The sequence below is a fragment of the Nomascus leucogenys genome, chromosome 18 (assembly GCF_006542625.1).
Source record: "Nomascus leucogenys isolate Asia chromosome 18, Asia_NLE_v1, whole genome shotgun sequence".
NCBI lineage: Eukaryota > Metazoa > Chordata > Mammalia > Primates > Hylobatidae > Nomascus > Nomascus leucogenys.
This window is the reverse complement of record NC_044398.1, coordinates 4,121,487-4,265,665: the sequence shown is the minus strand read 5'-3', so window position 1 is coordinate 4,265,665 and position 144,179 is coordinate 4,121,487. Positions and strand designations below refer to the sequence as shown.

The following is a 144,179-nucleotide window of genomic DNA, read 5'->3' as shown; positions in this document are numbered from 1 at the left end:
AGCCTGGGTGACAGAGCGAGACTCCGTCTCAAAAAAAAAAAAAAAACCTAACAGAAAACATTCAAAACACTCACATACATACTTGTACGCAATTCAAGCTCCAATGGGAAAGTATAAATAGTCTGAGTCTACCCTCTTCTATGCTTGAATATTAAAGTAAGTTTTAAAGCATTCCAATAATACTTGATGCAATTTAAAAGCTAAATCTATACTGTGATATTACTATCTTTATCTCAACTATAATTGCAAAACCACTTCAAAAACTAAAAATCAAGTTTAAGCAGAACCCAGGAAGGGCTGCAGTTTGAAGTCTAAACACAAATGCTCTTTACTATTGGTAAATAAGGGCCTTACTTCCATTGATTATAAGCCACAGTTACAAGAACACCACATCTTTAACTTTTCCCATATGCCTTGGTTTTCCATGGTGATGATGCTACTGCTCACCATAGTTCTTCACCTCGCCTGGAATTGGCCAAAGAATTGAATACTATTTTCAAGGGTGCTAGGAAAGACACCTAGGGCTCGGCCCAATTTGTAACAGTGCAACAAATGGTTAGTGAGCCTTGTTTGTCTGAGTACCCTCCTTCCTCCGCACAATGTGGTTCAGAAACCGCAGTTAAGTGCAGGCTTCTGTGCCCCTCTCTTAAGGTGAACAGACAGGGAGGACACCAGGAGCCCTTATCAATGATGGTTCAGTGAGAAATGGGAAGAGTTTGGTTGTTTTTTGTTCAAAGAAGCAGACCCTCTGAATACTTTCTTAAAGAGCCCAAACCATTCAGATTACTTGATCTCTTGAGTTGCCAGGGTTTTCTATCCAGGCCTTTGGCCAAAACTGCTGTGGTCACCATGCATTGTGAGATTACAGTGCTCAAACAGTTAATGTGGCTGAAAGCTTCCACTTGATATTTTATAGGAGGTGACACAAAGCCACTGGGGAAGAAACTGGTTCTTCATTGGAAGTCCTAAAGCCCTACACCATAAATCACTTCAGGTGTCAAAACATCTTCTTAAGCCACATCATCAGTGTTTCTGGCTTTCATTAATACAAGTAAAACCACTTGCAGTCCTCACTACCAAAACTAAGAGCTTTAGTCTTCCTGAGGTTCTACCATGTTTCTTATCCATATTAATTATTGCAGAAACACCTAAACCCTTCACTTATTGCTTAGTGTCAGGCTTGCCATCTAAAGGATGTTTTCAGAAATGTCAAGCAGTTTTTGGCCACCGAGTGTATGTCAGTGTATTCTGGCGGATACAAATTACTGTTTTGCATTACTTACCACATTATCTTGCAATAAAAGACCTGCAAACTCATCACAAGATCAACTGCAAAGTCATCTACAGAATGTAACCATATCTATAATGACGAAGAAGACATTGTTATATTACCAAGTCAAAATATCCTACACTGGCACTATCCTACACATTGTACTGCCAATTATAAACATCTTTCTGGTGGTTTTAGCCCAAGTAAAAGTTACCCTAGTGAAGGTGCGTTAATGAAGTCCACTCCACTCCCTGCCTGGTTGCTAAAACCTTTACTCAATGCTCAGAACAAAGTCTGATTAATTCTTCATTGACTTTCAGAATACAAATGGTATCCATATTTTCTCTTCCATTAAAACAAGCAGTGATTAGCAGACCCTGGCAATATATACTCAGTCATTCAAATCTCTTTAGAAGGTACTGAAAGATACTTTGTAGGCAAGAGTCACGAAACCAAGATTTCAGGGTCAAATATAAAACAGGCACAACTCTTAAGTATATTCCTTTTCTAATAAAAAGTATTTTCAGATCTCTTCTATTAAAATAGAAAATAGTTTTGGTTGTTCTGACAGCAGTTTATCATACTGGCTCCCTCCTGAGGTTTCTAGTGCTAGGGTCTGGCCATGTCTGTGCTTTCCGCAAGGAGTCAGAGTAACCTAATATTCTTCTACAATGTTTGAAGGGGACTGTTAGCTAGTTATTCCCTATGGCCTGGGCCCAGATCTGTGTCTTCCTTTCCTAGGCTTATTTTCAAATAGAAAGTAAAAGTAAGTCCCACTTATGTCAAAGAGGTTCAAAGAGCTTTGTATTAAAAAAAAAAAAACAACACAACTAATTTTGATGGCAACTCACTGAAATAAGGAAAAGGTGTTAACAAGATTCTTATTGGAAGATTGCAATACTAGGCAGGGAAGGCCGTGGTATGCCGACAAGCATATTGCAGTACAGTTGAACAATAATTTGTCCTAATTTCCAGTCCATGTGCCAAAAGCCTCACTTCCTGCTGAAGCATCACTTCATGCTTTCATGCAACACACTTATTCAATATGGGAAACTACATTCAGAATCATCTTCCTGTTAAATTTGTGTATAAAACTTCTGCTAGTTGAATCCTGGCCTTTAGAGCATCTACCGTCATTGTTAAAATACAGCTATTGTGATAGTTGGCACCATAGAATCATGTTCCAATGGATATACTTGTATAAAATAAATGTCAAATTTAAAAGTCATATTATGTTCAGTTGAGCAAGTGCATTTCTCACTGAAAGTATTAGTCACATTTGCTTTGGGTTTTGTTATTCCAAGTGTTTAGTTTAAGAGCATACATTTAAATAGTGTTCTACACTAAATCACGATTTTGAAGCACTATGTACTCAGTAGCCAGTGAAAACAGGCCTGTGTGGAAAAATGGACAAATTGATTTTTATCTCTAGAAATGATCTGGCTGCTCTGCATATGTTTACAAGACATCCCGACAGATGTTTTGTGTGTGTGTGAGCAGAACTTTCCACTAACACAGGAATAACACAATTAACTTTTCTTAGGTGAGGTAGAGTTTACCTTATAGATTTATTTTCCAAGTAGGGATAAGAAACAGCCCGAGAATAACAGGATGGCATCAGGGCAATTGTGGGGAGCAGAATGAATTGTCTTAATCATTTGTCAGCTCTGGTAGCTATGACAGAACAACACTGCTTCCATTCTCCTCCTGGTCCTCCTTATGAAGTCTCTCCTTCCACTCCCTCCTCTCCAAAGAATAAAGTAAGGAGGATGTGCACGGTAAGTGTTTGGACACATTTCCTTCTGTGGACATGCTTCTTATTGACATTTTTCCAGTGCAGAGAGTATATGCCAAGTACCTGACATTTCTAACATTCACGAGGGAATAGGGGTTTGAGTGGCAGTTCTACGGGGGTATAAAGAGCATAGAGTTGGGCAACTGCAGGACTACAGAATTAGTTTTGTAGAAAACACTCTTCTCAAGGATGGGGTGGAAAGGAAGGGACTCAGAATAAGACAATCAGCATTTATTCACATGACCATTCACAATTACTGAAAACAGTAACTCAACCTACTGGTCTATAGTATCCTGAGGGGCAAGGAGGGACTGAAAATAAAAATTTAAACAATTCACCATTTTACTATCTTGGACAGTGAACAAGAGAGCTACTACTTAGGAAAAATTTAAAGCCCAAATTCTTAAATGTATTGGCATAGCTTTTGGGGGGATTACATTGCAATTATATTACATGCTGTTCTTTCTTCAAAGAAAAAGCAAAAACAATGTTTATAAAGCACATTGCCATTCAGTAAAGCTCCTTCCTCAAAGAAATTAAGTGATTTCAGTCACTATATGTGGTTTGAGTCCATCTAAGTATAAACTTAACATTTCTAGTAAATTAGTACCCTTGTTTTGTAAAAAGTATAGCTGCTCAACTTACAATGGGGTTATGTCTTGATAAATATCATAAGTCAAAAATGTATTTAATATGCCTAACCTACTGAACATCCTAGCTTAACATAGCATACCTTAAAGGTGTTCAGAACTTACATTAGCCTACAGTTGGACAAAATCATCTGGTACAGAGTGCACTGTACAGTACTGGTTATTTACCCTCGTGATATTATGGCTGCCTCGGAGCTGCAACTCACTGCTGCTGCCCAGCATCACAAGAAAGAAGATCATGAAGCATACTGCTAGCCCCAGAAAAGATCAAAATTCAAAATTTTGACTACAGTTTCGACTGAATGTGCTGAATGTGTATCACTTTTGTATCATCACAAAGCCAATAAATTGTAAGTCGATTGACATACAGTCATAAGTCTGGGACAATCTGTATAGTACTTTGTAGTTTTGTTTTTATTTTTTTGAGACAGGATCTCTGTCATCCAGGTTGGAGTCTGGTGACACAATCACGGCTCACTATAGCCTTGACCTCCCCAGGCTTAGGTGATCCTCCCGCCTCAGCCTCCCGAGCAGCTGGGACATAGTCATCTCTAAATTGAAAACATGTGCAAAAGATGCAATGGCAAAAAATAAAAATTAAAAAATTTTTTAAAAAAAGACGTAAAACCTAGGATTCCTTGGGGAAAGGGAAGTGCCTATTTTCTCATCGTGCTTTGACCCTTGCTTGATTTCCACTGTGGGCATTCGCCAGCCCTTTACCATGACATCTTCTGTGGGCTCAGGTCTGTCCCAATTTCAGAGATCTTCAAGAGTCTGTATATTTCATCTGCCTCTGAAGCCCACAACGTAGGATTTGGTAAGAAGTCCCACTGACCAACACAGGATCCACTAGTTCAGATTATCCCTGCTCAGGTTACTTGCTGCAAAAACTCCTTGGCTCTGCCTAATCCCCACGTTGCCTATTCCTTTCTGCAATTTGGTCTTGTTTACAGGATTGGGTCTCTGCCTAGGTTCCCCTTTAATTTTTGCCAGTTAGTTACCCTATTTAGTACACTCTTTACCCTCAAAGACAGGCGCTAAATCCTGAGCCTGAGTTAATGGAGAAAGAGCCCCTAATGGTTTTTGCCAACAAATATCTAGAGCTATCTAGGACTTCTGTCCCTGTACTTTTAACCAAATAAAGGTATATCATTTGGGATCATGATTTGAGTTTCCTGGCTCCAGAGGCCCAAGTTCTAAGTCTCCCTACTACTATTTATTCACTTAGCTGGAGGTGCATGCAACTTTTCTCTGAGGTGGTAGCAATAATCTCTCCCATCTCACATGCACATTTTTAAAAAACTTTTTATTTTGAAATAATTATAGTCTCACAGAAGGTTGTTAAGAGTCCCATGTAGTCTTCAATCAATTTCCCTAACTGTTAATATAAAAAATATAACCATAGGGCTGGGCGCAGTAGCTCATGCCTGTAATCCCAGCACTTTGGGAGGCCGAGGTGGGCGGGTCACGAGGTCAGGAGATCGAGATCATCCTGGCTAAGATGGTGAAACCCCGTCTCTACTAAAAATACAAAAAAAAAAAATTAGCCAGGCGTGCTGGTGGGCGCCTGTAGTCCCAGCCATTTGGGAGGCTGAGGCAGGAGAATGGCGTGAACCCCGGAGGCGGAGCTTGCAGTGAACCGAAATTGCACCACTGCACTCCAGCCTGGGCGACAAAGTGAGACTCCATCTCAAAAAAAAAAAAAAAAAAATTATAGCTTTAGTACAATATCACAATTACAGTACAATATATAGTGAGACTATTATGAACAATTAGATGCCAATAAACTGGAAAATCTAGGAGAAATGAATAACTTCCCAGACACATACAACTCACCAAGATTGAATCTAGAAGAAATAAAAATCCTGAATAAACCAATAAGTAATGAGAGTAAAGCAACAATAAAAAAAAAATCTTCCATCAAAGAAAAGCTCAGGAACTGATGACTTCACTGATGAATCCTTCCAAACATTTAAAGAACTAATATCAATTCTACTCAGACTCTTCAAACAAATTGAAGAGGAGGGAATACTTCCAAACCCATTATATTAGGCCAGCATTACCCTGATACCAAAATCAGGCAAGGACACAACAAAAAAAAACTACAGGCCAATATTCCTGATGAAGATAGTTGCAGAAGTCCTCAACAAAATATCAGCAAACCAAATTCACTAACATATTAAAAAGATCATTTATCATGACTAAGTGGGATTTATCCTAAGGATGCAAGGATGGCTCAACATATGCAAATAAATCAATGTGATACATTGGATTAATAGAACTAAGAACAAAAACCATATGACCATTTCAATAGATGCTGAAAAAACATTCCATAAAGTTCAATGTCCCTTTATGATAAACAATCTCCCACTCTCCCCACCAAAAAAACATGGATATAAAAGGTACACATGTCCAGAAAATAAAGACCTATTTGACAAGCTCACAGCTAACATCATACTTAACAGGAAAAATTCCGAATACTTTCCTCTAACATATGAAATAAGACAAGGATGCCCACTTTCACCAGTTTTATTCAATATAATACTGGAAGTTGTAGCCACATCAATCAGGCAAGAGAAAAAGGAAAAGGCATACAAATTGAAAACAAAGAAGTCAAATTATCTTTGTTCACAGAAGCCATAACCTTGTATCTAAAAAACCCTAAAGACTCCACCAAAAAAACTGTTAGAACTAAAAAACAAACTCAGTAAAGTTACAAGATTAAAAAAATGTACAAAAAATCAGTAGCATTTACATACAGTAGGAGTGAGCAATCTAAAAAAAAAAAAAAAATCAAGAAAGCAATGCCATTTAAAATCTCTAGAAAAAATATAAAATACCTAAAAATAAATGTAATCAAAAAATGGAAAGATCTCTACAAGGAAAAGTAAAACCTCTGGTAAAAGAAATTGAAGAGGACAGAAAAAAAAATAAAAAGATATTCCATGAACATGAATTGAAAGAATTAATATTATTAAAATGTCAGTACTACCCAAATCAATGTACAGATTCAATGCAATCCCTATCAAAATGGCAATGACATTTTTCACAGAAAAAAAAAAAATCTTAAAACAAGTACCAAGCAATAAAAGACCCTGAATAGCCAAAGCAATCCTGAGCAAAGAGAACAAAGCTGGAGGCATCACAACACCTGACTTCAAAATATACTATAAAGCTATAGTAACCACAATAGCATGGCAGCTATATAAAAACTGACACATAAACCAAAGGAACTGAATAGACAGCCTACAAATAAATCCCTCCATTTATAGCTGACTCATTTTTGACAAAGGTGCCAAGAATATACTGTAGGCAAAGTACAATCTCTCCAATACATGGTGTTGGGAAAATTGGATAACCATATGCAGAAGAATGATTGGATAACCATATGCAGAAGATAGATCCCTATCTCTCATAATATACAAAAGTCAAATTAAAATGGATTAAAATCTAAGACCTGAAGATAGCTGTTCCAAGATGGCTGAATAGGAACAGCTCCAGCATGCAGCTCCCAGTGTGATTGATGCAGAAGATGGGTGATTTCTGCATTTCCAACTGAGGTACCTGGTTCATCTCACTGGGACTTGTTGGATAGTGGGTGCAGCCCACAGAGGGTGAGCCGAAGCAGGGCAGGATGTTGCCTCACATGGGAAGCGCAAGGGGTCAGGGCATTTCCCTTTCCTAGCTAAGGTAAGTCATGACAGACTGTACCTGGCAAAACGGGACACTCCTGCTCAAATACTGTGCTTTTCCCAAGGTCTTAGCAACTGGCAGACAAGGAGATTCTCTCCCATGCCTGGCTTGATGGGTCCCATGCCCACGGAGCCTTGCTCACTGCTAGCGCAGCAGTCTGAGATTGAACTGCGAGGCAGCAGCCTGGCTGGGGGAGGGACGTCCGCCATTGCTGAGGCTTGAGTAGGTAAACAAAGCAGCCAGGAAGCTTGAACTGGGCGGAGCCCACCACAGCTCAACAAGGCCTACTGCCTCTATAGACTCCACCTCTGTGAGCAGAGCATAGCTGAACAAAAGGCAGCAGAAAACTTCTGCAGACTTAAACGTCCCAGTCTGACAGCTCTGAAGAGAGCAGTAGTCCTCCCAGCATGGTGTTTGAGCTCTGAGAATAGACAGACTGCCTCCTCAAGTGGGTCCCTGACCCCCCCCACAGCCTAACTGGGAGACACCTCCCAGTAGGGGCTGAAATACACCACATATAGGTGGGTGCCCCTCTGGGACGAAGCTTCCAGAGGAAGGATGAGGCAGCAATATTTGCTGTTCTACAATATTTGCTGTTCTGCAGCCTCTGCTGGTGATACCCAGGCAAACAGGGTCTGGAGTGGACCTCAAGCAAACTCCAACAGACCTGCAGCTGAGGGACCTGACTGTCAGAAGGAAAACTAACAAACAGAAAGGAATAGCATCAACATCAACAAAAACGTCATCTACACCAAAACCCCATGTGTAAGTCACCAACATCAAAGACCAAAGGTAGATAAAACCACAAAGATGGGGAGAAACCAGAGCAGAAAAGCTGAAATTCTAAAAACCAGAGTGCCTCTTCTCCTCCAAAAGATTGCAGCTCCTCGCCAGCAACAGAACAAAGCTGGACAGAGAATGACTTTGATGAGCTGACAGAAGTAGGCTTCAGAAGGTTGGTAATAACAAACTTTTCCAAGCTAAAGGAGGATGTTTGAACCCATCACAAAGAAGCTAAAAATCTTGAAAAACGGCTAGACGAATGGCTAACTAGAATAAACAGTGTAAAGAAGACCTTAAATGACCTGATGGAGCTGAAAACCATGGCACAAAAACTTCATGACACATGCACAAGCTTCAATAGCTGATTTGATCAAGTGGAAGAAAGGGTATCAGTGATTGAAGATCAAATGAATGAAATGAAGTGAGAAGGCAAGGTTAGAGAAAAAAAAGTAAAAAGAAACAAACAAAGCCTCCAAGAAATATGGGACTATGTGAAAAGACCAAATCTGCATTCAACTGATGTACCTGAAAGTGACGGGGAGAATGGAACCAAGCTGGAAAACACTCTTCAGGATATTACCCAGGAGAAAATCCCCAACATAGCAAGACAAGCCAACATTCAAATTCAGGAAATAAAGAGAACACCACAAAGATACTCCGTGAGAAGAGCAACCCCAAGACGTATAATTGTCAGATTCACCAAGGTTGGAATGAAGGAAAAAATGTTAAGGGCAGCCAGAGAGAAAGGTCAAATTACTCACGAACGGGAAGCCCATCAGACTAACAGCGGGTCTCTTGGCAGAAACCCTACATGCCAGAAGAGAGTGGGGGCTGATATTCAACATTCTTGAAGAAAAGAATTTTCAACCCAGAATTTCATATCCAGACAAACTAAGCTTCCTAAGTGAAGGAGAAATAAAATCCTTTACAGACAAGCAAATGCTGAGAGATTTTGTCACCACCAGGCCTGCCCTAAAAGAGCTCCTGAAGGAAGCACTAAACATGGAAAGGAACAACCAGTACCAGCCACTGCAAAAACATGCGAAATTGTAAAGATCATCCATGCTATGAAGGAACTGCATCAATTATGGGCAACATAACCAGCTAACATCATAATAACATGATGGAATTCACACATAACAATATTAACCTTAAATGTAAATGGGCTAAATGCTCCAATTAAAAGACACAGACTGGCAAATTGGATAAACAGTCAGGACCTATCAGTGTGCTGTACTCAGGAGACCCATCTCACATACAGAGACACATATAGGCTCAAAATAAGGGGATGCAGAAAGATCTACCAAGCAAATGAAATGCAGAAAAAGAGCCAGGGTTGCAATCCTGGTCTCTGATAAAACAGACTTTAAACCAACAAAGATCAAAAGAGACAAAGACGGCCATTACATAATGGTAAAGGGATCAATTCAACAAGAAGAGCTAACTATCCTAAATATATATGCACCCAATACAGGAGCACCCAGATTCATAAAGCAAGTCCTTAGAGACCTACAAAGAGACTTAGACTCCCACACAATAATAATGGGAGACTTTTACACCCCATTGTCAATATTAGATCAACAAGACAGAAGGTTAACAAGGATATCCAGGACTTGAACTCAGCTCTGCACCAAACGGACCTAATAGATATCTACAGAACTCTCCACCCCAAATCAACAGAATATACATTCTTCTCAGCAACACATGACACTTATTCTAAAATTGACCACATAATTGGAAGTAAAGCACTCCACAGCAAATGTAAAGGAACAGAAATCACAACAAACTGTCTCTCAGACCACAGTGCAGTCAAATTAGAACTCAGGATTAAGAAACACACTCAAAACCACACAACTACATGGAAACTGAACAACCTACTTCTGAATGACTTCTGGGTAAATAAGGAAATTGAGGCAGCAATAAAGATGTTCTTTGAAATCAATGAGAACAAAGACACAACATACCAGAATCTCTGGGACACATTTACAGTAGTATGTAGAGGATAATTTATATCACCAAATGCCCACAAGAGAAAGCAGGAAAGATCTAAAATCAACACCCTAATATCACAATTAAAAGAACTAGAGAAGCAAGAGCAAACACATTCAAAAGCTAGCAGAAGGCAAGAAATAACTAAGATCAGAGCAGAACTGAAGGAGATAGGGACACAAAACACCCTTCAAAAAATCAGTGAATCCAGGAGCTGGTTTTTTGAAAAGATCAACAAAATTGATAGGCCGCTAGCAAGACTAATTAAGAAAAAAAGAAGAATCAAATAAATGCAACAAAAAATGAAAAACGGGATATCACCACTGATCCCACAGAAATACAAACTAACATCAGAGAATACTATAAACACGTCTACACAAATAAACTAGAAAATCTAGAAGAAATGGATAAATTCCTCGACACATACACCCTCACAAGACTAAACCAGGAAGATGGTGAATCTCTGAATAGACCAAGAACAGGCTCTGAAATTGAGGCAATAATTAATAGCCTACCAACCAAAAAAAGTCCAGGTCCAGAGGGACTCACAGCCGAATTCTACCAGAGGTACAAAGAGGAGCTGGTACCATTCCTTCTGAAACTATTCCAATCAATAGAAAAAGGGAATCCTCCCTAACTCATTTTATGAGGCCAGCATCATCCAGATACCAAAGCCTGGCAGAGACACAACAAAAAAAGAGAATTTTAGACCAATATCCCTGCTGAACATCGAAAATCCTCAATAAAATACTGGCAAACTGAATCCAGCAGTACATCAAAAAGCTTATCCACCATGATCAAGTCAGCTTCATCCCTGGGATGCAAGGCAGGTTCAATATGCACAAATCAATAAATATAATCCATCACATAAACAGAACCAACGACAAAAACCACATGAGTATCTCTTGATGCAGAAAAGGCCTTTGACAAAATTTAACAGCCCTTCATCCTAAAAACTCTCAATAAACTAGGTATTGATGGAACGTATCTCAAAATAATAAGAGTTATTTATGACAAACCCACAGCCAATATCATACTGAATGGGCAAAAACTGGAAGCATTCCTTTTGAAAACCGGCACAAGATAAGGATGTCTTCTCTCACCACACCTATTCAACATAGTGTTGGAAATTCTGGCCAGGGCAATTAGGCAAGAGAAAGAAATAAATGTCATTCTATTAGGAAAAAAGGAAGTCGAATTGTCCCTGTTTGCAGATGACATGATTATATATTTAGAAAACCCCGTCATCTCGGCCCAAAATCTCCTTAAGCTGATAAGCAACTTCAGCAAAGTCTCAGGATACAAAATCAATGTGCAAAAATCACAAGCATTCCTAGACACCAATAACAGACAAGCAGAGAGCCAAATCATGAGTGAACTCCCATTCACAATTGCTACAAAGAGAATAAAATACCTAGTAATACAACTTACAAGGGATGTGAAGGACCTCTTCAAGGAGAACTGCAAACCATGCCCAACGAAATAAAAGAGGACACAAACAAATGGAAGAACATTCCATGCTCATGGATAGGAAGAATCAATATTGTGAAAATGGCCATACTGCCTAAGGTAATTTATAGGTTCAATGCCATCCCCATCAAGCTGCCATTGACTTTCTTCACAGAATTGAAAAAAACTACTTTAAAGTTCATATGAAACCAAAAAAGGGCCCGCATTGCCAAGACAATCCTAAGCAAAAAGAACAAAGCTGGAGGCATCATGCTACATGACTTCAAACTATACTACAATGCTACAGTAAACAAAACAGCATGGTTCTGGTACCAAAACAGAGAGACAGACCAGTGGAACAGAACAGAGGCCTCAGAAATAATACTACATATCAACAACCATCTGATCTTTGACAAACCTGACAAAAACAAGAAATGGGGAAAGGATTCCCTATTTAATAAGTGGTGCTGTGAAAACTGGCTAGCCATATGTAGAAAGCTAAAACTGGATCCCTTCCTTACACTTTATACAAAAGTTAATTCAAGATGGATTAAAGACTTAAATGTTAGACATAAACCATAAAATCCCTTGAAGAAAACCTAGGCAATACCATTCAGGACATAGGCATGGGCAAGGACTTCATGACTAAAACACCAAAAGCAAAACAAAAGCCAAAACAGACAAATGGGATCTAATTAAACTAAAGAGCTTCTGCATGGCAAAAGAAACTATCATCAAAGTGAACAGGCAACCTACAGAATGAGAGAAAATTTTAGCAATCTACCCACCTCACAAAGGGCTAATCCAGAATCTACAAGGAACTCAAACAAATTTACAAGAAAAAAAAACCAACCCCATCAAAAAGTGGGCAAAGGAAATGAACAGATACTTCTCAAAAGAAGGTATCTATGCATCCAATAGACACATGAAAAAATGCTCATCATCACTGGTCATCAGAGAAATGCAAATTAAAACCACAATGAGATGATACCATCTCATGCCAGTTAGAATGGTGATCATTAAAAAGTCAGGAAACAACAGATGCTGGAGAGGATGTGGAGAACTAGGAATGCTTTTACACTGTTGGTGGGAGTGTAAATTAGTTCATCCATTGTGGAAGACAGTGTGGCAATTCCTCAAGGATCTAGAACTAGAAATACCATTTGACCCAGCAATCCCATTACTGGGTATATACCCAAAGGATTATAAATCATGCTACTATAAAGACACATGCACACATATGTTTATTGCAGCACTATTCACAATAGCAAAAACTTGGAACCAACCCAAATGTCCATCAATGATAGACTGGATAAAGAAAATGTGGCACATATACACCATGGAATACTATGCAGCCATAAAAAAGGGTGAGTTCATGTCATTTGCAGGGACATGGATGAAGCTGGAAACCATAATTCTCAGGAAACTATCACAAGAAGAGAAAACCAAACACCACATGCTCTCACTCATAGTTGGGAATTGAACAATGAGAACACTTGGACACAGGGCAGGGAACATCACACACTGGGGCCTATCAGGAGGTGAGGGCCTGGGGGAGGGATAGCTTTAGGAGAAATACCTAATGTAAATGACGAGGTGATGGGTGCAGCAAACCAACATGACACATGTATACCTATATATCAAACATGCATGTTGTGCACATGTACCCTAGAACTTAAAGTATAATAATAATAAAAAAAAATCTAAGACCTGAAACCATAAAAATTCTAGAAGACAACCTCGGGAAAATTCTTCCAGACATTGGCTTAGGCAAAAAGTTTATGACCAAGAACCCATTCATACGTGGGAACTAAAAAAGTTAATATGGAGGTAGAGAGTAGAATAATTACTACCAGAGACTGGCCAGGGTGTATGTGTGGATGGGGAAAGATGAAGAGAGAGGTTGGTTAATGGTTACAAATGCAACAAAAACAAAAATAAATATATGGGATTTAATTAAACTAAAAAGCTTCTGCACAGCAAAAGAAATAATCAGCAAACAGACAATCCACAGAGTGGGAGAAAGTTTTCGCAACTATACATCCAACAAAGGACTAATATCCAGAATCTACAAGTAACTCAAACAAATCAGCAAGAAAAAAATAAATAATTCCACCAAAAAGTGGGCTAAGGACATGAATAGACAATTATCAAAAGAAGATATAAAAATGACCAACAAACATGAAAAAGTTCTCAACATCACTGATTATCAGGAAAATGCAAATCAAAACCACAATGTAATACAACTTTACTCCTGCAAGAATGGCCATAATTTTTTAAAAAAATACTAGATATTGGTGCGGATGTTGTGAAAAGGGAACACTTTTACCCTGCTGGTGGCAATGTAAACTAGTACAACCACTGTGGAAAACAATGTGGAGATTCCTTAAATAACTAAAAGTAGAACTGCCATTTGATTCAGCAGTCCCACTACTGGGTATCTACCCAGAGAAAAAGAAGTCATTATATGAAAAAGACACTTGCACACACATTTATAGCAACACAATTCACAACTGCAAAAATATGAAACCAGCCCAAATGCCCATCAATCAAGTGGTTTAAAAATGTGATATATATATCACATTTCATATATGATAAATATGTGATATATTTTATATATGATATATATGTGATTATATGTAGTTACATATATATATGTTATACACACACACACCATGGAATACTACTCAGCCGTATAAAAGAATGAAATAAGGGCATTCGCAGCAACCTGGATGGTGTTGGATACCATTATTCCAAGTGAAGTAACTCAGGAATGTAAAACCAAACATCATTCTTGTAAGTGCGAGCTCATCTATGAGGACACAAAGGTGTAAGAATGATACAATGGACTTTGGGGACTCAGGGAGAAGGGTGGGAGGGGGCTGAGGGATAAAAGGCTATACATTGGGTACAGTGTACACTGCTCCTGTTCCCCAAAAACTATTGAAAAAAAATCTGGAAATTAAAAAAAATTGAAATCCTATAATTTGCAGCAACATGGATGAAACTGGAGGTCATTATGATAAGTGATATAAGCTAAGCACAGAAAGACAAATATTGTACATTCTCATCCATAGGTGAGAACTAACAAAGTTAATATGGGTGTAGAGAGTAGAATAATAACTACCAGAGACTGGCCATGTGTGTGATGAAGAAAGAGGTCGGTTAATGGTTACAAATATACAGTTAAATAGATAAACTAAGACCTAGTGTTCAATAAATCAGTAGAGTGACTATTGTAAACAATAATCTATTGTATATTTCAAAACAGCTAGTAGAGAATAATGCAAATGTTCCCAGCATAAAGAAAAATTTTTAAGGTGATGAATATTCCAATTATCTTGGCTTGATTATAACACATTATATGAATACATCAAAACATCACATGTACCCTCAAAAAAGTACATCTATTATATATCACAAAAATATGGATCAGAAACCAAAGCAAAATTTATATTTTAATATAAAATGGATCAAGTTTTTCTATTACATGACAGTTTTCTTTGCTGACATACTGCTCAGCTTGTCTAGGCTTGTTACATTGTGTCAAGGAATTAATTATATTGGCTGCACTTGTGATCTCTGCTTCAGCAATTAATGCTGTTTTGATGCTTACTTAAGCATCTTTTAGTGTTTACTATAAGCTATGTTCTAGCAATCTGTAACGAATTAGCAATCTGTAATACTCTCATTAGGTAGAAATTATTATTTCTAATGTACAGATAAGAACCTGGGACTCGAAAATGTAAAATGACTTTCTAGTTTGTCTAATTCCAGAGTTTTTATAGCTAATGCTGTTGCCTCTATGATCCAGAATAATTGCCATAGAATTTCAGTCCCTAGATAAATTGCTTGACAAAGGCCTTCATTGGTTAAGTGAATTTAGTGTACATTTTAAAATAAAGTATGTTGTAGAAGTCCCTTCTTGACAGTTTTCAATGCATTTTAGCATACTAAAGCCTCCAAGAAGTCCTGCTAAAAGAAGTAATTGTTTAACCCAGCATTTCCCAAATTAATTTAGCCATAGGGCTTTTTAGAAAAACACAATCAGCACTCCTCATAGCCAGTATTCCATAATTCCATAGAATATGTTTCAGGGAACTCTGTTCTGAACGTACATTCTGCCCTGTTTTAAAATACCTGATATTTCTATAAACTATATAATCCTGTAAGAAAGGCACCAAAGTGCTACTATGTCACAAGAACTCAATGAACAGTTCATTTATATGGCATTATAGCGTCTTACCAATAGAGGTAATAATCCCTATGGCAAAAGTTGTAAAGTGTGTGCGTGTGTGTGTGTGTGTGTGTGTTCCTTTGGTTTCTGAAGATAACGCTAGAGAAGTAGAATAAGTTTACACCAAGTCTGAAGGCAAGCGCTGTTAAAAAAAACAAACATCTCCTTAATGAGCTGGATTTTCACCTTGAATAGTGTACTACTGTGAAAAGTTTAAGAAAACAAGGTCATTGGTTGGGGGTTGTCTATTTAACAAGCACAAAACAGGATTTAACATATACCAAAGAATTTACTTTCTTTAAATCTCAGTCGCTGGTTTTAATTTTAGTACCTATTGCCTGTGTCTGTACATGGCTCATGTAACATACTACACTATTTCCTACCGCTCTCAGCTCAAATGTCAGTTTCTAGACAGACCCTACACTTTCTATTCCGTCCCTGAACTCTACCCTCTGTCAACTAGATATTTAAACAAACGCTTGGAGGCCGGGCGCGGTGGCTCACACTTGTAATCCCAGGACTTTGGGAGGCCGAGGCGGGCGAATCACGAGGTCAGGAGATCGAGACCACGGTGAAACCCCGTCTCTACTAAAAATACAAAAAATTAGCCGGGCGTGGTGGCGGGCGCCTGTAGTCCCAGCTACTCGGAGAGGCTGAGGCAGGAGAATGGCGTGAACCCGGGCGGCGGAGCTTGCAGTGAGCTGAGATCGCACCACTGCACTCCAGTCTGGGGGACAGAGAGAGACTCCGTCTCAAAAAAAAAAAAAAAAAAAAAAAAAAAAAAAAAAAACCAAACGCTTGGTAATGAGTGTGATGATGACAATAATGGTTTTAGACGCAAAGTTATGGACATACAACTAATATAATATCATACTAAGTGCCTTTTTTTTCTAAATGTCTTTGTATTAGTCCCCTTTCATACTGCTATAAACAACTGCCCGAGACTGGGTAATTTATAAAGGAAGGAGGTTTCATTGACTCACAGTTCAGCATGGCTGGCGAGGCCTCAGGAGACTTACAATCATGGCGCAAGCCAAAGCGGAAACAAGGCACCTTCTTCACAAGGCGGCAAAAAGGAGAAGTGCCGAGCGAAGCGGGAAGAGCCCCCTGTAAAACCATCATATCTCGTGAGAACGAACTCACTATCACGAGAACAGCATGGGGGAAACCGCCTCCATGATCCAATTACCTCCACCTGGTCTTTCCCTTGACAAGTGGGGATTATGGGGTTTATAATTCAAGATGAGATCTGGGTGAAGACACAAAGCCTCATCATATCAGTTTTTCATTTTTAATGCAATTGCAAAATGAGTCAAATACGCTGTTCTATTTTATAGTCACAGCATAGAGTAACGAGCAAACCTAGGCTGGTCACTGCTATGTTATTCTTATAAGGAAAAGGAAAATTCAGCTTTCTATTCCAGCTTGCTGGTATTTCCATTTCACTAGGCTATAAATAAAACGAACACTAGAGTTAAAAAACTTGAATGTTTTTCTCTTTCTAGTGATAAGTGTAATTAGTAATTTGTTTTAAAGATATTTTTAAACCCTTTAAATGATTTAATTGAGGTCAGTAAACTATGTAACAAACAGCATGTTAGAGACACAACAATGGCTAAAACTCCTCATTTTCTCTAAAAATTAATTAAAATTATTTTCTCTAAATATAAGAAATGCCAAACTGAGCTACAATAACTAAGACAATACTTATTTTTAATAGAACCATCTATAATTTCTACCTATAGAATACTTTTAAATGTTCTAAACTAAGGCATTTAACAGTGTCAGGCAATACTTATTTTTAATAGAACCATCTATAATTTCTACCTATAGAATACTTTTAAAGGTTCTAAACTAAGGCATTTAACAGTGTCAGGCACAAATTGTTACCAATCGAATGAACTAAATTAAGATGCTTTTATTTGCTATTATTAATTTTTTTTCAGTGGGTGAATACTACTTTTTCTGTGTCCTAAACTACTTAAAGTACATAAAATAAACTTTTATAATATACTAGAACTTACTGTTTCCCAGACTTAAGACTGAGTCATTAGAGTAAGCTACACACTAGAGTGGAACAAAATTTAGCTTAATCTGAAGTTCATGATTTGGTTTAAAATAAACCAAATTTTACTTTGCCTTCTAACTTTGTAACATTTTAAAGCTTATTCAGGTCACGATGCAATGAAAATAAAAAACAATTGACAAATGTACTTTGTGTTAATTCTGTTTAAACACTTGTCCACCTAGAAACTTTAGAGGTTTTCATACAGAATACAAAAATGCTATTACCTTTCCAATCTTAAGCTAATAATTGTAATACAATTCACAACTTAAAATTCTAAACTAACATGCCATCTGTTGCTATGAATCTAAAAATGTTGCCATATTTGGAAACTTTTATTAAAGCATGAAAATTTGGATTTCTGAACAACCAGTAACTTGTAAAAAAGCTCTAATTTCTACTTTCAGAATACGTTTAGGATTCATATGTTCTTGTGATTCTATAGAATTTGAAGTCCAGTGGAGCACAAAATTAAAACCAATTTTAAAAGTATTTAACTTTAATAGAAATTGGCACATGCATTCATAAATCTTAACTAATTTTGTTATCCTCCTTTAAATCAATTTCTTTACATAGTAGTCCAGTTAGTAAGTTGCTAAGTTACTAGTTGCTAAGTTGCCAGTTAATAAGTCCAGCTGCTAAGACAACTCAGCAATTAATGTGTATTAGAATTGGATTTCTTCAAATGTGCTATAACTATATGGCCTACATTGGGCATTTATCAGAATATACAACTTACATGTCTCTTCGCATTAACACATCATAATGGATTCAAAGGTTTACCTTTAATAAGTTTAATTTAAAACTTAAATAAGTTTTAAATATGAAACAAGTTTAAATGCTATAAAACAAGAGTTAATATATGTAAATAACCTAAAGGCTTACTTTATATTCCACCACAGACTTTGTCTTAAAATATCTGGTAGTTATAAGACAGGGTGAAGATAGATGCATTTTCAAAAACTGTGGCTTATTTCATGAAGGAAATTTGGCTTAATAATTAGAGCTTTCAGCTGGGCGCGGTCGCTCACGCCCGTAATCCCAGCACTTTGGGAGGCCAAGGTGGGCGGATCACAAGGTCAGGAGATCGAGACCATCCTGGCTAACACGGTGAAACCCCGTCTCTACTAAAAATACGAAGAAAAATTAGCTGGGCGTGGTGGCGGGCGCCTGTAGTCCCAGCTACTCAGGCGGCTGAGGCAGGAAAATGGCGTGAACCCGGGAGGCGGAGCTTGCAGTGAGCCGAGATCACGCCACTGCACTCCAGCCTGGGCGGCGGGGCGAGACTTTGTCTAAAAAAAAAAAAGAAAATAATAATAATAATAATAATAATAATAATAATAATAGCTTTCATGTTAACTAAGTTCAAGGTAATTGCTTTATAGTCTCGAATTTTAAAATATTAAAAACATAAAGTTAACATTTATATGAGTAAGAATTATGTCTGGTTCTCTTTTCTATAAAGCCATCTATCTACTTACATTTTAGAGCTTATACTTTAAATTTTTTTAATTATAAAAGTGATATATATGCAGAGCTTGAAAAAGTCAAACCTTGTTTTAAAAGATTTAAACCAGCCGGGCGCGGTATTATTATAACTTCTGTGAAGAAAACAAAAGTTTTTCCAGCTACATGGTCTGTTAGAAAATAAAAATTAAATGGCTCAGACTAAGAAGATGTGGAAGAAATTATAGGACCAGACTCATTTTCAGATACTCAAAACAAACGATCAGTTGCCAAGTAATCAAGTACCTTTTTTACGTTCTCTTACCTCACCCATTCTTTATACATTTAATTATGTGTGTATGTGCTTTTTAGATCCCATACCTGTATAATTATCTTTAATTTTTAGTTTAATTTGCATAGGAAATGAAGAACTGGATACATTAAAATTTTTTTGTTTTGAATATGAATTTATACTGCTGTATTAACAAAGACTGCAGTCATGACTGGGTGTGGTGGCTCACGCCTGTAATCCCAGCACTTCGGGAGGCCAAGGCGGGCAGATCACGAGGTCAGAAGATTGAGACCATCCTGGCTAACACGGTGAAATCCTGTCTCTACTAAAAAATACAAAAAATTAGCCTGGCATGGTGGCGGGCTCCTGTAGTTCCAGCTACTTGGGAGGCTGAGGCAGGATAATGGCATGAACCCGGGAGGCAGAGCTTGCAGTGAGCCGATATAGCACCACTGCACTCCAGACTGGGCAACAGAACGAGACTCCCTCTCAAAAAAAAAAAAAAAAAAAAAGATTTAAACCAAAACAGTTGTCCCCTGATTTCAGCCCAGAGCCAATCAACTTCCAATCTTTTAAAGGTTTCTTCTTTCTGCTTTGTTTTCTGCTACCTCTAGATAATTTAATATGCTGCTTTTTGTTTTTAACTCTTTGGATAAAATATTTAGCCAGCCTTTGACAGCTCTGTAAAGCTTCTCTCAACATTTTTCCATCGTTAAACCTGTCAGATAACCCAATTGTCACTTTTCGAGTCACCTTCCTGGGGCCTGCCATTCTCCTCAGTTCACCAGAATGGTTTGCTCTCTGGGTCTGATAAACTTTCCCTTCACCATTAACCTGAGATTTCTACTTGTCTCTCCTCTTCATTGTTGATTACCCTATTTCCTGGATATCATGTCTTCCTCTCAATCTATTTCTTCGTTTAGTGGAGTACATTCTCCAGCAGCCTCTAAGAAAGGGTATATGGTAGGTTTATTAGAGACTTTGTTTATTTGAAAATACCTTTATTCTATCTTTATACTGAATAGAGAGCTCTGTGGCCGGGCGCAATGGCTCATGCCTGTAATCCTCAAACTTTGGAAGGCTGAGGTGGGTGGAGTTGGAGACCAGCCTGGCCAACATGGCGAAACCCTGTCTCTACTAAAAATATACAAAAAATTAGCCGGGTGTGGTGGTGGGCACCTGTAATCCCAGCTACTCGGGAGGCTGAGGCAGGAGAATTGCTTGAACCCAGGAGGTGGAGGTTGCAGTGAGCCAAGGTCGTGCCACTACACTCCATCCAGCCTGAAGACAGAGTGAGGCTCTGTCTCAAAAAAAAAAAAAAAAAAAGAAAGAAAAGAAAAGAAAAAAAGAAATCCTACTGCACATTAAATTGTGCCTTAAAGTCTCTACTAAAAAGGAAAAAGGTGTATTATCTCCAAATCTTTCTTTTACCTTTTTCACATGGAGGTGAAGGGATTGGAAATTCCCTTAATTTTTTCAGTCTTTTAAAAGGGTATTATGGATATGTGCTATTTCAAATGGCTTTTGTTTTAAAAGGAGTATATTTATCAGATTTTATCTTTTAGGGGCTCCAAATACATCCTAAATTGAGCACCACAGCTAAAGTACATTGTAAGTATTTTGAAAAATACTTGCAGTATAAATTCACAATCAAAACAAAAAATTTTTAATGTATCCAGTTATTCATTTCCTATGCAAATTAAACTAAAAATTAAAGATAATTATACAGGTATGGGACCTAAAAAGCACATACACACATAATTAAATGTATAAAGAATGGATGAGGTGAGAGAATGTAAAAAAGGTACTTGATTACTTGGCAACTGATCGTTTGTTTTGAGTATCTGAAAATGAGTCTGGCCCTATAATGTCTTCCACATCTTCTTAGTCTGAGCCATTTAATTTTTATTTTAACAGACCATGTAGCTGGAAAAACTTTTGTTTTCTTCACAAAAGTTATAAATAATTAAAATTAGTGAACTCTAGGGCACGCAAGGACATCTCAAAATCTTTTAAAGCTGTACTAAATATTTGAGATTTTAAAAGTAAGCAACTTACAAACATCTCCCTTTCACTATCAATTAATGAAAAGCCTCCCATTCCTAATAAACAAAATGTAAGGCTTTTAAATTTGTATAGCAAATGTTTTCCACTCTCTTCCAGTTACCAACCCTTGCTATGCAATAGAAAATATTTCTAGACTATCAAGCCTGTGCATATCTTCCCTTCTCTTTCGCCTCAAAATACCTACTTTAGCAAGCATCCAAATCACCTGGAGGGCTTGTTAAAACACATTGCCGGGCACCCCTTCCTGTTTCCAATTCAGTAGAGGCGAAGCCCATGAATTTGTATTATCACATGTTCCCAGTGATGTTGATGTTGCTACTCTAGGAATCAATAAAATTATCTTCAATTTCTTTCCCTCAGTTTAAGAAAATTAAGTAGCACTTCTTTCCTTTCCAACAAGTTTAACTTTGTACTCTTGGTTTTATCTTCATTCTCATTCTACCGTTATTTCTGTATTTCCAGCATCTCAGTCTCTTTCTATATGCATTGACTCCTCTTTCTGCCTTCTAGATGCACAGAGCTCCTTTTTAAAAAATATATATAAAACAAACACACCATCTATTTAAAAGCTACCATCTGTGTCTCTCATAAATCTGTTCACTGCCAAATTTCTAGGTAAAATATCCTTGAACCAAAACCTCTACATTCGGCCAGGCGCGGGGGCTCACCCTGTAATCCCAGCGCTTTGGGAGGCTGAGGCAGGCTGATCACTTGAGGCCAGGAGTTCAAGACCAGCCTGGTCAACATGGTGAAACCCCATCTCTACTTAAAAAAAAAGAAAAAAAAATACAAAAAATTAACCAGGCATGGTGGCACATGCTTGTAATCCCAGCTACTTGGGAGGCTGAGGCAGGAGAATCCTTGAACCCATGAGGCAAAGGTTGCAGTGAGCTGAGATCGCACCACTGCACTCCAGCCTGGGCAACAAGAGCGAAACTCCATCTCAAAAAAACAAACAAACAAAATCTCTACATTCTATTACTTCTCTCCATTACTTAGATCATCTTTCAATCAGAGTCCAAGCAGGAAACAGACAGCACTCTCAACTTGGGAGAATTATTATTAAATTACTTATAAAAGTATGGGCAGGATGTAGGAAAACCACAATGGATACTGCAGTTAGTTGGGCTAGATAACAACGCAAGATCTTTTGCCATTCCTAGGCCTGAGGGTGTGGGAAAGCAACATCCCCAGAAGCTGGAGAGATTGTCGTATGGAGAGAGCCGCCCGACAGGAGCTGTGACCTTCTCATGATTGTGGCTCATAACAACATCATGAGAGAGGGCAGAAAAAAAAGGCTTCATTCTCTTTCTCCTGCCAACACGCCAATATTTTCTGCTAGTGCTCCAAATGGTTATCAAGCCTGTGCATATCTTTCTTTCTCTTACGGCTCAAAATACCTACTTTAGTACACATCAGAATCACTTGGAGGGTGATAACTGGATGTCAGAGGGAAAATAAGCTGGTTGGTAAAGTCCTAGAGATTAATTTCACAAGATATAGTAGAGAACAAAGGATGGATCTGCAAATAAGCAATATCCCTTACCATATGGCCCATCTTTTTTGTTCCTCAGATTCTTATCCTTTGTTTAGGTAGACACATTTATGTCCTCAACACAGGAAACATACAAACATACAAAGTCCTACAAGCTACTATTTCATAAGATTGATGTCAATTTAGTAATATTCTTCTCCTGTACACATGGAACATTCTCCAAGACAGAACATATACTAGACTATAAAAGATATTTCAACAAACTTAAAAGGACTGAAACAATACAAAATATGTCCTCCAAATTTAACAAAAGTAAATTAGCAATCAATAACAAACAGATATTTGGTAAGAATTCCCAAATACTTGAAAATTAAACAATATACTTTTAAGTAATCCATAGTTCAAAGAAGAAATCAAGATGAAATTTAAAAATATTTTGAACTGAATGAAAATAAAAACATGACATAAACAAATTTATGAGATGCAGCTAAAGCAGTGCTTAGAGGGAAATCTACAGGTCTACATGCCTGTATTTGAGAAAAAGAGAACTCTCTAAGCCTAAATATATAGAAAAAGAACAGCAAATTAAAGCTAAAGGAAGCAGAAAATAATAATAAAGAGAACAGAACCAATGAAAAAGAGAATAATCAATGAACCCCAAGTTGGTTCTTTGACTTCAATAACTTCTTTGACAACTTCAATGTTGATTGATATGATTAAGGAAAAAAAAGAGAGAGAAAATAAAGATTACCAAAATTACAAAAGTGGGGAGGAACTTGACCAGCAAACCTTATGAAATTAAAAGGACTGTAAGGCACTACTATGAACAAACTAGACAACTGAAATGAACTGGATAAATTCCTAGAAAGACATAAATTATTGAAACGGAATAAAGAACATATAGAAAATCTCAACAGGCCTGTAATACGTAAAGAAATAGAAAAAATAATAATAATTTAAAATCTTCCCACAAAGAAAATCCCATACCTGGATGATTCCACTAGTCAATTCTATCAAATATTTAAATAAGAAATAACACCAATCATTTATGAACACTTCCATAAAAGTGAATCCTTCCCAATTCACTCTATAAGGCTACTATTACAGTGATACCAGAGTAAAAGACAGGAGAAAAAAAAGGAAAAGAAAAAGAAAACCACAGACTGATATCCCTCATGAATACAGATGCAAAAGTTTTCATTGAAATGTTAGCAAATCAAATCCAGGACCTCTTTCTGAAGTGCTGTCATGGTCCATTTCTTGACTTACTGGTAAATTACTTAGATAAATATTTTTGTCTTGTGCACTTACCTCTTTATGTTAAGGTTCAAGATTTTAAAAGATTTAAACATACACATATACAAGAAAGAAAAGAATGCCTAGTCTGTGCCCTCAAAGGACAAGTAATTTAGTAAAAGACTAGATTAATAGAAAAACAAAAGTAATGGCAGAATATGACAAGTACCCTAAAAGGTATAGGCTTACAAGGAAATGAGAACATAGCTGATCCATGTATGCTACTGTTTTTATTTTATGTTACTTTATGTTTGAGGGTGTATGGAGGGAAACCAGAAAAACTATAAAGGAAAGAGAATTTTGATTGCTTTAATTATGGATAGGTAGAATTTTATCTGAAGAAAAAGAAAAATTTAGGTAGAGATCAGCATGAGCAAAGCTTGAAGCACATTTGGGAGAAACATCAGGTCAAGTTTGGCTCCACCACTATACGTACAATTTTTTTTTTTTTTTTGAGATGGGGTCTCACTCTGTCACCCAGGCTGGAGCACAGTGGCATGATGTTGGTTCACTGCAACCTCTGCCTCCCTGACTCAGGTGATCCTCCCACCTCAGCCTCCCAAGTAGCCGGGATTACAGGTGCCCACTACCACATTCGGCTAATTTTTATATTTTTAGTAAAGATGGGTTTCACCATGTTGGTCAGCCTGGTCTTGAACTCCTGGCCTCAAGTGATCCACCAGCATCAGCCTCCCAGAGTACTGGAATTATAGGCATGAGCACCACGCCTGGCCAGCTTTCTTCAATTTATAAAATGAAGAGAATATACATAAAATTAATCAATAAGGCTTCAGATCTAAAATTTTATGAAAGAGCTATTTACACCTTATCATGAACAAATATATACACCCTGGCCTCCAAAACAGTTAAAGGGAATCAACCCAGACATAACTAGCAATACTTTTTCAAATGACTGGATATTGCTCCTATATAAAGCTGGGTTTTCTTAAATTTATTTTAAAAACCATCTCTTTAGGACTTGAAGAAAAGTCCTGAATCGCAATATTTTGTCAACAAATTTGACTTTACCTGATTAGCAGTCTTCTTGATTTTGCAAGTTTTAAGCATATTCTGCCTCTGACATACCCTTATCACAAAGTCCTACCCAACCATCACTTTTTCAGGCTGAAGAGTTCTGCCAGGAGGCAAAGGTTGCAGTCAGCCAAGATCCTGCCACTGCACTCCAGTCTGAGTGATGGAGTGAGATTGTGCCTCAAGAAAAAAAAAAAAAAAAGAGTTCTGTAATTGTTTTCATAAATCTTAAAGATCTCTCTATCCCACTGATCTTTTAAATTTGTCATTTCCAGTATTTCTTCAATTCTATCAGGTCTTTTTGAGGTTATGGAATTAGAGATGAATACTGTAGCAGAATAATGTTATTTTGTTAGGGGAGAAAGAAAACCCTTATCACTTTCCTGGGCTTTTTGACAGTAATTTGTCAGATAGTTATCTTCATGGAATTATTTATGAAGAAATACAGTTTATGACAGTGTTTCTCTTTAACTTTACTAGCAAAAGAACTCCTTTTTTCCCAATAAAATTATATATAATACCTCACTACATAAAACAGACCATAAAGTGCAACTGCTCTGGTTGTGGTTTGTAACTGCCTAAAGCCTCACAGATGTGGTTCAGCTCGTGCCCCTCTTTCACACCCCATCCAACAAAGACCCCCAAGAGTGCTTCCCAGGCAGCATGGAGGACAGCAAAAAAATCATCACTTTACAGCATCTGTAAATATTAAAGATGTCAATATATACAGAAGAATCAAAGCTTCAAATGAAATCGATTACTTCAAAAGGCTTCTTTACTGCAACATCAATAAAACATTTATAGAATTCATTTCTCAATTTACTCAAACACACATACAAAAATTTACAAGTTCATATTTAGAAAACTGCCTTTTTAAATCCGTCTTAGAATAAATACAGCATCAACTTAACCATATACTGGCTATTAGTGTAGCACATCAGAAAAAATAATTATTAACTCTTTCCATAATAAATGTCAATATAGTAAAAAATGTCAAGCACACATTAGTGAAATGGATCAAGATCATTTTTTATTGCACATCTGCTTACATGTCTGCTGCTTTTGGGTAGAGCTAAACCTGAAATATTGAGTCAGTTTCCGTCATTTTACATCAATGAAATTATAGCAGTGAATTGCTTATGTGTCTCCCAGGCTTATCTTCCAGAAACTAGAACATTAACCTTTCCAATTTATCTAGGTACTGAAGCACAAATTTAACATTTGTTTTTGAAAAATTTAAACACTCAGAAACAAACCAAACAACATCCTATAAAGAAAACAATTTTTATGTCTAGATGTACAACTGAGGTTCAGAGAACTTCTGATTACACAGTATTGTAAAGGTAATGATAATCCAACCCTCTTCCAAACTATTTAATTCCTGTATATGTAATTAAGCATTTATTTTCAGAAATTTTAACACTTTCAGAAATTGATTCTCTTACAATTAGGCATTTTTAAGATCCTGCATCCCACCAAAAATAACCCATAATGACTCCAAATCTTTTTAAAAAAAAAAAAAAAAAAAAGCTATTCTCTTGGGACTAAACTGTTCAGAATAATCAGTATACTTATTCGCTTTCCACTGTACTCTACTGCTTAATGCAAAATGGAGAATATGTGGTCCAAACAGAAATATGGCATTTGTGCAGGTCAAGCTTTGAATAGACACGGACCACATGCCTAGCCTGATTTTTAAAAAGCAACAAGAATGGTGACACAACTATTAGACACAAAATTCTGGCCATTAATGAATCAGAAGTAATAACTGATGCTTCTACTTTAAATTCATCAATGCCATATTTAAGAAGTCAAGCAACAACACATACTTGGCAAAATCTTCTGAATTCTCAAGTTATCAAACAAAAAAGTTATTTTTAATACTTCACCCCCCTTATATCTTATGATTCAATCACTTATATTTTCCTTTGTTAGATTATTCAGAAGAAACAATTCTATTTAACTTTAATAAGTTTTTGTCTCACACATTTTATATAAAGTTACTAAAATCACGATTCTGAGAAATTTATTTTCAATCATACAAACATTATATGATTTAACTGCAGTAAAGAAATTATCTTTTCTTATTTAGAATGATATTACAAAATCTCTAAGACTCTTTTCCACAGCTTTTCTTTATATGAACAAACTTATAATTATGAAAAATGCATCTCCACTCCACAGTGAACTAGCATCCATGCTTATTCCACATAGGTACTGCCAGTGGTCCCTGTGGTGTCCTTTCAACAATGACAAACTCTTCAGGGTTGCCAAATGCCTCATAGAAAACCAATAAATCTTGTATGGCATGCTCCTCAATCTGAAAGGAGGAAGGGAAAGAAGACTCTTTACTCTTTTAATTATAAACTAAGCAGGATGTATTTGCCTTCCAATTTCCTTTTGAGGAACTATCACTTTCCATGGATACAATACAGTGAAATTAAATCAGGTATCCTCCATTTTAAATCGGGTATCCTGCTATCTCTGTGGCAAAGGGAAAGCTTGAGGCCTGAGGTAGAATCATGAGATACCCATGTGCTCTTGAATTTGAATCTTGAGCAGAAGGAAAAAGAAACTGAAAATGATTGCTAAAATTCATTCATTCCAATCGCTCTATTCTGTGAGATACTTTGCGTGGTTGTACAAGTCTTCTAAATCTTGCTTCTGAGTTTCCACTGCTCCTATGGGTCTTTTCTGTTTCCGAGCCTGGCTGTCTGGCCTTTCAGCTAAGTCTATGGAATCTTAATATCCCTCAAATAAATTATCTTTTCCTTAAGTTAGCCAGAGTGGGCTTCTGTCGCTTACAATCTTAGAATTCTTACTGATACAGAAGCCAAGGGTAGCACTAGAGAATACTGCCAAATTCTCTACTGGTCATTTTAAAAAACTAAAATAATCCAAAGTATCACCAAAGCAAAAATATAAGCTTTATCATAATTTATTAGTCATAAATTAATTGCTCTGAATATCTACAACTAATACATACACTGCTAGATGCCTCAGTTTAATTTTACCTGGCATTTACATTTTAATTTCATAGATACAAGCACCTGTCCAAAACAAACAAACATGATTTTCTTAAAACCTAAGTAGGAAATATAGTTCTTCTCTAAATTAAACCCTACTAAGTATGTTATTTACCTGAATCAGAGCCAACGGTTTTTCTCGACTTCTAATAAGAGCTGCTTCTTGTTGTAGTTCTTCTTCTACAATAGATGCAAAAGTGACTGGGGCTACCATGGATGGAGCAGTCACTGAAGAAGATAGCCAGGGACTGAAAGAATAATAATAATGAGTTTCATTCATCTTCCTAAATTTTTGCATGCAAAATTTTCTCTGAAATACTTTTTAGCAATGCTACAATTCTTTCCAGTGACCTACAATGAACGAACCTGGAAGCTTTCACAGAGATTACAGAATGATGAGTTTCACTCATCTTCCTAAATTTTTGCATGCAAAATTTTCTCTGAAATACTCTTTAGCAATGCTACAATTTTTTCCAGTGACCTACAATGAGCGAACCTGGAAGCTTTCACATAGATTACAGAATGATGAGGTGAGAAACTGAAAAACAGAAGAACTAATGTTTTATTTGGACCAGTATTAGAAAGAAAATTTTGGAAAGTACCAGGAAATGGGGAGGGAGCAGAAACAACATAACTGAACAGAAAGGTAACTCAAACTACAGTACAGAGAGGATTCAAGTAATACAATTCTACTCAACACCATACTATTCCCAATTTCTTAACATTCTCTTATTCTCTTTTTTTTTTTTGAGACAGAGTCTCACTGTGTCGCCCAGGCTGGAGTACAGTGGCATGATCGCGGCTCACTGCAATCTCTGCCTCCTAGGTTTAAGCGATTCTCCTGCCCTAGCCTCATAGGTAGCTGGGATCACAGGCGTGCACCACCATGCCCAGCTAAGTTTTGTATTTTTAGTAAAGACAGGGTTTCGCCATGCTGACCAGGCTGGTCTTGAACTCCCGCCTCAGCCTCCCAAAGTGCTGGGATTATAGTCATGAGCCACTGCACTCAGCCTTAAGGTTTTCAATGCTAAGCAGCAACTTAGCTTTGGAGGCCCATAACTTATCAATCAACCTTACTTGGGACTGTCTAGAAGTGGTAAATCTGAAATATGGTTGCCTTCTGGTCCTGGGGTACCATGGGTACAGCATCTGCAAAACAAATGCCAAAATTAAAGATTAAAGCTTCTAGTAATATTAGTCAAACTGCTTATTAATAGATACAGAGGAAGAATTGTAAACTCCTGACTCCAGAGGCAAATTAAATCAGTGCAGTCAAGCTTACCTTTAAAATTATAAGTAAACAAAATAATCTATATTTATAAAACCTTCTGTATAAAATATCATAGAGAAAGATATTGCAAGAAATAGCCTATTTCTAATAATATTATATATGTACCAGATAAACCAATAATCTCTAAATCAGATAATTAACAGCCAAATTTTGTGAGGAACTAATATACTTTATGAGCAAAGGATTATAGATAGGACAGAAATATAAAATATGATCTTTACCTTCTAAGAATTCACAAGCTAGTTGAGGAAACAATATACAAAATGACATATAAAATAACAGAACAGAATTTAAGACAGTATAACAAATTGAGTTACACTGCCTATAACAACTATAAAAATCACAATATTTAATCATTTGAGAGGGCCTCATGGAGAAGAATGAACTTGAGAAGATAATTAAAAAGAGGTATATGATGAAAGCAGTAAGAAGCATTCCAGTAAGGAGAAAAACTTAAAAAGGTACAATACAGATGGACCTAATTATGGAATTTTACAGCTAGAAAGGTCCCTAGAGATTATCTAGATTGCTCCAATGCCCTCTTTCTGCAATGAGCAAACTGAGGACTAACTAGACAGGTTTAACAACAGAGTCAAACAGTAAATTAACAGGACCTAAAATGTTGACTTCGTGATTCATTTACACACATTTATTGAGCATGTCAGGATTATTGTAGGTGCTGAAAATCAGGCTGATTAAAACCCAATCTTCTTCCCTCAAAAAATTCTGATGGGGAAGATTTAAAAATATACTTAAGCAATGATAAAACAATGTATAAAGTACTATGGATGCACAGAAGAAAAAATACAATATGGAAGATGGTATATACTGATGGCTTCACTGAGGAAATGACATTAAAGCTGAGGAGACGTACAATTAGAAAGAATTTTGGTTGTACAAATACATGGACCTAAAAAAGATTTCAGTTATTTAAGTAAAGGCAGGCTGTTCTCTTCAATAAGCAAAGAATGCCTGAATTCAGGGTAAGGAAGAAACTTAAAGAGAAATAAAGTTTAAAAGAAACAATAGGGCCAGAGTACAAAATGCACTGAAAGGTAAAATGTTTAGCCCTAATGTGTGGGCAAACAAATTTACTAGAAGCCTAACTACTTCATGTGTATTATCCCATTTAATCTTTGCAATACCCTGTGAAGAAAGCATATATTAATAGAGATTAAAAATCAAACTCAAAGAATATTATATAATTTGTCTGATTCACAAATTAGATAAGTAGAAGAGAGATAACAAAAATCTGGTCTTTTTGATGTAGAGTACAGTGTTTTTTCCATGATCACACAGCTACCTTTATTTTTACTATTCCCCTTATTCTACAATATATTCAACTTCAAATGTCTTCTCATTCTTTTACAGTTGGCTCAAATGTCACCTTCTCTCTCCTCCTACAAAACTTCAATCATTATGATAAAGCATCACACACTGTTATTGTTTACATGTCAATCTTAACTGCTAGACTAGTCTCTTGGGGAACAGGACTGTGTTTCATTCATCTTTGTATCTCAGTGTCCAGCAGAATACTTGGAAATAGTTGTTTATGAAAAATTAATTAGAAAATTAATGACTGAAACAGAAACTCAAAGGGTATTTTTTTTAGTATATGATAATGAAAAGCAGAGGTTTTTAGGTTCTTTATTGCTTTAAATTATTGATAACTTTTCTTAGAGATATAGGTACTGAATTACAAACTGATATAAGCCTTGTAGTAAACCTGCATGATAGGTATTACTACTCTCATTTCCATATGATGAAACTGAGGTACAGAAAGACTCAGAAAGAGCTGTATAATGTTATACTGAATCTCAAATATGTTTCCTAAGACTACAATTCCATAACTTTTTCCACTCATGATTTTTCAATGGATAATTTCATTAATTACAAATTTATCCAAACAATGTGGAGTTTGTCAAAATTTCATCTTAAAATGAACCAAATTTGTCAAATAGAGCTATGATTAAACAAATATCAAAAACATTCTAAACTTTCAAATAATAAATACAGCATTATTGAGTTTTCAACATTAGCAACATAGAAGTAGATATCGCAAGAGACAATCTGTATAAAATTTAGCCTTCTGAAAATAAACAGCAACATAAAAAGGTTAACTGAAATTTTCCTTAAAAGATTTTTGTTCTGGCCAGGCGTCGTGGCTCATGCCTGTAATCCCAGCACTTTGGGAGGCCGAGGCAAGCGGATCACCTGAGGTCAGGAGTTCGAGACCAGCCTGACCAACGTGGAGAAATCCCATCTCTACTAAAAATACAAAATTAGCCAGGCTTGGTGGCGCATACCTGTAATCCCAGCTACTCAGGAGGTGGAGGCAGGAGAATCGCTTGAACCCAGGAGGCAGAGGTTGCAGTGAGCTGAGATCAAGCCACTGCACTCCAGCCTGGGCAACAAGAACGAAACTCCATCTCAAAAGAAAAAAAAAGATTTTTGTTCAAACCAAAAAACATTAATAGTCACATTTACACTTTAAAGGAACTAAATTATTCTTTGCTCAGTTGGCCTTAAAAAAATTGTACTAGCTTAATTAGAAAGATTTTTATATCAGATTGGAGCTGATATAATCACAGAATAATTTTCTCACAAGTAGTTTTTTTCACTAATTAGAAACACAAGCTCAGCTGGGCGCAGTGGCTCACACCTGGAATCCCAGCACTTTGGGAGGCTGAGGTAGGCAGATCACCTGAGGTCAGGAGTTCGAGACTAGCCTGGCCAACATGGCAAAACACTGTCTGTATTAAAAATATAAAAATCAGCCAGGCATGGTGGCAGGCGCCTGTAGTCCCAGCTACTGGGGAGGCTGGGGCTAGAGAATCACTTGTACCTGGGAGGCAGAGTTGCAGTGAGCAGAGATCATGCCATTGCACTCCATCCTGGGTGACAAGAGTGAGACTCTGTCTCAAAAAAAAAAGAAACACAAGCTTACATTTTCTTTCCAGAATTACATAAGGGGACATTTCAGTGAAAGGAAAATGGGAAATAAAAGCACATGAAATAAAAAAGAATACCTAAGTAACAATAAACAAATAAAAATTGTACAAATTGCTCACTTTTAGATGTTAACACCCTCAAACAACATTGTCATTCTTGCCCTAACCTTGGAAAAAACTCACATTTTCTACAACTAAAACAAGAATGTATAATTTGTGGAATTTCCTGAGATGAGCCCCCACCCCTGGCACCCTAACTCCCCAAAGGACCGTAAGCATTCCTATCTTCTTAACTCCCACGATTTCCTCTGTTTATACTGCCCCATCTTCTCTTATTTCTTCTTTTAAAAATCCCATCCTGTATTCAAAAGCTTATGACAATGAAAGGAATCAAGAATTAAGTGATCTCTCTTTTTCTAATGTTTTTCACATGCTTATAAATACAATAATAAAATATTTGGAAATGAATATAAAAAGTGCTTATGAACTAACACAGCTCAAGCCCTTCTGCAATGAAGTCTTCCTGACAACACCAGCCCATGCTCAGTTTTCCTTCTCAGAACCACTCATTTGGTACTTCACCATATTGTAATCTCTTTAATACTTCCATATTGTATCGTAATTTCTTTTTGTTTTGTTGTTGTTGTTGTTGTTTTTGGAAACAGAGTCTCACTCTGTCGCTCAGGCTGGAATGCGGTGGCGTGATCCTGGCTCACTGCAACTTCCACCTCCTGGGTTCAAGCAATTCTCCTGCCTCAGCCTCCCTAGTAGCTAAATTACAGACATGCACCACTATGCCTGGCTAGCTTATTTATTTACTTACTTATTTATTTATTTATTTATTTATTTATTTATTTATTTATTTATTTATTTTGAGACGGAGTTTCGCTCTTGTTGCCCAGGCTGGAGTGCAATGGCGCAATCTCGGCTCACCGCAACCTCTGCCTCCTGGGTTCAAGCAATTTTCCTTCCTTAGCCTCCCAAGTAGCTGGGATTACAGGCATGTGCCACCCCAGGCCCAGCTAATTTTATATTTTTAGTAGAGATAGGGTTTCTCTATGTTGGTCAGGCTGGTCTTGAACTCCCGAACTCAGGTGATCTGCCTGCCTCGGCCTCCCAAAGTGCTGAGATTACAGGCATGAGCCACCACGCCTGGCCTAATTTTTGTATTTTTAGTAGAGACAAGGTTTCCCCATGTTGGCCAGGCTTGTCTCAAACTCCTGGCCTCATGTGATCTGCCCACCTCAGCCCCGCGAAGTGCTGGGATTATAGGCATGAGCCACAGCGCCTGGCCCTTGTATCGTAATTTCATTCTTATTCTGTCATTTAACTTCCATGTATGTATATTAATATTTATCAACAAGATTTCAGACACATTAAAGGCTGCACCTATACATTCTACTTTTATATATACCCAACAGAGGCCCGTACCAGGTAGCCCATAATTTGCAAATTAATGAATATTTTAGTTTGTCTGTAATGTTTTATATTTCCTTTTTAAAAAAGCATACTTATTATGTTTTCTATGATGGAAAAAAAACCCTGAAACTCAAAGCTATAGGTTTTCTTTCTCAGAATCACTAGCAGTGATAGCCACAGCTATTTAAAACATTAACTCCCATACCAAAAATACTGAAGCTATGGATATGTCATACTGTCATAAACTCCATTGAGTCAAACTTCCAAAGCAGTATAACAGGGCACACTTATAATTAAGAGCCCTGATGTTATAGCACACTCTAGTGATCAACTATGAAACCGCAGATCCATATTTTAAGTTCCATGACAAATCGTTATATATCTAAAGACTTTTTTTTTAAGTTTCAATGAATATTAATATTTAAAATATAAAAATACAAAAATTATCTTAATTTTCATACCTTTAAATTGATATATCTAAGACATGCAATATAACTCACTACATTAGAAACAAATGTTACTTGAAACAGGGTTACAATTTTAATTAATTTACTCACTCATTCACCAGACTCACTGAGCACCTAATACATGCCAGAAGCCATTCTGAACACTGGTAGTAAAATGATGAGCAAAGACAAACATCCTCCTTGCTCTCATTGAACATATAATTAAACATACAAACATGAAAATACTTAGAGTAGACAAATATTAAAGAATCACACTAATAAATGTGGAACGTACAATAAAAAAGAAGTACTATGAGAACATACAACAGCAAACTGCCTCAGTAAGTCAGACTTCTCCAAAGAATTAACTGAACAGATATTGAAAGAAGAGTCAGAGTTAGTCTGTCAAAGAGTAAGGAGGTGGAAAGACGGAAAGTGCATTTGAGAACTAAGAGAAGGCCAAGATGACTAGAATACAGAGGTCAGGTTACAAAATCAAGTTAAAGACAGCTGGCAGGAGCCAGACTATGTAGGCCTTGAAGGCCATATTAAGAAAGCTATAGCTTTTCTCTTAAAAGCGGTAAACTCCGAATTTTAAAAAAGAACACACTGGCTTAATATATTTGGAGGAAAGAAAGGCAAGACCAGTCAGGAGGGTAACTCTGGTGGCCCGGGTGAAGTATCACAGTAGACTGAATCAGAGGTGATAGCACTGGAGATAAAATTTAGTATATGGATTTGAGAAATATTTAAGAGATAAAATTGGAATGCTCTAACAGTAGACTGAGTATTTGTGAAGAAAATGGAAGTGCCAAAGACACAAATTCTTCCTATTTACTGAGGAAGAAAATTTCGAAAAAACAGGCTGTTCTATGTTTTGTCTATATTTTTGTTTGATTTTGGTTTTATGAGATGGGTATGAGGAAAACATTAAGTTTAGTTTTGGACACGAAGTTTGCGGTCTTTCTGAACATCCAGATAGAATGGTAGGGTCAATAAGAGATTAATTAAGTCTAAAGCTCAGATGATAGATATGGGCAAGAGATACAAATTTTGAGTCTTTAGTACATGTCTGATGACTGAACATATGCTCATTAAATGGATAGTGTAGAAAGAATATAAAGTGAAATAAGAAGATGACCAGTAATTGAACTTCAAGTATGATGACTCAAATAAAAAGTGGATGGTGTTGGCAATATAAAGGTCACTGCTGAACTTAGCCTGTACTGTTTCAGTTTAGTAATGGGGCTGGAGATAGAATGAATTATGGACTGAGTGGGAGGTGACACTCTTTTGAGAAATCTGGCTGTGAAGGGGATGGAGAATTGGTAATGATAGGACAACGGATAGAAGCAAGTGTGCCCAGACCACATGAGAGACCTGAGCACATTCAAAACCAGAGGGGAAGAATCTAATTAAAAGGAAAAGGTTGAATCTTACACAAGAAAGAAAAGGGATAATTAATAGTTTTCAGGCTTCTGAAGTGGGAAGCATTAAGATAAAAGCACAGGTATTGGCCTAAGATAGGAGAGATTACTTTTCTATGGCAAAACAAGAAAGGAGGATAGTTCTATATAGGCGGGGACTAATTTGTTCAGCACTGCAACTCTAGTACTTAGCATAATGACAAAGCTCATAATCAATAAATGTTTGATAGACAATTTTAAGACATGTACCTAGTTTTATATTTATAAGCCTATCATAATTATAATTGTAATTTATCAATTAATATGCAAAAAGGCTTAATCTGTTTCATATGTTAGTATTCCATTTAAGGTTTTTTTGTTTTGTTTTGTTTTTTGAGACGGGGTCTCCCTCTGTCACTTAGGCTGGAGTGCAGTGGCACAATCATGGTTAACTGCAGCCTTTAACTCCAGGCTCAAGCAATCCTCCCACCCAGCCTCCTGAATAGCTGGGACTACATGCACATGCCACCAAGCCAAGCTAATTTATTTTTCTTGCTATTTTTTGTAGAGACAGGGTTTCATCATGTTGCCAGGCTGGTCTTGAACCCCTGGACTCAAGTGATCTGCCCACCTCGGCCTCCCAAAGTGCTAGGATTACAGGCTTTAAGCCACCGAACTCAGCCTAAGATTTTTATTTTAAAATAGTATTTTAATGCTAGAAGTATCAGACAAGTTAGGGAGATGACTTCAGATATTTTTTGTTCTTTGATTTTCTGTATTGCAAGAAAACGGCTCAAGAACTTTCCTCCTAAATGTAAGTATCTGTAAAAAAGAAGACAGTCACAATACTAACAATAAAAATATGCCTAAACATTTAATCTAAATCAGGAGTTTCCAAACATTGTTGTCAGAAGACTTTGATAGTTCCTCAGGGCAGGTAAAGTGACATTAAACTAGTATAGCTCCCAGTCTCCGTTCCTTGCTTCAGTCAGAAAAGTTTATATTATCTGTTTGATGCACTTGAATTGGACATAACATATCTTACTTATTTTGTTTTGTTTTGTCTGAGACCAGGTCTCACTCTGTCACCCATGCTGCAGTGCAATGGTTTGATGACAGCTCACTGAAAATACTGCTTTTAAATTATAGATAGATTTTGATGTTTCATGTAGGCATTTAAAATATGAAACTTTTTTTAAAAATACATTGGACTTTCTAAAGCAGTATCAAAAATAGCTAGGCCACATGTGGTGGCTCATGCCTTTAAATCCTAGCACTTTGGGAGGCTGAGGTAGAAGAACTGCTTGAGGCCAGGAGTTTGAGACCAGCTTGGGCAACATAATGAGACCCCCATCTCTACTTTCATGAAAATTAAAATTAAAAAATAGCTAGAGAAAAAATTGCAAATACCTAAAGGTCCATCAACAGATGCATAGATAAACACATTGTATGTGGTATACCCATACAATGAAATACTATTCAGTAATGAAGCAGAATCAATGGATACCCGTAACAGCATGAATAAATCTCAAAATAATTATGCTGAATAAAAGAACACAGATTTCACAATGGGTACATACTGCATGACCCTGCTGATATAAAACTCTAAAATGTACAAGCTAGTCTTTATTGGAGATTAGTAGCTGCTTGGGAGGGGGGAACAGAAGGAAGAGAGGAAGGGATTACAAAGGGACATGACAAAACACCTGAAAATGATGCTTATGTTCACCATTTTGAATGCTGTGTTCATGTCATAAGTGTATATATATGCTGAAACTACAGAATGTATACTTTAAATAGATGCAATTGATTTTAAGTCAATTATATCTCAGTAACTGTTTCAATTTTTTTTAAGTGGGGAAGGAATTTAAACATGCTAATTTTAAATCTGAATGTAAAAGACTGTACAAAAATCTGCCTCATAAAGTTTTAAAGATTATTTCAGAACATAAAACCACCACAGAATATTTTAAGGTAGAAAATGTATTAGTTTTAAGTTTGTTTTATTACCTGACAATTTTTGGTGCCTGAGAATTTTCAATTCCTTTAAAAGAAACTTTTTTGACATGATCGCCTGAACTATGGCTAGCAACAGACTTTTTTTCTTCTAGTAAGAAATCCCGGAATGACTTGGATGAAACTGAATGCAGAGAAGATGCCCTGCAAAAGAAAGCAAAGATCATGTTAAAACATCCATTTTGTAGAAGGGCATTGCTGGAAGTTATAAAAGAGAACGTATACCAAAAATTTTACAATATACAATTGCAGTTTTCAATGTGATGTTGGATTCTTGCTGCCAATTGTGAAATATCCGAAACTATTCCATAAGAAAAAGCAATCAATGAAGACCAAATCTAGAGATAACTCAGACGTTAAAATTAGCAATAATATTAAAATAGCTATTACAATTATGCATCAGATAACAACAACAACAAAAGCTCATTAAAAATAGGTAAGCTCGGCAAAAGAAAAGAAACTATTAAAAAAAGAGCAAAATGAAAATTCAAGAATTTTTAATATATTTTTAAAAATTCACTGTATAGATTGAAGAGTTGGTAAACTTGAAGATAAACCAAAAGAAATTTTTGGATCTGAAAAACAAAAAAGAGAAGTTGAAGAAAATTATCCCATAGTGAGTTATAAGATAAAATCAAAAGGTCTGCCATATGTGTTAACTGAAGTTCCAGAAATAAAGAAGAGAGATATGGCAGAGAAAAAGAAACAATGGCCAAAATTTTCCCAAATTTGGTGGAAGATACAAATTTAAAGACTGCAGAATTTTGGCAACCCCCAAAAAAGATAAAACAAAGAAAACCACACTTAGGCACGTAATAAACAGCTGAAAACCAAAGCTAAACAGAAAATCTTGAAAGCAGCCATGGAAACACAACACAGAATGAAAATGAGTAGCTTGTTATTTGAAACAACGAAGCCCAAAAGACGATGGAAAGGAATCTTTAATATGATGAAAGAGGTAGAGAATGTCAATCCAGAATTCTACATCTGAGTAATCTTGAAAGTAGGTCCTCTTCAAGTCATGCCTTGAAATGACTATAGCCCTGGCCAAACCTTGACTGCAGCACTGTGGAAGATCCTGAGTCAGAGGCATTTAGCTGAGATTCCTGACCCAAAGGAATAATGATAATAAATGTTGGTTGTTTTAAGCTGTTGTTCAAGTATAATCTGTTATGAAGCAATAAATAACTAATACAAGATATTACAGAAATTAAAGGGGTAATAAATAAATCTTATAGAGCCAGGTACAGTGGCTCACGCCTGTAATCCCAGCACTTTGGGAGGCCAAGGCAGGTGGATCGCTCGAGCCCAGGAGTTTGAGACCAGCCTGGCCAACATGATGAAACTCTGTCTCTACTAAAAATACAAAAATTAGCTGGGCATGGTGGCGCACACCTGTAATCCCAGCTACTCAGGAGGCTGAGGCATGAGAATTGCTTGAACCTGAGAGTCAGAGGTTGCAGTAAGCCGAGACTGGGCCACTGCAGTCCAGGCTGGGTGACAGAGCAAGACTCTGTCTCAAAAAATGAAAAACAAAACAGAGAAAAAAAAAAGATAGAAATGTTATAAACAACTTAACACAAATAAATTTGACAATTTACATGGAATAGACAAATATCTCTTTTAAAAAACTATATTACTGAAAATAACAGAAAATCTATATAGACTATATCTATTTTAAAAATTGAATTAATCTCACCAGGTTTTTTAACTACAAAGATTGACAAACTGATTCTAAAATTTACATGAGAATAAAAAATCCCAGATTAGCCAAAGCATTCTTTTTAAAAAAAATAGAAAGTTAGAAGAAGACAAAACCAATTAATCAGGATAGTATATGCTAGGTCTGAATGTATTTCCTCCAAAACTCATGTTGAAATGTAAATGTCACTGTGATTGTATTGTGAGATGAGACCTTTAAGAGGTGTTTCAGTAATGAGGGTGCCTCACAAACTGACTAGTGCCATTATCACTGAGAATGGTTGACCCTTTTGCTCTCTCTCACCCTGCTGGCATATGCCTTCCACTATGCTATGAAGCAGGAACAAGGCTCCTGCCAGATGCATCTGGATACCGGACATCCCAGCCTCTAGAACTGTGAGCCAATAAATATCTGTTCATTATAAATTACCCAGTCTGTGGTACTCTGTTACAGCAGCACAAAATGAACTAAGACCGTGTGATACCGGCATAAGGATTGACAAAAAGATTTCTTCAAATATGTTTTATTGTTCTTTCCACTGACTATGCCATAATTGGAAACAGTGCCTGATTTCCCACAATTTTATTTTCCTAACTCACAAGCTCCAGCTATTTTCTACCTCAACAACCACAGAAAATTTATGGAGAAGTATTTTAGACATTTGTACCTGCATAAAAATTAACCAGAATTTTGCTCCTCAGCAAAAGAAGCCCTGTAATTTTACTCTAAATAATATTTTAGCTTTAAAATGTTAAATAATTGAAATTGTTTTATATTGTATGGGTTAGCTGTAAATGGAATTTGAAAGAATTTACATTCAAACATCAAGCCAGGCCACAAAGACCATGTATTCTTCCACTGAAGATGACTGATGAGAAATGTTCTATTATTTCTCCAAGTAAAACATTTAATTTTGAGAAGTAGCCAAATCCCATACATACTTAGTGTTTTCACATTAAATTTAAAATTTGCCTGGTTGGAACTTCAATCTCATGCAAAAACCCAGTTATCTCTAATACTTTCCATTGCCACACCTAACTGCCAGCAGCAGGAGTACAACTATAAACACTGGGAATTGTACAGACTAGGCGAATGAATGTGTGAACAAACGAGTGAAAATCCTACCACAACCTCAAGTATATTTAGAATGCTAATTTGTGTTTTGCTAATGAATTACACATTAACCTTATTAATGTATACATATTTTTAAAAATCTTTTGAAGAAGTAAAATCTCATTAGATGATACTTCAGGTAACAATGTACCTTTAAGAAGGATCTTAAAAAACCGTTACATCGGCTGGGCACGATGGCTCACACCTGTAAACCCAACATTTTGGGAGGCCAAGGTGGATGGATCACGAGGTCAGGAGTTTGAGACCAGCCTGGCCAACATGGTGAAACCCCATCTCTACTAAAAATACAAAAATCAGCCGGGCATGGTGGTGTGCACCTGTAATCCCAGATACTCGGGAGGCTGAGGCAGGAGAAGTGCTTGAACCCAGGAGGCAGAGGCTGCAGTGAGCCAAGATTGTGCCACGGCACTGCAGCCTGGGTGACAGAGCAAAACTCCGTCTCAGGAAAAAAAAAAAAAACAGATAAATCACCACAGTCATGAATACATTCTGTAAATAACAATCTGTAAATCTGATTAAAATGTTAACTTCAGCCAGAAACAGTGGCTCATGCCTGTAATCCCAACACTTTGGGAGGTGGGGACAAGAGGACTGCTGAGCCTCGGAGTTCAAGACCAGCTGGGAATATACAGGAAGACCCATCTCTACAACAAATAAAAAATTAGCTGAGCATGGTGATGCACACCTGTGATCCCAGCTACTCGGGAGGCTGAGGTGGAAGGATTGCTTCAGCCCAGGAGGTCAAGGATGCAGTGAGCCAAGATTGCACCACTGCACTCCAGCTTGGGCAACAGAGTGAGACTCTGTCTCAAAAACAAAAAAAAGTTCCAATTTTTTTTTTTAAACCAATGCATACGAGATATGTTCTCAGGAAAACAATCTATTCCATTTTTACTTCAAGCATATATTACAAGTATTTACATTCTATGTTTATCTGATTAAAAATCAAGTGATATACTGAATTATGTGGCCATCTCATAATTTTATAATCACATGAAAAATTATATCACATTATATTCACTCAATAATTAATGTTTTATCCAGAATTCAGGTTAAAATACTTTGTAGCCTTGTAAGAATTCAAGAAAGAAAATTATTCAGCAATTTAATAACAGTAATTTCAATTTATACTGAAGTGCTTTGCTTTGCTGTGCTTCACAGTTACTGTGTTTTTAAACAGGTTGAAGGTTTGTGGCAACCTTGCATGGAGCAAGTATTTCGTGCCATTTTTCTAACAATACATGCTCACTTTGTGTCTCTGTGTCATATTTTGGTAATTCTCCTGGTATTTCAAACTTTTTCATTATTATCGTATCTGTTATGGTGATCTTTGATGTTACTATTATAATTGTTTTGGAGCACCATGAACCACATCCATACAAGTTTGCAAGCTTAATTGATAAATGTTTGTTTTCTGACTGTTACACCAATTGGCAGTTCTCCCATCTCTCTCCCTCTCCTCCTCAGGCCTCCCTATTTCCTAAGAAACAACAATATTGAAATTAGACCAACTAATAACCCTACAGTGGCCTCTAAGTGTTCAAGTGAAAGAAAAAGTCACGTCTGTCACTTTAAATCAAAAGCTAGAAATAATTAAGCTTAGTGATGAAAGCACCACCCTGCTCAGTCAGCAGTCACCAACACGAAGCCAAGATCCTCCACCATAAGAAGATGATTCACTGAAGGCTCAGATGACCATTCGCATTTTTAGCAATAAAATCGTTTTACATTAAGTTTTTTTTGTAGATATTATGCTATTGCACACTTAGCAAACTACAGTAGAGTATAAACATTACTTTTATAGGCACCAGGAAACCAAAAATTTCTTGTGACTTGCTTTATGTTTGCTTTATTGAGGTAGTTTGGAACCGAACCTGCAGTATCTCCAAAGTATGTCTGTATAGTCTTAAAAAGAGCATAAATTACTAATTGTAGACAATTCAGATACCTCTCACCTTGATGATAATTCAGAATATCTATAATTCTCAAAAATTCAGAATACCCATAACATCTATAATTATCTAAATTATCTATAATTGGTCAGTTAGATAAACTTTCTTAGTGTACTAAGATACATAAAACTCAGTACTCATGTTTGTACTTAAGTTTTCCAATCACGTTTTCATAAAATACATGTATAACAAATATCACTTGTATTTGATAATTATCAAATTCTTTTTTTTTGTTTGTTTTTTTGTTAAGAAGGAGTTTTGCTCTGTTGCCCAGGCTGGAGTGTGGTGGCATGATCTCAACTCACTGCAACCTCTACCTCCCGGGTTCAAGTGATTCTCCTGCCTCAGCCTCCCAAGTAGCTGAGATTACAGGCATGCACCACCATGCCCAGCTACTTTTTGTATTTTTAGTAGAGACGGGGTTTTTCCATGCTGGCCAGGCTGGTCTCAAACTCCTGACCTCAGGTGATCTGCCTGCCTTGGCCTCCCAAAGTGCTTGAATTACAGGTGTGAGCCATCATGCCCAGCCAGATAATTATCAAATTCTTTTCAAAGAGAAATACCCTATGTTTTTGGTCAAAATTTATGGCATCTTTCTTCCCATCTTTCTAGAATTCTCCTTAATATGCCATAATAGACTCCTTTTAAAATTTGGATAGATAGTCTCTTCAATGTGGCACTCTAAGCTCATATTGCTAATAATTACCAAGGAAAAATTTTTCCTATGTTTGAAAATTAGTCAGAAGTTTCAGATAAATGACCACTTGAATACCTTCCTCTGAAATCCTAAGTGTACAGGAAAGTAATCAGAAAGGTATAAACCCACAAGGGCAAAAAGAATAAGCTATTAAGACAATGGCAGTCTAAAAACAGCAACACATTTTTGAAGGATAGGAAAAGAGATGGAATGATAAAACTGATGTCACAGAGTGGACAAAAAGAAAAACTAGCAGTCATCAGGTGGGTGATGAGGGAAGCTGAGAATTCTGGAAAGGGGCATATACTGGAGACAGAGTATGTATCAAATCCTGAAGTCGACATGAGCATGAAAATTGTTTCAGTTTATTTAAGGAGGGGTTGAGAGTGCCAGATGTACTCCCTATCTCCATATGGTCATATGACTACATCTCCTTTACTCTGGCAGAAGCAAAATTTGATTCAAAGTCACTAGTAATAGAGGATGGCGGGAGTGAACTGTTGTGTACAAAGTCTATACACTAAATGTGTAAACCTATTACAAATGGTGACAAGCTCAGTCCCAGCTCTAACCTCCCTACACTGAGATACGCTTCCAGAATGCTAGCAACCAAATGTACACCTTACCAGCAAAAAAAAAAAATTAAAAGGCTGCTCTTTAGAAAAACTGACAGACTAAAGAGACCAAGGAGAAAAGATATGGAGATAACCAACATATGGGGAGATTCAGGGGTCCCTAAGGAAACTGATACGTTACCCTATAGTCACACCTATCAGTCTACTTGTACCACATAGGCACACAGAGCTTCCAATCAGAACTTCAGAGAAAACATCAATCAATAAATTGACAAAATGAAATAAAATAAAACACATACAGAGTAGAATGAATAAAACATGGATGTAAGTCAATGGCTATTTTTAGCTTTCTTTTTCTTTGGTTGATTGGTTTATTTTGTTCAATATGTTGTATTTAGTCATGATTTATTCTTTTTCATTACTCTATAGTATTCTACTATAAAAATAAACTAATTTATCCATTGACTGCTGATAGACATCTAGGTTGTTTTCAGTTTGGGCTAATACAAATAATAAATTATGAATATTCTTATACTTGTTGCATGGTACATACGTGTGTATGTTTCTGTTGGGTATATACTAAAGAGTGAAAATGCCTACAGAGTACAGAGATCTTCAACATTAGAATATTAAAACAGAATACTATAGAAAAAGGTATCATCAACAAACAAACCAAAAAAAGCTCTTGATAAAGATTTTAATGGTTGAAAAAAGTCAGGCAAATGTTCCAGAAAGTAGAATTAGAAGGCATATACGTGGACAATAGAAAAAAAAAGGTGTGGTGGCTCACACCTGTAATTCCAGCACTTTGGGAGGCTGAGGCAGGCAGATCACTTGAGGTCAGGAGTTTGAGACCAGCCTCGCCAACATAGTGAAACCATGTTTCTACTAAAAATACAAAAATTAGCCAGCTGTGGTGGTAGGCACCTGTAATCCCAGCTCTTCAGGAGGCTGAGGCAGAAGAATCGCTTGAACCTGGGAGGCGGAGGTTGCAGTGAACCGAGATCGCACCACTGCACTCAAACCTGAACAACAGAGTGAGACTCCATCGCAAAAAAAAAAAAAACAAAGAAAAAGTAAGAAATTTAGAGAAGCCTAGGAGGACCAATATCTGACTAACGTGATTTGTAGAGAAAACAGTGAGGAGGAAAAGTATCAAAGTAATATTAATATTACATAAGATTTCCCTAGAACTTGCTGTTGCCAATTAAAAGAGCCCAAGTATCCAGGATGTATCAAAAAAGACCTACATTATGATACATTACTGTAAAATTTCACAACATTAGAGATAAAGAAAAGATCCTGTACACTTTCAGGGAAAAAAAAAGTGGAGAAGAAAACAGGAGGTAACATAAGAAGATTTAGGAATTAAATGGCATTGAATAAATTCTCCAAATGATTTCCAGTTTAGAATCCCGTTCCCATCTATCAGTCAAGAAGAATGAAGGCTAGAATAAAAACATTTTCATGAACATATGAGATCCAGAAATATACGTCCTATACATCCTTCATCAGAAACCTACTGGAGTTGTGCTACATCAAAACAAGGAGTGTATCAAGAAATAGCCACAGGATCAAGAAAACTGGGGATCAAACACTGGAGAGAAGGGAAGATCTGCAAGACAACAGTTAAAGAAAATCTCAAGATGACAGATATTCAGCATGCCTGGAAAAGACCCAGTTCAGATCACAGAAGAACACAGGACTCCAAGGAATATGCCTCCAAAAAAATAAGTGAAACAACTTTCACTCATTCATTTTTTGCTTAAGGAAAATGATTGATGGCATGCTTACAGCTATATTACCAAGTCCAAAGCTTCATCATGAGCTTAGTTAATTCTCTCAAACTGCAATTTAGTACTTGACAGTGGTTCCAATAACTTTTCCCCTTTTTTGGATTTTCCATACTTTTGTTTAAAGAAAGCACAACTCAGTGTTGCAGTAGTCATATCATAAACCCTACAAGGGTAACGGTCAAATCTGTCTTGTTCATTGCCTTATCATCAGAAACTAGCAGAGTCCCTTACATATAGAAGGTGCTTAACAAATACTGATAAATTTTAAAATTCTGCTAAGCTCGTCCTCTCCAGTTTTACCCTCTTTTCTCTTTTCCTTGGGTGTTCTTACCTCTTATTTTACTTTCTTTTTCAGTAACCATGCTTTGGACCTACTAATAGTCCTAACAGGCACTGATTTAATTCCATTGGTAACACTTAGAATAAAATTATTTGCTACTTTCTTCAAAATAATTAACATTTTAATTGAGAAAAATATTCCTTCTTACAAACAGAATAATGTGGCCTTAGAAACATTGAAGGGATTCCCCTAAACCATGGGTAGCTGTCAAGATCCTCCCCAATCCTTGTAAGAGAAAGAGAGTTCTACTGATTTCTTCATAAGGCTTCACATTCTCCATGTACTTCTCCAGTATTGGTTTCCAGATATTTTAAGTTACAAAGAAAAGGAAGGATGGAACGGAAGCTGGAGTACAACCTATTTTACATATCTCAAAATCATATCTGACCTCTTTGGAGATTATGCCAATGCTGCCACTATGTGTAACTTCCAATGGAGAAAATGTAAACACAACATTAAGTAAGGAGCAGTGTTTTAAAAAGTGAAAAATAACAAGCTATGATTATAACCATGTAAAGATATTTATGGAGCACGCAGAAGGGCAAAGAAATTAGCGTAGTATAAATAAAGTTTTCTTTTTATGTGTCTGATATATTTAATTTCTTATAAAAACTAAAATAAATTTTAGATCACTTTAGCAAGAAAATCTAATTAGAATATCAAGAAGAAATTATATCTACATATGAAAAATATATCCACATTTTGATGTGTATGATGATGTGTGTCATCATGACGTGTATGTCAAAATACCCCAAATTAAAAGAAAATAAACAACAAAAAAAAGTGTTTGTTTCCCAGGTTCCAATCTTTAACTTGAAAACAGAAGGGGAGATGAAATACTTGAAAAGACTTTAGAAACACTGGAAGTGGGAAGGAACTCAAAAGTCAAGTACTACCTTAAAAGCAAATGCACAGATCTATATTAATTTTAATAAAAATAAGAGCATACCATGCATTCACTGGTTTGGGGGCTTTTGAAGGAGTGGATAAAACTGTTTCCATGCTATTCATTCCTGAATTGTTTTCCTTGGTAGTCAATGCAATCATTTTTCGTTGCTTCTGAGAAAGTTTAACTCCATGAGAAACTGTTTTGCTAGAAATTAAACCAATTAGTTTCAGTGGTTTCTTCTGACAAAGTTTAATTCCATGAGAAATCATTTTGCTAGAAATTATATCAATTAACATTAATTTCTGCTTAATAAAGGTTACTGATAATAATAATGTTTTCTATTTATTTGATGTTAGTTTACCATTATTGGATCAAAATGCTCACAAGTTTCAACAATGAAAATATCAGTTTATACTAACAATGATCAAGTGATAGCTACATATGAGCCCTCCAACATATCACAAATTTCAAGAAGAACTTGCATCACAAGCCTTAACTCTTTGGCTTTTGTAGCCAGTAGTCCACGATGATCATTTTAGAGTCAAGTTTCTGGGATGTAATACTGTATTCTACAAGAGCTGGATTAACAACTCAAGTCTATCTTTAGCACATTTTTAAGAAATAATATTATGGAGGCTAAATTGCCCAGAAAAGGATGTATAATTAACTATAACATCAAATGCAGAAAAATAATAGGTAAGATGCAATAAGTCTGTCCAATTCTTAGGGCAGAAATACAACATGAAATGGTCTTTTATGTTTTCAACCAACCCTAAATGTGACTTTGGTGTAGCTCCACATTTTTGTCTACTTTCTTCTATTTCCATGATGGTTCTGAGATCCACAACAGGAGGGCTGACAGGACTAAAAGACACAAAAGGTTACTTTGCGAAGCATTCATTTACCTAAAGCCCAGCCCTCAACTTCACTGAAATCATAAGTGATATGTGAGATTAATAATCAAAGTATAATTTAGATTTATCAGCTGTGAGCCAGCTTCATAAAGGATATTTTGAATAAAAGCTACTTTTATATACACATATATAAATATTAACTAATATATATCCAAAATGTTAAGTGATATAGCACATATACAAATAACAACTAATATGTATCCAAAGTCATAATGTTGTGATATAACTGAAATTCCTATATTTAAAAAAACATTTTTGTAAAAAAGCGAAGCAATAGAAAGATTCTTAACTAAATTAGGCAGAAAAACTCACCAAAGTTCTAATTAAATTCTTACCTTTAGGTTGAATGAAGCTTGAAAATTACATTCTTTCCTTTCTATTTTTAACAAACAAAACTCATTCTACTGTTTAATATTAACAAAAACAAACATTTAATAGAAAAACTTGGGGATACTAAACAATATTGGAGACCCACCAGAGGAAGTTACACCATAGTAAGGACAAAATTCTACGATCTTTAGAAATAGATGATTTCTGGCCAGGTGTGGTGGCTCATGCCTGTAATCCCAGTACTTTAGGAGGCCGAGGCGGGTGGATCACCTGAGGTCAGGAGTTCGAGACCAGCCTGGCCTACATGGTGGAACCCCGTCACTACTAAAAATATAAACATTAGTCAGGGGTGGTGGCAGGCGCCTGTAATCCCAGCTACTCGGGAGGCTGAGGCAGGAGAACCGCTTGAACCTGGGAGGCAGAGGTTGCAGTGAGCTGAGATCATACCACTGCATTACAGCCTGGGCAATGAGGGTGAAACTCCGTCTCAAAAAGAAAAAAAAAAAAGAAATAGATGATTTTTGACCTAAATGAAATCTACATTACAGATAAAAATAAGTCAGCCAGGCACGGTGGCTCACGCCTGAAATCCCAGCACTTTGGGAGGCCGAGGTGGGCGGATCACGAGATCAGGAATTCAAGACCAGTCTGGCCAACATGGTGAACCCTCATCTCTACTAAAAATACAAAAATTGGCTGAGCGTGGCAGCAAGCGCCTGTAGTCCCAGCTACTCGGGAGGTTGAGGCAGGAGAATCGTTTGAACCCAGGAGGCGGAGGTTGCAGTGAGCCGAGATCATGCCACCACACTCCAGCCTGGGCAACAGAGCAAGACTGTCTCAAAAAAAAAAAAAAAAAGTCATATTATTTCATATTAAAGGGAACCTGTTTCCTGTACTTTTTTTCTTTCATCAAAAACAAATTCTACTTATTATTTACACTAAGCAATACTACAAAATGAATGTAGAAATGTTTGTGTATATGTCAATATTGAGAATGTTTATTGCCTATTGCTAAGCATTTTGTCAATGAGCATAGTACTGAAATAGCCTAATCTATCTTGTGGACCAGGCTATTTTTAAAACATGTTTAACAAAATATCCTGGCATTAGCAATCAGAAGATGTTTCCAGATGTTCCCACATATTAAATATGCACCCATTTGTGTACTTAGGCAAAAAAAAAAAAAATTGAAACTAATTTCTGAACTAAAGTTTAAACCATGAAGCACATAAAATGGAACATCATAATCTTTGTTCCAACTCTGCAAAATATAGCCTATTTCAAAATAATTAAATAGTCCAGATGATAATATAATCCATAAGTCAATTAACAGTTTTAGACTTTATCAACCATTGTAGGCATATAAACATGAAGCACAAACTCAATTAACATTTTGAAAGAATACTACATTCTAATTACACCTGCTCCTTCATTTGACTTTTCTTTTCTTTTTTTTGAGATGGAGTCTTGCTCTGTTGCCCAGGTTGAAGTGCAGTGGCGCAATCTGGGCTCACTGTAACCTCTGCCTCCCGGGTTCAAACGATTCTCCCACCTCAGCCTCCCAAGTAGCTCGGATTACAAGTGCGTACCACCACGCCTGGCTAATTTTTTGTATTTTAGTAGAGATGGGGTTTCACCATGTTGCCCAGGCTGATGTTGAACTCCTGAGCTCAGGTAATCCACCCACCTCGGCCTCCCAAAGTGCTAGGATTACAGGCATGAGCCACCATGCCCAGCTTTCATTTGACTTTTCTAAATAAACGAAAAAAATATATATATAATATAGGCAAGTTAAAAGGATAGTATAACATTAAATTAATATCCTCTGAAAATTAACTGAATAGTTACACGTTTTGTGAAATTTTAAATACCCCTTCACATGCTCTAAGAGATAAAGTCTATGATTGACAAAATGGTCTTCCTGTGTAGCATTTTTAACCAATACATATTATCTAAGAAATAATTGCTGATACTAAGTTTCTCTATATATATGTAAAACATAGTATTTGCTACTATTCACTGATGATAATACAAAGGCAACTAAATTTTGCCTGGGGTTGGTTGGGGGCGGGGGAAGCCTATTATAGCTGGTTAGCAATTTGTAGGCATTTAGGCAATTTTCTGTGCATTAGAAATTTATATTAATATTTCTTAAATGTTCATCATTAAAAAATTAAATTGCATTAAAAATAAATGACATTTCTCAAACTAACAGTTACAGAATAAAATAAAAATCCTACCTGAAAGAACCAGCAACCCAACTGGCAGAGCTGGTAGTATCAATTCTGTTACCGGGAATGGGCTGTGGAGCAGATATTTTAAGTATTGGTGAGTTTTCCCATGGTTTTAAATCTTCCCTAGAATACACAGGAGATGTACCATTAACATACGGTTTGACTTTCGCCTGGGGAGAGGAAAAAAAAATAAAAAAAGTTAACAGGCACCTAGAACAGTAACTAACACATAGCTGGTACTTAATAAATATTAGTTACATTATAATGAAGAATAAAATCTTATGACAATAAGCCATCTAGTATTTTCAAATCATGTTCTTCTACAGTTTTGTGCCTTAGCCAACTCTCAAATCACATTATTGACTATAACTGAATTATTATGAGCTTTGAGAATAATTTTTAGGGAAACTAGTTTGCATATTAAATCTCTACACAAATAGTTAACATGTAATATATAAAAGTTGTACAAATAAGACATGAAGCAGTAATTTTAAAATTAATATCCATGGCTTGAGTATGAAACAAAATGAAAGTTTTGTATAAATGTCATATAATTCACTGTGATGTAAAGTACTGTGAATAAAATTAAAGTCAAATAATACTGACACCTTGAAAGGAACCCTAAAACTATTGCTATTGTAATACGTCAAGGAAGTTATTAAAATGGTAGGTCTACTTCCAGGATAGATTCTTCTGTTATTGTAAATCACTCACAATATACCCTGAGCCTTCCTTTAAACCTCAACTGCCTTACAGACCAACCTTAGTGTGAATATAAATTGCCCCCAAACTTCTATCCTATATTTAAAAAAAAAATCAATCCTGGCAGGGTGCGGTTGCTCACATCTGTAATGCCAGGACTCTAGGAGGCTGAAGTGGGTGGATGGCTTGAGTCCAGGAGTTCGAAACCAGCCTGAGCAACATGGCAAAACCCCATCTCTACTAAAAATACAAAAAAATTAGCTGGATGTGATGGTGCATGCCTATAATCCCAGCTACTCTGGTGGCTCAGGTGGGAGAATCACGTAAGCCCGGGAAATCAAAGCTGCAGTGAGCTGATACTATACCACTGCACTCCAGCCTGGGCAACCAGAGTGAGGGACCCTGTCTCAAAAAAAAAAAAAAAAATCAAATCAATCCTTGAGGCCTAAAAGACTCTAAGAAGAAAGGGTAAATTTCTGTTGTCTCATAAATTCCTAGAAGTTCCGATACGTTTTGTGGATGTGTAGGGGTTACAGAAAAGTGACTCTATCTCTATTTGGTTACACATTTTTCTCTAATAGGTTAACAACTATGGAATCAAATGTTAAGGAGTGTCTAAGAAATGCCCTCCCCAGAGTTGATCAGGCTAGGAATCCTGCAGTTTAATGTGCTAGATTAGGAGAAGAACTCAATCATTTCCAAATTGTTTTGCTCCAGTTAATACCCTGGAGGAAAGAGACTGTAAACTTTGAAAGTAGGCTTATTTTCGAAATCATTTGCCTTGACAATTTTTAACTGATGTTAACTGACATTTCACAAGATAAATTTCAATAATTTAGCTATAAATATATTTTTTCAATATGTGTATAGTGTTATAATATTTTACATCAACATTATATTTTAGTTGCACAAAGATTAGAAGTAACACCATAAAGGGCTCAAAACTGCCATTAAAATCTCTAAAACTAGAAATGTTGTACAAATTTAAGAAAACTAACACTATATTTGTGATTCTTATATACCAACCTGGAAACTGTTTTAAAATTAGGGCAAAAATAAGGAAATATTAAAGATAAACTATCTATAAATCTAAAATCTGAAGGTAAGGAGGTAGTACTTCAAAAAACAAACCTCAATCTTATCTGAATGAAATCCTGTTGTGAAATCAGGGGACTGTAAATCTCTAGGGCTACCCACTCCAGCATAGCTTCCTTCAGAGTCTGATGTCAATAGCTCTGGAAGAGATTCCACAGAATTGGTCTTACCAGACTTTAATAATCCTAAAACATGAAATTAAAAAAAGTTAAACACATATGCATTAAACATATATGCATTACATTCCATGAACCAGAGAGCTAAAAGCTTTCATTTATCCAGATTTAACATTCAAATTGTATTTATGGTATAAAAATCTTAATAATTCAAGTTAACTGGAGAAAGAAATCAGTTTAAGTGAAAAACTGAAATGGAAGAGATTCTAAAACAATAATTTTATTCATTACAATCACACACCAATTGTGTAATGAACCTGAGGAAGATAGTTCTTTGGGATCTGCTCTAAAAAGTAATTGAACATATTTTTGTCCACATAAGAGACAAAGGAGAAAGGGAAAATAATTAAAATCCAGACCTCTTTTCCCTTTCTCATCTGTCTCTTGGTACAGTGGTCTCTGCACCCAAGCAAGGGGGTAGCTTCATTCTATGTGGGAGGAAACCTGTGGCCTTTTTGCCTCTCACTTAGCCAGCTGACCGACCCCATAGCAGAGGCTCCCGCAGAAGACGACTGTGGCCTGTCTGAAGTGTGTTTTTCCCTGAAATCTCTGGCTATTGAGAGCTTGCTTGAAGCAAGAGGGTTGTTGTGAAATGTATATATCATTTCTTCTCTTAGGCAAGCTAAATGCCTGGCCTCATGCTACACCTGGTATCCAGGTTCAAACTTTTGCTTAGATTCACATGTTCATTTCCACACATTTCAAATTTATTAGAATCTAAATGAAGTACCAAAATAAGCTATAAAATAAAGATGTTATCTAACTTGTAACTAAAAGCTGCATAATTGATTTAAAAATAAAACCTACCATCTCTTATACATTGTTCTCTTTAAAGTAAATCACCTTAACGAGCTAAATGTTTCTTTTATTGTTATCACTACAATTTGGAAAGAACATTTAAACATTTTTTTTGCCACACAATCTTTTTGAATTTTTTTTTTTTTGAGACAGAGTCTCACTCTATTGCCCAGGCTGGAGTGCGGTGGCGTGATCTCAGCTCACTGCAACCTCCGCCTCCAGGTTCAAGTGATTCTCCTGCCTCAGCCTCCCAAGTAGCTAGGATTACAGGCATGCACCACCACGCCCAGCTAATTTTTTTTTGTATTTTTACTAGAGACGGGGTTTCACCATATTGGCCAGGCTGGTCTGGAACTCTTGACTTTGTGGTCCGCCCGCCTTGGCGTCCCAAAGTGCTGGGATTACAGGCGGGAGCCACCACATCTTGCCTCTTTTTGAATATTTTTAAGGCTGGCAAGTTTTCATTGAAGAGAATACATCTAATATTAGAACACTCTCAAAAGTCAGTTAGAAATAAATCCAGAAAAAAAGAAGGCAATTAATGTGGCCAACAATTACTTCTGGTCAAAAACAGTTTTGCCAAATGTCGTTTGTCTAACTTTAAGATTGACACAGATGTTAAGCTTTTTCGCAACTGTCTTTGATGAAATTGGCCTCATACTCAAATTTTCTTCCTTAACAGGTCTTTTTGGCCTCCAATTAAATCTGAGCTTTTAGTTATCTTTTACTACAGATATCTTGGCCACAGAAAGAACAGTACACCAGGAAAATATGGACCTGGAATCAAGAGAACAAATTTTATATCTTTTGGTCACTACTTCAAATCACTTATGTTTTTTGAGCTTGTTTCCTTAGGTTTAAAGTAAGGGACATAAATTATTTCATTACTAATGTCTCTTCTAGCTCTGAAATTCTAAGATTCTAACACATATGGTAACAATAACATTATTTAAAACAAATCAAATATCTGCTTTTCCATAAGTCATTCAGGTGACTGGAAAGTCATTACTTTCAAGACTGTCTATCCATTATTCATCCTTCCATCAATCTACCCCTGCCTCCTTCTAAACACTAACGGTAATTCATACAACACAGAGAACACAAAATCACAGAACTTTACATTTAGAAAAGTCCTAAGATAATAGCTTTCCCATTTACTAGGTCTCCTGATTCCTATTTTCATTGCTTCATAAATAAATTTTAAGCATATTATCTATCCTTTTTTTTATCTTTATGTTATCTAAAACTATTCTTAATATTATTCCTTTGAGCTTTAGTGAACATATCAAGCACCTAATTTGAAGCATCTCAGTAAACATAAAAAAAAAATCCTTCTTATTTGCCCTGCCTAACAAGCTTTTTTTTCGAAAGGGACACAAAACAATGTACTCTTCTATTTTTCAAAGTTGTTTGTATACAGCTGATTGACTCTGAAGTACTGTTAGTAGAAACTGTACTAGGTTATGTCTTAGTGCTATAGACAAGAGTAACCTACCATTTCTGAAAGCCATACTGTAGTCTCATTATTTTATAGTCACACTTCATGCTTTATCTAAAGAAACTACTAAAACGTATATAGTTTAATCCAGATCAGATGAATCTAGAATGTGAGACAGTCTATAACACAATTGGACTGACGTTTTGGAAAACAGAAAACAAAAACAAAAAAGTACAGCAGTACTATACTAGTTAGAAGAGACTAAAGAGAACTAATAAGCAAAGATAATATGAACTTTGATAGAATACTAGTTTTTTTGTTAATGTTAAAGAAAAAAGACTATAAAAACATTTGTCAACTATTAGGAAAATGTGGATATGAAGTATAATACTAGTTAACACTAATTAATGTCAATTATCTCAGGTATGATAATGGCATTGTGGTTGTGTAGAAAAGTATTCCCATCTTAAAAGATTCATATTCAAGTATTTAGGGGAAAAGTATCATGTCTACAACTTATTCAAAGTGGAACAATTTTTTTAAGTCTCTGTATTGTGTGTGTGTGTGTTTGTGTGTGTAACACATGGAGGAAAGAGGAGACAGTAAGCAACAGAGTCTGCAAGAAAATGCAAATGTGATGAGAAGTTAACAATAAATCTGAATAAAATGTACATAGGTGTTCATGGTATTTTTCTTTCATCTTTTCAGGAAGTTAAATATTCTCAAAATAAAAAACTGGGGAAAAACATTTTAGAAAAACTACATAACCTGACCTTTACTTTCAAACAGGCTCACATAATGCCTAAATACATTTTATATTCTACTACCAGATTACAACCCCCTCATGCATATGAATGGCATCTTACTTGGAGTACTGACATATTTAAATTGAATCAACATGATAATAGTTACCTCTGTCATGTTTTGCCAACCTCTAAACCCCTATGCCACTGGAAAGAGTGGTCTTTCTAAAAACAAGTCTCATCCAGTCACATCCTGTTTTAAATCATCAACAGCCACCCATAGCCTTTAGAATAAAACACGAATTCCTTAGTTTGGCATATAAGAGCCTCCAAAATCTGACCCTATCCAACCTATCTCCTATACTGAACTATATGCACAAGAAATGTGCAACTCTTTCTCTTGCTACTAAGCTTGGGAACACATTGCCCCCTTTGCTTAATATATCTATCTGCCTCCTTTTCTTAGATAACTTCATTCGTCAAGACTTAGCTCAGCATTGCTTTCCTCTAAGAGGACTTCCCTGATCTCAGATTAGTTTGAGTACCTCTTTTGTGCTCCCAGAGCAAACTTCAATTGGAGTATTTATAAAACTATCACTTTTGGTACCTCCATAAGGACTGTTTATTTCAGTAGCCCCAGCAGATGACGTATGTGAATAGAGACATAGAAGATTAGAACTGGAAATACATGCTCACTTTCCACGAACCTGTAGATGATGGACTCTGAATAATATCTGAAAGGTTATAACCTCCAGAACTATCTGAACGTTTACGTGGCTTCTTTCTAGCTTTTGTTTTTGCCTTCTTGAACATAGTTTCCCTAGGAAAAAGCAAACATAATTTCAGCAGAGTTTAGGGAGGTAACTAAGATACATGCACTTATTTAACCCAACATGTTTAACCTGAAGGCTACTTTTTTAAATATTTATACTTTCAATTTGTTAGACCTACAGATATTAATTATGTATTTACTTTATATTATACCAAGGTTAAGAATGAACATAAATACCTATTTCTTATGTCAGAATTTCTCAATTTCATCTTCCAATACCAATACAAAAGTGTCATATGTCCAAGATGAGAGTGAAGGGACACAGTGGAAAAAAGAAGGAAGAAAAGGAGGAAAAAAAACAGAGCTTACGAATGATTTTGTTCCATATTTATTTCTTCTTTCAAGAAGATATCTCCATCTTCTACTTCCAAATAGCTAATATCTGGTCCATCCTGATATGGTGTAATGACTCTTCTATCCATTGCTGGAATCTGCAGAATTGAAGATTCCACTTTTCAAATACAAAATCTGTGAAATTTTTTTTCTTTCTTTTTTTTTTTTTTTCTTTTTTTTTTTGTGCACACGGGGCTTTTGCCATGTTGGCCAGGTTAGTTTGGAACACCTGGCCCCAAGCAAACTTCCCATCTTGGCCTCCCAAAATGCTGGGATTACAGGCATAAGCCACCACACCCAGCCTAAAGATGTTTTTTAAATTATGTAAGATATTCCATTTTTAATATGTGGTGACATTAACTAGAACAGCCTTGAATGCTCAATAACTTCCTAAATTTACAAGAGGGGGTTGAATTTCGATTCAATCCCATAAACCTGCCAAAAAAAGAAACTTGAGAAAAAGCTCCACTTTATTATTAAACATAGATTTATTCATTTCTTAGGGATCATATGAATTCATGTTTTTGCACTGTCCTGACCTTTGGTAAATAACAAAAGACTCACTCTGAAGCTTTCAGTAACTTTCATTTATAAAGAAATTAATAAATATTAACTTTATTACTAAGTATCTTGAAGTTTGATTATCATATGTATCTGTGAGATCTGTAAAGGAATCCTATATCATCAGTTTTAAAAGATCCTAATGTACTAGAAGTCATTAGGAAACTATTCCATTGATAAGTCTGATCTAATATACTGCTTAAGCTGGTAATATTATAGCCACGAAAATCTTAAAACATAAACCTTACCATTTTCCGGTAAAACTCAGAAAGATCCTTCAAAACACCATCACTTAAAACATCAAGAGACCTAAAATACAGGATACAAAATTCTATCTTAAGATTCAAGTGACTTGGTAACTGTCAAGATGTTCACATATGTAGATATTTCATATTGCCAGATAAGTAACAAAGTTATTTTTTAAGCATTATATATAGCAGTTGCTACAAATTCGTTTTGGAAATAGATGTGGTTGTATATTACATATTTCAAATAAACAGCAAAGCAAACATATTACACAAATATCTTCAATAAAACTCAAGCAACTCTTTTTTTTTTTCTTTTTTTGAGACAGAGTCTCACTCTGTCACCCAGGCTGGAGTGCAGTGGTGCAATCTCAGCTCACTGCAACTGCTGCCTCCTGGGTTCAAGTGATTCTCCTGCCTCACACCCTCCCAAGTGGCTGAGACTACCAGGCACACACCATCACACCCGGCTAATTTTTGTATTTTTATTAGAGATAGAGTTTCACCATCTTGGCCAGGCCGGTCTTGAACTCCTGACCTCAGGTGATCCACCTGCCTCAGCCTCCCAAAGTGCTGGGATTACAAGCATAAGACACCACACCTGGCCTCAAGCAACTATTATAAATAAATGTACAAAGAATCTTCTCTACTTCATAAGAGTTTCATAAAAATTAACTAAATGAATCTATGTAATGCTTTTAGAACACCATCTAGCACATAGTTAATAGTCATTACTACTGAAGTAAAATATAAAAATAAACTAAACAATGAAGCTTTAAAATAAAAACTGACACCAGGAACTCTAATCTCAAATCTCTGTGTTCTCATATTCTCACCAATGACTTACAGGAAGTAAAATATTTTGACCTTATATTTTTTAAAAAGTATCCATTTATTTCATTTTAAAAAGACCACTGTTAAAAACATTCAAAAGTTTTCAAAAGCTCTCTAATTCTAAAATGTATATAACTTCTAAATCATCAGCATTTATCAAATTCTTTCCATCCAGGTAAACATCATTATTCATATTTAAATCACTAATAATATCTGCTATTATATATAAATATCTCCTTTTGCAACGATCATACAACATATGCACCTCACCTACCTTGCTTCAAGTAAAGCTGCCATATTCAATCCTATAAACTGTAAACAAGACAGTTTCAACTGTTTTGCACTATACATTGCTGCAAATTCCAGTAGCATAGCAGCATTCTTCAAGGTAACTACAAAGAAAGAAAAGATTTGTAAAATTAGATAAAAGGCACATTACCACAGCAAAATAAAATACATTTATGTCTAAAGCTGTAAGATTTGAACATTTGGAATAAAGAAAAAAAAATTTCTTGCCGAAAATAAATTAATACTGGGGCAAATATGTAACTCTTCCATCCCAATACGCCAAAGTAATTTCAAAAGATTGGCTATGAGGAAAAATAAGCTCACACACAAGCATATTCTAAGCAAAACTAAATACAGAAGGGGCACAGTGCCACCCAAAAGCAAACACATAAGAACTGACAATCTTCCACCTAACATTTTCTGAATATTTTTAAAAAGCTTTCATTAATGAACAACTTTCCTTTTCATTTACATAGCAGTTATTCCACCTTCCATAAAACTAAAAAAGACATAAAACTAAGAAAAACTGATGAAATAATTCTATAAAATATATTGAGTTATCTATCAGAATTCATGTGGGTGTATATATATATATACATGTGAGTATATAAATATATACATATTTTGAAAATATGTCCATCACAATCTTACCATAATATTCTTCACACCAGTGAAAAATCTGATATACTGTGCAAAAGATTCTGGATTTAGTTACAATCGTAGTAACATTATATATAAAGTACCCATTTTCCTAGAGACTCTCCCAGAATATTCTACCTACATAACAGGTAACTTTCAGCTTCCTGTTCCCTCCACTATTTTTCTTAATTATCAGTACCAGCCAATAGGCAAACACAGTTGTTTTCTACATCTGGCTTCTTGCATTTCTTTTTCTTTCTCACCTGTAATTCTATCAAAAGTTGCAACTGCAGTCAATAATGGTCTCTGTCTCACTCCTGACTAACCTACATTTTCAACTAATGATGAACAGAGAAGTGGAAGAAATGATGAAATTAGATCATATAAAAACTTCTTTAGAGTTGTTCATATGGGAACAAGTATCCACATATTCCTAATAATCAGCAACCAAAGGAAGTGGTAGCCTCCTTTTCCTAGGTTCTAGGAACATCAAGGAATTAATAAAGGCAACTGTGCAGCCAGAGCCATGAAACAACACTGAGGAAGAAGACCAGCAAAGGCAAATGTACAAGTGTAAAATATCACTTATATGTATGTCTTATACCTGTTGTATGCTGTGTCCTTTATTTTAGAATATTTTTCTTTCCTTGCTTAAAAGGAGATCAGAGCTGTTGTTCTCTATTTAATAACTAAGGAGTACACAGTATACAGTGCTCAAGAAAAGTGAGAACTAAAATGCCAAAGCCAAGACAAACTCCTAGCAAGTATGAACTAGAAAAAATGGACAGGAATTCCCTTCACACTTCCTGAAGTAGCAATGAAGCAGAACAGATATAAGATTAGAAAGTCAAAAAGGCTGTCAGGTGGAAGCTAAGGAAAGTTAACCTTTATTCTAGAGTAAGCAACTATAAATACGTAAACAGGGGGAAGACGTAACTACTTCCTACAGAAAGCTTAAAGAAACAGAAGTAGACAGGAGAAAGAGCATTTAAAACACTACTGTGACACTACACAGAAGGAACAGATAACAGTGACCTCAACTGCATAGTGACAGTGAGAACCCAAAGGTAGATGAAATGTGACCAACATAGTTAAAAGGAGTAAGTTTTGACAGCTGAATGAATTTGAGTGTCAGGGCCAAAATAACAAAGAAAAACTCATTTTGGATTTCAAAGTAGAGTGTTCAGGAGGACAGCCATGAAATTAACTAAGATAATGAAGACAGCAAGAAAGAAGAGTTTGAGAAAAAAAGAGAGGTGCTTTGTTCAGATATATAATGGGAAAGTTAAATTTTTAAAATCGCTGCAAATAGCAGAAAATGGGTAGCTAAAAACACCTAAAGCCAAGATCAGGGCAAGAGTACAAAAATTTCACTTTTAAACTCTCACCCTTGAAATTGGCAAATAAATTTGACACCATCTTTATTCTTCAAGGTTTTATGACATTTCAGTAAAAATATTACATTTCAATTCTAAGTCGTATATATTTTCACATATTTCTAAAATAAGAATTCACTTACAAATGATGGCATGTAATAATTTACATATTTTGGCAGGTTTTCATGGTACCAAAAAAATGGTCTATTTTACCATAAATGGAATAATAAAGTCAGTAAAGTACAGTAATCCTTGATTAACCTGAAAACATACTAATACTCAAATTCAAAATTACTCACGTTTTTCAGTTAATGCTACTTCACAAATCTCTTTCAACCGGGTTATGAGAAGTTGATCAGCCACCACAAGAACACTACAAATAAAATCTACATTTTGAGATTCTAAAAAAAGAAAGAAAACAAGCATCACTCTTTCTTTGTATACATTATACCTAGAAAAAAAAATTTGAAGTAATTAGTACACTAGAAAAGAGATTTAAGATTATTTTCTAAATGTTGAAAGGGCAACCATAATAAAAAGTAAATACATCAAAATATATTCCTATTTTTTAGGTAGAAAGCTGACAAAATTACAACAAAATGTCTTGATCTCACACTAGGACCATAAAATGGCCAACTTAAATTGATCATTTCAGTCTAGAAGGCAACTAGAATACCTGACTTGTTTATAATCTCCCATGTTGTTAGAAAAACACTTCTCAAACTAATACAAAGAGGGAAAAGTCAAATCTCAGCATCACACTTAATATATATAGGGTGGGGAAATAATGCTCTTATGCTTTCTTATTTAAAACAAAATTTATCATCTAAGAATGCTTTTTTGTAACTATTGGACTTCTTTAATTTAAAACAACTTTCTTGGGCCAGGTCTGGTGGCTCACGCCTGTAATCCCAGCACTATGAGAGGTGGAGGCAGACGGACCACTTAAGACCAGGAGTTTGAGACCAGCCTGGCCAACATGGTGAACATATCTCTACTAAAAATACAAACATTAGCAGGGCATGGTGGCACATGCCTGTAGTCCCAGTTACTGGGGAGGCTGGGGCACGAGAATTGCTTGAACATGGGAGGCAGAGGTTGCAATGAGACGAGATCACGCCACTGCTCTCCAGCCTGGGCAACAGAGTGAGACTCCATCTCAAAAAAATAAAAAATAAAACAACTTATTTGGTCCTAAGTACTACTAATGGCTTTTTGCCCCTAAGTCACTGCCAAAATAACAACATAAATTGAAAGAAAAAAATAACAACAACAGAGGAAGAGAAGAAAGGGAAAAAAGGATTAAGAAGAAAAAAATCTGACACAGAAAACAGCTTTAAAATACGAGACAAAGATGAAGCCACTAGGAATGACAGACTAAGAGTGTCTAATCCTCTCCTCTAAAAAAAAAAAAACAGACACCTGTGGAAAACTGTCAACTTTTCCAGAATTCTGGAAATCAGCCAAAAGCTTATAATAATCTAGGAAGTGTTTACTTAAGAAAAGCAGTTGAATCTTGTTAAGAACAGTGGGATTCAGGACACCGCAGCCTTTCCTGTTCAGATCTTCCTCTCCCCTCCTCCGCAGCAGTACTGAAAACCAACAGCTCCATAATCATAGGGAATCACATTGACAGCCTAGTAGCCACAGAAGGGGACAGAACAGTTGTAGAGCAATAGTATCCTTATTTGACCTGTCTGCTAGTTCCCTGAAAATCCCACTAGAATGCTTATCTTTATTAGACCTGACTCAAGGCTTGCCCAGTGACAACAGCCTTTTATCTGGGGGCAAACGATTAGCAATAAGTAAAGTAAAGATACTGAATTAGTGATCAAAAAACTTCCTACAAAGAAGAGTCCAGGACCAGATGGTTTAATTGGTTAATCTGACTGAATATTTAAAGATGAATAATACAACTGATGAATTAATACAAGATAAATTAATACAATTCTCCACACTCTTCAAAAAGTAGAAGATGAAGAACACTTCCCAACTCAGACAAGGAGGCCAATATTATGCTGATTCTAAAAACAGACAGGGACATCACAGGAAAACTAAACCAATATCCCTTACAATTAAAGATGCGAAAATCCTCAAAAAACGATAAGAAACTAAATCCAGTAACATATAAAAAGGAACTATACAACATGACCTAGCAGAATAAATCCAAAATGAAAGTATGATTCAACATATGAAAAATCAATCAATATAATACACAAAAATAAAGTATAATAAACACATGGCCATCTTAAGAAACAGAAAAACATTTGACAAAAATCCCACACCCTTTCATGATAAAAACACTCAATAAACCAGGAATAGAAATAATCTTCCTCAACCTGATAAATGGCAACTACAAAAAACCCACAAGTAACATCCTAATTAATGGTAAAAAGGCTGAATGCTTTTTCCTAACATCAGAAACAAGACAAGGATGACCACTGTTGCCACTTCTATTCAACAGAGTACTAGAGATTCATCTAATCCAGGCAATTAAGCAAGAAAAATAAATAAAGCATACCCAAATTGGAAAGGCGTAAGTAAAACCATCTCTGTTTGCAGATGACATGATCTTGCATATAGAAAATCCTAAGGAATCCACTAAAAAAAACTACTAGAATTAGTGAACAAGTTCAGCAAGGTTGCAGGACATAAGATCAATATACAGAAATCAATTGTAATTCTAAACACCAGCAAAGGACAATCCAAAAACAAAATTAAAAAATTTCCATTTAAAATAGCACTAAAAATTCTTAATAATTTTTAACTAAGAAAGAACAAGGCTTATACACTGAAAACTACAAAAATCACTGAAAGAAATTAAAGACTTAAATATATAGACTTAAATAAATGGAAAGACAACCGGTGTTAATGGATTATAAGACTTAAATATTAAAATGACAATAATCCCCAAGCTGATCTACAAATTAAATGGGATTCGTATTAAAATCCAAGCTGCTTTTATTGCAGAAATTGGCAAACTAATCCTAAAATTCACAAGAAAATGCAAGAAACCCAAAATAGCCAATGCAATCTTGAAATAGCAGAACATAGTAGGAAAACTCACATTTCCCAATTTCACAACTTACAACAGAGCAATCGTAATCAAGACAGTGCTGTACTGGCATAAAGAGAGTTTAGTGAAATAGAACTGAAGAGTACAGAAATAAAACTTAAAATTTATTGTCAGTTGATTTTTGACAAAGGTGCTAAAACAATTCAACGGGAAAACAAATGTCTTTTCAACAAATGGTACTCGAAAAATAGGACGTGCAGATGTAAAAGAATAAACTTGGACCCACACCTCACAACAAATACAAAAAATAACTTAATGAGAATGGTGGTTACTAGAGGTCAGGGGATTAGGGTAATGGGGAGATATTGGTCAAAGAGTACAAAATTACAGTTACAAGATGAATGAATAAGATCTAGAGACCTTATATACAGCATGGCGACTACACTGATAATAATGTACTGCATACTTGAGATTTGCTGAAAGACTAGATCTCAAGTACTCTCACCACAAAAAAAAAAGGTAATTATGTGAGGTGATGGATATGTTAATTAGCTTGATTGTGGTAATTATCTCTCTCTATAGATATATAAATATAGATATTATATATATATATCTCAAAGCATCATGTTATACACTATGACTACATATAATTTTTACTTGTTAATTACACCTTAATAAGACTGGGGGGGAAATTAACTCAAAATGGATGAAAGACCTACATGTGAGAGACAGAACTATAAAACTCTTAGAAGAAAACATATAGGGTAATCATCATGACCTTGGATTTGACAATAAATTCCCAGATATGACACCAAAAACACAAGTAACAAGTCAACACAGACAATTTGGACATCATCAAATCCCTGTAATCCCAGCACTTTGGGAGGCTGAGGCAGGAAGATTACTTGAGCCCAGGAGTTCCAGACCAGCCTGGGCAATACAGGGAGGCTCTGTCTCTAAAAAGTTTTTACAAATTAACCAGGCATGGTGGTGCACAGCTGTAGTCCCAGTTACTCGGGAGGCTGAGGTGGGAAGGATCACTTGAGCTCAGGAGGCCGAGGCTGCAGTGAGCCATGACCATGCCACTGCACTCCAGCTTGGCCAACGGAGCAAGACCCTGTCTCAAAAATAAAATAAAAGTTTTTTGTGTTTTAAAGGACACTTCATCAAGGAAATGAAAACTCAGGGAAGGAGAGAAAATATCTGCAAATCGCATATCCCATAAGGGACTAATATGCAGAATATATAAAGAACTCTTGCAACATCATAAAAAAACAAATAATTGAGAAAAAATGTGTCCAATGGATTTGAGTATGTATTCAAAGAAGATATACAAATGACCAAAAAGCATATGAAAAGATGGTCAACATCATTAGTCATTAGTGAAATACAAATCAAAACCACAATGTTGCATAACTTCACACCCATTAGGATGGCTATAATAAAAAAGGTTGATATTAATAAGTGCTTGCAAGGATGTGGAGAAATTGGAACCCTCACACTGTTAGTGGTAAAGTTAAATGGTACAGCTAGCCACTGTGCAGTTTGGCAGTTCCTAAAAAATTAAAGATGACCCAGCATTTCCACTTCTAGGTATACGCCCAAGAGAAATGAAAACATAGGCCCACGCAAAAACTTAGGCATGAATGTTCACAGCAACATGATTCCTAATAGACAAGAGGTTAAAAACAACCCCAACATCCATCAACTGATGAATAAATGTGTTATATCCACATAATAAATATTATTTGGCAATAAAAAAGAATGAAGTGTTGGTACCTGATACAACACGGATAAATTTTTAAAACATTGTACTTAAGTAAAATAAGTTAAATACAAAAGGTCACATGTTGTTTGATTGTATTTATATGAAATGTCCAGAAGAGGCAAATCCATAGAGACAGAAAACATAATAGGGGTTTTCCAGGGACTGGGGATGAGAGAGAGTGAGAAGTGTCTGCTAATGGGTACAAGGTATCTTTCTGGGGTGATGAAAATATTCTAGAATTATACAGTGATGATAGTTGTACAAATTCATAAACATACTAAAAACTACTTATTGTATGCTTTAAAAGTATAAGTTTTATCATGCAAATAATTTCTCGATTTTTAAAAAGAATGAAAGTAGAGAAAAACATACCATGTCTCAGTTATCTTACTCTCACGTATACAGATCTTCAGAAATCTTGTCCTCAGTTAAACTCTATCTCCTTCCAAGACTACCCAGATTTCCTAGGCAGACTCAGAGGCTAGCTTCTTAAAAATGCATCTGCTTTTTAGAGAATTATTCTGTTGGATTATATTTGTTTTCTTACACATTTGTCTTCTCCACTAGATTGAGTTTCTTGAATATAGAAAAAGGTCTATTCACTTTTTTTATCCCCAATATATAGCTGGGGTTAAAAAAACTAACAGAATATGACAGAACATCCAGTACCATTCTAATGACTAAACATACCTTGTAACTAAAAGTTACTGTTTTGCCTAACAAAGTATATAAATGACCTCTCTTCATAAATTTTGGTACAATTTTTAATCTGTTTCTTTCAAGATGTGTAACCACGAAGCCGAAAAACAGGTAAGAAAGAACTTATTTAAGTATTTGTCAAAACTATCCCTGTTGTCAATTCATTCATCTCCATCATAGAAGTAGCTGGAAATTGAACTGCTGAATCTAATTTCAACCATTACCTACAATTCTTTTTTTTTTTTTTAATGAAACGCTTCACAAATTTGCATGTCATCCTTGTACAGGGGCCATGTAATCTCTGTATCATTCCAGTTTTAGTATACTTGCTGCCAAAGCAAGCACTAATTCTCAAAGAGTTCATTTTCACATAGGTAATGAAAACCTTCTTTTTCTGCTCCTTTACTATTAGCAATCATCCCTATTGCTGATTCTAAATTAAGCCTTTATTGGCCAGGCATATTGGCTCACGCTATAATCCTAGCACTTTGGAAGGCCGAGGTGGAATAATCCCTTGAGCCTAGGAGTTTGAGACCAGCCTGGGCAACATAATAAGACCCCGGTCTCCATAAATAATAAAAAATAAATTAAATATTTTAAAAATAAAATAAATTAAGCCTTTATTGATGATTTTTTCTATGAGAAATTAAGATTCATGTTGATTTTACCATTATTCCATTATATCTGAAGTATCTACAATGTCCTAACTCTTATTAATACCTTTTATCACCACAGCTTCATCAGTATAGAGGTAGTCCAAAATAACTTTTAATATATCAGAATGTATTGGCATTTCCAGAGCTGCACAACTGGAAGCCTAAATAAAATAAGACAAAATAAAGTAAAATAATTCATTCTAAACAATAAAATATTACATTCTAATTTGGGTTATTGGTACAAAACACTCTGAACAGGAAATCACATCAAATGCAAAACATAAAATTTACAAAACACATGGCTAAAATAATATTAAATTTAATTTTAAAACATAACATGAAAAAGGAACAAAAAAATTCAGAAAACAAGAAACACAATGGTGTTCCTAATACATTTCTAAATAATAACGGGGAAATTTTTATTTAAGTAGCTTTTTGGCAATAATTTTAAATTCTAAGTGTTGCTATTTTCCAGCAGCCTCAAGCATAAATAAAGTTTAATATAAATGAAAAACTGAGCTAAAATATCGAGTTCTGACTTTGAATTTCTTTACTACATACTTTCCACAAAATATAAAGAAACATAGTTACCAACCTAGGCGCTTTTTACTTAAATCTTACCTCAATCCATGAGCTACTCAGCATACTATGAAAATATTCTAAAAGAAAAAAAGTTCAACGCAATAAGAATAGTGAAGCAATACTACAGCAAATAAATTAGCAGCTTTAAAAAGTGCACCTACCAAGTCTAGCACAAAGAACACATTTATGACAAGGAAATTCCTTTCCATCCACTGATTTCATGGTCACGTCACACAGAAATGAACTGCAAGAAAATGTTTAATTGAAGCAAGAGCAATTTCTTGACATATTTAACAAAAAAGATTATAGGATTTGGCTTAACTTTCAATTTTCTCTTCAAGGTGGCAGAGAATAAATAACTTGCAGGAATACATACAATAAAATACTTATCTTCTTCCACCACAGGGAAGATAAGGGCCTTAAAGACAATATTTGAAAAGAGAGCCGAATACAAATATTCAAAAAGTATTTTTCTGATTTTCCTTTTTTTTATTTCAGACAAACTGTTAATACTAAGTGATATCATATTTAAGTCTCTGTAATTCACTTATTTGTAGTAGCTAATCTGGGCCAAGCACAGTTGAAACAACTCCACCGTCTATCCTTCTCCAGAACCTTTTCACTTACAGAGGAAGTATGAATAGCTAAAAACAAAACTTTTTTTTCTTTGAGACAGGGTCTCGTTCTGCCACCCAGGCTGGAGTGCAATGGTGCAATCTTGGCTCACTGCAACCTCCGCCTCCCGAGTACAAGTGATTCTCTTGCCTCAGCCTCCCAAGTAGCTGGGATCACAGGCACCTGCCACTATGCCCAGCTAATTTTTGTATTTTCTTCGTAGAGACAGGATTTCACCATGTTAATCAGGCTGGTCTCAAACTCGACCCCAGGTGATCCACCCGCCTCGGCCCCCCAGAGTGCTGAGATTACACGCGTAAGCCACCACACCAGGCCCTAAAAACAAAACTTTTTAATAATATATTTAGAATAGTATATTTATTATTAAAAATTTTTTATACTAAAGGAAATAATTGTAACAATGATGAAGAGGAATAATTAATTGGTTTGGGGGCTAATAACATTTCCTAATTATAACAAGGCACAAAATTCAGGCAAGAAAAAATAAAAATTAAAAGTTCCACTCTCTATTAGAAAGTCATCGGAAAGAAAAAACTCCTTTGATGTCTTCAGCAGTTAATATCTTATCAATTTACTTCAACAGCTCCCCAACATTTCCAGAAATGCAGAATACTAGAAAAGGTAACAGGGTATCTACCTATACATTTTGCTTCATATGTGGGTAAGCAGAGATCTATTTCCACACTTCAGTGCCAAAATCTAGAGATGAAATGTTAATCTTCCTTGTCTTACTTACCATTTTTTCTGACTTAGCTTCAGTTTATTACCAGTGTTCTTGGCAATAACATTAATTTTTTCATTTTCAAATCTGACTCCATCTAACCTATCAAGGATAGATAAAAATTAACAATTGATATTCCCCTACAAAAATAAACATACAACAAAAAATCCAACAAATTAGCTTACATTTAAATATAATACTGTATCCTGGAAAAGTATCTCAACAAACTCCTACTCTGAGATAAAGAAATATCATACTTTTTCTTCCATTTTAGTTAGAATTCAAAATAGATTAAATGTTACAGACAAAAGACAAAGCCATAGCGCAAAGTTTTTCCTTTTTTTTTTTTTTTGAGACAAAGTCTCGCTCTATCACCCAGGCTAGAGTGTGGTGGCATGATCTTAGTTCACTGCAAACTCCACCTCCCAGGTTCACGTGAATCTCCTGCCTCAGCCTCCCCAGTAACTGGGACTACAGGCATTCACCACCATGCCCGGCTAATTTTTGTAATTTTTTGTAGAGACAGGGTTTCGCCATGTTGGCCAGGTTGGTCTCAAACTCCTGACCTCAGGTGATTTGCCCACCTCGGCCTCCCAAAGTGCTGGGATTACAGGCGTGAGCCACCGCGCCTGGCCCCTTCATTATTTTTAAACAGATACACACCCCTCCTCTGTTCCCACCCTACAACCAAGGTTTAACTGCCACAAGCAACATAAATACCTTAAAAAAAGAAAGAATTTCAAATAATCTGATTCATAATATGATACTATGGTGTTAGGCAATTTACATATGACAAAACCATACCAACAATATGAGGTAAATATTATCTTTCCCATTTCTTATATTGAGAAACTGAGGTAAAAGAAAGAAAATTGTCCCAGCCAGGAATAGTAAAGCTAAGAGACATGTATGTCTTTCTAACTTGAAGGTCCTTTCCAGCATACCACACTGCCTGCCACTCCAGATCCGTTACATACACAAACCAGAGTTCAAACCCACCAACAGCTTTCCCATCCATTAATGTAATCCAAGAAGTCCCAGAGATAGCTCTGCCCACAAATGGAGGAAAGACATATCCATGTACCTCCCCAAAAAAAGGATGGGTAGGGAGAAAGTGAGAGAGAGGAAGAGGAGGGGAAGGAGAAAGAGAACGGGATGGAAGAAGTGGGAGGAGACTTGGGGAGGGGAAAGAAAAGCAAAGCAAGGCAAAAAGGGTGGGAATTTTTTTTTTTTTCTTTTTTTGAGATGGAGTCTCGCTCTGTCGCCCAGGCTGGAATGCAGTGGCGCAATCTTGGCTCGCTGCAAACTCCGCCTCCTGGGTTCACACCATTCTCCTGCCTCAGCCTCCTGAGTAGCTGGGACTACAGGCGCTCGCCACTGCACCCGGCTAATTTTTTGTATTTTTAGTAGAGATGGGGTTTCACCGTAAGGGTGGGACATTTTTTAAAGGAGGACTGAATGAGGTACAGGAACAGATAAAAAGGAGAAATCATACCTACTACTCAAATTACTGAAGCCAAATTTCTTTGCAACAGTTTGCAACATTCTTACAGGATCATCTTCCCTAATATTTTTTCCTTTTTTACAAGATTTAGGTTTGCTCTTCTGCCTCTCACTAACTGTTTGAGCTTGATTACTTTTGTAAACTTCAAATGCAGACTTCTGGTTATCATCTTCATGGAAATTCACTTTATTCAAATGAGAATTCAGAGTTCCCTGATATTCTTCTGGGTTTTTGTTTAAGTATATTCTTGGTTTGAAGCCATGAGTTAAAAAGTCACAAGTATCTGTGTATATAAATTGTAAAAGGTATTCAAACATGTCAGGATGAACCTTCTCTACCACAAAGAGATGGCACCCTGCAGAATCTTCATCTTTCCGGTAAATATCTGTAAATTCTAAAGTATTACCATCTGAAAGAAACAATTTCCGAAAAAAATCAGAACGCACTGCCAAAATATATTTATGTGCAGGGAAGAGTCTATTGCCAACTTGAAATGTCACATCATGAATGCTGTCCATTTCATCTGTTTCCCTCAACAGTTTGCCAAACTCTTCAAAAAAGGATGATGAGGACACAGCTGGAATTTCATAAAGGCTAGAAAGAAGACAAAAACAAATTATGCTTCAAAAAAATGAAGGAAATCCTTTTTTATACCTAGCCAATTTTCCTTTAAAATGCAATTTTTTAAACAGTATTTAGAAAATTTTAAATTTGGCATTTCCTAAAATACAGGAATATTGCACAAAGTCCTGGATGCTGTATCATCCTTTAATTTTTTTCTATTCCTTTTTATATTTATATTCTATTCTTCTCTCAAATTAAAATGGTAAGAACTAAGTTGTCCGTATCCCTGGTTCTTACAGTACTGTGGAAATGCAATTACACCTTCCCAACCAACATTTCACCCTTCTCAGTAGGAAGACCAACCTTCCTGTGGTTTGCTTTGGATTGACGAGTTTCTCAGGAGATGAGACTTTCAATGTTAAAACTGGGGCAGGCCTGGGCAAACCAGGATGAATGATGAACCTACTTGCAGAATTTCCTCCCACTTCAACAGTACCCTTGATGTTTATCTTAATCTGATACCTCTCTGCTGTGACTTAGGAGATTTGCATTGGGATTTACAGATGGCGCCACAACACTTATTTTGCCAATTCTCATCATATTCAAGGGTCAGAAATCTTTGCAAACTGCCTAAGAAATATTTATAATACACTTTTCAGAATCTGAGAACCTAGGGTACATCATAAAGTATGAAAGACAAATAAGGCAGGGCGCAGTGGCTCATGCCTGTAATCCTAGCACTTTGGGAGGCTGAGGCTGGCAGATCACCTGAGGTCAGGTGGTCAAGACCAGCCTGGCCAACAGGGCAAAACCCCATCTCTACTAAAAATACAAAAGTTAGCTGGGTGTGGTAGCAGGCACCTGTAATCCCAGCTACTTGGGAGGCTGAGGCAAGAGAATCGCTTCAATCTGGGAGGTGGAGGTTAGAGTGAGCCGAGATTTTGCCACTTAGCCTGGGCAATAGAGCAAGACTCCGTCTCAAAAAAAAAAAAAAAAAAAAAAAAAGAAAGACAAATAAACTTTGTGAGTGCATGTATAGATATTTTCAATATTTTCAATAAATGTCAGTTTACAAACCAAAGGAAACATTCATCACTCCAAGTATAACAAATTCTACCTCTGGATTATCCTGTAAACATGATTATGTCTAAGGTCTCTATAGGTCTTGACAACAGCTCTTCAATTAAATTTGTACCAGCAGCTACTGAAAACAAGAAAATTCAGTGATTGTTCCTTCTAAAAAATGAAATTTAATATATACAAGTATACCTTGTTTTAGGATCTGACTGCAGGATTGCAAAGTTGCATCCACTTGGATCTGTGCTGACACTAACAGCTCTATGTGCAAAGGTAAGTTTCTCAAGTCGAATTCTTTCATAGACACTATTTATATCAGAGACATAAGACACATCTGATGAGGAATTGTGAAGGTTTGATAAAATCTCTGTTAAAAAAAAATAAACTACCATTAATCAAGGCTTCACTGAAACTACTAAAATGATTGAGAAGTAAATGGAATAGAAAAGGAGTTAGAAAAATATGGAAATCTCTTTCACACATATTCAGTGTTTTTGAAGAACTACACCCTCTCTTCAACACATTTTGCACTGAATATATTGGCTGTATTATACAGGAAATTTTTGATGGATGGATTCTCAAGTATCCATGATTCCATCTCTTTCAACAAACACAACCTACATACTGCAACCAAAGTTACCTTTCTAAAAAGCAAATCTAGTGTCATACTAGCTTTTAAAACACTTCAACTTATACTTCCTGTTGCCCAAAGGGAAAAAAATTCTTCAACTTGGATTAAAAATACAGAAATCTAGTGTCTTCATAATCTGCTTGTTTATTTGCTTCCTCCCTTTCTCTTCCCCCTTTCTTGCACGTATTCAGAAAATATGTGAGTAACCAAACTGAGCTACTATGATATCATCACTCTGGTGATACAGTAGCGAAGAAGACAGACATGTTCCTGCTCTCACGGAGTACACAATCTAGCAGGGAAGACAGACACTACACAAATCATTATATCACTACACGTAAAATCAAGGCTATGAAGGCAAAGGATATAGTGCTTCCACAAAGATATGAAATTTACATGAATGAAATGACTCTGGCTGCAGTGTGAAGAACGTTTAAGGTAAACAAAGAATGGATATAAAGAGGCCATTTAAGGAATTACTGTAAATCCAGGAAAAGAATTAAAAGATGATATAGACTAAGTTGTAGCAATGAATCTGGAAAAAAGTGGAAAGATATAAGAAACATTTGAGAAAGAGAACAAAACTTGATGACTGATTAATTCTAGTGTAAGGGAATCTGAGTGTCAAAGATAATAATTTACTGAAATAGAAAACACTGAGAAGCAGAAGTTGGAGCATGAAATCATGAATTCAGTTTCAGATCACTAAATATGACTAAGACACACTTCTAAAGACTTCCAAAGTTGAACCTATGTTCTAGTTACTCTCACAAATTAACTCTATTTTAGTCTTATGGGGCTTTACTAATCTTCCTCTGACACTCAGTCATTCCAATTTCTATGATCTCAAGAAACTTATTATGTGTATATTAACATTAGTCTCAGTGAACTGCAAATATTTACATACACGTCTATTGCCCCTACAAGCCTATGAGTGCCTCAATATAGAGGCCCATTTTATATATTTTTGCATCTTTAAAACTTTCCCCTATATCTGGCACATAGTAAATATATATTAAATGTTTACAGACTTGAATAGTCTATAAAGAAATAAAAGAAATACAACTAAATCATTAAATTTTACAAAAGTCACTTATCTGTGGCTTTATGATTTTGAAGAATACGTTTATAATTTTCTGAGTAATTATAAACATTCTTGATTTTGTTCTGGCACACAATAACTGAGTTATTCATACAACAGGTGATTTAATGAGTGACTACAATGTGCCAGGAAATATGCCAAAGGCTAAGGATATAGAAGAATATTCATGGCCCTTGCCATCACTAACCTTATACTCTAATAGGAAACAAGCATTAAAAAGCTAATCACAAAGATAAATACATAAAGGTAAAACCTAATAACACTTGTCAATTGAACCTAATACTTGTCAAATTAAAGGATAATTGAAAGGTATTTTTACGTATCGTTCAATATATGAACTGACCTTTCTTTTCAGAACTCTTTCTTTTTTCTTCAAACCATCTCCCTCTAAATCCTTCTCCATCTTGCGTAACAAATAGAATTTCATTTCTATTTAAAGCAATATCAGAAATGAAGACCTGACGTGGATAGGCCCATCGACACTGCTTCAGAGAACTGTTGACTGATCTCCAGCAAAACACCTAAAACAAAACCAAATCACATTGAAATATAAAGCAAGTAGCATTTGAACAACCAAAACCTTAAATCAAGATATCAAGAGACAATGCTGTTAAAATAAAATTTCTCATTAGTACGTTTCAATGTTCATTCTTCCACAGAAAAAGATAGATACTATAATAAAAATCAAGATGATTTTAAAGAAATGTCTTTCAGAAAAGTATATTAAGCAAGCCTGAAGCATTAGAAATTATTTCAAAGGCACTCCTCTTAAGAAGTAGCAATTTCCAGTATTACCTGTCTGGGGCAAACAGATCTGCTACAATGCTAAAGAAAAACAAAATCTTAAAGCTACAACTTACAAGTCAGGCTTCTTGTAGTACTATCTCTTTACAAGAAGAATGATCCCCCTATGAAAATCCAAACTTTACTCTCAAGAAAAAAGTAAATGTATGCATAACTCAATTATATAACTAAAACAAAATCTTAGAAAAGTCATTACAGTATTCAATGGTTGTAAATGGTTCTGCAAACCTCAGAGTCCCTGAAAAGTAGCTCCAGGGGACTTGCCAAGGGATGGAGAATGATGAGAGATGGGGTGTCAGGCTTCCCAATCCACAGCAGCAATTGTTTTATCTGTTTCATATACTGGTATTCCAAGCACAATTTCATTTGAAAAATTGGAACTGCTGATTTTTAAAAGCCCAATTCCCTCATAATCAAGTTAAGAAAACTAGAACACAAAATGGTTATCTGACAAGATCGCTAAAAAGTTATTCACACAAAAAGACTACAGTGATTGAGACTGATGCTTTCAGAGCTTGGTTTTCTTAATGAGACTCTATTTTGCAGGAAGTAAATATCCAGAAGTATAAGCTATATCCATTTTAATGTAAGTGATACACATCCCAAAATCAAATATAAGTTTTTATACTCAACTCTTTTGTGTAACCCCACTTGTTTCCTTCCACTAGTACAAACTGGAGCTCTAATTCTTTTTTTTTTTCCTTCAACTTTTAAGTTCAAGGGTACATGTGCAGGATGTGTAGGTTTGTTACATAGGTAAACGTGTGCCACGGTGGTTTGCTGCACAGAGCATCACATCACCCAAGTATTACGCCCACCATCCAACAGCTATTCTTCCTGATGTAGAGCTCTAATATTTAAACCTAGTTACTACTATTAAAATCATCTTCATTCTCCATCCCTAAAATGTATGCCTATAATGACCCAGTAGGTGGAGTTTTATGATTAATTCCTCAATTTCTAAAATGTCAAACTTTACAGCATATTATAAGCCTTGGAAAACACTATTTTAATTTTATAAGTAAAACCAGAAAGTTATCTGTGTTTTTCTACCCATACTGTGTGTTTTTCAGTATCATTAGTGTATGATATATACTTCTAAATATAATTTTTAAAATCTAGATATATTATTTAGAGATGGCTCCCACCCTCCCACCCTTCAAAAAAAATTTAGAGATGTATTTTATATAATATATAAATATATTAATTGAAGCATATATTTCAAAAAATTTTTTAAAATATTTTAAATTAATAATGTTATTAGAGAAATGTACTGATATGTTTGCATAAGGAACTAAAATTAGAACTTTTTATTTAAGAGATAAGAAATTCCTTACACACTAGTGATCCGGAAATCTTTCATATATAATGTAGATAGTTATAATGTATACATATATTATAATGCATACATTTGTATAAAACTAAATATGGAAAAAAATTTCCAACTATGCACCAAATTTATCATATTGCCTGATCTTTACTTTTTTAATAGTTACATGAGGCCAGGCGCAGTGGCTCACGCCTGTAATCCTAGTACTTTGTGGGGCTGAGGAGGGCAGATCACTTGAGGACAGGAGTTTGAGAACAGCCTGGCTAACATGGCGAAACCCCATCTCTACTAAAAACACAAAAATAAGCCAGGCATAGTGGCACATGCTTGTAATCCCTGCTACTCAGGAGGCTGAGACATGAGAATTGCCTGAACCCAGGAGGTGAAGGTTGCAATGAGCCGAGATCACGACACTGCACTCTAGCCTGGCCAATAGAGCGAGACTGTCTCAAAAAAATAAATAAATAAAATTATAGTTACATTACGTATATTTATGCAATTCAGTGTCATTTATCAGTATTCAGTGTATATACCAAATAACATCAAAATCTCTTTTCATTTTAAGCACAATAAATAAAATTTTTGATTACAGTTTAACAAATCAGTAATTGTGCAACATTAGATTAAATGTTGTCTGTCATACTTTCTCTAAATCCCACCTCCATACTAATTAGTAATGGATGCCTAAAACATACTTATTTTGGCACCCAATACTAATCATCAAAGTCAACAGGAATTGTCACTAACATAGCAATACATTTTCATGTTACCAGGTCTGCTATAGCTATCAACTGAGAGTAAAATTACACTTTTACATAAATATATACTTACCCTTCCAGCTCCATCCATTGCAAGAATGCAAATTTTTTGACCCCCATTTTCTTTCAAATGTTCAGGATCAACTTTGTATTCCATATGACCCCCAGACACAAGAACTTTTTTCAAGTTCAATTGTCTAGATGAAAAAAAAAAAAATCCTGGATTAATATGTTCTCTAAAATGCACACGCCTAAACTTCAAAGAAGTTAGTATTCAAACAACAATCTATAGGCAATTATTGTGAAAGGTGAAGTAAAATGATTTGGTCTTTGGTATCTCTAGTCTTCCATTCTGTAAATTTCCCCTACAAGGGGGCTGTTCCTTTCTATGTCAAGTCTTTTTCTCTTAAATGCCTTTACCCACACGAACACACACACTAAATGCCTGAAGTTCCACCTGCTAATTCAAACATTCACTCTGGAGTTTAAATAACTGGTATGGGCTGGGTGCAGTGGCTCACGCCTGTAATCCCAGCACTTTGGGAGGCCAAGGCCGGTGGATCATTTGGGGCCAGAAGTTCGAGACCAGCCTGGCCAAAATAGCGAAACCCTAGCTCTACTAAGACAAATATCAGCTGGGCATGATGATGCGCGCCTGTAGTCCCAGCTACTCGGGAGGGTGAGGCAGAAAAATCACTTGAACCTAGGAGGCAGAGGTTGCAGTGAGCAGAGATCGCACCAGTGTACTCCAGCCTGGGTGACAGAGAGAGACTCTGTCTTAAAAAAGTAAATAAACAATAAATAAATAACTGGTATGGCTATAAGCTCCTAAGTGCATCTCTATTTTAACAGAAAAGACAAATTTTAAACCTCAAAATTAAATAGAAATGCTTAATTTCAAAAATGTCTAATCCTAAACAGATATTGCTACCATGAAAATCATCTGTACTGCTATTCAAAAGTCACTTATTAGCTACACATTTCATTGTATCTGCACATTTGATGTGCACAGCATTATGTGAAATCTGCCTGCTGCTACTCCAATGACTGTCCCCCCTTTTAAATTAAAGGAAAAAAATATTTTCAAAATTACTATATTGTATAACTTAATCTGTAACAAACTAATTTCCTTAATGTAAACTTGGATATAACATATTTATGTGATTTAATGTTATATAGGCAAGTTTTATAAATGTTAACTAAAAATACAACTTAACATCTTACATATCACCTCAAACTCAGGAAAAAACCTATTTATGCAGTTTTAAGAAACATATTCACATTTTCATATTTCTATAACTAAACTATAATCTAAAATTGAAGTCAAAAGTAACTTTCTGCCCGGTGCAGTGGCTCACGCCTGTAATCCAAGCATTTTGGAAGGCCAAGGTGGGCAAATCACCTGAGGTCAGGAGTTCGAGACCAACCTGGCCAAAACGGAGAAACCACATCTCTACTAAAAATACAAAAAAATTAGTTGGGCATGGTGGCAGGTGCCTGTAATCCCAGCTAATCGGGAGGCTGAGGCAGAAGAATTGCTTGAACCTGGGAGGCGGGAGTTGCAGTGAGCGTAGGTCGCGTCACTGTACTCCAGCCTGGGCAACAGAGCAAGACAACGTCTCAAAAAAAAAGTAATTGTTATACAAAGAAGGTAAGTTTTTACAAATTGATAGACATTTTCTGCTCATGAGTAGCTTCATGGATGGTATCTGTTTTACATTATCAAAAGCATTTTGTTGCATTTAAATTTAAATCCCCAATTGTTTTAAAAGTTAGATAGCTAGTCTCTAGAATTCCTGTACACAACTGCTCCCACTAGTTGAGCTATCCACTCTCAAGAATCATTTATATTTGTACAAAGACCTATTTAAGTACTTGTATTTATTTAAACTAATAATGTATATATTTATAATGAATTTATCACAGTAAAATACTATACAAATGGTAACATATTAGTCTGAAACCTGTCTATAAAAGTTGAATACTTTGGAATGGCACAATAAATATGAGCAGCAAAAAACTGTCAAATTAATTAATCAATTATAAAAGATTCAAAATGTATTAAAAATGTACAATTCTGCACTTACATTACTTCACAATTGTTTGTAAGCACCGGTTCCTTAAATCATTCAAAATGAAATGACAGGTGACACATTATGAGTATGGTTTATATGAAAAGACAGAGAATTCCAGTTGGTGCACCCACCCACACTTAAAACTTTATGAGGCTGGGCACAGTGGCTCACACCTGTAATCCCAGCACTTTGGGAGGCTGAGACAGGAGGGACGCTGGAACCCAGGAGGTCAAGACTAGCCTGGGCTACAGAGCGAGAACCTGTCGCAATTTAAAAAAAAAAAAAAACAAAAAACTTTATGATTCTCTGCTTTGACTTGACTAGTCAACCAACTGCTACTTTACTGCGTTCTATAATAACATGTTTTTTTAAAAAATATACTTATCAGTTATAAACACTAAGCCTGGTTAGAGGGCTCACGATATATGATTATACTCTAAAGATAAATAAATGTATAATGTAAAAAAGGCTATACAGGAACCAATGATGAGAGTGTCACGAATCAAGAATTATGATTAATCTATTTCTGTGCACCTAAAGTATAAAAAAAGAAAAAATATATAGCTCATATTTAACTACATATTAAACATAATTCAGAAATACCGCTTTACAATTTATACAGAAATTTTATATATATTCACTGGATCCATGCCAAAAGACAAAAATCAAAGACAAAAATTCCTGATGTTTTTCCTCATTCAATTTTTTCCATTTGACATTTATAGAACATAGCATAAAGCTGACACTCAGATATTTGCTGGAAGAGTTGAATTATTATTAAAGTTATGTTTCTTTCACAGAAATACACATACTTAGAAGCCATCTTCTTGCACTGATAGTCTGCAAGTAAGTAAATATCTCCCCTTGTGGTAACACAGACGGTAGCTCCATCACTTGCAGCAACCAAAGACAGAGCAATGTCTTTATGGTGAAGGGCAGAGACCTGACGAGGAGCAGTTACACACTTTTCTCCATTGGGATCTAGCAAACAACCTAAAAAATGATACAAATAAGCAAATCACAAAATAGCTCTTTTAAGAGTCCTATTTGGCCAAGCACAGTGTCTCATGCCTATAATCCCAGCACTTGGGGAGGCCAAGGTGGGCAGATCCCTTGAGCCCTGGAGCTCGAGACCAGCCTGTGCAACATGGTGAAACCCCATCTCTACAAAAAATAGCCCAGCACGGTGGTAAGGGCCTCTGATCCCAGCTACTCGGGGGGCTGAGATGGGAGGATCGTTTGAGCCCAGGAGGTCAAGGCTTCAGTGAGCCGTGATCACACCCTAAACTCCAGCTAGGATGACAGAGTGAGACTTTGTCTCAAACAAACAAAAAAATCACTCATAATCCCATTCTAATCAATAAAAATTAAAAAGAAAAGATAATTTTTTAAAGAGTCCAATTTAATTTCCAGATATTGTCATCAAGGATTTCTTACCCAGTTGTCCACCATTTAGTCCCATAGTGTAAACAGCTTCTCTAGTCCATAGGACTGTATGAAACCTGCCTGCTGCAACGCCAATGATTGTCCTTCCTTTCAGATATTTTGCCTGTATCTATTCAAAAACAAATAAAACTGCAATTTACTATATATTTATGACCTAGTACAATTTTTTAAAGATCCAGCAGACCAGCAAATATATGGTATACTTGCTGTTAGTGGCCCACTCAAGTGCAAATGGCAGTTGTCACTAACAGATCTCAGCACTCATACTAAGACCTGAATCCTTCTCGCAACACAAAACATTGTGATGCAGCCACTTTCAGTCAGCAGTTTTAACATATAGAAAATTGACATGGTGTAAGAATCAAATTATTATACTTTTAGCTATTTTTCTTTTTCTAACAAGCAATATGCAAAGCAGCCAGTCTCATTCTTAATAGAAAACACAGTGCCTCTAAATTAGATATTTCCATGGTCTCTCAATAGTGGCATTATTGACATTTTGGGCTAGATTTTTTTTTTGTCATGCAATTGTCCTGTGCACTACTGTGCACCTTCTGGAGATGGCTGTGCACATGAGAGTAAAAAAAGAACACTGGTTTTTGGACCCATGTCCCCTAACATCAACTTGTCACGTGTGATATCTGTGCAGAGGCAGATTTAATGAAGCAAATAAAACTTAAGTCTCTGAGTTCCTCACTTGCATGAACCCATTTGGTACTGATAAATTTCATACTTTTTCTTAAGGAGGGCCTAAAAAGTGTTTAAGTTTCAAATCCAAAATATCTGGACCTCCCTTTGCTTATGAATACTTAAAAGATGCAGTTTCGTGGCTAATCTCCCAAGTGCAGAATTTCCCAAGTGCTTTCTTTCTTACTCCAAACAGATGCTAATATGTACTATGCTTAATTTCTCCTGTTAAAAATAAAGACAACAGGCTGGTGGCTCACGCCTGTAATCCCAGCACTTTGGGAGGCCAAGGCGGGCGGATCACCTGAGGTCAGGAGTTTGAGACCAGCCTGGTCAACATGACAAAACCCTGTCTCTACTAAAAATACCCCAAAAAAACAAATTAGCCAGGCATGGTGGTGTGTGCCTGTAATCCCAGCTACTCAGAAGGCTGAGGCAAGACAATCGCTTGAACCCGAGGGGCAGAGGTTGCAGTCAGCTGAGATCGCACCACTGCACTCCAGCCTGGGACACAGAGCAAGACTCTGTCTCAAAAAATAATAATAATAATAATAAAAAATAATAAAGACAATATATACCACTGAAGATAAAGTTAAATAACAGAAATAAAATAAGTTGCTCTGTCAATAACTTACATTTTTTTGTTCATACAGGTTTTATTGCAAATGTAAAACATTATTTAAAAGAGTAAAGCTTACCTGTCTGGGTACATTACAACTGGAAGGTGGTGGAATAATTCCTAATTGATGAAAAATGTTTAGACCAAATGTATAAACACATCCATCTTCAGTTAATACAACAGTATGATCCTTAGCAGCTGCCACTTGGGAACAATTATGACTATTCAGTCCTTCCACAAGCCGAGGGACCTACAAAACAAAATTAACTTTAGTATACTACACTAACCATTTATACAGATATGCAAATAGAATTTGATGATACTACATCTAAAATGACACGAAATGACATGACCGATACATGGCTGTATCTATCATAGGTAAATTCTACATTTCAGCAAAGGGTAGATGAGTTTAAAAGGATATGGTTGTAAGTTTATGGGCAAAATACACAAGCCCAGTAAGACATTCCAATGAAATAATTCAATTCAACAAATGATTTTTGAGCCCTTACCAAGTGCAAATTTGTTTGGTATGAATAAAGGGAACTCATCAAAGTATACACTGGTACATTGAAAAAAACAAAAATACAGAATCAATGTGTCCCTTCAGGGAATAGCCAAACGTATAGTATCATATTCCTTTGGAGTCATTTATCTGTCCTGGGTTCAAATCTTACTTCTGTCACTACCTATTTGATCTCAAACCAAATTTCTTAACCTCTCTGTACCTCATTTTCTTCATCAGAAAACAGTAATCAGTCAATAAATGATTGCTATTATTAGTGTCATCATCATGCTTAAAATGAAGATAATAGCTGTGCCTCACAGGGCTGTTGTGAGGCTTAAGGTGATAATTATATATGAAAAGCATAAACAATGCTTGGAACAAAATAAACCTTCAAAAATGGAAGCTATTATCATTATAGCTTTCCCTCTTTTTAAAAGCACCATTTAATAGATAAGTATACCAGAAGTCCCCACAAAAAACATCTTAAAATAACCTAGCGAACCAATTTTCTGATAGGTAATGTACTAGGTCTCTTCTAATTAGCACTAAGTTTCAGTAGCACAAATATCAATTTTGTGACTATATAATGAAAATACTGGCTCAATTTTTAGACCACAGAAATCTTAAAGAGAAGTTAAAAACAAAAACCAGAACTACTTCAGGAAACGTGTTTTACAATTAGTCTGCCTTCTTTTTTGTTTTTTTGTTTTTTGTTTGTTTGTTTTTTGAGACGGAGTTTTGCTCTTGTTGCTCAGGCTGGAGTGCAATGGCACAATCTTGGCTCACCGCAACCTCTGCCTCCCAGGTTCAAGCAATTCTCCTGCCTCAGCCTCCCAAGTAGCTGGGATTACAGGCATGCGCCACCATGCCCAGCTAATTTTGTATTTTTAATAGAGACAGGGTTTCTCCACGTTGGTCAGGCCGGTCTCGAACTCCCGACCTCAGGTGATCCGCCTGCTTCGGCCTCCCAAAGTGGTGGGATTACAGGCGTGAGCCACTGCGCCCGGCCTAGTCTGCCTTCTTTTATTTCATCTCTAGAAACATTTTAAAGATTATGTAACGCTCCTGACTCAGTATTTGCTATAAGCAAAGTATTACTTTTTTTAATCCTTTTGCATTGTATGTAAATCCTTAATTTGAACATGATATACCAGGAAACAGATTTTTTTAAATCTATTATCAATTGATGTATTATTTTGTCCTTACAGTTGAAAAAAATATTTAGTTAACTAAATCTTTCAGCTTATCAGCATTTTTCTAAAGTTACCTAAATAGTGTAATGACATTTCAATTACCAAGCATGTCTGTTCATCTCCATGTCCTAATCGCCCTCCAGGACCATGACCACAGGTATAAACCTGCCCTTTCTGAGACAGAAACACGGAGTGAAATTTACAAAGCACCACCTAAGGGAAAACAAGACAATATTATTAAACTTCTCTGAATAAAATATCCTTTACTTTATGAAAAAGAAATAGAATATTGTTAATTGTTCAAACAGGATAATGGATACAAGGGGAATTTATAAGACTTTAATTTCCACATTTTAAGTTTTCTGTAATAAAAATAAAAGATATATATGCTTTGTTTTAAAATTATGTCTAAAAACATTGACATGAAAAAAAAGAACAAAGAAAGAATTAAGCATGTGTTACCCACAGAAGAGATTACCCAAAGGAAAATATAATTTTAAATCTTCAATTCCAAAAATTAGTAGCCAATTGTTTTCCAATTTCATGAAATATCAAACAGTAAGAAATGAGCAGAGTGCAACAGGAAGCATAAAGATTACCAAATAGTGATATATGGTACTAATAAAAATAATAGAAAATAAAAATAAAAATAATAGAAACATCTTCAGAGTGTTTTTAAAAAACAATAAAGCCATTTACACATGGCGTGGGGGGCAGTATGTCCTTTTCTTTATCTCTGGCTTTATCAACATGTCTTTAATATACATTTATAATTATTTTAATAAATAATTTTATATTTATTTTCAAGTTTTTCTCTTTCTTTCCCACTTCCTTTTTCCTTATCTGCCTCAATCTCAGTACCCTCCCTTGCCCCGATACACAGACTTACTATTCACATACTACAGAAGACAAAGATACTGAAACAGTTGAACTGCCTCAGCAGAACACAATAACAGGAAACCATCGGCAGTTTTAAATATATATATATTTACATATCTAACCCCGGGCCACATTTTGCTGTTTTCCAAGCTCTGATATTCATTATACTCACTTTACCTTAATATTTTTAAAATCTTCTCATTTTTAAAGATTGTTTGCATTTATATTTCTTACAACATCTGCAAATATTTCTAACTTAGGATATAAAAAGATGAGTAAGAAATAAAGAAACCCTAAAATCATTTCCAGAAAGTCAAGGTCCTTTGGGAAACAAAAAAATTATAAGCCAAACAAGCTCTAAATATTTACACATACCCTAGACCGCTCGGAATTTTGTAAGTACAATATAGCTATCAAATAAAAAAGTAATGCAAAGATTATTATCTCATTTAGCTGTACCACAAATACCTAAAAAGTTTAAAAACAAAATCCAAATTTGTATTTTAAATTTACAAGTTGTCAGTGAAATTCATTTTATGAAATAAGAAAGAATACATTTCATTCAATTTTATATTCAATATTAGAATGCCATCCTACAACTGCTGACTTCTACTACTAAACAACAGTTGCAATACTAGACAGTTTTAAGTCATCCAACTTTAAAACCCCAGAATTTTTTTTTTTTGAGATGGAGTCTTGCTCTGTCGCCCACGCTGGAGTGCAGTGGCGCAATCTCGGTTCACTGCAAGTTCTGCCTCCCGGGTTCACGCCATTCTCCTGCCTCAGCCTCCCGAGTAGCTGGGACTACAGGTGCCCGCCACCACGCCCGGCTAATTTTTTGTATTTTTGGTAGAGATGGGGTTTCACTGTGTTAGCCAGGATGGTCTCGATCTCCTGATCTCGTGATCTACCTGCCTTGGCCTCCCAAAGTGCTGAGATTACAGGTATGAGCTACCACACCCAGCCTAAAACCCTTGAAGTTTTAAATGAGAACTGAGCATGGATTTTCACTTTAATTATCTGGAATATATAATACTAACATTAATAATCTCTGGCTCATGGTAGTTAATTCATTTGGTACTGTATAAAACAGAATCCGCCCCTTTTCAATAACAAATGGGGCTCTCTATATAACTGGTACTCAGTTAATATTCCCATACTTGCTTCTCTTCCCTGATTTCTTTCCTTCAAACCTATCCACTGTGCTTGTTTCACCCTCATTCTGTGGTAAATAAAATCCCTTAGATCCTTAAAACCTTCACAAAACATGCCCACTGCCTTGCCTTACCTGAAATGTGGCTTTCTCTTTGAGTACACTAGTACACTCACAACCCTGGCAAATGGAATATGCTCAAATATTCCAAACTATGTATTTCTTAGGATCAGACATTTCAATCACCCTCTGATTTCCTAATGCCATCATGATTCCTTCACTCTTGTCTTTAAAATCCCTGCTCCGTAACAGCTCATGAAATAGAGGTATATCATGTACTACCTCAGAAAAGGAAAAACAGGTGTCTTTCTTGTGCCACAATTCCAATCAATCATTAGTGGCTGCTAATGGTTGGATTATCATTTTAAGGAGGAGTCTGAGGACCCACTCAAGCTCAGCATGAAAAAAAAAAAAAAAATTGACTAGCACATCTGCAAAAAGCTCTAGACTAGGTGTGAGCAGCTTGTATACTTGCTGCCCCTGCTCTGATTTCTCACCATCTTGCTCACCCCCCTCACATTCACTAAAGACTTGGATGCCAAGCTTGATTCTTGCCCATCACAAGTCCTTTCATTATCCTAAGTTCCCTCCAGGTCTACATAGATGACCCACAAGAATATTAGCTTTCATGATACCATTCTACTCCCTACTTCTCTAGCCACTTTTCATTCCTATATGGGCTTTTATTTCTGTTCTCTCAAAATTTAATATTCTGTAGAGTTTAAGGATTCTGTTGCTTTTTTTGTTCAATTGCTGGTTGTGATGCATTAGGTTGTGACTTTTAGTTTAAAAAATAGTGTTCTATGGAGCCCTAAATATAGTGGTCATATAATTTATCATGCAAATATTTTTGAGAATGAAAGGGGATACTAACAATTACACTAGGAAAATAATCATAAACCAGAACTGTCCTGGGCAAACTAGGGATATGTTGTCAAAGTAGCTGTAAAAACTGTCTAAGAATTCAATCTCAGGATATAAGCTAAGTGTTGTTATGTATGTCATATACAAATAACAGGTGAAAGTTGGAAAGAGCCAGTACTATAGTGATAAAAACACTCCAAGCTCATATTCTGGATCAAAGAAGTTTCATGAACTTCAAAATGCAGAAAGAATGTAACTAGGAAGTTGTAGGAAATATAAGTTGAAATGGTAATTTAGGAAGACTGAAAAAGTTCTTACATTCCAAGCCACAGAGTTTGGACTTTATCCAAAGGTGACTTAGCAGATAAATACATAATTAGCTCTTTTTTAAGACAAATAATTCTGGAGAAGAATATTATCGGGGTTGAAATGAATGGTGCCAAAAAGTCAAATTAGGACACTGTTGTCACTGTCCAAAAAAAGAGCTTGAAAAGGCATGGCACCTAGGTTCATGAGACAGAAAAGAACTAAATAGACATGCTCTGAGGTATCATCTTCAGGATTTAGAAATTGAGATTTACAACATTAAAAATTGAATAGGGTAGTTTAGGAGTGGCAAAAATAACACTTCAGACATTCTAAATTTAAATATCTTGAAAGAATACCCACAGTACAACTGAAATAAAGTTCAAGAGAAAGACTGAGGCTAGAGATACACATACATACACACGTATACACAATGTAATACAGAAAGATTTGTCAACAGTAGCTGTATCTAGGGAAGTAGAAGATATCATGCATTATAAGGATATAAGACCACAGACCAAACCTTTACAATTGTATCTATTAAAATTTTATAATTACTTACATTTAAGAAATCAGGTTCACAAAAAGCATCACTCATGCCTAAGCATCTAAGGGCAAATTTTTGAACCCCACACTTCCAAAGCACTGCTTATCTGTCTCCATAAGTGATGAAATTTTAGTTCTATCTACTATCCAATCTGAGAACTGAGACTTAGACATTTAATTATTTATTGCTTGTCAGTGTGAATACAAATAAATAGAATGGCTGGCAGTTTACCAGACCCACAGTTAAAAAACTCTATAGCCTTTCCAGACTGCATCATCCAACTTCACATCAGATTAAACATATTCTCTTCATGATAAATAGCTTGGAACCTAAAAACATTATTTCGTTACAAAAAATTGCAGGAAGTGTGTTGTTTTCTAAATTGAAATTATTTTATGTTTTAATGCCACCAAAAAAAAAAGAACTGTTGTTCACTTATCAAAAATAACACTGAGCTTCAACAACAAATTCACTTGAGAAACAGCTTACTGAATTGTAATGTTTGTTAAATAGAAAAGCTAGAAAATCAAGAGAAGCTCTACCCTCTTAAACTACTGTCTGTGTAACATTTTCTAATTTCTAACACTAATTGCACAAATATATTTTAGGGTATTTTACAAAGTCTAAATATAATTAAGGCTAACAAGATCTAAAATAAAATTAGCAAAGTTTTATTGACTGATTTCCTCATTAAAAAATGTTACTGTACCTCAAACAAAGTTATGTAATCCACATGAAAAGCTGAACAATCAAATACAAAAGTTCTTTCTCATCTCTAAAAGTATATAGATTGTACTTGAAAATACCTGCTTGATATAAATCCCACTCCTGGAGAACAGATCCACCAACTCTGGATGATGTTTGCTATTCTGGCTTCCATGACCCAGGGTAAAATTTGTATTATCGCCCCAAGTATAAACATCTGTAGGATCTAAAATAAAAATTAGTTTTTATACTTTTTTATATTTTAAAACAAATACAAGAACTAATTTAACTACAATATTTAGAAAGATGCCAACACTCTTTTGTGAATGAATATATTAATGTGATATTAGGTAATTCTAGAAATAGAAAATCCAAATCATAGTACAGGCCTGTCTCAATGCAAGCAATCAAACATTTGTTCCTTGCTTCTTTTCTTTTTTTTTTTTTTTTTTTTTTTTTTTTTAAATAATTGAGACAAGGTCTCACTATGTGGCCCAGCCTGGTCTTCACCTCACAGGCTCAAGTGATCCTCCCACTTTGGCCCCCCAAAGTGCTAGGATTACAGGCATGAGCCACTCTGCCCAGGCTATTTCTTGTTTCTTTAGCAGCTAAAGTTTAACTGACAAATGAGTAAAACACCACCGGCCATATCTACTTAGTTTCCATGAAAATAATATATAGAACTATATCAAATGTAAGATATTATTAATCCATACAGACAAAGGTTCTAAATGTAGCAAATGTGATATTACTCTTTGTACAGGAACACTAACTTTCAATACTTTGTTTTTCATAGACACGAAATCACATTAGTGATTAGGGTAAAGCCCATTAAACTGGAATACAAATCACAGCTAAGTTCAAGATATAAATCTTCATTTTTATTTTAGAAGATGAATAAAGTCTTAGAATGGAATTATCACTGTTACCTGCAATGCAGTATACAGGGTAGAAACAGAAATACAGAATGTGTCCTTACTCAGCTTCCTCACTAGTTAAATGCAAACTATACAGTGCCCCAATTAAATCTTTTCTTTTCTGCCAATTCCCACTTCCAAATCTCAAAGAGCAAACAAACTGGAGGGATAAGTGAAACTGAGAATGTGTGAATTAAAAAGTAATTGGAGCCGGGCACAGTGGCTCACGCCTGTAATCCCAGCACTTTGAGAGGCCGAGGCAGGAGGATCACTTGAGTCCAGGAGTTCCAGATTACCCTGGTCAACATGGCAAAACCTCATCTCGATAAAAAAATATAAAAATTGGCCGCATGCAGTGGCTCATGCCTGTAATCCCAGCACTTTGGGAGACCGAGGCAGACAGATCACCTGAGGTCAGGAGTTCAAGACCAACCTGACCAACATGAAGAAACCGCACCTCTACTAAAAATACAAAATTAGCCGGGTGTGGTGGCTCATGCCTGTGATCCCAGCTACTCAGGAGGCTGAGAGAAGACAGCCTCTCAGCTTGAACCCGGGAGGCGGAAGTTGCGGTGAGCCAAGATCACGCCATTGCACTCCGGCCTGGACAACAAGAGCGAAACTGTCTCAAAAAAAAAAAAAAAATTAACTGGGCATTGTGACATGGGTCTATATTCCCAGCTACTTGGGGGGCTGAAGTGAGAGGATGGCTTAAGCTCAGAAGTTTGAAGCTGCAATGAGCCATGTTCATGCCACTGCACTCCAGCCTGACTGACAAAGCAAGACCCTATCTCAACAACAACCACAAAAATAATGATAATTTCCAGAGACCCTATCTCAAAAATAACAAAAGGAATAAAAATTTCCAGCCGGGCGCGGTGGCTCACGCTTGTAATCCCAGCACTTTGGGAGGCCGAGGCAGGCGGATCACAAGGTCAGGAGATCCAGACCACGGTGAAACCCTGCCTCTACTAAAAATACAAAAAAAAATAGCCGGGCGTGGTGGTGGGCGCCTGTAGTCCCAGCTACTCGGAGAGGCTGAGGCAGGAGAATGGCGTGAACCCGGGAGGCAGAGCTTGCAGTGAGCCGAGATCGCGCCACTGCACTCCAGCCTGGGCAACAGAGCAAGACTCCATCTCAAAAAAAAAAAAAAAAAAAAAAAAAAAAAAAAAAAAGGAATAAAAATTTCCATTCCTTTTTCCTTCTACCTCAATGCTGATGTTACTTTCTGAGTATATATCAATTACTTTACAGTAGTTACAATTATAACAGTCCTCCCATTTTAGATTGTACTTTTACACAGACATAAATATGGATTGAAATTTTAAAATGCAAAATAAAATTGTTCTGAATATGAAACAAAAAATATCCAACATATACCAAAGTAAAATTTCTTTGCAAATAGCCACACACAAATAAATTTCCCCACTACTTTAAGAAGAATAAAATTTCATTAAAATTTTCTAAGCTAAGCTGCACCTTAATGGAATACATTTGTAAATTTTTTTTTCTTTTTATTTGAGACAAAGTCTAGCTCTATCATCCAGGCTGGAGTGCAGTGGCAAGATCTCAACTCACTGCAACCTCCGCCTCCCAGGTTCAAGCAATACTCCTGCCTCAGCCTCTAAGATTGCCTAGAGGAGCTAGGATTGCCTGTAGCTAGGATTGCCTGCCATCACGCCTGGCTAATTTTTGTATTTTTAGTAGAGAGGGGGTTGTACCATGTTGGACAGGCTCGAACTCCTGACCTCAAGTAATCTGCCTGCCTCGGTCTACCAAACTGCTGGGATTACAGGTGTGAGCTGCAGCGCCCAGCCCATTTGTGAAATTTTCTTACCAGTATTCTCGAACTCCTGACTTCAAGTGATCCGCCTGCCTCAGCCTACCAAATTGCTGGGATTACAGGTGTGAGCCGCAGTGCCCAGCCCATTTGTGAAATTTTCTTACCAGTATTCTTGAATACTACATGAGTTGGTCTATCCTTCATTACAAGATCCAAAGCTGACAAGCCTTCTTTATCTTGAATATACAGACTAACACCATGCTAAAACAAACAAAAAAATACATAAATATATATAGATATATAATCAATTACCTATAACCAGTAACTTCCTATTTTATTATTCTTTTTTTTGAGACAGAATTTTGCTCTTGTTGCCCAGGCTGGAGTGGTGCAATGGCACAATCTCGGCTCACCGCAACCTCCACCTCCCAGGTTCAAGTGATTCTCTTGCCTCAGCCTCCCAAGTAGCTGGGATTACAGGCATCCACCACCATGCCCAGCTAATTCTGTATTTTTAGTAGAAACAGGGTTTCTCCATGTTGGTCAGGATGGTCTCGACCTCCTGACCTCAGGTGATCCACCTGCTTTGGCCTCCCAAATTGCTGGGAGTACAGGCTGAGCCACCACACCTGGCGGACTTCCTATCCTTATGTATCAAAAAGTCAGATAATCAACCCCATAAATACACTGAAAAAAAAAATTTAATAACAATTATCTCTCATATTCACACACATTTTTCTCTCACATACTGCAGAGAATAATTAAGAAAAATCACATATCTGACTCTTGCTGGAATAAGGAAGGACCAGAAAATGTGAACAAATAAAAAATTAACATTTTAAATAAAAATTAACTATATGTGTACTTTTTTTTGCAGAGGGGTCAGAATCTCGCCTTGTCGCCCAGGCTGGAGTGCAATGGCACGATCTCAGCTCACTGCAACCTCCACCTCCCAGGTTGAAACAATTCTCCTGACTCAGCCTCCCGAGTAGCTGGGATTACAGGTGCCTGCCACCATATCCGGCTAATTTTTGTATTTTTAGTAGACATGGGGTTTCACCATGTTGGCCAGGCTGGCCTCGAACTCCTGACCTCGTGATCAGCCCACCTCAGCCTCCTAAAGTGCTGGAATTACAGGTGTGAGCCACCGTTCCCGGCCATGTGAACATTTTTGATGATAAAGCATTTCTGATACCCCTTTAATACCCCGTAAATACACTGTCCCTACAAGTCCCTAGCTCTAGGTTTGTGTCTGTGTGGGAGTGCATGTGAACATAAACATTTAACTCCTTTTGCATTTGAGGAGCCATACTCTGCCGGGTGCAGTGGCTCATGACTATAATCCCAGCACTTTGGGAGGAGGGCAGATGAATCGCCTGAGGTCAGGAGTTCAACGTCAGCCTGCCCAACATGGTGAAACACCATCTCTAGTAAAAATACAAAAATTAGTCAGGTGTGGTGGTGCATGCCTATAATCCCAGCTACCTGGGAGGCTGAGGCAGGAGAATCACTTGAACACGGGACACAGAGGTTGCAGTGAGCCGAGATCACGCCACTGCACTCCAGCCTGGGCAACAAGAGCGAAACTCTGTCTCAAAAAAACAAAAAAAAATTATCCGGGGAAGGAGAGACATAAAATTTCAAATCAGTTTATTACATTTAGTTTATACTTACTCTATTTTAGTTTGAGGAATTTTTTCTTATTTATAATTTGACAGTTAATTGTTTATGACCTGTTTATTCTGCGAGGTATCTGATATCCCTTCAATGTATTTTGTTTATGTTACCATAGTTGGTTCCAGTTGCATGCAAAAAGAACTCTAATACATTAATATTTACCAAGCATGTTCCTATTTGTTCATTAATTTTTGTTGGTTTTTTGTTTGTTTGTTTGTTTGTTTGTTTGTTTGTTTTGAGACGGAGTCTCGCTCTGTCGCCCAGGCTGGAGTGCAGTGGCGTGATCTTGGCTCACTGCAACCTCCATCTCCTGGGTTCAAGCGATTCTCCTGCCTCAGCCTCCCCAGTAGCTGGGATTACAGGCATGTGCCACCAAGCCCAGCTACTTTTTGTATTTTTAGTAGAGATGAGGTTTTGCCATGTTGCCCAGGCTGCTTTCGAACTCCTGACCTCAGGTGATCTGCCCGCCTCGGCCTCCCAAAGTGCTGGAATTACAGGTGTGAGCCACCGTGCCCGGCCACTGTTCATTAATTTAATTGCTTGGTTTTGGTTTTGGTTTATCTCCCCCGAGTAGAATAAAAACTTAAACAAAGAAGGGATTCTGTCTTGTTCACTGCAATATCCCTAGCACCTGGATTACTGCCTGGCACATATCAGGCACTCAAAAAATATTTGTTTCAAATACCTCACAGACAGTATATTATTTAATCCATATAACCTATGATTCTGTTAAGTCTTCTATTTACAAATGGGAAAAATTAAAGCAAGTTCTTCCAGAATAGTAAGTAAACCACCAGTATAAAAGAGCAATGGTTTAGCAACAACAGATACAGCAGGACTCCACAAGCATAAACAGTCTTTACCAGCCATGCATCCTGTCATGGAATCAAGAAGCCCCAAAAAAGCTGCATAAGATAATCTATCTGTCTCTATTCCAGCTTTTTGTAGGCAACAAGTTTGGCAATAAGAAACTGACAATTTACTGTGCAATTTACAAATGTTATAGCTGTAAAGTTTTATCAAATGCAAATTCATTAAAATGTGTGTGGTTTCTTCCTGATAATCCATAATACCTGAAGTGCTATAGCTGGCATCAGAGACGGAACTGACATGAAGACACCTATCACTGCACCCCTTCCAATTAAAGAAGTGTTAGAAGGTCAAAGTAAAAAAATATGCTGAACAAAAGCAGACAGCCCACCAACATGAGAATGCTGAATGGTTAATACAGGATTTAGGGGAAAACCACCAGCAGAATACATCCACTGTTATATATCTATCACTGATCAGCACAGCTCTGACGCCAATAAGACAGTCAAGCTAAGGGCAAGGTGGCAACGGCACAATTTCCTGGCTTCTATTAGCCAAGGTGGTTAGAGTGATTGAGGATTTCGATGCGGCAATAAAATCTCACAGGGAGGAAAGGACCAAAATTCAGTCCAGACCATAACTATTTCAAACTGTAGCCCTAAATGCTAACACCTAAATGGCAACCCCTAGGATAGCAGGAAACCCAAACCCAGGGACCTTCTCAAACTCAACAGGGTTGGCAGTCATCCAACTTTCCAGCAGAAACTGAAAAAAAAGCCAAAGTTTTACAGATGGAAAAGGGTAAGAATGGAGCTGACAGATGCTTTAACTCTTACTAACCTAGCTTTCCCTATAATGACAATAAGGGAATTAAACAGATACCCCAAGGTTTCAGATATAAGAGGAATCTGCTCTACCATTAACAAACTTAAAAATGCTTTTCTTCATGGATAGTCCCTGGGGAAAAAAAAAAAAAAATAAGGAAAGTGCTATTATTATTCTCTTTTTATAGATAAAACTGAAGTTCAAGATTTAATAATTTGTCCACAATGATTCAGTAAGAAGCAGCAGCAGCAGCAGCAGTAGTAGTAGAAGATAGTAGTAGTAGTAGTAATAGTAGAAGTAGTAGAAGGTAGTAGTAGTAGTAGTAGTAGTAGTAGTAGCAATAGTAGAAGATCAGTAGGGAGTTTAACTCCACAAAAGAATATTTTACTATTACTATATAATAAAAATTATTCTGATCAGTAAATGTTACTACATAAAAGCCACTACAGAAATATTTTTTAAGTCAAAATTAAATGAAGACACCGAAGGTAAGCTTCTGAATTTGACCAGAAGTTCCTTAAGGACCAGAACTGTTTTTTTCTTTTCCAGGTCCTCCACAAACATGACAAAATCCCTATACAAAAAAAAACTGTTAAATTTAAGGCCGGACATGGTGGCTCACACCTGTAATCCCAGCACTTTGGGAGGCCGAGGTGGGTGGATCATAAGGTCAGGAGATTGAGACCATCCTGGCTAACATGGTGAAACCCCGTCTCTACCAAAAAAATACAAAAAATTAGCCGGGTGTGGTAGTGGGCACCTGTAGTCCCAGCTACTTGGGAGGCTGAGGCAGGAGAATGGCGTGAACCCGGGAGGCGGAGCTTGCAGTGAGCCGAGATCAGGGGCCACTGCACTCCAGCCTGGGCAACAGAGTGAGACTCCACCTCAAAAAAAAATAAATAAATAAAGTTAATAATATAGTTATTTAAGAATAAATCATTTTAAAATACTAAAAGATACTGTTACAAAAACACTAATTGAGATGCCATTAGACTGGGGCAGCTCTAGCACTTTAAGTTCATCCATAAGTAAACAGACAGCCAGTAAACAGTAAAATGAAACTACAGTCTTTACCAATCAGAAACCACCAACTAACCTCTAACTAGGGTCTTTCCACTCTAACCAATTAAATGTACTTTCTTTGTCTTTCTTCTGCATCAGCCTATAAAAGCTCACTGCTCAGGCTGCAGCACAGCTCTCTGAGCCTCTTCTGGTTCTGAATGCTGCCCGATTCATAAATCATTCTTGTGCAAATAAATGTTGCTTACTTAATGTAAAATATTTCTTTTAATAATGTATAATACTCATTAAATGATGTATGGGATTTAGTTCAAAATATTATGAGATGTACAAATAACACAAAATTGGCCAACAGTTCATTATATATAGTAAGCTTTGATAAATGTTTAAAATTTTACATCACAAAAAAGTTAAGTAAAAGGATATATGGAGTTTTAATTCCAAAGATCAGTTACAGTAGTAAGAGATAGCAAACAAGTAAGAAAAAATGCAAATATTTTCCAAAAAGCATGTAGGATGTATGAAAATGATTAAGAAAAACATATTCCGGACTAAATACGTTTAAAATTAACAAATGACACTTACCTTCAATAGAGACCAAACACAATCAATATGTCCATAAAAAATGCTTCTGTGCAATGCTGTCCATCCAGACTCTTTGTCTTTCACCAACAGATCCACTCCTTTCTGAATAAGCCAATCTAACACTCCTTTCTTTCCACAGGAGGAAACAAGGTGGAGGGCATTCCTGCCAAAAACATCCTTGATAGTTGCAGCATTGTAACAATGACTGGAGAGAAAGGCCTTAATCTGGTTTTCGCTCCCCTTTGTTACCACAGAAAGGACATCCAAAGCATGCTTCAGGGATCGACACTTTGATGTGCAGTCAGGCATGGGTGAATTCATCCTAATTGTTTTTATACCACTTACTTTGGAATCGTGAAAACTAATTTTAAAAAATGAAAAAGCCAGGACACAAAGGTGTTATTGAGGAAGTTACTGAGAATAAATTACCTTTTTAGGATAATTTAAATCCTCATGACAATAGTATAAAACTATATCTCTTTATACAATTTTTTGGCACTTAAATCAAAAAAATTATAAATAGCTCTATAAAGTTCATATCAAATACAAGTTCTTCATTTAAAAAAATTCCAGTTTATAAATTATTCCTGGAGTCAAGCACCAAGGGGGAGTGAGGAGGGGAACTCCCCCTCCACACTGTCTGATCCTTTTAAATATCCATAATTGCAAGGGTGACCTATAACAGAAAGAGAAGAGAAAATAAAAATTCAAAATCTGTCTCTCACTCTCCTTGAGTACTTTAGAACACAACTACCTCCATATTTAGATGCCCTTAACCCATTTATGCTTAGTGTTCCATTACTGAACACTAAGCTTGCGGGAGTTATTTATATCCTAATGCTCAAGGTCATCGCCAAGGTCTGATTTTTCACAAAAAACATTTGCAACCTCTGGCATAAACAGGTTAATTCCTTTTTTTTCTTAAATCTATCGACCTTTCACATTTATGGTACCTATATTTTTATCAGTCATCCTTACTCCATTTTTCCACTCTCATGTTTAAAGTTAACCCATATTGGTTGTACTCTGGAGTTTCTCTCTTTGTTTCCAGTCCTTCATTCCTTCTATGCTATATTTTTACACTCTACTAGTTATGTCCCCACAAGCTATGAATATGCTTAAATCTACCATCTTTCTAAGAATCCCATCCCAAACCTATACCCCCTAAAACTATATCACCACCACCAACACAACAACCAACCCTCTAAAAGTAACAGCTGTTATTTTTAATGGCAAAACCCGCAATTACTTTTGCACCAACTTAATAGCTCCAGATCTGTTCTACTAATCTATACATTCTGTAATTTGATATAGTCCTCATAAAAATCATCTTCCCCTTAAAATGTTGATTTGAACAACAACAACAAAAAGAACAAGATAAAACAAATAAAAATGTGTTTGGGGGCCGGGCACGGTGGCTCACGTCTGTAATCCCAGCACTTTGGGAGCCAGGGTGGGCGGACCAGGAGGTCAAGAGATCAAGACAATCCTGGCCAAGATGGTGAAACCCTGTCTCTACTAAAAATACAAAGATTAGCTGGGCGCACTCCTGTAATCCCAGCTACTTGAGAGGCTGAGGCAGGGGAAACGCTTGAACCCAGGAGGTGGAGGCTGCAGTCTGCCGAGATCCCGCCACTGCACTCCAGCCTGGTGACAAAGCAAGACTCTGTCCCAAAAACAAAACAAAACGCCCGGGCGCGGTGGCTCACGCTTGTAATCCCAACACTTTGGGAGGCCGAGGCGGGCGGATCACGAGGTCAGAAGATCGAGACCACGGTGAAACCCCGTCTCTACTAAAAAAAAAAAAAATACAAAAAATTAGCCAGGCGTAGTGGCGGGCGCCTGTAGTCCCAGCTACTCAGAGAGGCTGAGGCAGGAGAATGGCGTGAACCCGGGAGGCGGAGCTTGCAGTGAGCCGAGATTGCGCCACTGCACTCCAGCCTGGGCGACAGAGCAAGACTCCAACTGAAAAAAAAAAAAAAAAAAAAAAGCCGGGCACGGTGGCTCATGCCTGTAAACCCAGCACTTTGGGAGGCCAAGGCGGGCGAATCACGAGGTCAGGTGATTGAGACCATCCTGGCTAATACGGTGAAACCCCGTCTCTACTAAAAATACAAAAATTAGCTGGGCGCACGCCTGTAATCCCAGCTACTTGGGAGGCTGAGGCAGGAGAAACGCTTGAACCCAGAAGGTGGAGGCTGCAGTGAGCCGAGATCATGTCACTGCACTCCAGCCTGGTGACAAAGCGAGACTCTGTCTCAAAAACAAAACAAAACAAAACAAAAAGCCGGGTACAGTGGCTCATGCCTGTAATCCCAGCACTTTCGGAGGCCGAGGTGGGCAGATCACAAGGTCAGGATATCGAGACCAACCTGGCTAACACGGTGAAACCCCGTCTCTACTAAAAATACAAAAAATTAGCCGGGCGTGGTGGCGGGAGCCTGCAGTCCCAGCTACTCAGGAGGCTGAAGCAGGAGAATGGCGTGAACCCGGGAGGCAGAGCTTGCAGTGAGCCGAGATCGTGCCACTGCACTCCAGCCTGGGCGACAGAGAGACTCTGTCTCAAAAAAAAAAAAAAAAAAGTGTGTGGTAGCAAAGAGAAAAAAAGGTACCAATCGTCAAGTACTTTAAAAGGTTAAAAATGGAAAGCATGATACAGCAGTTCCCCATTATCCATTTGCTTTCTGTGGTTTCTATTACCCACAATCAACCATAGTCCAAAAATATTAAATGAAAATTTTGGAAATAAACAATGTATGTTTTAAATTGCACGCCATTCTGAGCAGTACGATGAAATCTCATAGCGTCCCATTCCAAACCACTCCACCTCACCTGAGACGTGAATCATACATTTGTCCAGCGTTGCCATACTGTACATGCTACCAACTCCATAGTCACTGAGTAGCCCTCTTGGTTAGCAAATTGTAAAAACATAGCATATATAGGGTTCAGTACTCTCTGCAGTTTCAGGCATCACTGGGGGTTTTAGAATGTGTCCTTGGATAAGTAGGGACTATTTATTGCATGTGGCAAAATAGTTCATCCAGTTAATTTCATTTTTTTAAAGCTCTAAAATCCCACGTTTGTATTTTCAGTGTATGCATAATACCTGGAAGGAACTACTTATTGGTGAATCACTCAAACCTTACATTAAAGAATTAAGATACAACAGAAAAGAATTCCCTAATTTATTAGTATATATAATGTAAACATTTAAAGGGGAAAAAAAGAATGTTAAAAAGTCATTCCATACTATCATATAGAGAAAGCAGCACCTACAGAATACTACGAACATAAACATGGAAGCGATTAAGAGCTAGGATTTCTTAGAGTTTTACATATATAGATTCGAATATAGCAATGTCAGCTGTTATCAGTTATATAACTAAAAAGTGACATAATCTCTCCAAGTCGTTTCTTCATCTGAAAATAGAAACAATCCACGGACTTCACATGGTTACTATAATGATAAGTGAAACTACCTAAATGGTACCTGGCACTAAATATGCATTCAACAAATAATAGTTTTCATTACTATTAATTCTTCAGTCATAAAAAGGTAACAAATTTTAATTCCAAAATTCATGTTTGAGCTTCATTATCACTGTTACCACACTTCTCCAAAGAAACCATTATTGCTAAAGTTACTAATGACTTCCAAATTACCAAACACTTTTAGATATTTTCAATTCTTACTTGCCTTCCCTGCTTTTATGTCTTTAAAACCTCATTCCCTTAAGGAGTCTAAGAGATCCAGGAAGGGCAGGAAGTCGCAGAAACATTTAAGCATGGGCTCTCTCTCTTAACCACTTCTTCCTAGGGCATTATCGCTTCCCCTGTCCTTCAAACTGGGCTTCTCTCAAATGATCCTCCGTCCTCTACTTCATATTCTCCCTGATAGTTTCAATCCTTTTGAAACTCTACCGTACACATGATTATAAATCCCCAAATCTGTCTCTTGCTCACATATTTGCCCTAAACTCCAGGCCCATATTTCCAATGCCTATTGTACTTCTTATCTATGCATTCAAAAACTGCTTAATGAAGGAGAGGAAAGCAAAGGAAATAAGCATTTAAAGACCTAATACATACGGAATGCTTTACATCAGACCAGTCAAGTAAACCACCCAAATCATACCACCAAGAAAAGAGGGAGTCAGACTTCAAATACAGATCTGTTTAATGATGAGGTCCACGCTATTTCTGCTACGCTACACTGTCTTCTTCAGCGCACCCACAGTAGGTCACAAGGCATTGGGAATACAAAAATAATTAGGACCTAAATATTTTAGATAAAATAAAATACAGGTTCATGGATAATACTCAGGTGGATGCATAGCTAGTTTAACATATGTACTAACTGAACAAAATTTATGATCTATTATACAGTTCCTATTATCAAAGGGTCACAGTTTGGTAGAAGAGAGTAATTTTATTTAGGCAAGTAACTAAAACATATCATAATTATAAACTTATGGTCAAGATAAAACAAGTGACACGTAGGAACAGAGAGTGCAGAAGAGGGGTCCAGGGAAGACTTTCTACAGGAGATATATAAACTATGTATAAACTAAGACTTAAAAGATGAGTACTGTCCAGGCACAGTGGCTCATGCCTGTAGTCCCAATACTTTGGGAGGCTGAGACAGGCAAATCACTTGAGCCCAGGACTTTGAAATCAGCCTGGGCAACATGGTGAAACCCATCTCTACAAAAAAAAAAAATACAAAAATTAGGCGTAGTGGCACATCCCTGTAGTCCCAACTACTCTGGAGGCTGAGGTGGGAGGATCAATTAAAACTGGTCAGTCAAGGCTGCAGAGAGCTGAGATCATGCAACTGCACTCCAGCCTGAGCAACTGAGCAAGATTCCTAAAAAAAAAAAAAGAGTACCATATGCGTTGGCCTGATAAATTCTGGGTGAGAGCACATTTGAAGCAGAAGGGATAGTAAATATAAAAGAACTAGAATCATCTTGGTCCATTCCAAAATTTCTAAATAATTCAGAAGACAGAAAGAAGTGAGGCCTAAGATACATACAAGGATAGACAGGATTTTGAACAGCCTTATGTGCCTTTCCTTAGAGATTAAAAAAAAAGAAAAGAAAAAAGGGCAGGCAATCCAAAGACATACTTAGGATCTTGAATTGACAAGATGTGGTGGTAATTCCCAGGTTTCTGGCTTGGAGAACAGATAGGGAAACTAGAAAGAAGTGTAAGGGGTCAATACTTTGGAAGTGAGTAAAGCAAAACAAAACTAAACAACGGAACAAACACACAAAAATTATAGGTGAAATTTTGTTTTATACATTATACATAGTGCTCTACATAAATATAATCCTTATTTCAGCCTTATTATTGCCCCTGTAAATATGATCACTTTCATTTTCTGATGAAGAAATTCATGTGAAAGTTTAAAAAGCCTACCTAAAATAATACCGACAGAAAAGTACTCTTGATCCTACCTATTCTACGCTACCAAACTGCTCTCCCAAAAGGCAGTTAGAAAAATTTCAGTGAAAGTAGTATAGTGTAGTAGAAAAAAGTACCATGGAATTCAATTCAAAATAATTGAATTCAAAAGCAGTTTGGTAGGGCAGCTGGAGACTCAAACGATTCTGCCTCAGCCTCCCAAGTAGCTGGGATTACAGGCACACATCACCATGCCTGGCTAATTTTTTTGTATTTTTGGTAGAGACGGGGTTTCATCAGGTTGGCCTCGAACTCCTGACCTCAAGTTATCCACCCACTTTGGCCTCCCAGACTGCTGGGATTACAGGCATCTTTTTTTTTTTTTTTTTTTTTTTTGAGATGGTGCCACACTCAGTCGCCCAGGATGGAGTGCAGTGGTGCGATCTCGGCTCACTGCAACCTCCACCTCCCCGGTTCAAGCAATTCTCAGCCTCCCCAGTAGTTGGGATTACAGGCATAAGCCACCGCGCCCGGCCTAAAAAAATTTCTTGAAGTAAACTCTGGTTTGACTAAAGCTTCTGCAAATATTTGCAAATGTAATTATTTTTAGAAAACAGTTTTGTCCTCATCTACCTTGCCTCAATTTCTAAAACAAATAAAAGTCAGGGAATTCAAAATACAAAAAGAGAAATGATCAACAGGGGGCTGGCAAGCCTGTGAATTTACACCACTTTATGGGCACTGAAACATTGCTACTCATAAAAGTCATATCCTTTCAGTATTTCTGATAAATTTCAAATGGCCTACTTCGAGGCATAAGTTAAAAGATGCTACATGAATCTCTCGCTAACACAGTCAAGTTTTATGAACTACGTTGGAAAACAGGAGTCAAGGACGGCCTGTGTTACCTAATTCGCAGCTGAACTAAAACTCTTTGAGCCAGACAGCTCTGCCTGTTACAAAAACAAAAGGCCTGTCTTCTCTGTCTCTCTCAACCCCCAACCCTCCAAAAAGAATCAGTTCCTTTTTACATAGCAGTCAATGTCCACTTATCAGATTTCACGACCTGCTTCCCGAGAGTCAGTATCCCCAGAGTGGACTCAAACTTGTGACTCCAGGAAGGGGATAAGGAACATGAGCGCCCACAGGAATGGCTTCAAATCCAAGACTCGAAGGAAAGTGACACTACACAACTATCACAACTAGGAATGCAATGTCGCTGGAGGGCGTGTCAGGCAGGACAGGAGCGTAGCGCATCGCCGGGACAGGCCATTCATTAGCTGAGGGGGGCGGTAGGGACCCTGGCCACTCGGCCCTCTCCGCGCCGCCTCGCGCGAAGCCCGGCAGCCTCGGGGCCACAGAGTCCCCTCCCCACGGTCCCCCCGTGCCGCCGTCCGCAGCCACCCGCAGCCACCCGCACCCTCCGGAAGGCGAATACTCTCCCCCTGCCCCCAGGCTGAAGGGAAGCCGCACCGCACGGTCGGGCAGCGGCCAAGCCCTCCCTCACCAGTCGCTAGATGAAACTGCGCGGGTGGATTCCGCGGGGTCCACACAGAGCCACACAGGGACTCATCCTCAGTGAAGGCAATAAGAGAAACCGAACGGCGCCAGAGGGGCCGGTCCCCAGACCCGGGTCAGTTCGGCAGGCGGCTGCAATACAGCCGCTACTACAGGAATCGGGAACGGGGCTGTGGAGGAAGGGCCCGAGCGGGCGGTGCTCAGTAATAAGGCGGGCGCTGGTTGGCTGGGGCTCCTGTATGTCTCTTGATGATTGGCTGGTGCCTGCCCAGAAGGTTTCGCGTGGCAGTACCTCTACCATGGCCTTTTCCCTGGCGCCCCAAAGAAGCTTGACCTCGCCGGCCTTGGGGCCGCTGACTCAGGCCAGGGGCGGGGAAAAGAAAAAGGCCGCAGCGGGGGACTCTAGGCCAACAACGGTGATGGGAGTGTCCCTTTCCAGGCCAGCCATCTCCTACTTAGAAACGTCTCTCCAGGCAGCTGGAGACTCGGAGGGGAGGCTAAACCCGAGTGGAGAAGGAGACGTGGCAGGATGCCTTGGACACCCGGTCACTACGCAGCAGAAGCCAAGTGCATAGGCGTCTTGCACAGAAGAGTTTCCTCCCATGGCCTTAGCAGTGGGGTTACTGCAAAGCCAAAGGTGTAGTCTCCGTAAACCCAGCCTCACCCCTCTCTGGATCGCCATACACCCGGATTATCTGGCAGTCACTCCCTTGGTCAGAAGGCGTCACTGCCCTCTTAGATCACCACCATAGGACTAGCTGCCGACCGGGGTCACGCCACTCAGTGCCTGACACCAGGCTTACACTAGGCTTTTTCCACTTGAACTCTGAATCTAAAGGCCATTTAGAAAGTGGTCGAGTGAAAAATGCTAGGAGGGACAGTAGTCAATAATCAATACTAGGGTACTGAATGGGAAACACACTGCTGCTGAATGCCTAATACGGTAAGCACTCAGTAAATGATTGTTCAAGGAGGGGTAGTGTGACTCAGAACAAACGACACGAGGAATCATGAGTTGGCTGTACAGCTCTGCCACGTTGTGAATTTTACAAGCCACTGAGTTGGCCTCATCTAATCTCTGAAAGAAAGGAGTTGTGCGTGTCTTAATGCCCACTGAGCTCTGCTTGCCCTCTTTTGAAGCCTTTTTTGTGGGAGGGTAGGTTACTAGCCCAAAGCCACACAGCTGCTTAGCGAAAGAGAAAGGGAGACTAGGACCCAGCCCTCCTGCTGCCCTTCCCAGCACATAATTGTTTCTTTGCTCTTTATTCTGAATGCCTTTCTACAAAGCAAAATTTGTAATGTCAAAATTGAGTGATTTTGAAAATAAGCTTAAGTTGTATCTCCAGATATTTAAAAAAAGAAGCTACATATAATGACTTTCATATTCATGAACAAAGAAGCCAATAATGGCAAATAAAGCTGCTAGTGTAAATAAATGCATTGACCTGAGTTCGTAACTTCTCTCTCTTGTATCTGGGCAAGTTAATTCACTTTGCTGAAGCCTCAGTTTCCTCATTTGCGAAATGGGAGAAATAATGTAGTTTGGGATTGTGAAAATGTAATGATAGAGATATATAGCACTTAGCAGAGAGCCTTAGTCACACAAAATAATACTTCATAAATAGTGCTAATAAATAATTTCCTTAGTGGCTGAATTAGTCCAAGCAGGCATTCATTAATTTAAAAATTACGGCCAGGCAAGGTGAGTCACACGTGTAATACCAGCACTTTGGGAGGCAGAGGCAGGTGGATCATTTGAGCCCAGGAGTTCAAGACCAGCCTGGACAACATGGTGAAACCCCGCCTTTACTAAAAATAAAAAAAAATTAGTCAGGCATGGTGGCGCACGCCTGTGATTCCAGGTACTCAGGAAGCTGAAGTGGGAGAATACCCTGAGCCCTGGGAGATCAAGGCTGCAGTGAGTCAAGATCACGCCACTGCACTCCAGCCTAGGCAACCGGAGTGAGACCCTGTCTCAAAAAATAGTAATAAATAAAAGTTAAAATTACCAGGTCTCGGACAATTTGTGGTAAGCATTGGGGATCCAACAGTGAACAAAAATACATGTAGAACCAGATATTCCCAAGCATAATAAATTGCAACGTTTATAAGTATTACAAAGAATACTTTGTAGTACTTATCGTATTTATCCGATAGATTTATCTGACTTCCAAAAGATGTGACACATGAACTAAAGAATAAGCAGACGATAACTCAGATAACTAGATAATGAGGAGATAAGTAGATGAAACAGGAAAGAAATAACATTCCAATCAAAGGGATGTAGAATTGCTCCCCTTTTCCCAGGAAAGTTAGATGCTTTCAAAAGTACTTACTGGTTATTTGCAAGACAAAATATTAAAATAATTAGGAAATAGTACAAATGAAACACAATTAAATGAAAATATATTGTAGATGTGGTTAAGGGAGGGAGAAATCAAAATGAGTCATTTTGTTTGATTTTTTAAAAAATTTTGTGTTTACACATGAAAGAATAGGTCAAAATATATCTACAATGATTGTTTCCATGGTGGGATTATGGGTGATTCTTAATTTCTATCATTTTGACTTTTGTAATTTTCATTGCAATAATTTAAATATTACTTGAATGATTAAAAAAATCAAAGTTTGGAAAAATAATTGACTAGAGTTCCTAAAGTAGTTTCATTTTTTAAACTAAAAAATGAAAAAACCAGAGATGGCTTTAAAAGATTGCAGTGATGGGCCACGCGTGGTGGCTCACGCCTGTAATCCCAGGAGGCCGAGGTGAGTGGATCACAAGGTCAGGAGATCGAGACCATCCTGGCTAACACGGTAAAACCCCATCTCTACTAAGAATACAAAAAAAAATTAGCTGGGCAAGGTGGTGGGCACCTGTAGTCCCAGCTACTCAGGAGGCTGAGGCAGGAGAATGGCGTGAACCCGGGAGGCGGAGCTTGCAGTGGGCCAATATAGTGCCATTGCGCTCCAGCCTGGGCGAAAGAGCGAGACTCCGTCTCAAAAAATAAATAAATAAATAAAAAGATTGCAGTGATGGGGGGAGGGAGTAGAAAAAGAATAGTACAGGCATCAAGAGTGGAGCACTGCAGAAATGTTTCTAAGCCACATGGCATCTGTAATAAACTCCCTAAATACCATTTTTCCAAAATAAATTGGTAGTACTATCCTTTATAATTAAAAGTACTGACATCATTATGTGTATTTTGCTGTCTTTCAAGTTGTATAGGAGTAGGAAATGACAGTGCTGGTGGCAGAAGAGAAAACATTAGAATTTGGTTAGAAACCCAAACCTGATTAGTTTCTACAAGAATGATTTTTAGAGGAAGATCAGTAGTGCAGCTGGCCTAGAGATGACTGGAACCTTATTGTTTGGCCTCATTCTCTTCTACTCCACACCATCTTCTGCAGGACATCACTGGTTGACTACAACTTTCTGGCACATAAATTAAGTACCTCACATAAATCACATATCTCACCTCAGGTTTGCCATTAGGGAAGATAGCACTGAGCCTATTATCTCAAACACAAAAGTTCTAGGCACCTGATGGACTCATGTCGGCTTGGATTAGGTGAGGAATCAAGGATAACATGATTGACATCTATTAGAGTCACGGTTAAAGCAGAGTGAAGAGTAGTTCCCCAAAAGAAAGCAGGGTGAGGCAGACAAAACAATAGGCCACATAGGGTGTTTGTGTTCTTCTGGATTCAGGTGTATGGTCCCAGCTGTGTTCTTCCTATAGAATCATTATCTTTCCAATCCTTACTTATAGAGGGCCACCTCCCCACATATCTGTGAAGCCTTTCCGGATGGCCCTTCCTAGCAATTATTCTCTTTATACTGCTTCTATCACTTAGTCATATAATGTATCACACTGTTTTATTTTTAGATTTGTTAGTTTTACTCCTGGAGACAAGGATTCTAGAGGCAAGCTGCCCGGATATAAAGTTTTACTCCTATGCTTACTAGCTGTGAGATGTCAGGCAAGTTACATAAACCCTCTAAGCCTAATTTCCTCATCTCTGAAATAGGGTTAATAGTATTGCTTTCATAAAGTTCTTAAGAAGTTTAAATGAGGTTTTACATAATATAATATAATATAATATAATATATTTAATATATAATATATATGAAGCTCTTAGTACAACTCTTGGCAACTTAATTGACATAACCTGAAATGAACTGCCTGGATCAATCTGTTTCCACCAAATTAAAGGATGGGATGGGGAAACAAAGAATAACCCACAAGGTGGCAGTATTTGAATATAACTTTAGAATCTTATGTTTAAAAGCATAGTCCACCAAAAAAATCTCTGAAATTCAAGGCAAATGCTGGAGAAATTCAAGGCAAATTCAAAGCCTAGATGAAATAACAGAACTTTGAGATAAATCAAACTTATAAACTTAGCAGGCTTACAATTCTATTACAATCAGAACACTGAACTCCCAAAATTCTTCCCTTTACTATGACTGAAAAATGTATCATTTTCCTTTCTCAGCCCATCTTACTGAGAATTGCTCTTATTCCTTTTCTACTTAGCTAAACAATTAAATCTGTGTTGTCACTATTAGAGAGAGAGAGAAGAAAGAAAAAGAGTGAGTTTGATACATAGTGGTTGGAGCCTTCTCTTCATGCCATAAATCCCTAGGACTGATAGAAAAGACATACTTAGGCTGGGCGTGGTGGCTCATGCCTATAATCCTAGCATTTTGGGAGGCCAAGGCAGGCAGATCACCTGAGGTCAGGAGTTTGAGACCAGCCTGGCCAACATGGTACAACCCTGTCTCTACTAAAAATACAAAAATTAGCCGGGCATGGTGGCAGGCGCCTATAATGAGAGGCTGAGGCGGGAGAATCACTTCAACCAGGGAGATGGAGGTTGCAATGAGCCAAGATCAGACCACTGTACTCCAGCCTGGGCGACAAGAGCGAAACTCTGTCTCAAAAAAAAAAAAAAAAAGAAAACATACTTAACATAATTAAACTTATCAATGCATTGGAAAACAAGAACCTTGGCCATTGAAGGTTCAGAACTTAGGAAGAGTCCTTGAAAAATGGATAAGAGGCTAGACTGGAAAAAGTAACAGCCTGTGGTGTTGTGATATATATGTTGGTTTTCATCCACAGCTCTTGGCTCATAACTCCCATAGCCCTTGTTACAGTCATTTGTTATAAAGTTGGGTATGTTAGACCTCAGGAACAGGCCCCTGACCTTCTCCCGCCCTTCTTCCATAGTTTCCCCACCTTTCTGACTCTGGGTCTTAAGACCCTCCCATGAGAGAGTCCCACCCTATACCCTAAGGGAAGGAATGCTGATGTCATGAAGCTTCCATAAAAATCCAAGAGGACAGAGTTCATGAGCTTCCAGATAGGTGAACACATGGAAATTCCTGGAGGGTGGCACACACAGGGAGGGCATGGAAAATCCACGTCCCTTCCCTCATACCTCACCCTACGCATCTCTTCACCTGTGTCCTTTGCAATATCCTTTTTAATAAACCAGTAGGCCAGACGCGGTGGCTCATGTCTGTAATCCCAGCACTCTGGGAGGCCGAGGCAGGCAGATCACCTGAGGTCGGGAGTTCGAGACCAGCCTGACCACCATGGAGAAACTATGTTTCTACTAAAAATACAAAATTAGCCAGGCATGGTGGCAAAAGCCTGTAATCCCAGTTACTTGGGAGGCTGAGGCAGGAGAATCGCTTGAATCTGGGAGGTGGAGGTTGCAGTGAGCCGAGATCGTGCCATTGCACTCCAGCCTGGGCAACAAGAGCAAAACTCTGTCTCAAAAAAAAACCAGTAAATATAATTATTTCCTGAGTTCTTTGAGCCACTCCAGCAAATTAATAGAACTCAAGGAGGGAGTCATGGGAACCCCAACTTGAAGCCAATCAGTCAGGAGTTCCGGAGGTCTGAACTTCTGACTGGTGTAGGGGGATGTCAGAGGTATTTGAACCATAGTGACTCCATCTTGAATAGGGGCTGGGTAAAATGAGGCTGAGATCTGTTGGGCTGCATCCCCAGAAGGTTAGGCAAGAATAGTCACAGGATGAGATAGGAGACTGGCCCAAGATACAGGAACAAACTGCTGATAAAACATGATGCAGAGTCGGGGAACAGCGGCTCACGCTTGTAATCCCAGGAATGGGAGGCCGAGGCAGGCAGATCACCTGAGGTCAGTAGGTCAAGACCATCCCAGCCAACATGGTGAAACCCCGTTGCTACTAAAAATACAAAAAAATTAGCCTGGCATGGTGGCAGGTGCCTGTAATTCAGCTACTCAGGAGGCAGAGGCCCACGGAGGTTGCAGTGAGCCAAGATTGTGCCATTGCACTCCATCTCAAAAAAATAAAATAAAATAAAATACAAAAAAATTAGCTGGGTGTGGTGGTGCACTCCATCTCAAAAAAACAAAATAAAACAAAATACAAAAAATTAGCTGGGTGTGGCGGCACACTCCTATAATCCCAGCTACTCAGGAGGCTGAAGCATGAGAATTGCTAGAGCCTGGGAGGTGGAGGTTGCAGTGAGCCAAGATCGCACTCCAGCCTGGACAACAGAGCAAGACTCCGTCTCAAAAAAGGAATAGAGAAGAAATGCATAGAAAAAGATATAAGCACAATAAAGCTGGAGTGGCTATTATAATAGCAGAAAAGCAGATTTGAGACAAAAATTGTTGCCAGTAGCCGGGCATGGTGGCTCTCGCCTGTAATCCCAGCACTTTGGGAGGCTGAGGCAGGAGTTCAAGACCAGCCTGACCAACATGGAGAAACCCTACCTCTACTAAAAATACAAAATTAGCTAGGCATGGTGGTGCATGCCTATAATGGCAGCTACTCAGGAGGCTGAGGCAGAAGAATCACTTGAACCCGGGAGGCGGAGGTTGTGGTGAGCCGAGATTGCACCATTGCACTCCAGCCTGGGCAACAAGAGCGAAACTCCGTCTCAAAATAAATAAATAAATAAATAAAAATAAATAAATAAATTGAATAAAATTAAAAAATTGTTGCCAGAGATAGAGGGCTATTTGATGATAATAAAAGGGTCAGTTCTCGGTCAGGTACAGTGGTTCATGCCTGTAATCCCAGCACTTTGGGAAGCTGAGGCAGGCAGATCACAAGGTCAGGAGATTGAGACCATCCTGGCCAACATGGTGAAACCCTGTCTCTACTAAAAATACAAAAATTAGCTGGGCATGGTAGCATGTGCCTGTAGTCTCAGCTACTCAGGAAGCTGAGGCAGGAGAATCGCTTGAACCCAGGAAGCGGAGTTGCAGTAAACCGAGATGGTGCCACTGCACTCCAGCCTGGGCGACAGAGCTAGACTCTGTCTCAAAAAAAAAAAAAAAAAAAAGATGGGTCAATTCTTCAGAAGAAATAATGTGTATGCAGTTTTGCTACAGATGTGGTAAAAGAAAAAAAAGAATAATTTGTATATGTCTAATCATAAAGATTTACATTCCTGATAACAGAACTTCCAAATAAATGAAGTGAAAATCAATTGAACTAAAAGGAGAAATAGACAATTTCATGATCACAGCAGGAGATTTTAACACTCCGCCCTCAGCAATAGATAGAACAGTTAAACAAAAAAAGAATCAAGAAATTCATAGGTGTTTTGAACAATATTATAAGCCACCTTGACTTCTGTGATGGTTAATGTTATGTGTCAACTTGACTAGGCCACAGAGTGTCCAGACATGTGGTCAAACATTATTCTGTGTGTGTCTGTGAGGGTATTTCTGGGTTCAGGTAACATTTGCATTGGTAGGCTGAGTAAAACAGACTGCCTTCTTTAATGTGAACGAGCCCCATCCAATCAGTACAAGACCTGAATAAAACAAAAGGGAACTCCTCCTACTTGGTTGCTTTAGAGCTGGGACATCAGGTTTTTTCCTGCTTTTAGGCTGAGACGTAAACATGGGCTTTTCCTGGGTCTTGAGCCTGCTGGCTTTCATTCTGATACTACAACATCAGCTCTTCTACTTTTTGGGCGTTTGGACCAGGACTGGAACTATGCCATTTGCTCTCCTAGATCTCCAGCCTGCTGACTGCAGAACTCAGACTTAGCAGCCTCCACAATTACTTGTGCCAATTATTTATAATAAGCCTCTCCCTCTCTCTTTCTCTCTTTCTCTCTCCCTCCCTCTCTCTCATCTACACATCCTACTGGTTCTGTTTCTCTGGTGATCTCTGACTAATACAACCTCATTGATGTTTATAAGGCACCACATCCAACAACTCCCGAATACATTTTGTTTTCAAGTGCATGTGGTATGTTCAGCAAGATAGACCAAAGAGCGGACCTTAAAATGTCTTAATAAATTTTTAAAAATTGGAATCGTACAGAGTATGTTCTCTGATCACAATGGAACTACATTAGAAATCAATAAAAGTAAGATCTAGGAAAACTTCAAATATGTGTAAATAAACAAGATATTTAAAATAATCCATTGGTCAAAGAAGAAATCACATAGGAAGTTAGATAATATTTCACACTGAATGAATAAAAATACAACATATCAAAATTTGTATGACGCATCCAAAGCAATGCCTATTCAGAAAATATATAGCTTTAAATGCTTATGTTGGTGAAGAAGAGATGTCTAAAAATCAATGACCAAAAGTTCCACATAAATAAGCTAGGGAAAAAAAGAGCAAAGTAAATCCCAAAGTAAGTGGGAGGAAATAAAGATAACAACAGAAATCAATTAACTAAAATATAGGAAAGTAATAGAAAAAATTAGCAAAGCTGAAAATTGTTCTTTGAAAAGATCAGCAAAATTGATAAACTCCTTGCTAGAATTAGTTATTTAAAAAAAAAAAAAAAAAAAAAAAAGGGCTGAGCGCAGTGGCTCAGGTCTGTAATCCCAACGGGGGATTACAAAGAGGCTGAGGTGGGCAGATCACCTGAGGTCAGGAGTTCGAGACTAGCCTGGTCAATATGGTGAAACCCTGTCTCTACTAAAAATACAAAAAAATTACCCGCGCATGGTGGCAGGTGCCTGTAATCTCAGCTACTTGGGAGGCTAAGGCAGAAGAATCATCGCTTGTACCTGGGAGGTGGAGGTTGCAGTGAGCCGAGACCGCACCATTGCACTCCAGCCTAGGCAACAAGAGTGAAACTCCATCTAGAAAGAAAGAGATAGAAAGAAAGAAAGAGAGAGAGAGAGAGAGAGAAGGAAGGAAGGAAGGAAGGAAGGCAGGTAGGCAGGCAGGCAGGCAGGCAGGCAGACAGACAGACAGACATCAAGAATTTCAAGGTCTGAGATTGTACCCTCCTGTTAAAGCTAACTAGTTAATCTGCCAGAGTTTCACAGAATCTGGCCTGCTAAATGAGATTCCTAAGTCAGAGACTAGCACTTTACCACTCACAGCCAGCAAGCAGCATGAGCTTCACATTTGCATTAGTTCTTTTAGACCCTCAAGTCCTATGAGAAAGACACAGAGTGGCCCAGGTAGGTGTTATAAATGTAGCGGGTTGGCATCTCAGTTAAGGAAACCCAGGCTTAGTAACTTACTCCTTTATAGTAGACTGCAAGCAAACCTGCCTGACTTTTACCCCTGAGGTAGAAACTATCTTTATTGTATCAGAGAGTAAAAACAAAAAACAAAAAACAAACCTGTCCCCTGCTCTAGAGGGCCCCACTGTCACTATTTACCAAGTGATTTGCAATACAAACATCTTTAAAGGATAACCCAGAACAAAGGCTGTCAGTGCCTCTACTCACGGGATCTGCAGAAACGTGAAGGAACCCATAGGAAATTTGTTCCCAACAAGAGCACCAATTGCCAATATCAGGAATGAAAAAGTAGTTATCACCACAGATGCTACAGATATTAGAACAAAAACATAAAATAAAATACAGTAAGAGAACATTGTGAACAATATTAGGTTAAAAAAAGTTGCCTTTGAGAAGTTGAGGGTAGGAATTGACTGAAAAGGAGAATGAGGAAACTCTCTGAGGTTGTAGAAATATTCCATATCTTGATGGAGGTGTAGGTTACATAGGGTACATGCATTTATCATAACTCCACAAATATACACTTAAAATTTGTGCATTTCATTGTTGCAAATTTTACCTTAAAAGTAAAAAATGGGCTGGGCGCAGTGGCTCATGCCTGTAATCCCAGCATTTTGAAAGGCTGAGGCAGGCAGATCACGAGGTCAGAAGATGGAGACCATGCTGGATAACATGGTGAAACCCCCTGTCTACTAAAAATACAAAAAATTAAAAAAAAAAAAAAAAGACAAAAAATTAGCCGGGCGTGGTGGCACACACCGGTAGTCCTAGCTACTCGGGAAGCTGAGGCAGGAGAATCACTTGAACCCAGGAGGTGGAGGTTGCAGTGAGCCGAGATCATGCCACTGCACTTCAGCCTGGGCGACAGAGTGAGACTCTGTCTCAAAAAAATAAATAAATAAACAAAATAAACAATATAAACCTTAGTAATGATTTTTATACTGAAGTCTTTCAGGGTAAAAGTATTTAGGGATAAATGATCAATACCTGCAATTTACTCTGAAATGCATAAAGAAATCTAAAATGCATAAAGGGATGAACAAATGGGTAGATACGTGATAAGGAAAATATATTTAAAATGTTCATGGTTTAATCTCGATAAACATGTAGTTGTTCACAATAATATTCATCTAAGTTTGTTCTATGCTTCAAAATTTCTAAATAAAAAAATGGAAAGAAAAAGAGACTTAAAAAACATGTACAGTCACGCATCACTTAACAATGGAGACACATTCTGAGAAACGTGTTGTTAGGCAATTTTGTCATTGGGCCCACATAATAGAGTATCTTTTTTTTTTTTTTTTTTTTTTTTTTTTTTTTTTTTTTTTTATTATACTTTAGGGTTTTAGGGTACATGTGCACAATGTGCAGGTTTGTTACATATGTATCCATGTGCCATGTTGATTTCCTGCACCCATTAACTCGTCATTTAGCATTAGGTGTATCTCCTAATGCTGTCCCTCCCCCCTCCCCCCACCCCACAACAGTCCCCGGAGTGTGATGTTCACCTTCCTGTGTCCATGAGTTCTCATTGTTCAATTCCCACCTATGAGTGAGAACATGCGGTGTTTGGTTTTTTGTCCTTGCGATAGTTTACTGAGAATGTTGTTTTCCAGTTTCATCCATGTCCCTACAAAGGACACGAACTCATCATTTTTTATGGCTGCATAGTATTCCATGGTGTATATGTGCCACATTTTCTTAATCCAGTCTATCGTTGTTGGACATTTGGGTTGGTTCCAACTCTTTGCTATTGTGAATAGTGCCGCAATAAACATACGTGTGCATGTGTCTTTATAGCAGCATGATTTATAGTCCTTTGGGTATATACCCAGTAATGGGATGGCTGGGTCAAATGGTATTTCTAGTTCGAGATCCCTGAGGAATCGCCACACTGACTTCCACAATGGTTGAACTAGTTTACAGCCCCACCAACAGTGTAAAAGTGTTCCTATTTCTCCACATCCTCTCCAGCACCTGTTGTTTCCTGATTTTTTAATGATGGCCATTCTAACTGGTGTGAGATGGTATCTCACTGTGGTTTTGATTTGCATTTCTCTGATGGCCAGTGATGATGAGCATTTCTTCATGTGTTTTCTGGCTGCATAAATGTCTTCTTTTGAGAAGTGTCTGTTCAGGTCCTCTGCCCACTTTTTGATGGGGTTGTTTGTTTTTTTCTTGTAAATTTGTTTGAGTTCATTATAGATTCTGGATATTAGCCCTTTGTCAGATGAGTAGGTTGCAAAAATTTTCTCCCATTCTGTAGGTTGCCTGTTAATTCTGATGATAGTTTCTTTTGCTGTGCAGAAGCTCTTTAGTTTAATGAGATCCCATTTGTCGCTTTTGGCTTTTGTTGCCATTGCTTTTGGTGTTTTAGACATGAAGTCCTTGCCCACGCCTATGTCCTGAATGGTATTGCCTAGGTTTTCTTGTAGGATTTTAATGGTTTTAGGTCTAACATATAAGTCTTTAATCCATCTTGAATTAATTTTTGTATAAGGTGTAAGGAAGGGATCCAGTTTCAGCTTTCTACATATGGCTAGCCAGTTTTCCCAGCACCATTTATTAAATAGGGAATCCTTTCCCCATTTCTTGTTTTTGTCAGGTTTGTCAAAGATCAGATAGTTGTAGCTATGCGGCATCATTTCTGAGGGCTCTGTTCTGTTCCATTGATCTATGTCTCTGTTGTGGTACCAGTACCATGCTGTTTTGGTTACTGTAGCCTTGTAGTATAGTTTAAAGTCAGGTAGCGTGATGCCTCCAGCTTTGTTCTTTTGGCTTAGGATTGACTTGGCGATGCGGGCTCTTTTTTGGTTCCATATGAACTTTAAAGTAGTTTTTTCCAATTCTGTGAAGAAAGTCATTGGTAGCTTGATGGGGATGGCATTGAATCTATAAATTACCTTGGGCAGTATGGCCATTTTCACGATATTGATTCTTCCAACCCATGAGCATGGAATGTTCTTCCATTTGTTTGTATCCTCTTTTATTTCATTGAGCAGTGGTTTGTAGTTCTCCTTGAAGAGGTCCTTCACATCCCTTGTAAGTTGGATTCCTAGGTATTTTATTCTCTTTGAAGCAATTGTGAATGGGAGTTCACTCATGATTTGGCTCTCTGTTTGTCTGTCATTGGTGTACAAGAATGCTTGTGATTTTTGTACATTAATTTTGTATCCTGAGACTTCGCTGAAGTTGCTAATCAGCTTAAGGAGATTTTGGGCTGAGACAGTGGGGTTTTCTAGATATACAATCATGTCATCTGCAAACAGGGACAATTTGACTTCCTCTTTTCCTAATTGAATACCTTTTATTTCCTTCTCCTGCCTGATTGCTCTGGCCAGAACTTCCAGCACTATGTTGGACAGGAGCGGTGAGAGAGGGCATCCCTGTCTTGTGCCAGTTTTCAGAGGGAATGCTTCCAGTTTTTGCCCATTCAGTATGATATTGGCTGTGGGTTTGTCGTAGATAGCTCTTATTATTTTGAGATACGTCCCATCAATACCTAATTTATTGAGAGTTTTTAGCATGAAGGGTTGTTGAATTTTGTCAAAGGCCTTTTCTGCATCTATTGAGATAATCATGTGGTTTTTGTCTTTGGTTCTGTTTATATGTTGGATTACATTTATTGATTTGCGTATGTTGAACCAGCCTTGCATCCCAGGGATGAAGCCCACTTGATCATGGTGGATAAGCTTTTTGATGTGCTGCTGGATTCGGTTTGCCAGTATTTTATTGAGGATTTTTGCATCAATGTTCATCAAGGGTATTGGTCTGAAATTCTCTTTTTTGGTTGTGTCTCTGCCAGGTTTTGGTATCAGGACGATGCTGGCTTCATAAAATGTGTTAGGGAGGATTCCCTCTTTTTCTATCGATTGGAATAGTTTCAGAAGGAATGGTACCAGTTCCTCCTTGTACCTCTGGTAGAATTCGGCTGTGAATCCATCAGGTCCTGGACTCTTTTTGGTTGGTAAGCTATTGATTATTGCCACAATTTCAGAACCTGTTATTGGTCTATTCAGAGATTCAATTTCTTCCTGGTTTAGTCTTGGGAGGGTGTATTTGTCGAGGAATTTATCCATTTCTTCTAGATTTTCTAGTTTATTTGCATAGAGGTGTTTGTAGTATTCTCTGATGGTAGATTGTATTTCTGTGGGATCGGTGGTGATATCCCCTTTTTCGTTTTTTATTGCATCTATTTGATTCTTCTCTCTTTTCTTCTTTATTAGTCTTGCTAGCGGTCCGTCAATTTTGTTGATCTTTTCAAAAAAGCAGCTCCTGGATTCATTAATTTTTTGAAGGGTTTTTTGTGTCTCTATTTCCTTCAGTTCTGCTCTGATTTTAGTTATTTCTAGCCTTCTGCTAGCTTTTGAATGTGTTTGCCCTTGCTTTTCTAGTTCTTTTAATTGTGATGTTAGGGAGTCAATTTTGGATCTTTCCTGCTTTCTCTTGTGGGCATTTAGTGCTATAAATTTCCCTCTACACACTGCTTTGAACGTGTCCCAGAGATTCTGGTATGTTGTGTCTTTGTTCTCGTTGGTTTCAAAGAACATCTTTATTTCTGCCTTCATTTCATTATGTACCCAATAGTCATTCAGGAGCAGGTTGTTCAGTTTCCATGTAGTAGAGCGGTTTTGAGTGAGTTTCTTAATCCTGAGTTCTAGTTTGATTGCACTGTGGTCTGAGAGACAGTTTGTTATAATTTCTGTTCTTTTACATTTGCTGAGGAGAGCTTTACTTCCAACTATGTGGTCAATTTTGGAATAGGTGTGGTGTGGTGCTGAAAAAAATGTATATTCTGTTGACTTGGGGTGGAGAGTTCTGTAGATGTCTATTAGGTCCACTTTATGTAGAGCTGAGTTCAATTCCTGGATATCCTTGTTAACTTTCTGTCTCGTTGATCTGTCTAATGCTGACAGTGGGGTGTTAAAATCTCCCATTATTATTGTGTGGGAGTTTAAGTCCCTTAGTAGGTCACTCAGGACTTGCTTTATGAATCTGGGTGCTCCTGTGTTGGGTGCATATATATTTAGGATAGTTAGCTCTTCTTGATGAATTGATCCCTTTACCATTATGTAATGGCCTTCTTTGTCTCTTTTGATCTTTGTTGGTTTAAAGTCTATTTTATCAGAGACTAGGATTGCAACCCCTGCCTTTTTTTGTTTTCCAGTTGCTTGATAGATCTTCCTCCATCCCTTTATTTTGAGTCTATGTGTGTCTCTGCATGTGAGATGGGTTTCCTGAATACAGCACACTGATGGGTCCTGACTCCTTATCCAGTTTGCCAGTCTGTGTCTTTTGAATGGAGCATTTAGCCCATTTACATTTAACGTTAATATTGTTATGTGTGAATCTGATCCTGTCATTATGATGTTAGTTGGTTATTTTGCTCGTTAGTTGCTATAGTTTCTTCCTAGTCTCGATGGTCTTTACAATTTGGCATGTTTTTGCAGTGGCTGGTACCGGTTGTTCCTTTCCATGTTTAGTGCTTCCTTCAGGAGCTCTTTTAGGGCAGGCCTGGTGGTGACAAAATCACTCAGCGTTTGCTTGTCTGTAAAGTGTTTTATTTCTCCTTCACTTATGAAGCTTAGTTTGGTGGGATAGGAGATTCTGGGTTGAAAATTCTTTTCTTTAAGAATGTTGAATATCGGCCCCCACTCTCTTCTGGCTTGTAGAGTTTCTGCTGAGAGATCAGCTGTTAGTCTGATGGGCTTCCCTTTGTGGGTAACCCGACCTTTCTCTCTGGCTGTCCTTAACATTTTTTCTTTCATTTCAACTTTGGTGAATCTGACAATTATGTGTCTTGGAGTTGCCCTTCTCGAGGAGTATCTTTGTGGCGTTCTCTGTATTTCCTGAATCTGAATGCTGGCCTGCCTTGCTAGATTGGGGAAGTTCTCCTGGATAATATCTTGCAGAGTGTTTTCCAACTTGGTTCCATTCTCCCCATCATTTTCAGGTACACCAATCAGATGTAGGTTTGGTCTTTTCACGTAGTCCCAAATTTCTTGGAGGCTTTGTTCATTTCTTTTTATCCTTTTTTCTCTAAACTTCCCTTCTCTTTTCATTTCATTCATTTCATCTTCCATCAGCGATACCCTTTCTTCCAGTTGATCGCATCTGCTACTGAGGCTTCTGCAATCTTCGCGTAGTTCTCGAAACTTGGCTTTCAGCTCCATCGGCTCCTTGAAGCCCTTCTCTCCATTGGTTATTCTAGTTATCCATTCTTCTAATTTTTTTTCAAAGTTTTTAACTTCTTTGCTGTTGTTTTGAATTTCCTCTCGTAGCTCAGAGTAGTTTGATCGTCTGAAGCCTTCTTCTCTCAACTCATCAAAGTCATCCTCCATCCAGCTTTGTTCTGTTGCTGGTGAGGAACTGCGTTCCTTTGGAGGAGGAGAAGTGCTCTGTTTTTTAGAGTTTCCAGTTTTTTTGGTCTGTTTTTTCCCCATCTTTGTGGTTTTATCTACTTTTTGTCTTTGATGATGGTGATGTACAGATGGGTTTTTGGTGTGGATGTCCTTTCTGTTTGTTAGTTTTCCTTCTACCAGACAGGACCCTCAGCTGCAGGTCTGTTGGAGTTTACTAGAGGTGCACTCCAGACCCTGTTTGGCTGGGTGTCAGCAGCGGTGGCTGTGGAACAGCAGATTTTCGTGAGACCACAAATTCAGCTGTCTGATAGTTCCTCTGAAAGTTTTGTCTCAGAGAAGTACCGGGTTGAATGAGGTGTCAGTCTGTCCCTACTGGGGGTGTGCCTCCCAGTTAGGCTGCTCAGGGGTGAGGGACCCACTTTAGGAGGCAGTCTGACTGTTCTCAGATCTCCAGCTGCGTGCTGGGAGAACCACTACTCTCTTCAAAGCTGTCAGTCAGACAGGGACATTTAAGTCTGTGGAAGTTCTTGCAGAGTTTTTGTTTGTCTGTGCCCTGCCCCCAGAGGTGGAGCCTACAGAGGCAGGGAGGCCTCCTTGAGCTGTGGTGGGCTCCACCCAGTTCGAGCTTCCTGGCTGCTTTGTTTACCTAAGCAAGCCTGGGCAATGGCGGGCGCCCCTCCCCCAGCCTCGCTGCCGCCTCGCAGCTTGATCTCAGACTGCTGTGCTAGCAATTAGCGAGACTCCGTGGGCATAGGACCCTCCGAGCCAGGTGCGGGACACAATCTCCTAGTGTGCCGTTTTCCAGGCCCGTTGGAAAAGCGCAGTTAGGGTGGGACTGACCCGATATTCCAGGTGCCGTCTGCTTCCCCTTTCTTTGACTAGGAAAGGGAACTCCCTGACCCCTTGCGCTTCCCGAGTGAGTCAATGCCTCGCCCTGCTTAGGCTCGCGCACAGTGCGCTTCACCGCCTGTCCTGCACCCACTGTTAGGCACTCCCTAGTGAGATGAAACCAGTACCTCAAGCAGAAATGCAGAAATCACCCGTCTTCTGTGTCACTGGGGCTGGGAGCTGGAGACCGGAGCTGTTCCTATTCGGCCATCTTGTCTCCACTAATAGAGTATCTTTACACAAACCTAGATGGTATAGCCTACTACACACCTAGGCCATGTGGGATAGCCTATTGTTCCTTGATTACAAACTTGTACAGTATGTTACTGTACTGAATAGTGTCAGCAATTGTAACCCAGTGGTAAGTATTTGTGGGAGGAAACATAACTAAACATAGAAAAAGTACAGTAAAAATATAGATTACAATCTTTTGGGACCACTGTTGTATTATGTGCTGTCTTTGACCAAAATGTTGTTATACAGCATGTGATGGTAAATCAGTTACAATAAATGGACCTTATTTGGACAATGATTTGGACACATAAGCTGTAAAATCAAATAGTATGACATACTAGGAATAATTTGAACACTGGCTTGTTACTTATTTATTGTTTTTATTTTATTTTTTTAGACAGAGTCTTGCTCTGTTGCCCAGGTTGGAGTGCAATAGTGCCATCACAGCTCACTGCAACCTCTGCCTCCAGGGTTCAAGCAATTATCCTGTCTCAGCCTCCCAAGTAGCTGGGATTACAGGCACACACCACCACACCCGGCTAATTTTTTGTATTTTTAGTAGACATCAGTTTTCACCATGTTGGCCAGGGTGGTCTCGAACTCCTGACCTCACGTGATCCACCAGCCTTGGCCTCCCAAAGTACTGCGATTACAGTCATGAGCCACTGCGCCTGGCCTGTTTATTGCTTTTAAGCCTGTGTAAGAGAAGCTGTTGGCCCTGGGCTCCACAGTCCCTCACCCTTACCACTTCAGGGCGTGCTACCCTGAATTTAGCAGCCAACAACTGCATTTCTTTGCCTGAAGACTTTGCCTCCTGAAGTCTTCTTGGCCTGCCCCTGTGGCTTTCTGCAAGTGCTGAGGAGGTAATGCTTGCCCAACTCAGACTCAGTCATCTGCAAAAGTCTTACTTAGAATCTTCTTTTTTCTGTCTCACTCCCTCCACTTCCCCACTGGTGTTTCCCTCTCTCAAACAGACGACTTGCACTTAAATTTTTGTCTTTGCTTCAGCTTCTGGAGGAACACAAAGTGTGACATTGGGATAATGGCATTTCAGTTATTTAAAAAAAAAAAGACTTTTTAAGTTTGGGAGATGTTTACGGAAATATTTACAGGTAAAATTATATTACTTGGGATTTGTTCCAAAACACAAGTGTTAGTGGGGAGAGTGGATAAAAATATAGATGAAAAAAATGTCGGCCAGGCTTAGTGGCTCACGCCTGTAATCCCAGCACTTTGGGAGGCCAAGGCGGGTGGATCACCTGAGGTCAGGAGTTTGAAACCAGCCTGGCAAGCGTGGTGAAACCCCATCTCTACTAAAAATACAAAAATCAGCCAGCTGTGGTGGCAGGCACCTGTAATCCCAGCTATTCGGGAAGCTGAGGCAGGAGTATCGCTTGAACCCGGGAGGCAGAGGTTGCAGTGAGCCGAGATCGTGCCATTGTACTCTAGCCTGGGTGACAGAGCAAGATTCCATCACACACACACACAAAAAAGAAAGAAACAGAAAAAAATGTCAGGATGATAATTATTGAAATGCAGTGCTAAACATGGTTGTTCATTATACACTTCTGTCTACTTTGTATATGTCAGACATTGTATTGCAAATGATCTGTAGGAGCTGAAAAAAAAAGGAGATATGTTTGGAGGCTTGGGCACAAATTGTTGCCTGGGCTCTGCCAAGCAGCCTCACCTGAGAAAGACATTAGTTTAAAAGCTGACCAAAGAATCCACCTGGGAATATTCAGAGCTATGTCATATTTGTAGAAGCCCTAAACTGGAAACTGCTGGAATGTCCTTCAATGGGCGAATGCTTAAATAAGCTACGGCATATCTGCACCATGGAATGCTACTCAACAATAAAAAGGAACTAATTATTGATACACCAACCTGGATGGACCTCAAGAGCAACATACTGAGTGAAAAAAAACAAAAACTAATCTCAAAAGATCATGGGATTCCATTTATATATATATATATATACACATATATATGTGTAAATATTTTTATATTTTCTATTTTTATATTTAATATATATTTATATTATATATTATATATATACGTATATATGTGTAAATATATATACGTATACATATATATATATATTTTTTTTTTTAGATGGAGTTTTGCTCTTGTTGCCCAGGCTGGAGTGCAGCGGTGCAGTCTTGTCTCACTGCAACCTCCGCCTCCTGGGTTCAAGCGATTCTCCTGCCTCAGTCTCCCTAGTAGCTGGGATTACAGGCAGATGCCATGACGCCCAGCTAATTTTTGTAGAGATGAGGTTTCACCATGTTGGTCAAGGCTGGTTTCGAACTCCTGATCACAGGTGAACCGCTCACCTTGACCTCCCAAAGTGCTGGATTAAAGGCGTGAGCCACAACACCCGGCCCATTTATATATTCTTGAAATGACATGACAAAGTATAGAGATGGAGATAGATTCATGGTTGCCAGGGGTTCGGGAAGCAAGAGGTAGATATGACTATATATGGGTAGCATGAAGAAGATATTTGTGGTAAGGATCTTGTGCAGTATTTTTTTTTTTTTTTTGAGATAGAGTCTCACTCTGTCACGCAGGCTGGAGTGCAGTGGCAGGATCTTGGCTCACTGCAACCTCTGCCTCCTGGGTTCAAGCAATCCTCTGTCTTCAGCCTCCCAAGTAGCTGGAATTGCAGGCATGAGTCACCATACCTACCTAATTTTTTGTATTTTTAGTTGAGACAGGGTTTCACCACATTGGCCAGCTGGTCGTGAACTCCTGCCTCAAGTGAATCACCTGCTTTGGCCTCCCAAAGTGCTGGGATTACAGGCATGAGCCACTGTGCCTGGCCAAGCACTACTGCTTGTGCATTTTCTTGATTACGGTGCTGGTTATATGATTCTACACAATTGCATAGAAATGTACACACACACACGCGCACACACACACACACACACACAATGAGTGCCTATAGAGGAAAATCTGAATGAAGTCAATGGATTGTACCAATATACATTTCTGTGTTTAGGCTGGGCCCAGTGGCTCATACCTGTAATCCCAACACTTTGGGAGGCTGAGGTGGGTGGATCCCTTGAGCCCAGGAGTACAAGAACAGTCTGGGCAACATAAAGAGACCCCATCGTTACTAAAAATACAAAAATTAGTCAGGTGTGGTGACATGCACCTATAGGCCCAGCTACTGGAGAGACTGAGGTGGTGGGAGGATCACCTGAGCCTGGTAAGTTCGAGGCTGTGGTGAGCAGTGATCGTGCCACTGCATTCCAGCCTTGGTGACAGTGAGACCTTGTCTCAAAAAAAAAAAAAAAAAAAAATTCTGTATTTTTAATTTATACTATATATAAGATGTAACCATTGAGGGAATGTGGGTGCAGGGTACAAGGGACCTCTATAAACCATTTTTTGCAACTTTCTAAGAATCTACAATTATTTCAAAATTAAACATTTTTTTAAAAGTAAAGAAATGGAAATAAAAATTTTTTCTGATGAAAATATACATATATATTTAGGATTCATCCTCTAGACTCACTTTAGATAATCCCAATTTCGTTGGCAACACCCAAAGCATGGTAATCAGGAGCCAGTCAAACATATGCCTTCTTCTCTCCATCAGGCCTAATCAGGGTGTTCACCTTGACCACATCAATGTCATAGAGCTTCTTCACAGCCTGTTTAATCTGGTGCTTGTTCGCTTTAACATCTTCAATGAACACAAGTGTGTTGCTGTAACCGCCCAGTGGGTTCATCTTGCCTGCTGCCTAGACAAAGCCAATTTATCAATACAGGAGAATTGCAATAGAGAAAGAGTAATTCATGCAGAGCTGGCTGTGCAGAAGACCAGAGTTTATTATTGGTCAAATCAGTCTCCCTGGGCATTTGGGGATGAGAGTTTTTAAGGATTACTTGGGTTGTGGGGGGCAGACAGTGAGTCAGGAGTGCAGATTGGTCAGGTCGGACATGAAATCATGGGAAGTTGAAGCTGTCCTCTTCGGCTGAGTCAGTTCCTGGGTGGGGGGGTCACAAGATCAGATGAGCCCGTTTATCTGGGTAGTACCAGCTGATCCATCAAGTGCAGGGTCTACAAAATATCTCAAGCACTGATCTTAGGCTTAACAACAATGATGTTATACCCAGGAGCAAATTTAGGAAGGGTCAGAATCTCATAGCCTCCAGCTGCATGACTCGTATACTATAATTTCTAATATTTTGGCTAATTTGCTAGTCCCACAAAGGCAGTCTAGTCCCCAGGCAAGAAGGGGTTTGCCTTGGGAGAGGCCTGTTATCACTTTGTTTTTTCTTTCTTCTTTTTTTTTTTTGAGATGGAGTTTTGCTCTTGTTGCCCGAGTGCAATGGCGCAATCTCGGCTCACCTCAACCTCTGCCTCCCGGGTTCAAGAGACTCTCCTGTCTCAGCCTCCTGAGTAGCTGGGTTTACAGGCATGTGCCATCATGCCTGGCTAATTTTGAATTTTAGTGGAGAACAGGGTTTCTCTATGTTGGTCAGGCTGGTCTCGAACTCTTGACCTTAGGTGATCTGCCTGCCTCTGCCTCCAGAGTGCTGGGATTACAGGCGTGAGCCACTGTGCCCAGCTTCATCTTTGTTTTAAACTATCACCTAAGATCCTCCCAAAGTTAGTTCAGCCTCTGCACAGGAATGAACAAGGACAGCTTGGAGGTTAGAAGCCAGCTGGAGCTGGGTAGGTCAGATCTCTTTCACTATCTCAGTTGTAACTTCGTAATGGTGGTTTCATTGTTGTCTTCTATCTTCTTCATGGCGGACTCAGTGGTCAGAGGAAACTTGATGATAGCATAGTGGTCAAGCTTGTTTCTCCTGGGGGTGCTCTTCCAGAGATATTTGGTCAGTTTCCTGAGTTGCAGTGTCTTGAGCCACCAGAAGGTGGGTGACGTGCGGATCTTCCTTTTTCTGCGGTTGTGGACACCTTTCAGCACCACCTCTGGCCCTTCAAAGCCTTCGCTTTGGCTTCAGCTTTAGGAGGGGCAGGAGCTTCCTTTTCGCCTTCAGTGCCATCTTGTGAAAACGCGAAAATAAAGTTTTTTAAAAGGGCATCCAAATTTAGTGAAGTCCTATATCCATTGTTGACAGTGCGAAAGTGCAAGCTTTCTTTTCTCTATCCAGGAGCAGGAGCAGAACAGTCTTCACTTGAAGCCCAGTAGCCTCGTTATTATAGGCTACGTACCCTCTAAACCTGATTATAAGGCTCTCTTGGACATCTGAGAAGCTGCTCAATATCTTAATAAATTCCTTTTCAAGATAAACTAGACACTGTGTGTTCTGTTGTTTGCAGCTTTCAATACTGGCCACGTTTTATTGTAATAGTTTCAATCGCCTGTCTGTATCCTGAGGGATATGGGAGAGTGATAAGTAAAGCTAAAATGTATCTCTACACACTGAAGCCACTGAAGACATTGGTATAAAGATAGAAATTAATAAACAGATATTCAATCTACTTCAAGAATGTCTTTGTTATGCCACTGACTATAGCCTCTTGGGCACTTCTAGAAGCAGAGAGACTGGGGTCTATGCTGCTTTATGATTATTAATGCTCCTCACTTTCTTTCTTCCTTTTCTTTTTAAGATGGAGTTTTGCTCTTGTTGCTCTGGCTGGAGTGCAGTGACAGGCTCGCAGCTCACTGTATTCTTCTGTGTCTAGAACACAAATTCTGCTTCTATACCTTGTTAATGTAATGTAATGTAATGATGGGTTCATCTGAGAACCCATACTGGTTCTCAGATGAAAGGACTACTGCCTGCAAATCCCTCCTGATGTTAAGTGTGGTTTATATAAGGTCCCTGAAAGAGGGCTGTTGAAGAAAGCTTTATAACTACCCTATGTTATAGGAAGATTAGGGGTAGACAAGAGGACAAGCAAGGGACTGGGAAGAAAGCAAGAGAAAATAACAAAACGTATAGTTCAGATAACAGAAATAAGATTTATAGAAATTATTTTGGCCTAAGAAAAGAAGGAGAAAGAGATCCAGGGCAGGATCTTTAAGGATCTCACAGGCAATATTTCCCCTATTACCTTTATTATGACTTTGTATTAAATGTATATGTGGGTGGGGATCCTTGCTGGTATTGGGACTTTATATTTAATGTATTCAAGTTATACTATGAAGAAATTAATTTACAAAGCTTACAAAAGCAGAACTACATGAACAAATTCCATTGAATGAAATTTTACCTTGGTCCAAAATAGAAATGGCCAGTTTTATTATACATCTTTCTCTTGATCCCAGTCTTATATTTGAGATTAAAATGTATCTACAAAAGCACTTTAAAACAATTAAGATGATAGAGGGAATTGTTAGAGGTACACATGAAACCCCCTTTGCAGAATTATGACTGAGACAGGGAAAGAGATTTAACTTAAGCGACTCCATCTCACTTTTAACCTCCAAGCTGTCCTTGTTCATTCCTGGGCGTAGGCTGAGCTAACTTTGGGAGAAACTTAGTTTGTAGTTTATCGTTTAAACAAAGATGGTAACAGCCCTTTCCCAAAGCAGATCTCCTTCTTGCCTGGGGACTAGATGGCCTTTGTAGGATGGACATTAGCCACAAGATCAGAAATTATGGTTTAGGAGTCATGCAGCCGGAGGCTACAAGATTCTGACCCTCCCTAGACTGCTCCTAAGATCAATGCTTGACTATTTTGCAGATGCCGCACTTGATGGATCAGCGGGTACCACCCGGATTAATAAACTGGCTCATCTGATCATGTGGCCCCCACCCAGGAACTGACTCAGCACAAGACAGCTTCAACTCCCTATGATTTCATCTCTGTCAAATCAGCACTGCTGGCTCACTGGCTTCACCCCCCGCACCCCCCTCCACCCACCAAGTTATCCTTAAAAACTCTGCTCCCAAATGCCCAGGGAGACTGATTTGAGTAACAATAAAACTCCCATCTCCCGCACAGCCAGTTCTGCGTGAATTATTCTTTCTCTATTGCAAATCCCCTGTCTTGAATTGGCTCTGTGTAGGCAGCCAGCAAGGGGAACCCCCTGGGCAGTTACACACATGCTATGACATGCATAATGGTTTCTCCTTCAAAGTTTTGTCATTGTTTCTAGTCTATCTTCTAAAATTTTAACCATCAGAAATTAAGACTTTTGAGAAAAACAAAAAAACAAAACCAAAACTCCCAGGGAAGTTGGAGTAGCTCTGGGTCTGCCAAAGACCACTATTAATCATCATTCTCTACTTTCTTTCATACTTTCCAGTTTGGAATCTACTATAACGTCCGTTGTTTCTCATTATGATTTTGATTTGTTACAACCTTGAGAAAGAGGTAGAGACTTAAATTATTATCAAAAATGTTTTAATGAAAAAGATGAAGCTCAAAGAGGTTAAGTGACTTGCTCAAGGTCACAGAGCAGTAAAAAAATCTCATCTCCCATATCAGAAACAGAGTAAGCCTGCTGTCCTCTCTAATACTAGCACTTCAACCGAGAGAAAAAAGAGCCCTGGGGAATTTTCTCTAATCACCCCACATTAGCTGCATAGCACAGATTGTTTTCCACTTCTCAAATCCCATTGCACTTGCCATCTGCAAAATTCACTTAAGTTCTTCCTCATATTTTGCTTTGTCTTGCTTTTAAGTGCTTAGTAAGTTAATAGGTAAATGGTGTGTGTGTGTGTGTGCATGTGCGTGTGTGTGCACACTCGTAACCCCCTAATTATATAGTACAAGTATTAGAAACCCAAATTAGACTTGTATTCTCACAAAATTTGGCACAGTATCATGCTTATGAAAAAATTAATTAATTTGTATATTAATTTATTCTAATTAAATTATTCTCTAATCTAGAGAATAGCATGGAAAATACAGACTTTGACCCTAAGAAGGTATAGCGAAAAGGGCCATCTTAGTAGAAAAAGACCAGGCTCTTTCTTGCCTATTGAGTCTACCATTATTATTTTAACCATTCTTTTGCCAACACACTTCACACACCTTGTTCTTCTTTTTGCACATGCCCACCTCAACCATAACCCTGGATCAACCTTGAAGTCAACCTTCTTCTCTCCTTAAATTTGTTAGGCTAGAGACAAGGTTACAAGCAAGTCTGGGCGCGGTGGCTCACGCCTGTAATTCTAGCACTTTGGGAGGCCAAGACGGGTGGATCACTTGAGGTCAAGAGTTCGTGACCATCCTGACCAACATGGTGAAACCCCATCTCTATTAAAAATACAAAAAATTAGCTGGGGATGGTGGTGGGCGCCTGTAATCCCAGCTGCTGGGGAGGCTGAGCCAGGAGAATTACTTGAACCCGGGAGGTGGAGGTTGCAGTGAGCCGCGATCATGCCACTTTACTCCAGCCTGGGCAACAAGAGTGAAAATCCATCAAAAAGAAAGCAAGAAAGCAAGCAAGAAGGAAGGAAGGGAGGGAGGGAGGGAGGCACAAGGTTACAAGCAATGGAACTTACACTTGCTTAAATAATAAAGTATATTTGGGCTGAAAAGTCCAAAGGTAAAACTGACTTCAAATGAAGCTTGATCTTGCAGCTCAAATGATGCAAAAGCAAGTTTCTTTTTGTCTTTCCACTCTGCTTTTTTCAGGCTTGGCTTCATTCTCAGGACAAGCCCTGACTATCTTAAGAAGCCTGCTACCCAATCCTTTTGCTTTCATTTTCAGCAGGGAAAAGCAAAAATGTGACCCAGTATTCCCAGTAAAAACCCTAAGTTACGTGCCCACCATTTACCTAATTCCTCAGGCCAGGTAAATGGGATAAACTGATAAGCTTAAACTCAGTTCTGTGTCTCACATTAAAGCTGGAAATTGAATCCATTTCCCTAAAATCACATGGATCTTCAAATGGAAATTAGTAGCTACTGGAAAGGAGGAAATAGATATAATTCATACGTGTCCTCCATTTTTATTTATCTTGGCTAGTAGGTGTCAACAGAAGAAATCAAACAACTCTGTAGAATTCACCAATGAAAATTTATGATCTCCCATGTCTGCAGAATTATTACACTAATTACTCTCCCCTCACTCACTTCACTCACTTTTCACTCTCTGCAAGGTATTTTTCCTCAGTTTATTAACTTGATCAAGCATCTTTTCATAAAAATGAAAAATAAAAGGTCACTGAAACCAATGCCTTCTTTTTATTTTTTGAGACGGAGCCTCGCTCTGTTGCCCAGGCTAGAGTGCAGTGGCGTGATCTCAGCTCACTGCAACCTCTGCCTCCCAGGTTTAAGCAATTCTCCTACCTCAGCCTCCCCAGTAGCTAGGACTACAGATGCACGCCTCCATGCCTGGCTAATTTTTGTATGTTTAGTAGAGACGAGGTTTCACAATGTTGGCCAGGCTGGTCTCCAACTTTTGACCTCAGGTGACCCACCCACCTCAGCCTCCCAAAGTGCTGGGATTACAGGTATGAGCCACTGTGCCTGATCACCAATGCCATTTAACTGCTATCCTGTTTACCTCCCCTCACAGCCAAGCCCTTTCATTCTATATACAATGTAAACCGTGTTAAAGTGAGACAAAAATAAGATTACTGGGCAACCCACAAAACACTGAACAACCTTCTCTCCCAGCCAATGTAAGTGACTGGTATTTCCTTACGAATCCTTCCTCTAGTCTCCCCTTTCTATAGATAAGATTTATTGAGATACTTAATCATAGAATTGCCTTCACTTTTTGATAGTGAGTAACTCTGTTTCCTCAGACTCTCCCCAGAATTATCCAATGGAAGGTCAAACCCTTTAAATAGGTTTTAACATCTCCTAACTGAAATGCGTCTCAGTTCCCCATGAGAGAGCTCTCCCCGTTTATGACAGTAATAAAACCAACGTGTTCAACTAAAGGTGTGTTCCTGGTGGTCTTTGGCTAGAAGGCGTTTGCGGTCTTCACCGTATTTGTCGCAGTATCCACTGAAATCCATTGAAGTATCCTTCGTTTCTCTTTGAATTATTCCAACATCCTCCAAATGGTTTTCCCTGTCACCAGTCTTATTTTCTCCAATTGATTCCCAGACTCCTTGCTAGAGTTATCTTTTCAAAACTCAGATCTGATTATGTCACTCATCACCCCCATATTCCTAAGAATAAAGTCCAGATACAATAGCCTGGCCTGTGACATTCTCCTTGATCTAGTTCCCTAACGACACCAGTTTTATCAATCACCACCACCTCCCTAACTCCAGTTCCATTCACCAGCCTTGATGAACTTGCTTTCAGCCCTTCTAAAACATTTGTCTGAACTCTAGAATGTCCTTTGGATCTCTCCTGATGCCTAGAATCTTCATCTAGCTAACTTTTACTTGTTCTTAAAGACTTACCTCAAGCATTTCTCATTCAAGCATTGAGAAGCCTTCTAGAATATTCCCAGCAGTCACTAGTTTGTGCGTGATACTCACATTGCACTGTATTTACTTATGTGTTTTCCTTATGAGATTGTCAACTTCTGGAGGTCTAGAATTTTGTTATTCATCCCAATGTTCTCTGACAGTGGACTCTACTCAAGGTTCTTCTCCGGCAATGTTTGAGAATAGAAATTGTGGTGTGAGACATTCTTCTGCTATTCCTGGAAACAGAAGTGGGGGTTGGGAGTTAGGATGCTCAGAAATTGAGGACTGCTTTGTGGGTGAAGCCCAGAAATTACAAATGTCTTGGAATATACTGGACAGCTCTGCACAAAGAACTATCTCATCCAAAATGCCAATAGCACATCCATTAAGAAACACCATAGTTTCTCAGTAAGTGTCTGCTTAGGAATGAATAAATGAACATAAATGAATAAGTAAAATAAAGTAAAAATGAAAGAATACATTAATGAATAACTGAAGGGGGAAAAGCAGCCTGACCATTTAGAGATGAAAGTGTACCCTAAGGAGAGACACCGATGGGAAATTCATGACTTGACAACTTAAAATTTTGTCTTTGTTATATTCTTAGCCCTTTTCCCCTAGAGCTGTAAGTGCAAGGTGCAATCTGATTTGAAAGAACTAATTAAAGGGAGGCTGGGTGTGGTGGCTCAGGCCTGTGATCCCAGCACTTGGGAAGACCAAGGTGGGCAATCACTTGAGGTAAGGAGTTCGAGACCAGCCTGGCCAACATGGTGCAACTCTGTCTATACTAAAAATACACAAATTAGCTAGGCATGGTTGTGGACACCTATAATCCCAGCTGCTCGGGAGGCTGAGGCATGAGAATCGCTTGAACCCAGGGAGTGGAGATTGCAGTAAACTGAGATTGCACCACTGCACTCCAACCTGGGTAACAGAGCAAGACTCTGTCTCAAAAAAAAAAAAAAAAAAAGAAAAGAAAAAGAACTAATTAAAGTGAAAAGACTCACATGACAATATCTGGGGTGGAGGAAACATCAAGCTCTCTCAATGTGAGAGGGGAGGCATTTCTACAAGGCCTCTGAGACCATTTGGCCTGTGACATTTACCTCACCTTTTTTAAGACAAGACCTTCTAGTTGTGACTTGAATTTGATATTCAACCTCTTAACCTAAGGCCCGTTACTTGAAGTTTATTGTTGCTGCAAATTAAAATCCACAGGGAGCAGACATGCATTATGGTTTTATTTGCCAATGTAAGTGCAATGTGACTCACATCCTCCCTTCAGGGGGATCTTAGCTAGATAAAACTTTTCCAGGGCTCAACTTTTCCTGGAATAGCTTTGTCATTAAAGGCATAGGCACTGAATCAAAAGCTAATTGAATCAAAACTGTGGACAATTTAATCTGGAATTCTAGACCCGTTTAGTGCATAAGTAATTGACATCGAGTGTCTTTTATGCAAGGATGCCAACTGTTTCTGGGTCCCACAGCAATCATTGCCAGTTTTAAACACAGTGTTTTAAACTTCTCCAATCTGTTTCCACATCCAGTAACATAAATATTTCAGTGTAACGCCAACCCATAAATATTAGCTTATGATCACGATCTAAACTGTGTTTCAAAAAATAAGAGGCATCCATTAAAAAGGTTTTAAAATATTTTATTCCCACTTTTCAAGGAAATCTTTTTCTAAACTTCTAATTGCACTACAGAAAATACCAGTACAGTCTTCTCATAAGGATGACCATGAAGGACATCTGTTTATCTTTATTAAATGTAGACCCAACACATCCCCAACTACAAGTGTTCTACTTCCTCATTTCCTATTTAAAGGAAAGGAAAAAAACTCACTTCCTTTTCTTTACCATTCTTTTGAGACCTATCAAACTGGTAAACTACTCCATACTGATCTATTAATAGCAGCTAATGGGTAGTGAGGCACCATAATTGCCTTTTAGTGATGATGCGTTAATTCACTAAATTCATTAGTAAATCTAGTACTGGAAATGTTTTCAGGCACTCGTAGTTCAAGAGAGAGAGAGATTTGGGAACAGGCCAGATCTAAAGCAAGCATTGCCTGGAGTTCTTCGATTTATATTAATACTGTGGAATATGATTCTGTGAAAGGAAAATAAATTTCTGGACCCCCCCCCCGCCCCCACCCCCTGCCAAATCACTAAGCCAAACGGAAAAGTCAAGCTGGGAACTGCTTAGGACAAACCTGCCTCCTATTCTATTCCTAAAAAAGATAGCTACTAAGATAAAGCTACATAGTTCTCTCACAAGAAATTTCCTTGTGGAGAAAGGACAGAGAGAACTCAGTCATCTCTCTGCTCACTGAGATAAATGCATATCTAATTGCCTCCATTGGAAAGGCTAATCAGAAACTCAAAAGAATGCAAAGCTTTGTCTCTTTCCTACCTATGACCTGTAAGCCCCCTCCCCGCTTTGAGTTATCTTGCCTTTCCACACAGAACCAATGTACATCTTACATGTCTCTCTAGAATGTACAAAACCAAGCTGTGCCCCAACCACCTTAGGCACATGTCATCAGGACCTCCTGAAGCTGTGTCATGGGCCTGTGTTCTTAACTTTGGTAAAATAAACTTCCTAAATTGACTAAGACCTGTTTCAGATAAAGATCGCTCCTCAGATCTTACTTTGCAGGAAAGTGCTATCTCTACCTATAATAAGCAAAGCTGATTAAGACTAGTTGAATGCATATAAGAATTACATTAAATGCAATTAAACGTATCTATTGAGCATATTATATATGTAGACACTCTGTTAGCTAATGCAGAGGATTCAAGAAAAGCAATTTAAAATCTAGTATGGAGAATAAGGTAGATACATAACTATCACTGATGATAAAGTGAGACACTGTCATAAAAGAGACAATGGGATTGTGGAGCTACAAAAAGAGAGAGATTACAATCAGTTGAAAGGATCAGGCAAAGAATTTTTTTTTTTTCTTTTTTTTGAGACGGAGTTTCCCTCTTGTTGCCCAGGCTGGAGCGCAATGGCGCAAACTCAGCTCACTGGAACATCTACCTCCCGAGTTCAAGGGATTCTCCTGCCTCCAACTTCCAAGTAGCTGGGATTACAGGCCCCTGCCACCACACCCGGTTAATTGAAAGCTTCTAGTGGAGTTATTTGTGAAAGAACTGAGGGATAAATAGGAGCATCTGAAAGGAATCTATTTTTTCCATGACTGCTAATGTAGAGAAAAACTATAAAAGACTTTGAAATGCATCAAAAAGATTACTGATGACTTCAATAGAAAATTAGGTGGTTTAGCTGGGATCATTGCACCTTTCATTGTCTTTGAGATATTTTACAACTCTGCAAATTGTAGATAATGGATAGCAGTGCAAACAGCTCTTACTCACAAACATGCAAATTAATTTTGTCAGGTGGAAATACAACTGATTTCTTTATTTCCATTCCTGTAATAAGCAAGTTTTGTATTTACTTACTTTTTTTAATATAAACTCTCAAATAAGTGATTTTATTCCTGTCCATGACTGCAGACACTTACAAAAACATAACATCTGAGTTCATCTTAAGAAATAACTTACAGCTGGGCATGGTGGCTCATGCCTGTAGTCCCAGCTACTTGGGAGGCTGAGGAAAGAGAATCACTTGAACCCAGGAGGTGAAGATTGTAGTGTGCCCAGATTGTCCCACTGCACTTCAGCCTAGGTGACAGAGTGAGACTCTGTCGAAAAAAAAAAGAAGGAAGGAAGGAAGGAAGGAAGGAAGGATGAACGAACAAACTTGCATAAAGCAGGGATATAGATAGCACACAATAGTTCAGGGAGGATGCAGAAGCAACTTTTAGTAATTAAAATGTTAATGTGAATAAAGGATGGAATAAATATCCCTACTTATTTGTACCTAAGATGTTATGTAATAATATTTTACAATGTCCTGAGGGTCAATGTATGTTTGTGTCTATGTCCATATAACACACAGATACAGTACATTCTTCTTCCCACATACATACATACAAACATAATTATTTGCAGTTCAGTTTAAGTCAACTTTAATATGCCACTTTGTACCTTTTCTTTTCTTTTCTTTTGGGGTGGGGGACAGAGTCTCACTCTGTCACCAAGGCTGGAGTTCAGTGGTATGATCTTGGCTCGCTGCAATCTCCACCTTCCAGTTCAAGCAATTTTTGTTCCTCAGCCTCCTGACTAGCTGGTACTAGACACGATCTTACTTTGTTGCCCAAGCTGGTCCTGAACTCCTGGACTCAAGTAATCCTCCCACCTCGGCCTCCCAGGTTCAAGCAATTCTCCTGCCTCAGGCTCCCGAGTAGCTGGGATTACAGGCATGTGCCACAACGCTTGGCTAATTTTTATATTTTTAGTAGAGACAGGATTTTTCCATGTTAGCCAGGCTGGTATCAAACTCCTGACCTCAAGTGGTTCACCCACCATGGCCTCCCAAAGTGCTGGGATTACAGGTGTAAGCCACCACACCCGGGCAGATTCCTTTGTTTAAATGTACACTGTGATAAATAATTTTCCTTTATGATAGTTCTGTGATGGGCTAGTTCACTGTGGTTTACATGAGGGGACTTGGTAATGGATCACACACTCACTGTTATGCAAGAGGAGTAACTCCCTGAAAAGGATTTTAAAAATTTCCCCCAGTTTTGCCATTATCCCTGAGCCCAGTTGATTACGCAGGCTCATTTTATCAGGAGAATTCTTAGAAATACTGTCCATATCTCCTGAGCCTAAAAGCCATTCATGTGATGTGACTCCCTTCCCCCTACTCCATCCATGGGACCATTTCACCCAGGTCCCACTGGAAAATTAGGTCTGTTAGGTCTAGGACATACTGCATTCATTCATATCTCCAGGGTTGATTAAATCTGCTAGACTAGACATGACGGATGTTCCTGTGGACCTCACCTCCTGGAGGGCCTATGTAATTCCCAGGAGATGTTGAGGAGTATGGTACTGAATTGGCATTTGTTGGGTTTGGCCAAGACCTGCCACCCTCCAGACCCATGTTCATTCTAGGCATTCCAGAGCCACCTAAAGCATTCACTGGGCATCTCATTGCACCTTCATCATTCTGTACTGACAACCAAGGGTCAGACTGTGGCCCTCAGGGCACCATTCCTCTTGGAGAAATTGGCCCACCCATACTTAAATGTCCTTGTTGTCAAGTTGGATTCCACTGGGGAGTAATGGCTGGCTTCCTAGGATACTTCCGAGTGCCTGTTTAGGTATCCTCAATGGGAACCTTGGACCTCCAGGGTACCAAGGTGACATAAAAAGATAATCATGGAAGTTTTTTGTTACACTTGAGTGTTCACATGTTTCCCTTGGCTCTGGAGCTGCCGAGAAGAGATCTCAAAATACACAACACCAGGAATGTAAGAATCCTGGTGGTTCTCCCAATTTTTTCCCCCATCTTATCTCTGATAAAAATGTTCGGGATGATTTCTGAACTCCTACATGGAGCAGATATTCATATATGTAAAGTGCTAACTTCACCAAGGTGTGGCTGTCACATGGGTTAATGCTGCTGCTACTCTTGCCTTTGCTGTACATTCTTGTGCTGAGAGTAACTCCCATTGTCATGCACTTGTTACCCCATCACACCCTCCCCGGAAACAGCCCTGTCTCCATAGCGACCCATGTAGCCACCTTCACTATTGGCTGCCTCACACCAACGCCTTTTGCATTTGTTTATACATTTGTTTCCTCATTGCTTATTATATATGTGATATTTTTAATTCTCCTATGAATCAATTGTAGCATGTTACTGCTTCCCTCATTAATTACAAAGCTATATAAAATCTTTGACGTGTTAATTTTATATATGTATAAAAGTTCTGATTGCATCCTACTTTAAAAATGATTCTTTTTTTCTTCTTTTTTTTTGAGATGGAGTCTTGCTGTGTCGTCCAGGCTAGAGTGCAGTGGCATGATCTCGGCTCACTGGAACCTACGCCTCCTGGGTTCAAGTGATTATCCTGCTTCAGCCTCCTGAGTAGCTAGGATTACAGGCGCCCACCACCGCGCCTGGCTAATTTTTCTATTTTTTATTTTTATTTTAGAATTTTTTTTATTGATTTTTTTTGCACACAAAACAATAAACATTTTCTAAAAATACATACAAACAAAAAGATGCATATCAAACATATTAGGAAGGTTGCACGTGGGAAGACGGGGAATAGAAATGGGGAGTGGGAATTAAAGAAAATGAATGAGGGAGGGACTCTGTATGGATCAATGATAATAACTCAATCCTCTATTTGACAAAGAAGAAGGAGAAGGAAGAGGAAGAAAAAGAAAGTGGGATAAAGGATCAGAAAGGGAGGAAAATAGAAAAAATTAGAGTATGACTCCAGGGTAGAGCTGTTTTGTTGTCACTGGGTTGGTTGGTTGGTTTGTCTGTTGTATTTTTCATATGTTTCGCCATGTTGGCCAGGCTGGTCTCGAACTCCTAGCCTGAAGTGATCAACCCGCCTCGGCCTCCCAGAGCGCCGGGACTACAGGCATGAGCCACCACGTCCAGCCCTCACATTGCTTCTGGCCTCCGTGGTAGACCTCCCATACAGGGTGGTCGGGCAGAGGCGCTCCCCACATCCCAGACGGGGCGGCCGGGCAGAGGCGCTCCTCACTTCCCAGACGATGGGTGGCCAGGCAGAGGCGCTCCTCACTTCCCAGACAGGGTGGCCGGGCAGAGACGCTCCCCACCTCCCAGACGGGGCGGCCGCCGGGCAGGGGCTGCAATCCCAGCACCCTGGGAGGCCAAGGCAGGCGGCTGGGAGGCGGAGGCTGCAGGGAGCCAAGACCAGGCCACCGCACTCCAGCCCGGGCAACACCGAGCACTGAGTCAGCGAGACTCCGTCTGCAGTCCCAGCACCTCGGGAGGCCGAGGCGGGCAGACCACTCGAGGTCAGGAGCTGGAGAGCAGCGTGGCCAACATGGCGAAACCGCGCCTCCAGCCAAAGGAGAAAAAGCAGGCAGCGGTGGTGGCGCGCGCCGGCAATCCCAGGCAGCCCGCAGGCCGGGGCAGGAGAATCACGGGAGCCGGAGGCAGGGGGTCTGCAGTGAGCCGATTTTCTCACTAACAGAAAGCTGAGGAAGACAGCTACTGGAGCTGGTCTGACCACTTGATGCCATCAAGGCCCTGACTCTGTATCTTTGCACTCTCCCATTCCTCCTCATGGCCTCAAACTGGCGGCTACAACTCCAGATACGACGTCAACGTCTAAGGCAGATGACGGAAGTAATAGTGCCACTCACATCTGTTCTTCAGCAAACTTCTGCTTCTGGGTCAGACAGCCACTCCTCTTCCTCGCTCTCGCTGCGGAAACACAGGCATGGGCCCGCTTCTCGTCGCCGTCGCCGTCGTAGGTGCGGGTCTGGTTCGACTTGAGCTTCATCATCCTCCGGGCACCGGTGGGGGTGCGGTGCGGGTCGCGGGAGTGAGGGTGGGGAGCCCGCTCTGGACGGCCGCGTGCGCGCGCGCCCCGGGCTCGGCCAAGGGAAGCAGGGAGGGGGAGCTTCTCCGCTACACGGCTCCGCCGCTGGCCCGCCACGGCCGCCTCATTCCCCCCGGCCCAGGTCCCGCGCCGCCGCTGCCACCGTCACGGCTGCCGTCTCCGCTGCCGCCCGGGCCGCCGCCCCCTCTGCCGCCGCCACCCCCGACGACGACCGCGCCGCCATCTTGGGCGCGCTGCGTCAGCGGCCTAATTTTTCTATTTTTAGTAGAGATGGGGTTTCACCATCTTGGCCAAGCTGGTCTAGAACTCCTGACCTCGTGATCCACCCACCTAGGCCTCCCAAAATGTTGGAATTACAGGCGTGAGCCACCGTGCCTGGCCAAAAACTATTTTTTAAGACTAACACATTTCATCTAACATGATTTTGAGTAACTCTTTATTAATACACCTTTTTCATTTTTCCCTTTCTTTGACCACTTTATTTTTTTTTTGAGACAGAGTCTCACTCTGTCACCCAGGCTGGAATGTAGTGGCGCAATCTGGGCTTACCGCAACCTCCACCTTCCAGGTTCAAGTGATTCTCCTGCCTGAGCCTCCCGAGTAGCTGGGATTACAGGCGCCCGCCACAGTGACTGGCTAATTTTTGTATTTTTAGTAGAGACAAGGTTTGATCATGTTGGCCAGGCTGGTCTTGAACCCCTGACTTCAGGTGATCCCCCTGCCTCGGCCTCCCAAAGTGCTGGGATTACAGGCGTAAGCCACTGCCCCCAGGCTTATTTATTTTTTATTTTTTTTAATTAATTTATTTTTTGAGACAGAGTCTGGCTCTGTGGGCCAGGCTGGAGTGCCGTGGCATGATCTCGGCTCACTGCAACCTCTGCCTCCTGGATTTAAGCAATTCTCCTGCCTCAGCCTCCTGAGTAGCTGGGATTACAGCTGCACGCCACCATGCCTGGCTAATTTTTATATTTTTAGTAGAGAAGGGGTTTTACCATGTTGGTCAGGCTGGTGTTGAACTCCTGACCTTAGGTGATCCACCTGCCTCAGCCTCCCAAAGTGCTGGGATTACAGACATGAACCACTGGGCCCGTCCTCTTTGAACAGTTTAATATAGACCTAAAACTGTATATAGTATGTATGGGATTTTGAAGGTGGAAGTAAAGGATGATATTAAGAATTTTTCTTGTAAAGATCTAGCACTCCTAGAATCTTTCCTACCTAATATGCAAACCAAGGATTACTGAAACAGAAGTTTGGAATCTGGAGGCTGTTCTGTAGTCCTTGGTTTCTATATGAAAATAAAGCCTTTACTTGAAAAATATATACTAAATGTAGAATGTATAAATATTTTATATTTTCTTTTCTTTTTTTCTTTTTTTTTTTTTTTTTGAGATGGAGTCTCCCTCTATCACCCAGGCCGGAGAGCAGTGGTGCAATCTTGGCTCACTGCAACCCCCGCCTCCTGGGTTCAAGGGATTCTTCTCCCTCAGCCTCTTGAATACACGGGATTACAGGCACATGCCACCATGCCTGGCTAATTTTTGTATTTTTGGTAGAGATGGCATTTCACCAGTTGGCCAGGCTGGTCTGGAACTCCTTTTTTCTTTTTCTTTTCTTTTCTTTTTTTTTTTTGAGACAGAGTCTTGCTCTGTTGCCCAAGCTGGAGTGGGGAGGCTACCACGTGCCACCATGCCTGGCTAACTTTTGTATTTTTAGTAGAGATGGAGTTTCATCATGTTGACCAGGCTGGTCTTGAACTTCTGACCTAAGGTGATCCACACGCCTTGGCCTCCCAAAGTGCTGGGATTACAGATGTGAGCCACCGTGCCACGTTGCCTGGCCATATTTTAAATTTTCTATAACTAAGTATTTTATATGTATAAATATCTTTATATGTAAATATAAAAAGATAAATATATATGTATAGATCTAGCTATATACTTCTCTATTTATTTATATATATCCCATTAGAGTACAAGTCTTATGTATCATTCAGATGCTTCCTCCACTATACCAGGACCCTCAGTGCTGAGGGTGGCTACATTCTGAGTAGAGAACATCTTTGATTTTTTAGTCTACAGTTGCAGCTGCTGCATTTTTCTTTCGTGTCTTGTGACCCATTTGTGACTGCTAGTCCTCTGCTGTTCTGCCATTGACACTACATAAGGTTATGGAATCTTCTGGTCCAGCTCCTATTCAAGCCTTTACATACATCTTCCCTCAGAGGACTATCTGCTACTATCTGCTAGCAGTCTAGTTTCTCCCCACTACCTATATTCAGCTCAGACAGTTCAATCAGATCCCCCATACCACAGCCCTAGTGCCCAGTTTGTCAGCAGACTGACATTTCCATACTGGGTTTTCTCCTTGTAGAGGTGTGATGTCCAGGCAGGCTCAGGTCTCTTTCCTGATGGAACCCATAATATCTGTCCTTCCCAGTTCCTATCAATGTACCTCTCACCCCTGTCCCTAACACACAGGAATTATTCTGCCCCTATTTTTGAACATATAGTTATATTGCTTCTACAGACCTGAATTCTAACCCATAAAGATACAAATATCTATTTATGCTCATCCCTGTTAGTCACTTTCTCTTTAGTACCTGAAGCATAAAAATTTTCTTTAAGGAGAACTCTAATATGAGAGGTCATTAATCCCTTAGAGCTCTTGGCAGCATTTGAGTTTATCTTATAAGATGGAATGTCCTTTCGTCTCTTAATTATGTCCATAAAACTAATGAAATTTTAATAAGAAATCTAGATTCCATAAACAGGTTTTGGACATCACAGACATTTTTCCTTGTTTGTTTTTAAGTGGGGCAGAGAATAAAGCCCAACCTCCAACATCTATGCCTGCTCTATCTGCACGACATTGACAAGAGCAGAGGCCAGACGTGAGTGGACAGATTCCAAGAGGAGGGTCCTCTCATGTACAGCTACTCTCCTGTCTTACTGTTGGGTGTCATTATGCTACTTAAGAGCAACACAAAATAGTCTTACAGGTTACTAGAAAGCCAGAATAAATAAAAGGAAGGCTTATTAAAAAAACCATATTCCCAGGAAAACTCTGGGTTAATGCCTACTCAGAAAGGAAAGAGAGATGCCAAAACAGATTATGTATTACTTTAATTGAATCTCTGTATATGATTTGATTAAGGTTTTTTGCCATACTTAAGACAAGACAGTGTATTCATCATGACTTTACATCATATTATGTTCTGGTTATGTAATTATAAAATAATTAAATTGCCTTCATAAAATTATATGAAAATTCAATGATTACATTTTAGAAATGGGCCACTTAATCCTGTTCAGTTTCTAACCCATAATAAACTTGGCACCCCTAGCGAGCATTGGAAGTGAGACATAAAGTGAGCGTTACTTGGCATTCTTCCACAAAAATTCCTGCTGTGGAAGATTGCCCCTTTCAAATAACATCAAGTACTAAACTAGTATTTAATTTAAAACTCTTTAATCAACAAAGATCCCAACAACAGCTTAAACTTCACTGCATGCCAATTGTAACTACCAATTATGAAATCACTGCTAATGCAGTCAATAAAATAGGAGACTTTGAATTGGGGATGAGGGAAGGGTACTGAAACATAGAGATTAGGAGATCACTATCTCGTTTCTTAAAGAAAAATTCTGTAGTAATTTAGCTGAAATTAAGATCAGAGGTGTTGGCTGGGCGCGGTGGCTCACACCTGTAATCCCAACACTTTGCAAGGCTGAGGCAGGCGGATCACAAGGTCAGGAGTTCCAGACCAGCCTGACCAACATGGTGAAACTCCATCTCTACTAAACATACAAAAATTAGCCAGGCGTGGGGCGGGCACCTGTAATCCCCGCTACTCGGGAGGGTGAGGCAGGAGAATCGCTTGAACTCAGGAGGCGGCGATTGCAGAGAGCCGAGATTGCGCCACTGAACTCCAGCTTGGGCAACAGAACAAGACTCTGTCTCAAAAAAAAAAAAAAAAAAAAAAAAGAGGTGTGAGTCCTTTTTAACTAAAACTGCTTTAGGCAGGTATATCTCACTCAGTTACTCTTATTTTAATTAACATGGTCATGGTGAAAGTATAGTGTCCTAAAATCTACCATCCTGAAAATTTTTTTTTTTTTTTTTTTTTTTTTTTTTGAGACCAAATCTTGCTCTGTTGCCCAGGCTGGAGTGCACTGGCACAATCTCAGCTCACTGCAACCTCCGCCTCCTGAGTTCAATTCTCGGGCCTCAGCCTCTGGAGTAGCTGGGACTACAGGTGACTACCACCACATCCGGCTAACTTTTAATATTTTTAGTAGAGACGGGGGTTTCACCATGTTGGCCAGGCTGGCCTCAAACTCCTGACCTCAAGTGATCCACCTGCCTTGGCCTCCCAAAGTGCTAGGATTACAGGCGTGAGCCACCATGCCCAGCCTTTCCTATCTTAATGGTGAAAAGATCAAGACAAAAGAAACCCTTTCATAACTAAGCATCAGGCAACCATGAGAAGATCAATGTGTTGAAGAGAAACTTCCAAGTGATGGGTGGTATTGGGAAATTAGAGATTTGGCCCTTGAATTAGTAGATACATGATATCTCAGCAGACATCAGGTGAGGTTTGAAAGTCATTCATTTAATTACCTCCTATCATTCAAAGCATTTTAGACTTGCCCAGCATGTTTTACATTTCAATTCACTTTCACATCTATTAGTTTAGCCGCAAGATCATGACAATGCACAACAGGTAGAGGTCCTGAGAAAGTCAAGTCCTCTAAGTAAATTTGGTAGGAATCTACCTCTGTCACCAGCTGGGAAGTAGGCAGTGATTGACACATGCAGATTTGATCAGTCTGTCAGTGCCTGTACAGGAGGAGAGCCCCCCTAGGGAAGGCAGAAGTACTTTGGAAACAGAGCAGCGGGTGAGTGGGATCAGAATGGAGACCTGATCTTGGAAGTATCCCACAGTCAAAGCAAAGCCAGTCTCAAGTTAGAGATCAGCCTTTAAAAGGACAAGGTGATTCTGGGAAGCATGACTCATTTAAGTTAGACAGCAGTTTCTGATTTGGCGATGGTTTTTTAAATTTTTGTTTCTTTCCATATATATAGGGGTTGTTTATTCATTCTGAACTTTGCTAACAGTGGACCAACTTCTAAAACTTGGTTATTGTTCTTGTAGGTGTATATTTTTAATATGCATAATTGAAGACATCTTTCTTTTTTCTTTTTTTTTTTTTTTTGAGACGGAGTCTCACTGTCGCCCAGGCTGGAGTGCAGTGGCGTGATCTCGGCTCACTGCAAGCTCTGTCTCCCGGGTTCACGCCATTCTCCTGCCTCAGCCCTCTGAGTAGCTGGGACTACAGGCGCCTGCCTCCATGCCCAGCTAATTTTTTGTATTTTTAGTGGAGACGAGGTTTCACTGTGTTAGCCAGGATGGTCTCGATCTCCTGACCTTGTGATCCACCCGCCTTGGCCTCCCAAAGTGCTGGGATTACAGGCGTGAACCACCGCGCCCGGCCGACATCTTTGTTTTTTCATGTCCATATATTGAAAATTTGAGAAATACAAATTTAAGTGAGAAGAGTTGGAAGGGGGAGCAATATTATGGTTTAGATGACGTGATCATTTCCATTTTCTTAGCTTATTAACATTTTCCTATACCTAGCAGAATCAATGTTTTATTTTAGTGTGACAGACAGAACTGGGATAGCAAGAAAAAGTCCAAAGTTAAAATACCAATGCAGCAATTCCTCTGGATACTGAAAGAGTTTTCATGTTTTTGGCTCTCCACAAAGCAGATTAAAGCTTAAAACTTTCAGTGAAAACAAAGGAGACCCCAGGATTGAATTATCCCTATAGAAGGTTAAACAAAAAACCCAAAAAACCAAACACTAGAATTAAACCTGGAGATTCCAAAGCAGACCCCAGTAGAAGGATTTTGTTTTCTCTGGTTAAGTGCAATCACTAAATGATACAGAGCTTTTTTAGGTATCTGTCGCTAGATGGCACTATATAAACACCTTCATTTTCACTTTTCACATCTTCCCAAAGTAGTCAGGAAGGAGGCAAAATATCAGGTAAGGCAATCCTTTTAGTCTTCTTGAAATTGCTGCTGTTTATTAATTTAACTAAATATTTAATTATAAACCTAAACATCTTGTAACAGATTTGCCAATACCTTAATCATCTATCAGCAAGTACAGTTCCATTGACAGGAGATTGGCTCAAAGGCAGCTTTGGATTTGTTATTTGACAGATAGGAAACTGAATAATAAGAAGGCAAGAAAATTGATAATATGTGAAAGAGAAGACAGAAAAAGGAATCCATTTATGAGAAAATATATAATCTTGAATTTTCTTTGGTTTCCATTAAACTGCCGGTGCCTCAGAAGATTGTCAGTTTAACGTTCTATCAGTAGTACCATAATTTATTCTTTTGTTATACCATGATGATTGAAGACGAAAAGGCCCATGCTAGCAGGAGGCACAAGAAGAGATTATATATGCAAATAATTCTGTAGCCCTTGTACCAGGAGAGGGTTTGTCTTGTAATATTTCTTTGAAGTCACACATAGAAATCTTTGATTGGTCTACAAAAAGCAAAATTGTGAGGCTAAAAAGAAGAGGGAGAAAGAGAAAGAATATTTGAAAAGAGTATGCAAAGCTATGATAAAAAGTCAGAAGATGGATGATAACTGCAGCATCTTTTTTTTTTTTTTGAGAGCTAAGAATAGAGGGGATGAGGGGGTGGGTAAGGCATGCAAAGCAATTTGGAGAAGCAAGGGTAAGTGTGTTCAAGCCTGGGGAATTGAGGACATCTGGTCATATCCAGACAAAATGTTTAATCTGTGTGACTGGCAGTGGGCAGGAGTAACCCAGCTAGCTTGCCTTCCAAGTCAGGTTGGCTGCCCCTCGACTCTGCTTCTCAGGAGTGGTGGGCTGTGTTCCATGGATCTGAGGTGTGGTGTGCTGCTTTCTGCCCCTAGGAAAGAAGCAGACACTGAGGGAGAATTTTAAAGACTTCAAAGAGACCGAGTGGACTACCACATCCCTGTAGCTGGCAGTCCTATAGCTGGCGGTCCTACTTGTCCAGTAAGGTTAGGGAGGAATGGAGAGGCGGAGGAGCTGGAATATGTGGGTAGGGGTGGGGTTGAGGATGAGTGAAGTGGAAAAGGGCTGGTTAAATGAGCTCTTCTCTTCCAGCACACAGTCATTCAGTAAACTTTCTCCCTTCCT

General features: G+C 38.3%; 1 protein-coding gene and 3 pseudogenes across 2 annotated transcripts; all 4 read right to left on the bottom strand.

Annotated features, from left to right (window-relative positions):
* Positions 1-26,567: 26,567 nt before the first annotated feature.
* On the bottom strand, positions 26,568-102,353 carry IBTK (inhibitor of Bruton tyrosine kinase). Of its 2 annotated transcripts, none has more exons than XM_003258275.4 (29): positions 102,161-102,353; positions 95,245-95,920; positions 90,492-90,588; positions 87,729-87,853; positions 83,216-83,326; positions 81,492-81,662; positions 80,098-80,215; positions 79,473-79,653; positions 76,659-76,782; positions 74,037-74,214; positions 72,153-72,327; positions 70,311-70,913; positions 68,831-68,917; positions 67,620-67,702; positions 67,498-67,535; positions 66,941-67,037; positions 61,037-61,138; positions 58,709-58,826; positions 57,604-57,664; positions 56,771-56,892; positions 56,337-56,449; positions 52,511-52,659; positions 50,684-50,847; positions 47,971-48,063; positions 47,260-47,403; positions 38,109-38,258; positions 29,663-29,734; positions 28,701-28,833; positions 26,568-27,879 (listed from the first exon to the last, which is right to left on the bottom strand). In XM_003258275.4, exons 2-29 carry the CDS (start codon positions 95,563-95,565, stop codon positions 27,748-27,750), a joined length of 4,062 nt encoding a protein of 1,353 aa, XP_003258323.1. In that variant the 5' UTR covers positions 95,566-95,920; positions 102,161-102,353; the 3' UTR covers positions 26,568-27,747. The 2 variants fall into 2 exon arrangements, with proteins under 2 accessions (XP_003258323.1, XP_012352508.1); XM_012497054.2 differs by having other exon boundaries at positions 52,511-52,614; positions 102,161-102,341.
* Positions 66,463-66,561, bottom strand: LOC115831325 (annotated as a pseudogene).
* A 20,348-nt stretch (positions 102,354-122,701) lies between the features above and the next one.
* LOC115831270 lies at positions 122,702-128,251 on the bottom strand (annotated as a pseudogene).
* A 5,847-nt stretch (positions 128,252-134,098) lies between these two features.
* Positions 134,099-135,060, bottom strand: LOC100607078 (annotated as a pseudogene).
* Positions 135,061-144,179: the final 9,119 nt, after the last annotated feature.

Coding starts and splice junctions, on each gene's coding strand:
- IBTK (XM_003258275.4), bottom strand. CDS start 95,565: ATGAATTCACCCATGCCTGACTGCACATCAAAGTGTCGATCCCTGAAG. Junction 50,848..52,510: donor TTCATTCAGATAAGATTGAG/GTTTGTTTTTTG, acceptor TCCTCTCCCCAG/GCGAAAGTCAAACCGTATGT. Junction 29,735..38,108: donor CAGGCACCAAAAATTGTCAG/GTAATAAAACAA, acceptor TTTGTTTTGCAG/ATGCTGTACCCATGGTACCC.